Source organism: Xenopus tropicalis, chromosome 1, assembly GCF_000004195.4.
Source record: "Xenopus tropicalis strain Nigerian chromosome 1, UCB_Xtro_10.0, whole genome shotgun sequence".
Lineage (NCBI taxonomy): Eukaryota > Metazoa > Chordata > Amphibia > Anura > Pipidae > Xenopus > Xenopus tropicalis.
In genome coordinates, this window is record NC_030677.2 from 81,643,135 (window position 1) to 81,787,313 (window position 144,179).

General features: G+C 39.4%; 3 protein-coding genes and 1 long non-coding RNA gene across 5 annotated transcripts; 2 read left to right on the plus strand and 2 right to left on the minus strand.

Annotated features, from left to right (window-relative positions):
* Window positions 1-13,799: 13,799 nt before the first annotated feature.
* Window positions 13,800-34,109, minus strand: nup54 (nucleoporin 54kDa). The gene is given in 13 exon segments (NM_001017349.3): window positions 13,800-14,155; window positions 15,062-15,172; window positions 16,029-16,148; window positions 16,482-16,589; window positions 16,872-16,965; window positions 18,335-18,389; window positions 18,659-18,855; window positions 19,298-19,485; window positions 20,232-20,461; window positions 21,131-21,280; window positions 24,048-24,131; window positions 32,425-32,523; window positions 33,898-34,109. Coding segments are annotated over 13 exon segments (1,611 nt in total). The 5' UTR covers window positions 33,944-34,109; the 3' UTR covers window positions 13,800-14,026.
* Window positions 34,110-50,193: 16,084 nt separating this feature from the next.
* Window positions 50,194-82,179, plus strand: scarb2 (scavenger receptor class B member 2). The gene is given in 12 exon segments (NM_001016557.2): window positions 50,194-50,631; window positions 52,668-52,825; window positions 58,429-58,576; window positions 64,861-65,052; window positions 66,397-66,488; window positions 67,162-67,281; window positions 68,119-68,297; window positions 75,180-75,298; window positions 78,086-78,159; window positions 79,171-79,222; window positions 80,529-80,687; window positions 81,723-82,179. Coding segments are annotated over 12 exon segments (1,452 nt in total). The 5' UTR covers window positions 50,194-50,514; the 3' UTR covers window positions 81,765-82,179.
* Window positions 82,180-96,733: 14,554 nt separating this feature from the next.
* cbm101731809provisional (family 20 carbohydrate-binding module (CBM20) containing 101731809 [Provisional]) lies at window positions 96,734-117,962 on the plus strand. Its single transcript, XM_004917377.4, has 4 exons — window positions 96,734-96,817; window positions 103,590-103,672; window positions 107,392-107,507; window positions 117,329-117,962. The coding sequence occupies exons 2-4, from the start codon at window positions 103,664-103,666 to the stop codon at window positions 117,894-117,896; spliced, it is 693 nt and encodes a 230-aa protein (XP_004917434.1). The 5' UTR covers window positions 96,734-96,817; window positions 103,590-103,663; the 3' UTR covers window positions 117,897-117,962.
* A 24,288-nt stretch (window positions 117,963-142,250) lies between these two features.
* Window positions 142,251-144,038, minus strand: LOC105948228. Of its 2 annotated transcripts, none has more exons than XR_004223090.1 (2): window positions 143,936-144,038; window positions 142,251-142,858 (listed from the first exon to the last, which is right to left on the minus strand). It is a non-coding gene; the product is annotated as an uncharacterized LOC105948228 (long non-coding RNA). The 2 variants fall into 2 exon arrangements; XR_004223091.1 differs by having other exon boundaries at window positions 143,926-144,029.
* Window positions 144,039-144,179: the final 141 nt, after the last annotated feature.

Genomic DNA, 144,179 nt, shown 5'->3' on the forward strand with positions numbered 1-144,179 from the left:
GGAAGTCCAGAAATGGGGATCCAAAGACCAGATACAAACAGGCAGCCCAAGGGGGCAAATTTTGACCTTCTTTGCTTAGTTGTGTCCCATGCTAGGTATTTTTATGCATATATGAAGGTATGTAACAATCTGCCAATCTTCATTTGCCCAGAAGAAAATATGGCTGTCTTTCTAATCCTTGTTTGTGAAATATAATGCAGGCATTCCAATGAGGAATATAATGCAGGCATTTTGAATGTATCTTCTTTAAGCCTTTGAGGCTAAAGATCATGAGGCTTTTCTCTGTATTGCTTATTATTTGTATATAAATTGTATGTTTGATAGATCCACTCTTCTATTGTATAGTGCGGCAGAATATGGTGGCATATTATAGGCTTGAATAAGTGTAAGGCACACGTGCCTCTGTTTCTATCTCCAGCCTTTAAGTCACTTTATTTCCTTAAAGCCCATCTTTTGGTCTTATTTATATGTGATAATCCACCTTGGGACAGTGACCTAGCAGCCCGTGGCATAGCATGACATTTAAATTATCCTATGATTGCACTGGGGCTAAACAGCAGTAAAAAGGAAAAGAGAGACCCATTCATGGACATAAGGGATAGTGTCCCCAAATTATTCTTTTAAAACTGGACACCTCTTCATCATGCATGCTGTCTCTTTGAACTTTCAGCATCATACTAAAAAGAAGATTTAAAAAATACATTTAGATTTGCATCTAATAGAGAATCTAGATGGTTAGAATATAAACTACAGTAGACAATACTTTGAGGCTTCATTCACTCGTATCACAGATAACTTCTATTTTAATTAAAATTCCAGCTACTTGGGGGAAAACTAAATATAGGAGAAAATAAAAGAAAATATATATCGCAATATGTATCGCAAATACAGGTATGTGATCTATTATCTAAAATGCTTGCTTCTGCTGAGGTTAGTTTTTCACCCACATAGATTTATGCTAGGTTAGAGGAGAAGGAAAGCCATGTAACTGACCTCCTTCCTAGTGATAGTGCTCAATGAGGTGAGATGAACCACTATTACCTATTACCCCAAGAAATGTTGTTTAAAAGCCAAAATGAACCATATAAATTCAAGGTGTTCTAGTATTCTTGCACCTGCCATCTTGTTAATTAACAAATCACTTCCTCAAGCACAAAACTCAATCGGGGCATGCAGGCCCAAGCTGCAATCAAATTTTGCTCACATACGGAGCAATAGGGATCTCTCCTCACTGCTCCCTATGTAAGTTTAAATGAATGCGCATGTGCGCTCACGGGGGGGGGGGGTGGATTTGCGCATGTGCGTGGGGGAGGGGTGGGTTTGTGAATGCACATGTGTGCGCAACTGCTGGACTGGAAGCTTTTTGCATGTTCATTGCCCCTGGCAGGAGAGCAAACACACTTCAATAATAAAAATGTCAATTCACATGTATAATTTTAATTTTTGTTGTTATAAGCACTTTCAAATTCTAAGGGGTGGATTTCTTCCAGGGGGATTTCCAAATTTTCAAACTCTCAAACTCTGCAGCACTGAGCTCAAACACCCCCATCAAATTGTTAATACAACTGCAAATTCCAAGCTAGGACTAAAGATTCTGAAAAAGCAAACTGTTAAATGTGGAACACTCAGTATTTTTATGAAGATATGGCCAATTGTATTACTCTTTCCAATACAACTGGCTTTTGAGGTACCAGACAGTGATCTTTAAAGTGCTCAAGAAAGGGGTATTGCAGCTTTGGTATGGTGGTCTTAGAATTTACTACTGGAACAAGTTTAAAAGGTAATTTGTCTAAATATGGAAAAGAATTACAGTAAGTTTTATGAGAAAGGTCTACAGTATGTAAATACAGCCATAAGCACTCACAGAAACGCTGCACTCTCTATCAAAAGAAACACAGGATTCCTTGTCTCCTTTTTTGGGAACATGTTCTTTAGTATCAGGCTTCCTCTATTTTTCTCTTTTATGGCTCCTTTAGGTTTGGGGCTTGAGTTTGCTCAGTTCTGTCCTCCCTCCCTCTCTCCCTCCCTTCTCCTCCCGGGAATATCAGCATTTTTGTTTTTTCAGCCATCTGCTTTCTGTGATGACACCGTGTATATACCCTTCTTTACCTGCTATTGATACATTTTTGCATCACACAAATGAATATGTGTCATTTTATTTTAAGAAAACCTACAGCTTGGTTAGTGGAAGCTTTATGATTAACATTCATTTTCATGAGATTATTAAACAAAGATACCTGAGGAACACTGCAACCTTCTGGATCAGAATCTTCCTCTTCTCCATCACTCTTCCTTTTCTGTCCTTTATTAATTAAAGAAAGTAATGTTACAACATAATAATTTCAAGTCAATTCAGTGAATCACTAGCACTCTGGTACACATTTTAGGCAACAGGTACAGATTTCTCCATGCTGTCTGTAAATTCCCAGAATTCAGTACTTAAAATATATGATTATTGAGCCTCCATTCATTGATTTAAATGTGCATCCCTGTGTATTTTTTAATCCAAGTGAGTGCATTTTTTGTGTGTTTATCATGTATTTTTCTGTTTAAATATATTCTGAATGTCTAAAATAGCAGCCTGTTGTGTTTGAAACCCCATGCTTTGGGTACAACCAAGCAGAATAAAATGGAATTAAGTCATTTAGGCACTTGTGTCAGACATTAAAGAAAAACTAGTGTGTATGAGCCCCTCATTAACATACAAAAAATTTTTTTTTGATAATTGATATTTCACTCAATAGCCCAAAGTTGCTCAGAATGGAACCACTTAGTAGTAAACAGCATCCAACTAGATCAGCGGTTCTCAACTTTCCTAATGCCGGGACCCTTTAATACAGTTCCTCATGTTGTGGTGACCCCCAACCATGAAATTATTCCTAAGACCATTGGAAATATGTATTTTCCGATAGTCTTAGACGACCCCTGTGAAAGGGTTGTTCGACCCCCAAAGGGGTAGCGACCCACAGGTTGAGAACCACTGAACTAGAGTAAAGTACAAATGATTTATATGAGCATATCAATATTGTTCAGCTAAAGTAGCAAGTATGCTAAATGTTCAGAACTGACAGGTGCAACTAGCTTTACCAACTCAAACTGCAGCAGGAAATCTACAGGGGCCACTGTGATGGGTCCACTGAAACTTGTATCTTCCAACTCCAGCAGCCTTGAGTAAAGAAAACGTTACACAGGATAGACAGCCTGATCTAAGTCATGTGTAGGTTGTACCTACAAGGGGAGTGTGAGGTTGTACAAATGAGTTCAGTTGGTGTTTGATAACCCACCCGCCACCCCTCCATTGTTCTGCACAAACTTCCCACATAAGGTATGTAACCCCTATTTACTGGCTAGACAAGCTTCAGAGCTTGGGGTACATAGGACTCTACACGCCAGATGGGCTTTCGCTATGTGGAAATATCCTTGGGGTGTAGTGCAACTACAACTCACTTAGGCTGTCTAATGAAAGAATGGGCACCAGAAGGTTCTTTGTGGTAAACCAGAACTTAACTTGTTTATTGTCCAAGACAATGATCCACAGGGTTATAGCAATACTCACACAGAGGAGATATCAGATAATTTCACAGACGGTAGAAAAATATGATGTCCACTGGTCTAGCCCACCTCAGCCAAGGGGGAGGAAGGTAAGGGCCACCAAACAGCACGGCCTCCCTGCGGCGAGTAGCCTGGCCAAGTATCTGTATCCTCAGGGTGTCCCTTAGCAGGCAAGGATCCCTGACAGCCCTCACAACTATGGATCAGGGATAGGAACTGACCTGATACCTGCATCTTAACTGTGTCCTGCTCCAAGGCAACAGTGCCTGTATGGAAGAATACTTCCATCAAATCTCTGCTGGTTGGAGCCAGAAAATGCTCTTTCTCACTATCTCACTTTCCTAGAAAGTGCTCTTATAAATTATCCTGATACTTACTACCCCTCATTCACAGGGTCCCTGTTCCCCGACTTCACTAGAGCTAAACGTAGCCTCTAGGCTCTAGGCTTTACTGGGGCCCTGCTGATCCCAGGCTCAGTGGAACTTTCACCTGAGTCACCAGATGCAGTCAAAGAGGAAGACCCACCCCTTTGCTAAGCACTATATTGATGTGCCAACAGAGTGGTCTACCTATTAACCAATAAGGCACATATGCTTAGGGCACACTAGATACATGGGCCTCTGCCCAGCAACAGGACAAAGAAGGAACTAGTAGGGCTTAAAGCCATAGGGGCATATTAACCCTATGGGTCTCTCCAATTAAGATAAATGAAGGATATGGCTACATGTAGTACTTGTGCTTGCAATTGCTTCCATTCTATAATAAAAGATGCATGCAGCCATCTCTTTCATTTTTCTTCTGAAGTTTATACGGTGTAACATGGATTACAGGGCTAAAAAGAAAGACATAGTAACAGCAAGCACATTTCTCCATTACAGAGGTGTTCATGTTGACTTCAATAAATGCTTCATAGTAGTGTAACAGGCACTTTCACACTGTACCCTTTATATAGATAACAAAAAATTTATTTCTTATACATGGATCATTCATTTTATATGTGTTCTGCTCACAAATAACAATAAGGCGATCCAATAAATGTACAGCTAATAATAAAATAATGTGGATATCAGTGGTCTGCTTGCTGATCTATGGATGAGGTTTATGTATGATGCCTCCAGAAAGGTGTAAATATCTGTGGCAAAATGCCTGCGTAAGGTACCCTAGAGTTTCATATAATGTATATGGCTCCAAGTGCACAAAATGGCCCCAATGATGAAAAAAAATAAGATTAGATATTAATGTCTCTTTACTTTTGTCCTAGGTATAGGTAACTGTGTCTGCAGTGCAATGGTGGTGTGAGGAGTATGTAGAGGAGAGAGTAGTGAGCGATGTCTAAAATGGAGAGAGAGCGATTTAATTGCAGCGATTTAGCAGTGGGACCTGCAGAAACAACGAAAAGGCAGAGAGAGTCAGGAGAAGAAGGGAGAGCGAGGAAGAAAAAGTAGAAAAAAGAAGAAAAATCTGTAAAGAAGAGAGAAAGTACTCCCAGAAGTAGCATCCAGCTTCCTGTTGAGTGTGAAAAAAGGGAAAACGGACCAAAGAGGACAGTGAAGAAGGTAAATTGCCATTTTCTTAAAACTTAGTTGCAGGATATCTTTCCATATATATATTTATTAATAATCTGTTATTTATATAATGCTGGAAGGTGTATGCTGCACCCTACATAGATTTGTTTTCCGTTTAGTACTGCAAGAGGTTTGGCCAACTGCCTATTTCCTTGATAGCACTGTCTTGATATATGCATTAAAGGGAAAGTTAGCCTTTATTTTAACTTTTACTATGTTGTAGATAGACCTATTCTTAACAACTTTTTCCTTTGCCCCTTACTTACTGTATACCGTGTGTGGTTTTTAATTAATAGAATTCATATTCTGCCTATTTTAAGGCAGAAATCTCTGTCTGGTTGCCAGGGTGAAATCCCAAGGCTGGGACAGTATAAACTAAAGGAAGAAAGACTAGATTGGTGCTGCTTGTGCCCATATAGGTGACCCGTTATTCCTATGCACCCAGATGTACATGTGTAGGAAAAGTATTTAGAATTAAGCCTTTTTAAAAATGCTCTTTCCTCACTAGATGGAAGTGACCAGAAGAGACTTTGAGCGGAACCTGCAGTGCCTAACCCACAAAGCCTAGCCAGCTACAAGATCCATTCCATGCTGGGGAAAGGAGCTTTTTGGGAGTAAGTGATGGGGTGAATGATATGTTAAAAAAAAAAACATTTAAGGGGTATTTTACCTTTTAGTATATTGCAATATGACATATTCTTAGCTCGCTTTCAATTGCTCTTTTTTTATTACTTACCTTTCTCTACTACCTCTTTCCAGCTTTGAAATGGGAGTCATTGACCCTGGCAGCCAAAAATCTGTTGCTCTTGAGGTTACAATTGTATTGCTATTGCAACTTTTTATTAATCAGCTTTCACTTCCTATAATATTCAAGTCTGTTTTTCACATCATTTTCTAGTTGCTAGGGTAAATTAGGACGTAACAACTCAATCGCTGCTGAAATTCTGTACTGCTGAACGAAGAGTTAAATTGTTCAAAAAGCAAAATGTGACTTTCAAGCTGAATACATAAAAAATCACCACGTTCTGTTCATTCCTATGGGATTTTAAGAAGCGTATTTAACAGTTTGTGAACTCTAACTTTCATCCACTGATAAATATGCTTCTTGTGAGTTATTATGTATTAAGCGTTAAACTCACATTTTAATAAATCTGCCCCTAAGATTTACTGCCAGTGACCCGAAAAAGACCCATTTATAAATATTTGCTGTTTTCTAATTTTCTATCCCAGGTTATGTTAGCTACCTCTGGTGACAGGAAACCAGACGATTAAGGCGATTAAGAGCATTTGCAACAAAATGATGATGGAGGCGAATGTTCTATGGACCACCAGTGAATGCCCTTACTTGTGTCACGGATATGCCGCATTTCATACACAGGTATACAATGCTAAAAGTCTTTTGTACCGTCCTTACACACATCATATAGTTAGTCTCCGTTTGTGTTACCCATAGAAACTTCATGTAGCATTTATCTAGTAATATAAGTGCCATGTCTTGTAAAATAAAGGTTTACTAGAAGTCACCAAGAAGTCCTGTGACCATATAAAGGCACACACCTGCAAGACCATTGGGTTTCAGAGTCTAGGTACTCTGAACTTTATTATATATACAAAAAAGAATGTTTCTTTGAGTGTTATTTATGCCTTGGGACACAGTATGACCAAATGCAATGCAATTGCCTTCTTCTTCTGACTATTTCCTACTTTCAATCATTTTGCAATCATCACCTACAAAATGGCCACAGGTGAGTTCCCATTCTCTGATAGCAGCGATGATGAGCGCATCATTGAGTCGACCATCTATGAAGAGCCCAGAATTCCCTACTGGCTAAGCGGAGATCTGAAACACCTTCTACGAATGGTAAGTATGGCTAGAGAAGCTCCTGTACACTAAGCACTATGCTACAACGGTTCTCCATCTCCAACACTATATTATCTTAATTTTCTCAGAATCTCCTTCTGGTCTATATTTGTATGTACAGTTTATTTTGTAGGTTCCAGGGGCTGTATCACAGGCACTAGCCTGGTACAACTGAGGCTCACTTAAAGTCATTTCTGTTTTTGTTGACTAACAGTTTATTTCATCTTTAGATCCTGAAGAAACTCCACCAGCGACTTGGTGTGTGTGGAAGTATAAAAGGCTATCCATTCTACTCGTCAGTTGACTGGGAGGAGCTGGAGACCACCAAAATAGCACTCCCCTTTCAGCTAAACATAGTAAGTGCAATTGCTAAACAGTCTCATAGCCATGGCTGCAGATAACAAGAATAACATATAGCACCTAGCTGTGTGTCCCAGGGATATGTAAAGTTAAAAGCAGTATTTTTTTGATCTGGGTCTGACACTTTAAACAATGTTACTGGAGTCACCATTTTTCCAGGTCTGTTAACTGGTTGACCTGCAACTTTATTTCAGTAGTCAAAAAATAGGGATGCAGCGAATCTATACAATCAGACAGATATGTTAATAGCAACTACATTTATAAATAGTTTTAAAGCCATTGAAATTGTTTAATTCATTCATACTTGAAACTTACATAATGGAATTGCATTTTCTATCTGAGTTTTTAGTTGGCGTTAATTCATGTTCATTCGTATTGGTGGAAAAACAATCCTATTGGGTTTATTTAAGGTTTAAATGATTTTCTTTTAGCAGACTTCAGATATGAAGATCCAAATTACAAAAAGACCTCTTGTAAGAAAACCCACAGGTCCCATACCTATATTAAGAATGAACTCACAATAAAAAGAATGCAGTGTTTTAATCTCATATTTACTCATAATATATGGACCCAATATTAAAGTTGTTACTGTATATACTGTAACTTTTTATTTGCCCATACTTAAAATTCTATATCATCCTGACAAAAAAAATTTGCACTTTTACGCAGCCATTAAAGGAGCATTCTGAGCCATATGAGGGAAAACTCTCATTCTTGGAGCTCAAAGGGAATGACACCATGGTGGACAGAAACAACAATTCAGGTTTTTCATTCATGAGCTCCTGCTGGCAGAGGTAAGTTCCTGAGGCTCATAATATCTGCAGCCAGCATCCATTGACTTTCATATAACATTACCTGCTGTATGGAGATGGCACCATCATCTTGGCCAGGCTCAGGAGTCACCTGACAATGTAACAGGTAAGTATTGTCTTTATTATTTGGAGCGAATGGTGCGTGACTGTGTGAGAGAATGTAAGATATGAAAGGCTAAGGGCGTAACAAGGCAAGAGGGATTAAGATAGCAGCCTGCTTTGCTTGCATGCACATGCCTTTATAACCCTAACCCTAGTATTACTGCTTATAGCAGTGTTAACCCAGGAAGGATTTTTTTTTTTTTTTTCCCTTTTCTGGAGCTTCAGATAAGGTTTTTTTTCCCCTTCACCTGGATTAGCTAGAACTATAAATAGTACCACAAGAGCAAAGGGTGAACTTCATAGACATGTGCTATTTCCATCCTCTAATATTATGTTAATGTATTTATTAGAATAATTTTACATCTTAATGGATATCTTTTGAGGCATGTTACGCTCAGAGTGAATGGTGTGTGAATGGCCAGTAACAGGGTTGAAGCCTTGATGTGGTGTTACTGCTCACTGCTAACATGTGCTAATTCAACCATATGCAAGATTGCAAGCGTTGTATGCCGTCAGTAACGAAGGCTTCATTTTGTTTCTAAAGAAAAACTCTGCCGTATGTAACAAAGGCATTGATGACCATAAACTATAGGGCATCTAAAGTCTGACTTTAGATTTGCATTTGTAGGAAATGCAAATTTGAGTAAAACAATGTTTAATTAAAAAGTGTACATACATTATTATAGATTTATGAGAAGGCAAACCACACAAAAATGTATTTAACGGTCTTTACTTTTTTTTTTTTTTTTTTATAATAAAGAATGTATTTTTTTGTGCCATTTGAAAAAGCATGTTTGAAATGTTGTAAAAATAATATCCCAGAAATTACTGTATATTGCTTACTTACTGAGTGAAAAGGCTTATTTTGGTCACCACAAAACATTTTTGTTCTCAACTGTAGCTATTTAGCCGAAATGATCAGCAGGTGGTGTTCTGGACTGTCATGAGACATGTGAAAGATCAGTGCTTATTGCAAGATATATGGAAATGGCTTAAAATTGATGATAACATTTATCACCTTATAAATTATAATTGTGTGTCTACACTCTAAACCTGTGCAATAAGCGGATGCTAGGTGAGAAGGACCAGCACACCAGGTCACATCAATATCTTTTTATTCACCATTCAATCCAACGTTTCAGTCCTTGATAAAGGTCCATGAGGGACCGAAACATTGGATTGAACGGTGAATAAAAAGAAGATATTCATGTGACCTGGTGTGCTGGTCCTCCTTATAGATATCTATACCTATATACAGTGGTGTGAAAAACTATTTCCTGATTTCTTATTCTTTTGCATGTTTGTCACACTTAAATGTTTCTGCTCATCAAAAACCGTTAACTATTAGTCAAAGATAACATAATTGAACACAAAATGCAGTTTTTAAATGAAGGTTTACGTTATTAAGGGAGAAAAAAAACTCCAAATCTACATGGCCCTGTGTGAAAAAGTGATTGTCCCCCTTGTTAAAAAATAACTTAACTGTGGTTTATCACACCTGAGTTCAATTTCTGTAGTCACCCCCAGGCCTGATTACTGCCACACCTGTTTCAATCAAGAAATCACTTAAATAGGAGCTACCTGACACAGAGAAGTAGACCAAAAGCACCTCAAAAGCTAGACATCATGCCAAGTTTCAAAGAAATTCAGGAACAAATGAGAACAAAAGTAATTGAGATCTATCAGTCTGGTAAAGGTTATAAAGCCATTTCTAAAGCTTTGGGACTCCAGCGAACCACAGTTAGAGCCATTATCCACAAATGGCAAAAACATGGAACAGTGGTGAACCTTCCCAGGAGTGGCCGGCCGACCAAAATTACCCCAAGAGCGCAGAGACAACTCATCCGAAAGGCCACAAAAGACCCCAGGACAACATCTAAAGAACTGTAGGCCTCACTTGCCTCAATTAAGGTCAGTGTTCACGACTCCACCATAAGATAGAGACTGGGCAAAAATGGCCTGCATGGCAGATTTCCAAGGCGCAAACCACTTTTAAGCAAAAAGAACATTAAGGCTCGTCTCAATTTTGCTAAAAAAACATCTCAATGATTGCCAAGACTTTGGGGAAAATACCTTGTGGACCGACGAGACAAAAGTTGAACTTTTTGGAAGGTGCGTGTCCCGTTACATCTGGCGTAAAAGTAACACAGCATTTCAGAAAAAGAACATCATACCAACAGTAAAATATGGTGGTGGTAGTGTGATGGTCTGGGGTTGTTTTGCTGCTTCAGGACCTGGAAGGCTTGCTGTGATAGATGGAACCATGAATTCTACTGTCTACCAAAAAATCCTGAAGGAGAATGTCCGGCCATCTGTTCGTCAACTCAAGCTGAAGCGATCTTGGGTGCTGCAGCAGGACAATGACCCAAAACACACCAGCAAATCCACCTCTGAATGGCTGAAGAAAAACAAAATGAAGACTTTGGAGTGGCCTAATCAAAGTCCTGACCTGAATCCTATTGAGATGTTGTGGCATGACCTTAAAAAGGCGGTTCATGCTAGAAAACCCTCAAATAAAGCTGAATTACAACAATTCTGCAAAGATGAGTGGGCCAAAATTCCTCCAGAGCGCTGTAAAAGACTCGTTGCAAGTTATCGCAAACGCTTGATTGCAGTTATTGCTGCTAAGGGTGGCCCAACCAGTTATTAGGTTCAGGGTACTTTTTCACACAGGGCCATGTAGGTTTGGATTTTTTTTCTCCCTAAATAATAAAAACCCTCATTTAAAAACTGCATTTTGTGTTTACTTGTGTTATCTTTGACTAATAGTTAAATGTGTTTGATGATCAGAAACATTTTGTGTGACAAACATGCAAAAGAATAAAAAATCAGGAAGGGGGCAAATAGTTTTTCACACCACTGTATATATATATCTAAAATGCTGCAAGAGCTGCACACCATGAGGTAGTGTTGATACCTGGGTGCCTGTGCAAAAAATAAGTATACAGGCTGGAGTGATGACACACACAGGATTTTCACAAAGGAGTCACAGGATCAAAAAAAATTGAATAAATCAGAGGTTTATTGTGAACGTTTCAGCTCCACACATGAGCTTTCGTCAGGGATACAACAAGCAATTAAAGCCCCAAAAAGGGCGCCAAATGTTGTTGCTAGGCAACCCATACACAAAAACAAAGTAATCCTTTGACTCCTTTGTGAAAATCCCGTGTGTGCCATCACTCCAGCCTGTGCATATATATATATATATATATATATATATATATATATATATTCTGAACCTCCGTCCAGAAAATTTGCTTTATGATATTTCATTACAGCTAGCCAGAAAAGGTATCACATTTATACCCCCCAATTGCAAAAATAAACAATTTTTCCTTTGATTTACTAACACAAAAATAAAATATGTAATCATTATAATCTGTTTTCAGACAGTACACTAGAAATAATTATTAATTTTAATAATTAAGTTTAAAGATTTATTTTGTCTCCCCATAGCAGCTTTGAGAAATGTATCAGCTAATGTAGCCAATTGTAAGTTCAGAGTCTGCACTGTCAAAAATAGAATAGTATACATAGAACTAGACACTTTTCTCAATTGCTTTCTATGTGAAGCAAGTGAGCTGAAAAAGGTGTTTGGAAAGCAAACCCCTCTAATAGGTAATATACTGACTGACCTTTTACTTTACAAGGATGTACAGGGGTCTTTTTGTAATTTGGGTCTTTATACCTTAAGGGCAAGGGCACACGGTACATATATCCGCTTCTCTGAGACTAAGAAGCAGATCTGCTTGCCTATGCTGCAGGGTGTGCCTGCTCTTAAAACTACAGTAACCACCTAAGTGTGGGCCCTTTCCCTTTGTTTCTAAAAAAATCTTTTAAACATTAAATAAACCCAACAGAATTACTTTGCCTCCTATAAAGATTAAATCATATCTTTGTTGGGATCAATTACAAGGTCCTGTTTTATTATTACAGCAAAAAAGGGAAATCATTTTTAAAAATTTGAATCTTTGAATTTAGAACCTATGGAACACCTGTGGGAGATGGGCTTCGCATAAGTCAGAGCTTTATGGATAACAGGGTTTCTGGATAATAGATTCCATACCTGTAGTAGACTTTGACTAGGTATAAAAAATGATTACTGCCAAATATACTCGAGTATAAGCCTATCCGAATATAAGCAGAGGTACCTAATTTTACCTAAGAAAACTGGAAAAACTTATTGACTCGAGTATAAGCCTAGGGTGGGAAATGCAGCCCCTACTGCTAAGTTTCAATAATCAAATAAATAATAAAAGGACACTCAGCGTGTTCCCCTGTGAACTCTTCATAAATATATCATGCTGGCAGCTGCAGATTAGGGAAAGGTGGATGGAGGACCCTTTGAGCCTTGAAGAGTTACAGCACTGGGAAAGAAAACAGGTTAAAGGGAAAGAAAAATGGTACAGCAGCAGACAAAAGCAAGTTTGGGAAGGCTAAGCTGCCATACTAAGTGACAAGTACTTGCCATCCTGCTGTGTGCGTGTCTCTGTGTGCGCTACCATTGTATAAATCGTATGCTTCACTCGTATGTTGTTCCCATCATATGTGTGCTGTGTGCACGTCCCCTGGTATCAAGGCGTTTGTATGCTTCACTCGTTTGCTTCGAGCGTTCCCCTGCATATTTCTCCTGTGTGCAGTTCCCATTGTATCACGTCGCAACAAGCACATTACATTACATCTTCAAATCCATATACTCGAGTATAAGCCGAGGGTTACTTTTTCAGCACATTTTTGGTGCTGAAAAACTCTGCTTATAGAAAATAATTATGCTCCTTTTCTTATTCAACCGACAACATAATCTGTCACTTTACCCTGCATCTCTCATGCAGTAAGCATTTTTTTTTTGAGAACAGAAAGGGAAACACAACAGATAATTTAAAGAGTTTTTCGTTTAACTTCTAAAGTATTAAAAAAAAAAAAAAAAAAAAAAAAAAAGCATGTACAAACACTTTTACAGAAGATCGCAAATATTTCACCTTCTGGGGTACTCTCATATTTAGTGCTATATAAATTTTCAAAAGAATTTCATCACCTTCTAATTTTATAGCCAAACTTACAAGAAAATTAGGAATGTTTATATTGCTGTTTTCAATGTTCTTTAGGGACAATAGCATGTAGGATTACATGAAGTGGCACTCTTGTTTAACTTTAAATGTATCAAACCTAATTTGGCCATACACGGCCAATATAAGCTGCTGATTTGGCCGCTCCTTACCGAGACACCATCTTTTTGGCCCAATTATGGGTGCCTAAAAATCAGGCAGGTATTTATTGGGCACATCTGATAATCCCATAAGATGAGGACCACATGTGCATTTCTGTGGTTCACATCTACCTGCAGTAGGAATCGAACTTTAGGCCAAATTGGGCTAATCCAACCATAGCCTCAGTGACCAGAGCATTGGTGGCCTAATTGGACACATCAAAATGAAATTTCAATGTGTATGGTCAGCTTTTATTAAGCTACAGTGCTTAAGGGCAATGGTAACAGGGGTACACTAGTACTTGATAGGTGCCCCTTTCAGAAAGCAAAAAAAAAAAATAGCCTCTAAAAATATTTTAATCTGGTAAGAGCAATATAAAAGACATTTAAATTTTCTAATATTATTTTAATGAGATGTTCCTCTCAAAAGGATATGGTGGTAGATACGATAACTACTTTATTGCTAACAGAGGAACTACAACCTTGCAGAAGCTTGTTCCTGATGTTGAATTGAAAAATGTTGAATTGAAGTTGCCAGCGCTTAACATGTAAGAGTTTGTGTGTCTTGTCAGCTTAAGAGTCCAGTTCTCATGTGAAGACTATCATTGAGTCCTTGTTCGATTAGTTTTATATCCTCAAGGTTGTCTTTGATAATGCCGATCAAATGGCTCAAACCTTCTTGTTGTTGTTTTAGATGCTGGGAAAAGGAGAAGAGTTTAAATCACAATTGTGTACATTAAGGATACAGAATGCAAAGCAGCACAATTATGAATGTCATTCCACATTGGGATCTATTTTAAATGTGAGATTCTCTTTTAAAGAAATACATATGTATTTCTAATAAAAAAGATGTTTCAACTTTAAGTTGTGAATGAGTATATTTGCATTATTATTTTAATTATCTATTTTGGCCACTAGAGAGCCTCTGTGAATTTCTCTGTCTTTTTAGACTTTGGGATTATCCCTGGCCTCTGTTTTGAATGTTTATATAATGAACAGTGATTGAGACAAAGCATTATAATATTTGGCTGTTCTGAGATATGTAAAATAAATCTCAATAAGGATTACTGCTTTGGAATATTCAAGCTAGACAAACTTTGGACCTTTTATTGCATTACCACATGACTGCAGTAAATTTAGGCGTAAAGAAGTAGAAGTCAGAAATAATATGGTTTAAAATGTTTTTCAGCCATGCCTGGGGCATAACTTGCAGTGCATAGATTAGAATATTTGGCCTATAGGTTGGCCTATGAATACAAAAACCTTAAATAATCAGCAACTGAATTAGTCTCATTTACTAGTTGTGCAGAAATAAACTAATTACCAGTTTGATTAAAAATGTTTGGAAATGGCCTATAACAGGGCATACAGCAAAGGGGCATAGCAAGCACATAGTACACCACCCTGTCTGTTATAACACATTCATATATGCTGATCCTTTAATGTGCATGTACTCCTGGCAGGGACTAGAACCAGACAAGCTAAAGTAGAAAAAGTGGGTATCTTGCAGCACATAAGTGCAACCCAGAAATCTGCACTTCTTTTCCCCACAAACAGTTCAAATAAATAATTAAAGACAGCTATTAAAATGCAAATAATTTACCTGTTTGATCTCTCTCAAAAGATCTGCATCAACATAATATTTTTCTTCAGACCGTACAGCTCCAAAGTGATTCTGCATTCTTATTTGTGACATGAGTTCATTGAGTCTACCCTAAAAACAAGGTTAAAAAGTAATTTTGTCAATCAATATATTTATGATACACAACACAGGAAAAAGCAACTGTTAGTTAGTTGATTCTTGTCTCATTTGCTGTGACCTAGAATGACAAAGTTTTTAAATTAAACCATTGTTTTAGTTGCTGCTTCTGTTTTATATGTAGAGACTGCTATATAGCTGGAGGAAATAAACAGTTGATGTCAAACTTGCAGCTCTTTGAGGGCACGAAGGAACACATTTAAAATGTGTAAAAATAAATTCTAGATATGCACATAGTAACAAAACACCTGCACATCACTTGAATAATCCACAAAACAGTATCTAACATTATGGTGGCTGCAAAATCATATTTTAAATGTGTGTGCAGTATGCAGAGCCAGCAATGAGGCACATAAAAATACTTTTGTTCAGTTGTAAATCTGACATTGGTGTCTCAAAATAAGTTGACTCATACTGTCATTGGATTTTAAATAATTACAGAGCACACATAAAGGCAAGGTGGTTTTTTTTTTACATAAACCCAAACAACATACATAAAATGAATGTTGAGTAATACTCAACATTACTTATTTTCACCAAAATCAACTGCTTACTCTGTACAGCTTTCAAGCGTGTTTGGTGCAAAAGGATATTACGTGACTTGCCCCACAACTTCAGTAGAGGAGGTGTCTGAGGGACAACAAAATTAACTGACTTGTCAAAGGCCTTGAGAACATTATAAAGGAACTTAATACAAGCATTTGACTCGGAGTCCAGGAACAACTAAGCCATTCCCCCCCCCCCCTTAGTAAAAAGACACTAAGAAGCACGCATATTTGACCAAAGGTAGAAATTACATTTTATTACTCACCTTAAACTGGGTTGGTGCATTAAGTTCACTCTGGATTGTGTCAAGCTGTACACGTAATTGCTCTTCCTCTGCTTGGATAGCAAATCCACTTTTCCTTTGTATTTCTTGTTTAATTAAAACCTGTTTAACATACACTGCACTGTAAATTTAACCTTTATATCCCATACAGTACAAATTGTTTTTAAATGCATGAAAGCATCTTGAACTGTCCCTTCTTTTTTTAACAAGCAATGGCAAAGCAATGCTAAGTGCCAAATAATGCCATAAACAAGTTAAGCATAAGTACTATGTGTGCTTCTGCACCTAAAAGTCAAAAACACAATACAAAATTGGTAGCACTTTAGCTTTTACGTAAATATAACAACTCAAAGATTGAGCATAACTGACAAGGGAATAAATACTGGGCAGTGCTTGAATGCAAATTCTATAAAAGTTTGAGGGAAACATTATTACCTGAAGTACCCTGTGAGAAAGTTCCATTAGTTTCCTTTTGTATTGGCCAATTTTAGCCATTGTTGTAGCTTGGTTTTTCTGAAGTTCTCCAATATCTTCCGAAATAATCTGAGGATGATATTTAGGCCATTAATGTTTTCTTTGAATTTTACCCTATATATGTATCATTATTATTGTATTTTATTTATATATGTCACTACTTGTAGACACAGTGCTGTTCATTAAAATAATATATTAAGAAAAATACAATAATAGAATATAAATACAAAATGACTGTTGCAATAAAGAATTAAGTACTAGTAGTTTAGAGACAAAAGAAAAGGAGATTCCCTGTATAAGAGAACCATAGTCTATATAGGGGACAATGAAAACATTGTACTTAAATCTTACATCAAGTCTGCTCTGGTGTTGCTTTGTCATCTGATCTTGGACTTCAAGTCTTCTCAGCAGCTCTTTGAAGCCAATCATAGGAACAGGGATAAGCCTGGGACAATAAAAAAAATGTTAGTTGTGTCTACAGCACTGGTATCTGTTTGCATATCTCTCGTAACAGGCTTAACACCAGAACAAAATTTTCTGTCAGCATGTCTGTATAAATGCATAATAAAAAAAGAGCAAATATTTGCACATATTGGCAAAGTTCCTAATTCATTAAAAATATAATCTCAGGAGACATCAGTCTGTTTCAAAGTTCACTCCAATCAAATATACTTATATTATATCAGCCCTGTTGTTTAACTTAACATTTTTATGTTGAGTTCACTTTATCAAGCAATCCTGGACTTTCTTCCCACAATTCCCTCTGCTTTTCATACATATGAGAACACCTCTCCAACAAAAATGCTTTTCTAGTGGGTCCACTTTCCTGGCTCTACATATGCAGATTGATAAACCCTGTGACTGATGAGCCCCAAAAGGGTTTAACAAGAGTTCAATTTGGGAGTTCAATCAGCATACTGCCCTGGCTGTGCTTTAAAACCCACTGGGTAAGCCTCAATCTCTAGGGTATTCGTAAATGAAAATTTTAGGAGCGTTCCTGAGCTTCCAACCCAGAACTTCTGCTTTATTTAGAAAACATATTTGCAATGGTTATTTTTTACAGGAAAAACAATTTAGCAAAATATTGGAGTTTGTTCATGGGTATATATTGGCTAATGCCTTTGCAACTTATTAAGTCAACGGTCTTTGTATGAGACTTTGTATGGCCTTTGTATGAGACCAAAATGATGCCCCTTTCTCAAATCAATATCTAAACAGTGGCCAGTGAACAAGCCAGGGGAAACTCCTTCATCCAAGCACTTCATTTGGTAATGTTTGTGGGCTTTTTCGGACAGGTCTACATCAATATGATCCAATCATGATTAGATATGTGTTGCTGAATTGGGTAAAAGACCTGCTCATTTAGCCAATTTACCGAATAAGCAGATATTCCTGCAGATATTCTAATGGCCAAATCTATTCCAAAATCTATAATTAATGAGACCTGTGGTCATCAAATTATCACAAAATATAGAATGCATTTTTAGCATAAAAAAAAAAGTGATTAGATCACACTCTCACACCTGTGACTTTCAGCCAACACTGAAATAAGCCAAATAAATAAGTTCAATGGAACCATTGTGATTGAATGTCTGTGACTGTACTACCCTCATGGGCTTAAATGCCAGGGAATTCCCTACAGCTCATTTGAACTGAAGAAGCCACTTGGATTTGTGGTGAAGCGTTTTTCAAGAAAACTCTGAAAGTTCAGTTGTTTTAGACTTAAATCTACTAGATACTGTACATCATGATCTGGATGAATGAGAATCTTCATAGACAACACTTTTGGGATGTGTTCTATAGTTCTACCTCACCTTTCAGGATCTGGATTGTCCACTTTGGCTTGTTCCCAGATAATTGGATCAACACCTAATAAAAATATATAGTCAAAATATTAAGTCTTTAATCAGCTTTAATGCTTCATAATGTTTCTCCTTATCTTAGTTAGGTTTATATAAAGAGGTGTCTTATGTATAGTGCCAATCTTTTAAATATTGAAAACTTCACCACTTTGTGAACAGCAATAAAAATATGTCAATAAAAATATATATATATATATATATATATATATATATAATTTTATACATACACACAGGAGTTATAATAAGAGCAGAAATAATATCTTTTACAATCAATACCTGAAGGAGGGTTCTGTATGAGTTGCTTAATCTGTGCTGGAGAAAGTTCTGTTCTAGCCATTGCACCTGTGACTCCAAGCTGCTGTAGGTTAGTCTTGATATGTGCTTGTTCAAAGTAGCTGAAAAGAGCGCTGGCTCCAACTCGCCTTGAAGTTCCATTAGGAGACCGCTCTACAACATAGATTATGACTTCCGTCCTAAAATAAAATGTAGAAAAATAAAATGCAACTGTTGGCCAGTCAAAATGTTACAGAGCAACCCTTTTGAAATGGAGAAAAACAAAAGTGGTATAAAGGCAATACCTTTATTGGCTAACTAAGATAACCATAGCAAGCTTTCTGAACATTTTAATTCCTTTTTCAAGCTGATTATAAGGTGTTCTCTGATATATACACCACCGCTTTACTGTAATCAGCTTGATAAGGGAACTAAAATGTTCTAATATGTTACTGCAATTGATTACTTTTTTGTTTTGTCTGCTAGAAATAATGTGCAATGTTAACTATAGTGTGAAGAAAAACCTATAATCTGAAATGCCCACTGTAATGTCATAAATCCAACAAAGCTATCTGAACAGCATATCCCCACTAAGAAAATTAACTATTTATATATTTTATAGGAGAGTTTGGCAACACTTACTGGTCATCTGCCTTCGTTTTAACACCTTCCACATTTACAGTCAATGTTTGGTGTCCCCCAAGGACTTTATGCAGAGATTCCACTAGCTGCTGTTGCTGCCCTCGGATGTCAGATTCCTTTTTGTTGAAAATAAGAGATATCAAACCATCTTCATCTTTGTTGTTGGGGATGTAGCTGAAACCAACAGCCTAAAAGAAATTATAAAGTAAGGAATAAAAAGAAAAAGGATTAGACTTTAGATGAATTGGCTCTAGTTAAAATAAAATAAAAATACTATTTTCACATCTCTATGTGATGTTTTTAACGTAACAATGAAAAATCAGGAGAAAAGGTCTAGGTGTATTTAACAAAAATTAAAACTCTTACTATTAAACTTAGAACCAACCAGAATAACTGCCACAAGATAACTGCACCTATACTATCAAATTATATATCTGATGCATTTTTGGAAAATCATGTTGCTCAATCAGTTGACTTCTATAAAAAAAAAGGGGGGGGGGGGGCATAATAACACTTTCTTTTTACGAAAATTAAGTTAATCCATAAAGGAATACTACCATCACTAAATTACCCCATTTTTTAACAGTAACCTTGAAAGCAGTGAATTAAACACTTGATTAAAAAAACTACACTACGTTACACACTATTTCACTTTGTTTACAGGTATATACAAACTCTCTTTTGTACTCTGGCAACAGTATACCTTTAATACTAACCACATGCATTTCTTGCATTTTTTGCAAACAGTGAATTCCTGTACTTCCTATTACCATCCACAAATGTGTGGCTGTGCACTCAGAGAGGTCTTGCAAAAAGCTATCTCATAGTTTAACATTACTGCTTTACTGTTTAAACCTCACACACACATTAAAGTATTGTAACCTAAAGAAAACTGACTCCTAATGTATTTTCAATTTTTTTTCCCCAACTTTACCTTAAACCTACAAAATGGATTCTCCTGGGTGAATTCCACAGGGGGTGTATTATTCATAAAAAAGCCTTTGCCTGTTCCCCAAAAGGCCTGAAGTTGGTTCCACTTTGCTAAGATTGCATCTCGCTCGTCCCCGAGTAAAGTTGGCGCAGAAAGAGCACTAGCAGTGTTTATGAGTTGGTTCGACTGTGGCGTGCTTTGAACAGATTGGTTGAAAAGACCACATCCAATTACTACAAAACAAAACACATCTTACATAAGTATGATTTTACTAATTTGAATATTTTTGTATAACTAAGAGCCCACAATACTAGCAATTGTAACACTAATGCATATATAAGCTGCTAGGACATTTAACAGCAATACTCTGTTGTGAAATAAGTTACAAATGCCATTTTGGTAATTCTAGCTATCTATCAATATATATGGTAATTCTAGCTATCTATCAATATATATATATATATATATATATATATATATATATATATCTATATATATATATATATATATATATATATTATATAGTGCAAAACACATTTTCTGTGTGTAACTGAATACACAGCTAACAAATTACATATGTATGTGTTTACAACATATACTGACAATCATAGCTTATAAAAAAACTTTATTGATCAAAAGTAGTACAACTGGAAACGGGACATGATTACTCTGTACAAGTACATTATTAGGGATTATAAACAGACATGGGATGTTCTTTTTTTCCCCCATAAAAACGACCAGTGCCACACCTTTAGATTAGAGAAACAGAGCTTTCATTTGAAGCAGCATAGGTGGTTTTTCACGGTGAGGGCAGTGAGGTTGCGCAAATTTTAATTTTTTGTTTTTCAATGCATATTTTTTTATAAAAGAAGAATCCTAACCAGTAGCGCTTACATACTAACCAGGCTGTTGTTGCTGCTGTTGCTGGGATGTATTGAATCCACTGAAGCCCAAACCTGTTCCAAGTCCAGTACCTAGACCTGTGTTTGTTGTAGTTGATCCAAAACCAGTTCCAAAGCCAAATCCCTTATTTTGTGTAGCACCAAAGAGACCTTTGTAAAATATGGTTGAAAATGTTTTGAGAAAATATTACATGTGTGTTAAATAAACACAAACACATCCAATAGAGAAAAGACAATATTATGCTGTAATTTTTTGCATGATTTTTTTTTTATGCAGTGACAAATTATCTACTCCAGTGCTTATTAACCCTTTAAATGCCAACAACGTACGTTGTTACAGAAAAAAGTTTTATTTGCCAACGACGTGCGCCATACTCTCTGCAGAAGTGGCTTTTAGTGATGACAGTCCCCTGGGCAACGAGCCGCAGGGCCGACCCCATTGCATCTGCTACTTGGTCCCGCTTCCTTCTCCCCCCCCCAGCGCCAGCCCACTGACCTCCTGCACATGGAGGACCAGGACTGCAGCACTGAGGACCAGGCAAGCTTCAGGACAGGTAAGGTTGATTTTTTTTTACATTTATACACACACACTTCAGCAGTTTTTTTTTTTTTTTTTTCATTTTGCACACTTATATACACACTTACACACTGTTACACAACTTTTACACAACTTTTACACTGTAAAAAATTTACACACATGTATACACAACTTTTTTTGTCCCTAAAAACTGTTTATTTTGACAGTGTGACTATTGGATCAGATATTCTGACCACTAATTAAACTGTTGTGTGACTTATTTTGTCATTTCACTATTTGCACAATTTTTGTGGTTTTATTGCATTTTTATCCCTGTATTAGTATTCCTGATCCGTTTTTAGCATAGCTTTGCCATGTGTAACTTTGGTGTACAAAAATAACTTTACACATTCTGATGAATTCAAAATGGGTACTTTCAAAAAAAGATATGGTTTTCTGGGGGGTCTCTCTATAGTTAGATGGTGTTACGGCACATAATACGCTGTCAGGGGGCTCTGTGCAAAAGCTGAGTTGGCAGGCGAGAAATCCATATGCGCTATTTTCATTTTGGGGTCAGTATATACCACAGACTTTGGTAAATCTATGCATATTGGGCATCAAACTGTTCAGTAGACCTTAGGTGTTCCTATTTGGGGTGATTTGCCTTTGTATGCAAGAAACTGTGTAAGAAAAATGCAGCAAACTGCAACATTTTTATGTGAAAGTACCAAGTGCGGTACTTTTGAGCAAAAAGAAATGTGTACTTTCCAATAATATATGGCTTTCTGTGGTGTGAGTGTACTTTTGTTTGTAGCATTATTCCACATAAAGGATGTAAATGTGTTGATTTTGCAGGAGCTGAAATGACAGATAATATGGGGGAATGTTCCCATTGGGGCCCCTATGTGCCACATATTTGGGTAAACCTATACATATAGGGTATCAAACTGTTCAGTGGGGATTTTTGTCATCAAAATTGCCAAATTTAGAAAAGCTTTGCGGCTTGGTACTTTAGAGTAAAAAATTCATGGGTCCTTATTTTAGATTCGGGGGAATGTGTACTTTCCAAAAATATATGACTTTCTGGGGTGAGCGTATTTTATACTAGCATTATTCCACATATAATGATTTAAATGTGTTGATTTTGCAGGAGCTGAAATAACAGAAATGACACATCATATGGGGGTATGTTCACATTGGGGCCCCTACATGCCACATACTTAGTAAACCTATACATATTGGGCATCAAATTGTCTGTAGACAGACAATTGTGCCTACTCTGGATTACCCAGAATCTGTTCTTTCCAGAAATGTATAATTTTCTGGGATAAACCTTCTGTTAGTGGAATTTTTGGCCTTGAAATCTTGCAGCTTTCTGGAGCAGTGCTTTGGAAATTTGGTAGTGTACTGCTGGGAGTTTTTGACCTATACAAGTGAGAAATCTCCATAAAACAAAATATATTTGGTATTGGCACGTTCAGGAGACATGGGACTTTCCAAATCAGTTGTATTTTTGTGCATAAAATAATTTTTGTTTCTGGTATGTGTTTTTATATTATGGAAAATATGATTTAAAAAAATTTTTTTTTTTATACATTTAGAAGCCTATATCTTGTTACAGAATTGGAATTACGCTAATCTACTGTAGCACACTGGTGTGTGGTTGAAGTTACTTAAGGGCAGTAGCAGATGGGGTGATTAGTTGCCCAGTGACAAAGATTAAAATGCCTGTATAACCGATACACTTTGCACACCCATGTTGTTGAGGGATAACGTTCTTTTTGCAAGGATAGGCTTCTTACATAGCATTTATTTTTATTAGACAAATTTTAATATTGTTAAAGATGTAATAAATGGTGCAAAGTTGAATCACCTGTAACAGCCAATATGCAGGTTGCATTTAGTGTGTACTTTTTGGTTGCTAAGGGTTACTGCACCTAGACAATTTTTTTTGCCAGCTGTTGTGTTCGATATAAAGCATATAAACAGAAAATCTCACTAATGCAGCCCACCTTTAAAATGGGTAGGTAGTTTATCCTTTTCTAATAAATAATGGAAAAATCAAAGAATTATATGGTTAATATTGGTACTGGAGGATTCCCTGGTTTTCATCAGATGGACATACCCAGGCCAATGTTTAATGCCTTCACCATGTCTTCACCAAGTAAGCTTTATTGATCTATGTTTGGGGCCAAAATAATGCCCCCCCGATCAACAGCTGATTAGTTCTCAGTTTATTTTTATCAAAGTGGTGTCTTCCTTGTTCTTTATACATAAATATGATTGAAGGGAATGTTGTTCAGCATACACCCACATTTGATCGAACATTTATAGAAACAAAGTGAAAGTAACATTTATTAATAGGACAGTGACAATAAACATCAATTATAGTCTCCTTACCTGAGGTAGTGTTTGCTGGAGTAGTGAAGCTAAAAGCTGACCCAGTAGATGCAGTTGTAGTAGTTCCAAAGCCTCCAAAACCACCTTAAACAAAACATTCTACAATCAGATAAACGCAAAGTAACCACAATTGATATTTTTTTAATTGAACTTTTCATGTCAAATGATCACTTTTCTTACTTGCCTGGCATAAATGTAATGAACAATAAGCTTGCCATTGATTTATGTTATGAAAACACACACATTTAATCTCCCTGCAAGTTATTAGCAGATTTGTTTTTCTTATCTGTTCGGCTGTGTGATGGCCATGGCTTCTGGTCTATTACTATTATTAGGGCGTTCAACAGGGCTGTAATTTCTTTGCACAGAGCTGCTTTACATGTGGAAGCATATATTAAGTGAGTGGCATGGCCACTTTACATAGCAGTTTCACTGGGGCTTTTGGTTGGCCTTTAAAATTACTACGTATACTGCAGCTTCTTATTTACCACTATGGAGAGCAATGGCAATTTATAGCAGATCGACAACTTTATTTTTTAAAATAATACCAACTTCTCCCCAAAATTTCCTTTTAACTTCACAGTATCACGGCCACCATCTTGGATTTTTAAACACCTGCGCTAGCACCACCCCCCCCCCCGCGAACCAAACACCCGCAATCCCCCCCGCCGGACACCACACACCTGTGCTTGCACCCCACCCCAGCTCGCTCGCTCGCTACCCGCTCGCCTGATCTGCTTGCCTGTTCCTGTGTCTGTGAAGGGAGCGCACCTGCTTCTGAATGAATGAAAATCAGCAAAGCACATGCGCCGCCTAGAGTGTCCCGGTCACACAGTCAATGCAGGAGCGATGCATTATGGGAATCCTCTTTACCCAGCTCAGAGTTTTTTATGCCTGTTTGGCTTCAGATCTTCTGAACAGGTGAAATATGGGGAAACTTAAGGGCACTATTGAGACAACTGAAGGTATGCCTGCATTTTGAGATTAACTCTTTACTAGCCTTTCCTTCTCCTTTAAACCAAAATATTATCTTAAAGAAACCTAAAGACATTTCTTAATTGAATAAAATTGTTCAGACCACATTTTCAATACAAACCATGTTTTCTGGGCATACAGAATACTAGAATTTTGTGACTTGTTTTTTTTAAACAAATGGCTTACATTTTTGCTGCTATCTGGTTGCAACAGTTTGGAAGTCATAAAAGTTGTAAGAAATATTGAAAGACAAATCATAAAAATAAGAATAAAACAAAACTGACATTTCAGTCACAGATTTATTTACCTGGTTCAGTGAAAACTAAGACCAATTTAAAAGTGGCTTAGAATAGGACCAAAGTGAATGTCCCCTTTAATTAAGAGGCAGGTGTAAGTTTACCATTTTATAGGGTAAAGGCTATCTGTTGTGTTCAGACAAATTCATACATCTGAACACAGACAGAACACAGGGAAACATGCTCCAGTTAAGGATACTGCCGAAGACAAGCACAAAACTTTTAATCACAGGATGATGCTAATGAAAAATGAACAAATAAAACTGTACAATGATGACCATCCCATAGTTAATATCATGGGTTATGCAGAAGGTGTATGTTTGTGTGCATACAACAACACTGCTAATAAAGCAATCAGTCTATTCTGTACTGGAAGAAGAGGAAGGAAAGGGCAAATGCGCTAATTACTATCCACAAACAATAAATAAGCCAATGTGAAGTTTTTTTGTAAATGCTCATTAACACCTAAAAGAACAGTATGCAAAGTGTAATGGGAGGGTAGTCCCACCAAAACAAAATCATACATTACACTGCTGTTAAACAAATCACTGTACATTCTATCAATTTTAATATCATAAGGCATTGTGAAATGACTTACACTTAACTGAGGCCATATGCCCAGCTTTATAACAATGTAAGTTTTGCAATCTACATTAGTACATATATTTTTGTAGATTTCATAATATATTTCCCTGCTATATTTCTATTGCTCAATATAAGCAATATAAATGAGCAGAGAAGTACCAAGAGATGCGTTCTGCATCAGTATATTAAACTGATCAGCTGCCACCAGGACCAAATAGCAAAGGGTTGTCCAATTACACATTTATAAAATTAGCAGTAAAAACAGTTAATATCATGAATTCTTTATTTTTAAAAAAAAAAAAAAAATTGTATGGTTGGCCATACAGCCCCTTTAAGAGTACAAGCTGCAAATTATAACTGCTGGTCTGCTGTATGCACCACTGTGATTTACCTCACCTATCATGCTTGTTGCAAAAGGGTAAGCAAGAACAGGTGGATATAAACGTGCATACTGTACAGAGGACTGGTGAAATACAAACAAACAAAGATGCAAATTCACAACTACAACGTCACACAAGAGTTAAACTAAAAGTTATAATATTATATTTTTGGAGAATATTATAACATTTTAAACCCAAAAAACTAATTTGCATTTATAAAATTAAAATCATGAAATCTATTTGAAAGTGTATATGGAAATCAGAGGAAGACTAATGCACAAAAATAGTCCAATTAAACAGGACTATAAGTTTTTTAAGGGTGCAGTGAACAGGGTATGGATGGGTTATACGGGAATCATTGCAATATAGTCAATACTTGTGTTCAGGTAACATTATTAGACAGACAATGATGAAGTTCTCACCTCTGTAAAAAAACAAAAATCAGGTTTTAGCTTCGGTTCAGAAGCTGGAGCCCCCCTTTTAAATTGTTTGCCTCACTGGTGGTGCGGGCTAAAAAAGCCTGTACTTTGATTGGGGGGAAACAATACTATTTTGGCCAGAAAATTTCCCCTAGGGAAAGGCATCGGGAGACTCTCTCATAAAGCACAAGCGTGTAACCAAACATGGTGGGATGGATACTACTCGCTAGGGGCATTTTCTGAGCACAATGGTATTGTTTCCCTCAACTGGAGTATGGGCTATAGTAGCCAAAGCTTCGGAGGGCGAAAGAGTTTTGCTATGAAATATTTAAGTGCCCTTTAACAAGGAGTCATTAGAAGTTAAGGCAAATTCCTTTATTCTAGACTCTACAGTACTTCGATTCTAAGATTCCTGGTTTAGACTCATATGAAACAAAAGCCTGATAATTGCAGCAAAGGGTCATTTTCTGCTCCAGATGTACATATTACCTACACAACATATCTGCAATGGTATGCAATCATTATTTCTACATTCCACTATGTCTGGTTTTGATTTAATTTACAGAATACTGAATGTGCCATTTAAATGTAGGGAGGCAATTTTTCGTGGCATTCAAGAAGCATAAATAAATATAGTTTCCTCAGCCATCAGATAAAAAAAAATTTCCTTACATTTTTATTAGTATTTTGATCAAACTACAGCATATCACCAAATGATAATAGAAATCATCTTGCTAGTACAGATGAAATTTATATGAAGAACACATCAGTTAGGGCAATGGCACCTTAATGGAATGGTATGTTTTGTCTTCTGTGCTTAATCTCCTCCAGCGTGGGCAACAAAACAAAATCTCCCAAAATACCTTTCCAATGGTATCAGTCAATCAGGGAACACCCAGAAATTGCTTTTGGCTGCATTTTGCAGTGGTTACACAATTGAAATGTTCTACTGCTTGAGCTAACCATTATGGTAACCACCAGTAAAAGTTTCATTTTCTAATAATAGTAATACTACTAGTTATTAGTTTTCTGGTGAAATAACCAAATTAGATAATTACTGATATGAAAGGTGTTTCTCCACTGATGAAGCAAACAACTGTTGTGCCATGAGCCTTAAAGGGGTTGTTTAAGTTTTAGTTAATTTTAGAATGATGCAGAGCGTAATATTCTGAGACAATTTGCAGATGGTCTTTATTTTTTCTTATTTGTAGTTTTTTTTTAGTTATCTTGTTTTTGCTCAGCAGCACTCCTGTTTGGAGTTTCAACAGCTATCTAGTTGGTAGGGTCCAAATTCCTTTGCAACCAGGTAGTGGTTTGAATGAGAGGCTTATTTTTCTATTCAAGTCCTCTCCTATTGATATAAGGTATAAAAAGAAAAACATAATATTAGCCTCACAGAGCAATAGTTTTTTGTTTTTTTTGGCTGCCAGGGTCAGTGACCCGCATGTGAAAGTTGCAAAGAGTTAAAAGAAGGTGGTACAAAATTCAACTACTATAAAAAATAGATAATGAAGACAAATTGAGTTGCTTAAAACAGAAAATTCTATAACATACTAAAGGTTAACCACCCCTTCAAGGAGAGATGATTTACTTCACAAGATTTTAAGAAATTGCCAGCCAAAACCACTATTCAAAAGGTTTAAGGCTAATACATGTATGGGATCCCTTATCCGGGAAAACCCGTTATCCAGAAAGCTCCGCATTTATGGAAAGTCCCATAGACTCCATTTTAATCAAATAATTTAGAATTTTAAAACGGATTCCCTTTTTCTCTGTAATAATAAAACAGTACATTGTAACTTATCCAAACTAAGATATAAATAATCCTTATTGGATTCAAAACAATCCTATTGGGTTTAATTAATGTTTTATTGATTTTTTTTTTAGTAGACTTAAGGTATGGAGGTCCAAATTACAGAAAAACCACTTATCCAGAATACCCTTGCTCCCAAGCATTCTGGATAAGGGGTCCTATACCTGTAATGAAGTATTGTATAAAACACTTGCTACTATAATTTACTGTGCAGCCCTATGTCAGTTATGATTCCTTCCTGTCTACAGGATCATATTTTCAGATACTGGTGCATGCAGATACAGTATTGGTATGTGCAGCAATCAACCAGCTTTAACAAAGAAGTTAAATTAAAAAGATAAAATAAAAAAAAAAAAATGCTCAGATGGTGACAGATTGGTGGAATGTGTGTGATCTAAACTACATTGGTCCAAGAATTTCCAGTATTGCTTTTCTGAATAGAAACGGATATCACAATCAATTATATAAGCTAAGCTCTTAAAAAGATGTTGGAAAATGCAGTTCTGTAAGAAGGAGGTTATTACAAGCAGATAGTTTTGTACTGCAAAGTGATTATTTTATATTGCACAGATGTTAAAGTAGAAGGAAAGCTTTATTAGAAAGGTCTATGTAAATACAGCCATAACCACTCACAGAAATGCTGCTCTGTGCTCTGTGCTCATGTATACATGAACTTCAGTGTCAGACTTCCTTCCCTCTCAGAAAAATCCTTCAGGGTATGGCACGAGTCTGCTCAGTTTGCTCCTCTCCCCCCCTCCCTTCTCTTCTCCCCCTTCCCATCTCTGCCGTGTAACCTGAGCTGAAAGTTGTTCTGTGCCTGAAAGTTGCTGCCTGGAAGTAAAGTCAGACCAAGCTAAGGCTAATGTCCCACAGAGGGATTTAGTCGCCTGTGACAGAACTCTGCTACCACGGGTGCCTATTCACTTTAAAATGGCTTTCAACAGACAAATGCAATTGCCAGTGGAAAGGCCTACGCATTGCTCTGGTTTTCCGAAGTTGTGCAAACTTGCCTGCAGGAGGAAACTTCACACAACTTCAGAAAACCAAATCAATGCGCAAGTCTTTCCACCAGCGACTGCCTTTTTTGCAGCTGGAAAGGCATTGCGGAGCGATTAGTCACCTTTGGTAGCAGCGCTCTATGGCGGGGGACTTAATTGCTTCTTGGGACATTAACCTTAAATGGCACAAACTATCTTTAACAAACAAAGGGAGGTTCTACGGCTGTTTAGCCAGGTATGGGAAAGCATTGTGCAGAATGAATATAGTGCTCTAGCTTGCACTATCGTGACTAATCTACTGGCAATAAAATGCCTTTCCTTCACCTTTAAATTTGCGATAGACTGAGAGACCCTCTCAAGGTCACCAAAAATGTATTTGGATTAGCCAACCAAGGTTTGACCTAATAGTGTGGCCTCTGGATCAATGACTAGTCATCCCTAAGACCTTTGACTCATTGGGGAAATGCTGCATTAACAGTCCCTGCCCACCATAATTTTGAGACCTGCCCAACAGATATCTGTCTGATCGCTATCCAGTTATCCGTTATACAAGCCATCACTTTGGCAATAGGCAGACAAATATGACACCAACTTGGTCTAAAAAGGCCAAATTTGTAGGTAATGTTAGGCCATCCATGGCTACCTTTACTTTTTGTATGTTCTTAACCTCAGTCCTAACTTTCAAATATTAATATTTTATAAAATTAAATTGTGCATTGTCATAGTAGGTGTCCCATGGAGTCAAATTTAACAGCATAGAACATCTGCTAAACTCCTTGCAGCATAAAAAAGTTAAAATCACTTAGTCCAGCCCAACATAATCCACACTTTGATTAGATAAACTTCAAGGTGCACTGGGAATATGCACCATTTAACTCTGCTGGCAGCAGATTTGGAATGCCTTTTTTGGCTGAAATGGGGTACAGAAATAATTTTTAGGGATTCAGTTATGTGATTCAGTAGGTAGGGGTTGTTCTTCTTTAAAATCAGAAATTAAAAGAGTGCATTCTCAGAGAATTATGTAATACTAAGCAATGGGTAAACCTTAAAAGCACTTATATTAAGTGTGTTAGTATTGCATACTAACTTGGAAAACTAGCAAAATAACCAAAATATGGTTTGTAGCTGCAATAGTATTACCCTGCTGCACTGATCAATGCCTTTGTTGCACTACTGTCACCTATTCTTGGACCAATGCACTGCATTTTAAGACATACACATACATTCATATTTCTCTACCTGCACTTGCCAGGCTGTTACCAAAATTGAAGGGTGCTGCTGGAGCAGTAGACACACTGAAATTCCCAATGTTAAAGTTTAAAGCTGGATTAGCAGCTAGTCCAAACCCCCCAAAGTTAAACCCACTGGCATTGGAGGTCACCGATTCCAGCCCTCCAAATCCTGATGAGTAGGAAGCATGAAGAAAAGTTAGCAAGAATTAGAGTCATGTGTACAAAAGTGGGGAAAAGGAAGCAAAAGAGACAGTAAAAATGAAGTAACCCACAGCATTATTCAATTATAACAGTGTTTTTAAAGGACATGTAAACCCCACACACAAAAATGTAATTAAGTTGTTCTAAACTCAGATTACTAAACACACCCCTCCCAGTCTAGCAGCCAGTGAAGAGATGGCATTGCTGGTTCCCATAGAAACTCAGCTCTAGCTGTCTGCTTCAATTTTTCTCTCCTAACCTCGTCTCCTGAGCTCAGCTCAAACACAGCAGAACTTTTATCAGATACAGTTCTGCCTGTGTGAGCCTGTATTCTTGAAGAAATGTATGCTAAATAAGGGTGTGTGTGTATGCTGTTTGCAGATTTAAATGTATCTGATTATGTATCGGAGGAAAAATGGCCACCCAGTGAAAGTTGCTATTTGCTTTTGGAAAATGCGATGGTGATAGCAAGGGGAGGGGATATATGCAGTACAAATGATGCCATTTGGGTGGGGGAGATGTGTCACACTGATATACATTGTAGATAAATGTAGGCTTTACATGTCCTTTAAAAACATCTGATTCCAGAATGTTTGTGAGGGTTATCATTCATCCAGACCATGATATACAGTATTTAGTAGTCTAAAGAAACTGGACAGCTGAGTAATCTTGAAAAAGTGCACTCCAAAACAGAACACTGAACAAACGCTGGCCACTTCTCCCTTCGCACTGGTTTCCAGGACTCATGGGGCCTTTTGTGTGTGCACGCTATCGTCTGTAAACATTGTAGGTGCAATGTTTGGTTTTATAATATATTAAAGTAAGGTTTTTACACAATGTTGCACTCTTACTGCTTTCAGTGATTAGAAAAAAAGTACAATCTACAAGTGAATTTGAGGGGTCGTTTTATGGAGTTAATCTGCTGACAGCATTTATCTACCAGTTGTTTTTGAATACCACACAATATAGAACTGTCTTTTTGTTGTTTATTCTATACCCTTTGGCGCTGAAGTTTGGTTTCATTATTGAAGGATCACTTTGTGGAATCCTAAAACTTCAGCAAGGATTGGTTTGGTCATTTACATTTTGTTGATTCTTTTTTTACTCCAAAACAGAGACCTGCTTTCGCCCTTCAAATACAGCACTGTATTCATGAGGGGTGAGCTGGGGTGCTTGTGGCAGGGGTAGCAGCAAATGGCCCCTTGCAACTTTTTGACAAATCAATAACATTGTTTGAGTTTCAAAAAAAGACAAAACAGAATAAGTCAACTTAAATCTAGAGAGGTCTTCCCAAAAGTCTTGGTAAAATAATATGGAAGTATCTCAGGAAAAATGCAGATGCATTTACAAGATGTGAAAATTAAATGTTTTTACCCACATGAAGAATAAAAGATTATTCTAAAAGTTCACTCAAGAAATGGGAGCAGCACTGCATCTGATTTAACCATGATTTAACAAATAAGCAAGTTTATTCTTACCTCCAAAGCCTGTTGATGCAGTTGTGGTAGTTGTACCGAAACCAAACCCTGATGTAGTAGTCTTAGGCGTAAAAGTGCCAAGTGAAAATCCAGTTGTACCTAGAAAAGTAGATATGGGAAAAAAATAATTAGAACATATTAAATATAGGAAGCAAAACAAAAATTCAGCAATAAAATGAAAGACCCTTTTACATTTTGTGGCTTTATCATCAAAAGAAGACTACATTAGAACTGCTCCGAGAGCACTTGAGCAGGTTTAACTTCGTAAGGTTTTAAATCATATTAGAAGTTTAATGGGATGCACATCTAGGAAACAATACTTAGCTGATTTGAGGGCAGCCCAAGTGCTAAATGACTATATAGGTGGCTCCTCCTGTGATATACCAATCCCTTTCTCCCTGAGCCATTTTATAGCTGTACTGACAACTAGAAAGAAAGGTCCTACCAGTTCACTCCATTCCAAAGTGCTTTGTTGCCTGAATAGTTTATGTTAGTGCCATAATAACTGAAATTCAGTCGAGTGGATTTGACAGTCTCTGCTTACAGCAAAGAAAGTTTATTATGGGCAGTGTTGGACTATAGTGGCAGGGTCCCTCCAGAAAAATCTAAGATTATGGGCCCACCCTCTAGACAATTTTTCCTCCTGTTCTCACTCAGTCCCTTATTAGTCCTCTTTATGTGCTATACTATTCTTCCATCTATACAGATTCCATGTTACCATACAGAAATAGAGGGCCCACTGACACCTGGGCCCACTAGTTTTTATTTTATTCCAGTGGGCCAATATGACGCTCATTATGTTTCAGTTATTTAGCAATGTTTTTTTTAGATATCTGCATCAAAAATGATCATAGGTTCTTTGTGGAGCAGCTCACAGGCCTTTTATAAAACCTTCCATTTAATATCTGCCTCCCAATTTCCCAGGGTTAAGTTGCTCAAGAAAGGTTTTAAATGCAAGTAAATTGAGATTTTTTGCAACGAAAATAAATGCTTGGTGATGACATGGTTGCCAAGAACATTCTGGCTCCTTAGTCTGATATCGGAGTGTTTTTGCAAACATATCAACACTTATGTAGTCACTGTAATTTTCACTAAACAGTGCCTAGGCACTCAACCCCAAGATTGCAAGCTTTATGTGGAGGGAGCTCCCTCTCATAGTCTTCTAAGCCTCAATAGTTAATTTCAAATGCATTTTTTTTCTATTTATATGTTATTATATTGTTTACCATTCAATAATGTCATTATAACGTACAGAAATGTGTAAACAAGGTGTGCTGCATAAAAATCACACTCATTTTTCATTCATTACTACATTTTTTCTCTTAGGATCTACATGTGGGGTGGTTTACAGCTCTGGCACGACTATAACATAATTATGTACGAGCAAACCCAGTGATAGGTCAATGTCACGTGTGGTTCTTCTCGCCTGCCGGCCAATACATTTTCCCATTCCGGAAAATTTTGCTCGCTCACCTTGGTTGGCCGGCGTCCCAGTGCTGGCTCCAAAGTTGAACGCCATGCCCCTGCTCACCGATGCACCGAGGTTCTTTGCAGCAATTCAACCCACCTCCCACGACCGGCTTCAGAGTTAGACACACCAGGAGGTAGCAACAAATAGTAGCAGACCTGCTAAATCCTGATTAACTCCCGCGCTTACGAAAGCGCTTGTCAGATAGGCCCAGCTCAGAAGCCGGAGAACACGCCGCCTTGCGTAAGGAATTACGTATACGTCGAGATCATAGAGATGCAGGTTTCTGGAGAGACAGTCACTCTACAGTAGACGGATTCGCCTATGCGTACTGGAGAAGAGTTTGCGTTGCATATGGGTTGGGATATTTCTGGTTGGCTCCAATTTCTATAAATTTAGCGGATCTGTTTATCTGAAGTATAGGAAACATGCTGCTCACTTGTTGCTAGTTGCTGTCATTGTAACGGGCTTTGTATTCCTAGTGGCAATGCTCCCTATTAGGTTAAAAAATAGAATGCAAACACGCGTTTGTTAATAGGGTAAACTATATACCCCCATTTTTATGCTTTAATATTAGCTTATTCTAGTGCATGAACACTGTAAATTGTGAACATATTTTTATTTACACGGACATACCTTATTCCACGGATTAAAGGAAATTGATTTATCCTTGCTACATATGAACCACTTCCCGACCGCTGCTTGTAACATATGCTTCTGATTTCTATAGTGGGTGGTGCAGAGAGACCCTTACTTTCTTTTGTAGAACGGGAAGCTGGCAGGCCAAGATTTATTTAGTAACAAGTTTGTTCTATAGTACACAGGTTAATCCTTTAGTGCTGACATGCTGCCTAAACTACCATTACAGGATAGGAGTTCTTTTTGGAAAAAAAAGTCCTTGTGGTAATTCCCCCTGAGGTCACATGTACGTATGAGAGAGTGCAACAAGAAAAATGCAAGGTTCAGTTAGCATATTTTTCTCCACAATACAGCATTTTTCCTGGATGTCATGATATAGGCCTGTAAGAGTTAATTAAGCAGGCCAAGGTATCCCAAAATCTTCCAGAAATGTGCCAGAAAGAGATATATAACAGGCCTCTGGTCACTAGGGTCTGGAACCAGCCATGTGTAAAGGCCTCACATCCTGGAACGCCCAACTCTAATCTCTGGCTGATAAGAGCCATGCCATGTGAGGGAGTGAAACCCACGTGGGGGTGACTTAGAGTTCACATTGGGACCCATCATAGGTGAGGTGGAGATCACACCATAACCCAAACTCACAAACATTTATTGTCCCAGAACCCATACTATTTATACTAGAGGTACCAAAACCTGAGTATATGTTTCATTTAAGATGGCCTTTCTTACGGGTCCAAACATCGCTGGATTTGGGTTCTCGGTTTGTCAGATAGGAGTATCTGGGCAGGGGCAGGTCACACAGTAGTGATGTTTAGTCTGTATGGGACCGGTGGGATCATTTAGAATTGATGAACCTAATTTCATCTTTCTATTATGTTCCCACAAGGAGTTATGGACATTGGTATCATTGGACCAGTCCATACACAGGAGGCCATAAAACTCACACTGTGTCCTGCTAATGGTGACTCCCCTTGCATTCCTGAGGGAGGGGGGAGTGTCCAGTTACCTGATCCCCTGCAAACTGGGATAAATAGTCAGCTCTTCTGACTATACTCGGATATTCTGTGGAGGACCAATTTCTATTAGAAGTTTATCCTGTGGTTTCCCCTTGCCTCCAGGGCTAGAAGGACTTTGCTTGGTATAGTATAGGACTTCTATATTTTTCCCTTTTATTTTAAAACTGTTTGTACTTGTTTTATCGTATGTCCTTTTTTGTAACATCTTGTTTTAAACTTGCACTGTTATACTTTTTATAATATTATAGTGTAAGAAGTATGAGAGTGGTGGCAGCAAGTTGTGTATGAGTTTGTGAGCGTTGGTTGGTCTTTGGGGTGCTGTGATGCTAGTCTGACCTGGGTGTCAGGTGTGTGAGACTGAGCAAGGGACCCTCTAGACAGCCACGCCTAAAGTCATGTGCGTCTGAAGTGGCGTAATCGTGACACTGGAATTTAAGCTTCATTGCAGTTGCCATGGGGCAATGCACTTGAAGCAGTTTTTAAAGGGGTTGGTCTTCATAGTTAGTTCAAAGTTAACTTTTAGTATTTTATAGTATGGATTTTAGCACATTTTCAATTCATCTTTATTTTTTATATTTCTTGTATTCCTGGCAGGTGCCATTTTGTGCTGTTATTAAAGGAGACATATCGTATAAAAATACAGAATGTACCAGTGAATTATACTCCTCTAAATATAGAAGGATTGTGCTTAAAAAAAGTTGTGTTTTAGACAGATTTATTGAGAAATTCCACCAAAACCACACTAGTCCCGCCCATCTGTTCCACTTCCTGCTTGCTGAATTCACTGGAGCCGGCAGCTGTCAGTACAAGGCACTGTAGGATAGGAACCAATCAGCAGCTAGGCTGATCTGTTAGGGAATTGAAGGCTGTCTTTGCTTGTGTGAGTGCGAGGCAGTGATTGGCTATCCCCCTCCTGCGGTGTTTCTGTTAGGGCACGCCCACCCTTCATTTGAAACAGAGAACTGATAGGATCTATAGGGAGCTCCAATAAAGGGGCCATCTTTACAGACAGGATTCATTTTTAGCCCAAAGTGAAACCAGCACCATATATTATTCATAATTGCCTTCAAAATTTTCCATTTATACAATATGTCTCCTTTAAGGCAAGCTTTGCATCCTGCCAAAATCTTTTTTGTACCAATATGGGTGGCCTGATACCCATGTCCATGCACAGAACAGAAAAGAAATAGCTGCACCTTCCACAATTAAGTTAAGCTCCACCAAATGTTAACACTAATGTATAAACAAGATAGAGGGGGAGAAATGTCTCCAGATAACGTGCAAATGAAGTATTTACATATATAGAAAGCAGCAAGGAATTAATATTATAACCTCATGTACAATGGTAATAGGATCACAATTGATTAATCACAGATGAATTTTCTTATATACATTTCTATTGTAAATATTGCTTGTAAAATTTCGCCCCCTTGTGGCCACTGTGTGAAATTTGTTTTTCTCTTAGTATGGCTAAATATCCGATTTAAAAACCGGCACACAGAGGGGGCGTGCTAGCCCTTGAAAAAGCTCCATTTAATGGGAGCGAAACACGCGTCGGGCAGAGCGGCTTGTTCTTTTTGGGGGGAGGTCGGGCTGCAGATGCGGGGGGCCTTCTACCTAATGGGGTGGGTTTGAGAGGGTGCACGAATACTGTGCAGTTTTAGGAGCGGGGGTATTTCGTCCTAGGGACAAGGGAGGCTTTACTATAGTGGATGGTGGGGCGACTTACAAATGCTGTGGTGGTTGGGCAGAAATACATAATGTACAGAGGAAAGTGCTTGAAAGATATGTTTGTATTAGGAGTGCTGTAGTAAAAGCACTCCAATAAGCACTGGGACGTTCTACATATATTGGGGTGGCTGAGTGGGCAATGCTAACTCTCAGATGAGACTGCTCAAGAATATTTTGTAAAAGGAGCGCTGTAGTAAGCAGCAAGCACTGATCTTTTCCTGGATATACTGAGAAGTGGTTACAATTGTTGCTAATCTGATAAGGGACTTTCCCTATTACTTCTTAGGGCTTTGGCACACGGGGAGATTAGTCGCCTGCGACTAATCTCCCCAGATTGCCATCCCACCGGCGAAAATGTAAATCGCCGGTGGGATGGCATATGCGGTGGCGCAAGTTTCCTCTCAAGGCAACTTGCGCGATTTCACTGAAATCGCGCCGCCGCGTATGCCATCCCACCGGCGATTTACATTTTTGCCGGTGGGATGGCAATCCGGGGAGATTAGTCGCCCACGAAAAGGGAGTTTTGTTGCGGGCGACTAATCTCCCCGTGTGCCAGAGCCCTTAGTTGTAATTTGAAGTGGTGGAAACTCGATACAATTTATTTGCTCTACTGACTTGCAACACTGTTTTGAGATTTATGCCAGCCTCAGTAGATTCATAGTGTGTAATTGATGTTCCCTGGGAAATATTTGGATCGTTTGTATACCCCCTGCTATTTTTAAGTGGATTCTTTTTTGGATCTGATCACTAATAGTTACATAGTTACATAGGGTTGAAAAAAGACCAGTGTCCATCAAGTTCAACCCATCCAAGTAAAGCCAGCACACCTAACCCACACCTACCAATCTATACACTCACATGCATCAACTATAAATACAACCACTAGTACTAACTGTAGATATTAGTATCACAATAGCCTTGGATATTCTGATTGTTCAAGAACTCATCTAGGCCCCTCTTAAAGGCATTAACAGAATCTGCCATTACCACATCACTAGGAAGGGCATTCCACAACCTCACTGCCCTCACCGTGAAAAACCACCTACGCTGCTTCAAATGGAAGCTCCGTTCCTCTAATCTAAAGGGGTGACCTCTGGTGCGTTGATTGTTTTTATGGGAAAAAAGAACATCCCCCATCTGCCTATAATCCCCTCTAATGTACTTATACAGAGTAATCATGTCCCCTCGCAAGCGCCTCTTTTCCAGAGAAAACAGCCTCAACCTCGACAGTCTCACCTCATAGTTTAAATCTTCCATCGCCTTGACCAGTTTAGTTGCACGTCTCTGCACTCTCTCCAAATCATTAATATCCTTCTTAAGGACTGGAGCCCAAAACTGCACTGCATACTCAAGGTGAGGCCTTACCAGGGACCTTTAAAGGGGCAAAATTATGTTCTCATCCCTTGAGTCAGTGCCCTTTTTTATACAAGACAGCACTTTATTTGCTTTAGTAGCCACAGAATGACACTGTCTGGAAATAGACAATTTGTTATCAACAAAAACCCCTAGATCCTTCTCCATTAAGGAAACCCCCAACACACTACCATTCAGTAGATAGTTTGCGTTTATATTATTCCTACCAAAATGCATAACTTTGCACTTATCAACATTGAACCTCATTTTCCAGTTTGCTACCCAGTTTTCCAATTTTGTCAAATCGCTCTGCAAAGCGGCAGCATCCTGCATGGAACTTATAGTTTTGCACAATTTTGTGTCATCAGCAAAAATAGAAACAGTACTCTCTATGCCCTCCTCCAGGTCATTAATAAACAAGTTAAAAAGGAAAGGACCAAGGACTGACCCCTGTGGTACTCCACTAACCACACTGGTCCAATTAGAAAATGTTCCATTTACCACCACTCTTTGTACTCAGTCTTCAGCCAGTTCTCTATCCAATTACAAATATTATGTTCTAGGCCAGTGCTGTCCAACTTCTGTGGTACCGAGGGCCGGAATTTTTCCGACCTACGTGGTGGAGGGCCGATAATGGAAGCCAGTTTTGACCACTCCCCTTTTGAAACCGCACCCACTTGAAACCACACCCGTGTTATCACATGACCATACCGATATTAATGGTTGTAGTACAGCAAAAACCTGCCATACTCTGCCTGCCCTACCCTGCCTGTGTGTGCCATACTCTGCCTTCCCTACCCTTCCTGTGTGTGCCATACTCTGCCTTCCCTACCCTGCCTGTGTGTGCCATACTCTGCCTTCCCTACCCTGCCTGTGTGTGCCATACTCTGCCTTCCCTACCCTGCCTGTGTGTGCCATACTTTGACTGTGTGTGCCATTCTTGGCTGGTTTGTGCCATACTTGGTCTTTGTGTGCCATACTCTGCCTGCCCTATGCTGCCTGTGTGTGCCATACTCTGCTTGCCCTATGTATGGCACACACAGGCAGCATACAGTGACACAATGATGGCACTGCTCCTGCAGTCTGCACAATAACTATATATTAAAAACTTTTTAATTGCAGTACCACCTCAGTATATGTTCTTTTTGTAGTGTGCAGGGATTATTTGTTGGTTTCTACAGTCTGTCTGAGGTGTGAACAGGATAACAATGTGGGTGATTACAGCCTGAGCCTGATGTGTGAACCCTGCAGGGGGTGAACAATGCAGAGATTAAAAGGTGTGAACAACACAGGGGATTACATGTTTAAACAATACAGGGGGTTTACAGCCTGAATCTGAGGTGAGAACCATGCAGGGGGCCAGTTAATCACAGTACTGATACCATTTAAATCTTACACAAGAGTAAACCATCAAAGCAAAAATCCAAAATTAGGAAAAAAAGCTCCAGCAGATTAACTGCAAAACATTTATTATGGGTAGTGTTACCACTACCCATAATAAATGTTTTGCAGTTAATCTGCTGGAGCTTTTTTTCCTAATTTTGGATTTTTGCAGTTGTATTTGGTTGCAGCACAGAGCAACAACTAGGAGCTAAAGCATTTTTCGTAAGTACTTTATACAAAGTTCACCAATAATTTTTCATTTTTAAACCATCAAAGCAGCCAGACAGGTGGGGGGCCACACAGAGGGGGGTCGCGGGCCGCATGCGGCCCACAGGCCGCCAGTTGGACAGCACTGTTCTAGGCCAATATTCCTTAATTTGATCATTAACCTTCTGTGAGGTACTGTATCAAACGCTTTAGCAAAGTCCAAGTAGATGACATCAACTGCCATTCCAGCATCGAGGTTCCTACTCACCTCCTCATAAAAGGCGACTAAATTAGTCTGGCAAGATCTGTTACGCATAAAACCATGCTGGCACAAACTAATAGTATTGTGAACTGCAATGTATTCAAGTACCCTATCCCTTATTACCCCTTCCAAAATTTTTCCTACTACTGATGTCAGACTAACAGGCCTATAGTTTTCAGGCTGAGAACGGGATCCCTTTTAAATAACGGCACCACATTAGCAATCCGCTAGTCTTTCGGCACCATGCCAGACCTCAATGAATCCTGAAAAATTAAGTGAAGAGGTTTGGCAATCACAGCGCTCAGCTCATTTAATACCCTGGGATGAATCCCATCTGGCCCTGGACCTTTGTTTACCTTTACATGTTCAAGTCTCTTTTGAATTTCCTCCCGAGTGACCCATGCGTCAGTAGCTAAATTACTAGAACTGGGCATATTTAAAGGGAAGCCTTCATTAGCTGGCTCCTCAGATGTATAGACAGATGAAAAGTAAGAGTTCAAAATTTCAGCTTTTTCCCCGTTCTCATCAACCAACTTACCCCCCCATGATAATAAGGTTCCCACCCCTTCTTGCTTCATTTTTTTACTATTCACATAATTAAAAAATAATTTTGGATTCTTTTTACTCCTAGCTGCAATATCCCTTTCCATTTCTATTTTAGCTTGCTTGATAGCTTTTTTGCATGCTTTATTTGCTTCCTTGTACCTGATGAAAGTTTCTGCTGTCCCAGCTAACTTGAATGCCCTAAAAGCACGTCTTTTCTTACCAACCTCAACACTAACACCTTTATTCAGCCATAAGGGTTTTGCTTTGCGATGCCTCTCCTTGCTTACAAGGGGGATATACTGTTGCGTATACCTGCAAAGCAATGTTTTAAAGATGTTCCATTTTCCTTCTGTGTCTAACCCCATGAAAAGCCTTTCCCAGTTGACACATTGCAGAGATGCCCTTATACTGGCAAAGTCTGCACGTCTAAAATTGAGCGTTTTAGTTACTCCCTTATAGAGCTGTCTCTGCAGCATTATCTCAAAGGAGACCATGTTGTGATCACTGTTCCCCAGATGCTCACCCACACAAATGTTAGAGATGAGTTCATTATTATTAGATATCACCAGGTCCAAAATAGAGTCATTCCTAGTAGGTTCTTGAACCGCCTGAAATAAAAAGTTGTCATTTAGCATATTTACAAACCTACTAGCTTTTTCTGACTTAGCCACCCCATTACTCCAGTCAATGTCCGGATAATGTAAGTCCCCCATAATAACAACTTGACCCAGTTTTGAAGCCTCCTCCATTTGCAACAATAGCTGGGCCTCATCCCCCTCATCTATACGGGGTGGTTTATAGCATACACCAATGACCATTTTCTTTGTGACCTTCAGCCCTACTGAAATTTCTACCCAAAGAGATTCAACATTTTCATTGGTAATGTCTTTATTACATGGCTTTAAATCTGACTTTATGTAAAGACAAACCCCTCCACCCTTTTTAATCTCTCTGTCCCTCCTAAAAAGTGTATAACCATTTAAATTCACAGCCCAGTCGCATTTATCATCCCACCAGGTCTCAGTGATACCTATTAAATCATAATTTCAATACATGCAATAGCTTGCAGCTCCCCTAATTTACCCGACAAGCTACGCACATTAGCCAGCATGCAGCGGAGATTACTACTTCTCCCTCTGATGGTTACATTAGCTAATGGAGAGTTAGAGCTAAGGCAAATATGAGACTGTTTTTCTTGTAACGGAAGCTCCTTATCTGATAAACTATATTCCCCCCTCACTCCTCCCCCACAACCCTTTGCTAGTCCCCCTGCCCCGTTTACACTAATATTCCCATAGAACTCTAGCTCATCCACCCCCCACTTGTCTAGTTTAAACACTCCTCCAACCTCTTAACCATTCTCTCCCCTAGCACAGCAGACCCCCTTCCATTGAGGTGCAATCCGTCACGGCTGTATAGATTGTACCCCATGGAAAAGTCAGCCCAGTGCTCTAGGAACCCAAACCCTTCCTTCCTACACCAAGACTTTAGCCACGCATTTAGCTCCCTAAGCTCCCGCTGTCTCCCTAAACTTGCACGTGGCACCGGCAAAATTTCCGAAAAAATGACATTGGAGGACCTTTGCTTAATCTTAGAGCCTAGATCCCTGAACTCACTCTTTAAGGTCCCCCACATACCGTTCATTTTGTCGTTAGTACCGATATGTACCAAGACAGCCGGATCATGCCCAGCCCCTCCCAATAATGTGTCAACCCGATCAACCACATGCCGAACCCCGGCACCAGGAAGACAGCAAACTCTCTGGTTCAAGCGATCCGCTTGACAGATTACCCTGTCCACTTTCCTAATGATTGAATCCCCTATAACCACCATCTGTTTAGGCCTAGCTCTGCTCTCCTCCCCACCACTACTAGAGAAACTGGTCTCCCGGCTGTTAGGGAGATCAGCCTCATCAAGAACCGCCAGTCCAGAGTTCACACTCCAATCTTCTTCACACAATCTGGCAAATCTGTTGGGATGCGCAAACCCTGGAGCAGCCTCCCTTTTCCTTTTCCCCACACTAGATTTTCTAACTGTCACCCAGCTTACTGCCCTATCATCCTTTTGCTGCTCCCCTCCCCCCATACTATCTGACCTCGCTAGTTCTTGTTCAGTTAGCAAGAGACTTCTTTCAAGATTGTTAATCGAACGCAGTGTTGCAACGTGTTCCTCTAGAGCTCTAACGCGAGCCTCTAAAGTGGCAATTCGCTCACATCCACAACAGAGGTATGCACTTTGGAACTGTTGTTCCACAACTGCATACATGTGGCAGGCTGTGCACTGTGTCAGACCTTCAATGTTGCTACCACTCATTCTCCCAGTTACAAGAACAGTTAAACAAAAAAAGGTGAAAGGGCTTGTAGTAAATACCTTGTTTTACCTTGTTTTTAACTCCCTTAGTGTTTAACTCCTGAGTTTATAACTCCACTTACAGAGCCCCCACTAACTCCTGAGTTTATAACTCCACTTACAGAGCCCCCACTAACTCCTGAGTTTATAACTCCACTTACAGAGCCCCCACTAACTCCTGAGTTTATAACTCCACTTACAGAGCCCCCACTTAAAGAACAATCACTTACAGAGCACCTACCACCAGAGCAAGCTCCACTGGAGTGCCAGTGGTTCTATTTAAACAGTCTGTAAAGGTCAACTAATCAAACCCCACCCCCTCAAACTGAGGATAATTACAAAGGAATGTAACCTGCTGTATGCCTATGGATCCCACAAACGTTATAAATTAGCACCAAAAACAACAATTACTTTTGAAAAAAAAAATAAAACCCAACAGTTAAAAAAAAACCAAAAAAAACACAATGGTTTTGATAAAGTTACTAAAGAATACTTATCCCTTTTTTGTTGAAATGAAAGCAAGTTGATTCAACCAGCCACCAGCCTGTTAGTGAGTTTTTATTTTATAAAATATAAAGGTTATATTTTAACTTGTAATCGTCTAATACTCTTGACAACCAATTAACCTAACAATGTAATTAGATAACGGTGCATTGAATTGAAGTCTATTGGGGAACACCCGTTGGGGAGTTTCTTTTGCTGCTTTCTACCCATGTCCATGCAGTGGATGCAAAATTAGATGGTGAGGAGGGAGGGGGGATGTGAGGAATGCAGCAACATCTAAGAAGTTCTGAATTGAAAGTGAAAGTACATGTCTGCCATACCTCTGTGGGGGGGGAGGGGGGTATGGGTGTGTTAATAAAAATGACTGGGTTTTATGTTTAATTTAAAATGGGCGTTTATTATATAGCATTGTATGTCAGGGTGACAGGTCCACTTTAAAACAACTGCTGTGTGAGGCTACAAGTGTATTGTTTTTGTTACATTTTATTACTTCTCTTACTATTCAGGCCATCTCTTATTCATCTTCCAGTTTCTTATTTAAACCTCTGCCTGCGTAAACTAAACAAAAAGGTAAATATTTAAAAAAACCCTAAATAAATAAAAACTTATGTATGATAAGGCTATTTGCAACTGGTTTTAAAGTGCCCAACCACATTCTTCTATGGCTGCAAATAATGAGAGTTACTTGGCAGGTTGATGAAGTTGAAACTGTTTCCGCAGCATTGCTCACAACTTTATACAGAAATTGCAGCAATATGCTGCTGATGACTTGATCTTACAACCATCTGTCAGAATTGGAGCCAATGCTTATATAGGTGGCTTGCTTACACTCAAGTGCTTGTGCTCCTGCACACAAACAGTTATTTACTTTGAACATAAAATGACTGTTACCATTTCTGTTAAATTTAATTCTGCTGTGTTAATATCTTAGGTATGGCCCATAACATTTGAGCAATTAAATTAATTTACCTGTTGTGGTTTCTTCCTTGAGTTCTAGGTCTTTCTCTCATGTTCTGCCTTGGTTCCTAATCCCTTTTTACTTTACTTTATCGCCTTTGCTCTTACAATAATCCTGACTGCTCATATGATCCATTTGTTACTGACTCAGTTTCAAGTTCCTCATCTACCCTAGGCTCTGTGCTCATTAGATGATTCTTTGACACAATCCCCTTTGACTTAATTTAGCAATGTTAAACTCTAAATATCACTAATATATTTAAATATTTCCTAGCTTCTGAACAGTATCCTCTTTTTATGATAATGTCTGTGTCAAACCAGTTGGCTAAACTTAAACTGATCAGTTGACCTGGGGGCTGAAATGTGACAGCTCAACTCATGGCTCAGACAACTGGATAGCTAGAGTAGCGTGGCTTCATCCTGCTCATGTGGACCAATGATCACACACAATTTGTGTGTGTTGGGCAATAAATAATGAATAATGACTGAATAAACAGAGGCTAATCCCCCATTGCATAGGCTATTGAGTGCCATTACAATTTTACTTGTATTAGTCCAGAAAAACATAAATGAAGTTGGATAATTTTAGCAGATTATTATTCACAACTGTAGTGAAGAAGATGGGGGCACAATACTCACTAGAATAGTAGTAGAGACCAGTGCATTTTTTGGTATTCTTTCCTTATCCTAACTTAGTTGAAACTTGTTATAACAGATTTCCAGTGAGAAAATAGTTTGTTTTTTTAGCAAAATACACCTGTTAGCACTTTCTGTGTAGGGAGTAGTCTGCTTATTGCTGTGGTCTGTATCTGCACTATAGGCCTACAGAATGAAGCAGGTACCAAATTTCTTAAAATATACTATACATTTACTACAATATTTCTAATATCTCTCTTTATAGGCTAAGTACAAACCTGCCTTATACAATCATTAGCAAAATTCAAATAAAAGCACAGTATTAAGGCAAACAAAAAAAGGCAAACAGGGTAAAGACAGTTAAACAAGTTTGGTATAAGGGTGTTGTTTTGGCAAATCACCTAACTAAACAAAATTTCCTTGTTTATATAGTTCATTCTACTTTTTTTTTTTAATAGGTAATGTTTTATTGTTTTATAACGAACTACATCAAATCAAAAACAAAACAAAGAACAAAATTAACATAAGAGAAGTAAAACAGAATACCGGTCTGCGGTGGAATTAGGTACATGTTTGGTTTTGGTGATATTTACAGTTTGATTGTGGCCATAATAAAGTAATAAAGTATATCTGGTTGGTACGACTGTGACTGTGATTGCAATTATTCAGCTTCTATTCAAATATAGTAGGCGCAGTTTCTACGCCAAGGGTCTGCTTAGGAGATTAAGGTCATCAGTTTATGCTGGATGGGGCGTCACCTTTTACATCAAGGAGCCCTGTCTACCTAGACCTGCCTCCCACCATGGGCTCCAGAGTTTTTCAAATTTCTTTTGGGAACCTCTGGTTAATAGGGTGAGCTTAATGAGGGGCAGGATTTGATTTACCAGAGTAATCCAGCTTTGAATTGTGGGGGGTTTGGGTCCCATCCAAGTCATTGCAATGAGTTTTCTTGCATAGTATAAGAGAGATCTGTATCTGGTTCTGGCATGGTTGGTACTTATTAGTTCATCTATGACTCCCAGTATACACACTTGGGGCGTTAGCAGCCTAGGGAACTCTAATTTGTCTGCTAGGATGTTCATGACCTCACCTTGAGTGCTAGGTTCCATGCTTTTCTTGGAGTTGTCATTACTGCTGTTCATTCTACTTTTTAAATAAAAGCTGTCCAACAGCATGTTATAATGATCTGCATCAAGAAAGCCCAGTGCATTACATTCTAGTTGTTGCTGAGCTATAGCATCCCAAAATTTTGTCTTGGGCATACTGATATTTTAGGTGAACAGTTAAAAGGCTAATGAGACATCCCTGATCTAGTTGATTCCTAAATTGAAACTAAATTCTGTGTATCAACCCAAAGTCAAAACTTCTCATTGGTAATCCCTAGAGTTAAGTTTTACAACTAGCTTAAAGGAGAGGGAAAAGTAAAAACTAAGTAAAGGTGGCCATACACGGGCCGATTCTAGCTGCCGATATAGGTCCCTTAGATCGATTTGGCAGCTAATCGGCCCGTGTAAGGGCACTAACGTCAGGCCTGTCCTGCTGATATCTGGCCTGAAATCTGGCAGATATCGATCGTGCAGGCTAAAAAAATTAGTCGGATTGGGGACCGCATCGGCTCGTTGATCCCTGAACCTATACTTTTCCTATATGCCCCAGGGCAAATCAACCAAATTAGCCTGGATTCTCCCGATATCGCCCACCCATAGGTGGGGGACATCGGGAGAAGATCTGCTCGCTTGGCGACATCGCCAACCGAGTGGATCTGAAGGTGTATGGCCATTTTAAGCTTTATCAGAAAGGTAATAGCTTTCCTCAGTTATTAAAACATTTGCGTTATTTAGCCTCATTGAAAATGAATGGAACAATGGAATTCCAGCGAGACTTACTCTGTTGCACCTTTTTCTAAAATCATTCGAGAAGAAAAGTCGCACAAGTTTTGTCACGGTTATTTTTTTCACATCTTTATGAACTCAAATTTTGATAAACCTGCCCCTTAAATGATTCAAATTCAACCATATGTATTATACATAAACTTTTATTAATTCTTCTTAAAGGGGAGATAGCAAAACAGGGTCATGTATTTGTAGCTATCAGAGTAATGTAAAGGTTGCAACATTTGCACCAGATCTAGTAATCCATGGAAACTAATTAGTGGGTAGAATTTAGGCTAATGTCAGACGAGGCGTCAGGCATATATTTTCGGCAAGCGGAAAAGTTCTTGCCGAAAATACAGCCATCTGCGGATGACAATTGATTGGTTGCCCTGGGCAACATCACCGGTAATGCTTCACTACACTTTTTACACAGCATGATAAATATACCCCATGTCACCCCTAAGCCAATTTCAATAGAATAAGGACTGGGGTTTAGATATAAGCATTACGAAAAATGCCAGTTAACTACAGAGGTGTTTAGAAATGGTTCATTGTTTTATATGGAGAAGGTAGAAGGAAAGGCTAATAAAGAGTTAATCTCAAGCTGCAGGCATATCTACAGTTGTCTCAATAGTGCCCTTAAGTCTCCCCATATTTCTCCCGTTCAGATGATCAGAAGCCAGACAGGAAGAAAAAACGCTGAGCTGTGTAAAGAAAGTTCCCATAATGCCTCACTCCTGCACAGACACCCAGACCAAGTGAACATGCTCAGTTAATTAGACTATGGGGGACACTTACTAATACACGAACGCTCAGAGCGTATTTTCTTTTCGGCGACTTTTTTGTATTTTGCGACAAAATCGTATTGTTGCGCCGAGTACGAAAGTTTCGGATTCATTCAAGCTTCGGAATCGTGACTTTCCTTGGGCCAGGTTGGAGCTGCAGAGTGCCATTGATTCCTATGGGAGGCTTCCAAAATCATGCACAGAAGGATCAAAGTCGGAAAGGTTTTCCTGCATTTTACGATCGTTCGGTAAGAAAATGTCGTGACTTTCAGATCGCCAATACAATATTATCGTGACTAATACGAGTTTTTCGTAAGCATATTTGTGATCTTTGCGATCTTAAGAAATTATCGTATCCAATCCGAATTTATCCCATTCGGGATTCGAACTTGTGTTTTAATGAATGTGGCCCTAAGAGTCAGCTTCCTAAGGTGGGGAGTGAGTTCTTAGCATTCTTGAGGGAGGGGGGAGCAGCAGAGAGGAGAGAGCTGAAAGCTGCGTGTCTGGCAGAGGAAAACTGACACAACTAATCTTTTTACAGAGAAGTCAGTGCAGCATTTCTGTGAGTGCTTATGGCTGTATTTATATAGACCTTTCTGATAAAGCTTACTTTAAGACCATTTTTGAATTGCTGACAGTGTAATATGGCAGTCATCTAAATTACATATTTTCAATGATTATTTTCATACAATTATACATTGTCAGCGCACTTCCAAGCACAGCAGCTGCATCCCTTTTCCTTTTTTTTTTTGCCAGCCAATTAACTAGTTTAGCTGTTTTTGTGTGTCCCCCATCGATAACATCATTGCCTATGACTAGTCTGGCACATCAATAACCTTCAATCAATTTTGAGTCATTACTTGCCTAGTAAATGTACAAGTAGTAGAATTTACCTTATAACTGCGTGACCATACAAAGGCACAAGTATGTAGGCTGAGTACCTTTATGTTAGTCACAGAGATGCAAGGTGCTCTCAAATATGATTTATAGTTGTCATTAGGGTAGCACTATGTTTAGACATTCTTGGATATAGCAAACACTGTATTTAATAAAAAAAAAAAAGGGGGTCTGTGCTTAAAATTAACTGCCCTGAAACCCATGCAACAATAAAGATCACGGAATCTATTTTATTGTGTCATACTTGTGGCACTTTCTATAACAAATGTCTCTGTCACAAGGCTCTGACTATATTGGTTCAAAGGCAGGGCATTTTCAGTGGTTCCCCATTTAAAAAAAAAAAAAAAACATGAATTAAACTGCCAATCTGTATGTATGTATGTATATTTTATTTATAAAGCACTACTTATGTATGCAGGGGGTTATTTAAATAATAATAGATAAATACAAGTATATTAATATTCTTACAAGTATAATAATAAATACAAGGCACAGTTGCAATAAGTTAAAAATCAAAGAGACAAGAGGATGGAGGTCCCTGCCCCAAAGAGCTTACAATCTAAATAAGCTCTCTAAACAATCTCTAATAATAAACATGTCATATCAATATAAAATACACATGAAGATGGAGACAGCTGTGATCAGGATGTTGGGCTCTCCAATAATTGCACAGCTGTTAAACAGCCTGCAGGTGGAATTGTATTAGAAATTCCTCTGGGCACATTCCATTACAATTTACCACTTTTGGTACCAAGAATTGCTGTTTTGACAGTAACCCTCTAAAGGTCAAACCACAATGAGAGTTTCAAATGCAGTTCCACTTTACCCATGGGTAGTTAGTTGGTCTCTTGCATTCTCTTGCCTGTGTAGCAATGTCAGCCTACCCTGAACATGAAGGCTGACACTGCTGCCCCTGGTGAATTAATTTGTCGCGCAGACAGCAAAACATTCACTGCAGAGGAGAGTGGAATCGAAACTTAGTCTGCACTAAATGTGAAACCTGTAAAATAGAAACTGAGGTTGCACAATAAGGGCGGGGGATAGGACGTCGCAGCCTTGGCGAGTCACGTGACCCAAAGCCTGCCCAAACAGCGCTCGGATGAATGTTTGTTAATAGGGTTATAGGTTGCAGAAGAGAAGCCGATACAAACCCAAGGCAGATTCACAGTCTCTCAAGCTACTCAGCCTGGTACTAAAAAGAAGCTTGCAATTGCAAGGAGGGAGGGGCGAGCATGTAATGTGGGTGAGAGAAAGCATGTTTTAGCTGGGCGCTAACAATAAGCAGCAGTGGGATTTGTATAAATAATGAGATCATATTTCTGGGAAGCGTCTGGCGAAGGCGCACTGACACTTAGCTGAGCAAACTGCCGTTGTTGCACTGCTTACTGTTGTGGCCTGAGATTCTGAAGCATTTGGAACCAGTGACGTATTGCCTGGCGGTGCCAAGTTGCTCTCTCTTACTTCTCTGATCCAGGCAGAAGCAATGGTCAAATGGGCTGTGTTTGGGACTGCTGCCGTCTCTGTTACGCTTCTTATTGTAAGCATTGTACTGCTATTGACCCACACCTTCATGGATATAGTAGAGGGGCAGGTCAAGCAGGTAAGATTCTTGATTTTGGTGATAAGACGCAAAGTATATTTGGTGTCGCATTCGCTAATACTCTAACAGCATCCTGAGCCTTTTCAGCTTTTATTCACTCTGAATGATCTAATGAGTGTTTTCCGCCTGCAAGTAAATGGGAGGCGGGGTTGGTGAAATACACCAGCAGAAAATATGCCCAAAATTGCACAAGAAGGGACAAGAATGAATGTATTGGTATTATACAGCTGATAAGAGAATAGATATGCTACATCATACATACATGCTACATTTAGACTCCTAAAAATCAGAATAGCAGATAGCTCTGGTATTTTGAGCTAAAAAAAAAAGTTATGGATTGATGAAGCAGGGCAAGGCACACAGGTTAAGTATATAAACATGAGTGACAATCTCCACAGTATACCTGCTGAACGTCAAAAAGAGGTGCTTTAGCAATGAATTGAGGAGATAACTTAAAGGTAAACTAATTTGCTGTATGTCTTATATTCGCAACTTTTAAGTCTTCATTTTTAATTTCAATAGTTTGTTTTTAAATATTTGTCTTCCTCTTCTACCACCTTAAAGCTTTAAAGGAAAGGTTTTTAACCCCCCCCCCCCAACCAAAAAAAAACTTTTGCTCTGTTTTACAGGAAATCTTGCTTAAAGGAAAACTAAAGGTGGCCATACACGGTAAGATCCGCTGTTTTGGTGAGGTCACCAACTGAGTGGATCTTCCCCCGTTATACCCACCTAAGGAGGGTGATATCGGGCCCTAGGGCCAAACGATTGAATTACGACGACAGATATAGGGGGCTGTCGGACTGAGGACCACATCAACGCTCCTATGTGGTCCCCGAACCGGCAGGAAAATCAACCTGCCAATTGATAACTGGCTGATTTTCGTACAGATATTAATTGGGTAGGCCTGTCAGGGGGGCCTCATACAAGGGCAGATAAGCTGCAGAATCGTTCTAAAGGACTCAAATTGGCAACTTGCCCGTGTATGGCCACCTTGAAGCTTACAGAAGTAGGGCGAAATGCTGAACATTACGGTTTGTGCATCTGTACCAGCCCAAGGCAACCACAGCCCTTTAGAAGGGAAGGTCTGTGCATCCAAAGATGCCCCCAGTAACTCCTTATCATCTTTTCTGCTGATTCACAACACATGCTCTGTGCTGCTGTCAGTTCTCTGAGCTTAGGAACTGACACACAATATACTGCCTATATAGAATATAAATGTCATGATACAAGGCTGATTACAAATTAATTTATTAATGATTATTTATTATTCATTTATTGAGCTCAGAAACCAGAGCAATCAGCCCTGTAGCATCAGCTTATATAACAGATGAGCCTCATTTCCTGCTTGACAATTTGTGACAACCCCTAAGTTTAGCTTCTGAACAGCTGCCCAGAGTACACTGAAAATGACAGTCCTATAAAAATATGTAAAAAACGTGAGTTTCTGTAACAGGCCTGGATCATTACTGCTATAGAGATACTTAAAGAAGAAGGAAAAGCTAAGTCACTTGGGGGTGCCAAAATGTTAGGAACCCCCAAGTGACTTGAATCGCTTACCTTTTACCCCGGGCTGGTGCCCCTGTATAGAGAGAACAGCACCAGCCCGGGGTACCTGCAGCGCTTCCTCCTTCCTTCTTCGCCGCACGTGCATGCGCAGTAGAGTGGAAAGCCGAACTTTAACAGAGAAGTCTGCTTTTTCACTCTACTGCACAAACGCCGGACTCGGAGTCGCAGTTAAACGAAGGCGGAAGGAGGAAGCGCATCGCCCCAGGTGCCCCGGGCTGGTGCTGTTTTCTCTTAACAGGGGCACCAGCCCGGGGTACAAGGTAAGCGATTCAAGTCACTTGGGGGTGCTTAACATTTTAGCATCCCCAAGTGACTTAGCCTTTCCTTCCCCTTTAACCTTTAGTCTGGTGCAGTAACTTCACTATAAAAAATATGGCATCTTAAGCCATATTAATTTTTGAGTTATGTTCTTCTTTAAATATATTGAAATATTTATGTTGCACTGTCTTGTATTTACCAATCTCTTCCAGGCAATTGTTCTAAAAAATGAATCGGAAGTTTTTGAGGACTGGGCTAATCCCCCACCACCAGTTTACATGCAGTTCTACTTTTTCAATGTTACAAACCCACTGGAGGTACTGAGTGGAGAAAAGCCATTTGTCGATGAAATAGGGCCGTATACTTATAGGCAAGTAAAATGCTCTGCAATGGTATTTTTTAATGTATTCAGGTATTTTGATTGCCTTAAAAGAAGTTACAGTAGATGTAACATTTTTTAATCATTTTTTTATGATATTTAAACTCGCATACGGAGCAGTGGGGAGAGGTCCCCATTGCTCCGTATGGGAGCAAAATTTTGGTGCGGCGGGGCAGCATGCCTGCCCTAAATCTGTGCCACCCTAGCCCTGGGCCTTGTGGCCTCACCACGAATCCGGGCCTGGAACCAGCAAGTTACACTGTGACTTCAAATAATACTACAAAAAATGTTAAATGAACAACAAGGATTGCAGTACAAAACATTAGGACTAAAGGGCCCTAATTGCAAGAGCATCTGTTACTTAAAGCAGAATGCAAAGTAAAACCACAGAAGTGGTAGTTTCATGGGTACCGCCAGTGAGCCTAATTCACATTTTGCCTTTCCATAATTAAAGCACCCTCTTGGGGTTCTCAACTGTAGATCATTTCAGTGTTTTATCTCATTCCCAGTTATCCCTTGCAAAAGTATTATACCATGCCTGCCTTTTGTGGCCAAATTTGAGAAGGAGATAACATGTGGTGGCTCATTACAACAAGGTATTATGGGCTGGTTCATTTTTTGTGAAAAGGGAGAAACAGCCTTTAGGCTGATGCCACACGCGGCGTAGGGCTGATTTTTTCGGCAAGCGGAAAAACGCTTGCCGAAAAATCAGCCCTACGCCTGCTACTTGTGCCTGCACCCGAATGAATGGGATACGCTCGGGTGCAGGCACAAGTAGGAGGCGTAGGGCTGAATTTTCGGCAAGCGTTTATCCGCTTGCCGAAAATTTCAGCCCTACGCCTCGTGTGGCATTAGCCTTAGAAAGTTAGTGATTAAGCTCAGTTGGGAGTGCCCAAAGAACACCACCAGCGCTTTTTCATTTTAATGAGCCATTACACCTTATATGTGTATAACCATGAGGTCACACTGTTCAGTAGACCTCTGGTGTTCATAATTGGGGTGATTTACCTTTCGGAATGTAAAAAATTGTGCAAGATAAATATGGCAAATTGCAACATTTTAAGAAATATACAGAAATGTCATCAAAAGGGACACATAATACACAAGCATGGGGTCTTGTTTGCAGAGGCTGAGTTGGCAGCCGAGAAAATTCACTGCACTATTCTTCATTTGGAGTCCGTATATATCACATACTGACCAAACTGTTCAGTAGACCTCTGGCATTCATATTTTGTATGATTTGCCATTATATGTAAAAAATTGTGTTAAAGGCAGCAAATAGCAATGTCAAAACTGCAAAGTTTGTGCGAGATAAATGTGGCCAATTGCAACAATTTTAGCATTTTTTTTTTTTTTAATTTCTGAAAATTGGCTAACTTTAGGACAGCTTTGTAGATTGGAACTTTGATGTAGAAAGGCAACTTTACCCATGTGAGATTCATCAGAATGTGTACTTTCCAAAAACATATGGTTTTCAGGGGGCACCTTACTTTTTTACAGCTTTTACCACATGTAAAACTGCCCGTGTGTTTATGAATTAGGTAATTGTAAGCCATGAAATTAGTATGCACTTCGGTATATTTTGAGGTCTCTAAGTGCAATGTACTTTTTGATAAGCCTATGTACATTGGGCATCAACTGTTCAGTAGACCTCTGGTGTTTATATTTAGGGTGTTTTATATTGGTACCTAATGACCTGTATTAGATAAGATGCTGCAAAGTTGAAGTCTTGAGGTGATTTTTGGAAGTTTCATCAAATCGTCAATTTTAGGAAAGCTTTGTGGCTTGATACTTTGGTGTAGAAAGACATGAACCAATTTTGGATTCAGGAAAATGTGTACTTTCCAAAAATATATGGCTTTCTGCGGTGAGCTTACTTTTTTGGAGCTTTAGCCCACATAAAATGAAGTAAATGTGTTAATTTTGCAGTAGCTGAAATTACAAGAATGATAGATCATATTGGGGATTTACATTTTGGGGTCCCTACATGCCTTGCACTTAGGTTAACATATAACACATTGGACCCCTAGCATTCATATTTAGGGTGTTTTATCTTTGTACATAATGATATATGTGAGAGATAAGATGATGTAGACTGGAAGCTTTGAAATTATTTTTCAAAAATCTCACAAATTTTTATTAAAAAAAAAAAAAAAAAGAATAGGAAAGCATTGCAACTTGGTTATTTGGAGTAGAAAGACTATTGTGGATTCCTCAGAATCTGTTCTTTCCAAAAATGTATAGTTTTCTAGGCTACTGGAAGTGGAATATTTGGCCTTGAAATCTAAGTATGCAGTTTTCTGGAGCAGTGCTTAGGTATGTAGACCTTGTTGTGTTGCATTTAACTGATTTAATGGCAGCTGCAGAAATGATACTGAAGAAACTGATAACCAAAGAGAATGTTAACATCAGGATGACTGCACAATTGGTAAAGTGTTAATTTTTAATTATGATTTCAGAAATCTAATTATATATACATTATGAATGATCATTAACACCACAACCTTTCACTGTTTGTAAAGATAATAGACGGGACCACAGAGTTCCAGTAATCTGATGCCTAATATTTCAATTATCTTTTAGGGTGACCTGCAATGTTGCACTAAACAAACATGTCTTGTGTTTTACCAAGCAGCTACTAGAATGTCATTCTAAATGCTTGCCTTCAGCTGATTGTTGCAGACAGCTGCCTTTCTTGCACCACATGCTTCCTAAGGAAAGGAGCACACTGTACGCTGTCTCCACTGGTGTAGATCCGCCAGCGAGTGTCTGCAATTGTGCTGAGACACAAAAGAGAAAAAATTGTGAGAAAAAGTGCTCAAATTTGGCCTTTGTGAATCCATAGATTCACAAGATGTCCTGCAATAAATACATTTTCCAAAAATTAATATGTTATTACCACATTTTGGCCAAAATATGTAAGCTCACATGCTATGTCAAGGCCCCTCATTTAACATGAGTCATATTCTGCCTACTCTGTACTAAATATTCCAGGGCTGGTGAGTTGGTTCATAATCCTTCGACTCCGAGTCTGACTCCAGGTACCCAAATTTGCTGCCAGGGCTATGGAGTGCATACATAAATTATTCAGTTGCGACTCCTCAGTTTATGGGGCCTCCGACTCCAGGTACACAAAATTGCTTCCGACTCCACAGCCCTAAAATATTGATGCGCATTTGAAAACATTTTTAATCATTAAACCCTTAGCAACAACATGCATTATATGTGACTGGGTGGTAGAGTTTCAGATAGAAATACATTAGATAAGTAAGATTTGTAAGGCTTCTGTCTCATCCCTTTAACATCAGCCTTTTATAAAATCCACACGATGTATGAATAATTACATCAGTTCCTGAGCATGCTAGTGTAGCAACAATACATATGTATGTATGTATGTATCTATATCTTTATTTATAAAGCGCTACTTATGTACGCAGCGCTGTACAGTAGAATACATTAATACAATATAGCTCTTAGTACAAGTTGATCCAGGGACTGGTCCGATTGCCATCTTGGAGTCAGGAATTTTTTCCCCTCTGCTGCAAATTAGAGAGGCTTCAGATGGGGTTTTTTGCCTTCCTCTGGATCAACTACTAGTTAAGCAGGTTATATATAGGCATTATGGTTGAACGTGATGGACGTATGTCTTTTTTTCAACCCAACTTACTATGTTACTATGTTACAAACGGGGTACAGGTATCGGACCCCTTATCCGGAAACCCGTTATCCAGAAAGCTCCGAATTACGGAAAGCCCGTCTCCCATAGACTCCATTATAAGCAAATAATTCAGAATTTTAAAACCGATTTCCTTTTTTTATGTAGAAATAAAACAGAACCTTGTAATTGATCCCAACTAAGATATAAATAATCCTTATTGGATGCAAAACAATCCTATTGGGTTTAATTAATGTTTTATTAATTTTTTAGTAGACTTAAGGTATGGAGATCCAAATTACGGAAAGACCCCTTATCCGGAATACCCTTGGTCCCGAGCATTCTGGATAATGGGTCCTATACCTGTATTAAGATAATAGATAAATACAAAGTATTACAACAATTAAATAAAATATACAGTTGCAATAAGATAAGAGTCAAAGACACAAGAGGATGGAGGTCCCTGCCCCGTAGAGCTTACAATTTAGATGGGAGGGTAACTTACTGACACAAATAGGCAAATATAAGTGCTGTAGGTAACAGTGGGAGACATTACAATATAAGTGCTAGTTCCCAGTTTCAGGTGCTGGGTAAGTGAATCTATTTCACAATACCACCTATTACATTTCTATTCAAAATATTGGTATTTTTCCTGCTGGGTTCAGGGATTATTGGGAAATTGCAACAAAATGAACACTCTAATTAAAAGTAAAATTGGTCTTAGGTTAGCAATTAAATTTACCAAGGGTTGCCCAACAATGTGGTACCACCCCCAGTGAATATTTTCCTTTAAAATAACCTGTACTGATACCTGCTAAGATGAAAAAGTTTGACTTAATTATTTTACATGAAAAGATTTAGTAAACCCAGGGCTCTTATGATTTAAAAAGTGCCTTGTTTATAAATAAGCTGCTTTTGAGCCATGGGGTCAGCCATTTAAGTTGAATAGGGGAATGTCACACAAGGTTGTTTCAGGTTGAGAATGAGCCCCTCTGGATTTTACCTGTGAAGCACATGAGTATACACTCTCACAACAAAATCTGTTCAATGTGTCTGCACACATGTTAGCGGATGCCAGTGGAGTGGCTGTTTTCCGGGAAACATCCCCATTTGGCATTACCCTAAAAGGGCAAATGTTTAGACTATCGATAACAGATAAACGTGTGAAATGCACCACATTTAGTTCTTACACAGAGAGTTAAATGGTATCAGTGCCATTTATGGCTCACTAAAGGACTATAGAAATAAAACCTTTCTTATTTAGACAACAACAAGAGATCCTCTGCACTCACCCATTATCAATATATATAGGACATTAAGACATTCTGTGCATTAAGCTACTAAGAAATGCCCTCCCCTTTAAACAAAACAGGGATTATTTGTCCATACATTGCAATATACTTCAAGCTGGCTACGTCAAAGTCATCCCTTCTGGCCAGTCCTACACTGACTTATGCGATTCATTACGAATTCTACTGCTTTAATATATGTTTAGCAAAGGGACTAAGTTTTACCTGCAACTTACTTGCTTTCAAGGTTAAAACCCCGATATGGTTGCCTTTTTATTAGCTTCACTGGGATCACCTGACTGTAGCTGGGAAGGGTGGGACCTACAACATGGAACTCATATAAAATATTACATTTGTTGTAATTTGTTGTATTTCTAAGTGTTGGATCAACAGGTATAAATGTTAATCATAAAAAGTATTTTTACTGGTCTTTGAACTGACACTTTGGGCTGTTTTTACAAAACATGTTAAAGTTTATGTATTTTTTTAGCACTTTCCTCTTTTCTTTTTTTTTAAATTAAGAAAATTTTAAACTGTGTGTACTTTATTTCAGCAGCTCCTGCAAAGGTGACATGGTAAACTGTTGTGGGAATCAGTAATGCTTTTATGTTACCCTTCATTTTATTGTATTTATTGTTTTATATTACTAGGGAATATCGACCAAGAGAAAACATTACATTTTCTGTCAATGGGACTGAAGTATCTGCTGTCACTCCTAAAACCTATGTATTTGAACCAGAAAAGTCTATTGGAGACCCCAAAGTAGACTTAATACGAACAGTGAATATTCCTCTTGTGGTAAGTTTTTCATATTTTTTTATATTAACTTTATCTTATTTTTAACGTTTCCCATCTAAACTGGTCAGACTTAATTATTCTTTACTTTGATGGTGCTCAGAAGGTAGTGTTGGCCACCATCACATATTCAATTATCCAGAATTATAGAAGAAAATGTTGTGAATTTTCCCTCAGTGAAATCCAATTTCTTTTGTTTTATTGTGAATCTGTAAAACATTCCTACTAAGCATTTTTTATGTATTAATATATATAATTGTGTTGATTTACAAAATGTGGACAAGGTGCAAAGAAACCACAGTCGGGTATTACAAATCTTTTTTTTTTTAAAAAAAACAAAAAAAGAGAGAGTGCATAAGGAAAAACTACCGTAGCATATCCCCAATGGTATAAATCTATGAGAGTTTTCCCTTGTGCGCTCCCACATTTTTATAAGCACTTCATGGTTGTGTTTAAAGCTGAGGATTCTACACGACTGAGAGCTGCCTTCTTTTGGTTTTGAGTAGTGGTCAGTGGTCATTTACTTACCGCAAATGCACTGTGCACATTTCATATACAGTCGCCATATTTTTTTTCTCACAGTGCAATATTTTTTCCCATAATTCCAGTCTCATTAAATTCAGGAAGGGGAGATTTGCCTGCCGCAAATCTGGCTAGTGCACCAAAATTTGCAAACTTTTCTATGCCACAGTTGTACAGAAAATCTGATCTGGGGCTTGTCATCAACATGACATGTACAAGAACAGTTAATGGGCATTCACATATATGTTCTTTTCTTGTGTGTTAAATTTGAGACACATCAACTGAATTACCTCAGTCTCAAGGCGAAAATTTAGTATAAGGCAGCTTTGCATTCCTGAGTATGTGCTTTATGCATTTACTATTCCAGTGTACACAAACTACAGTGCAGGTTTGAGAAGATTAGAGGAGAAAACGTTCGGTGTGACATAAACCTTAGTCTATGTTTAGGGTGCCCACAGTACCCTCTACACTATTATATAATCGATTCTAAATACATAGTTACCAAGTTGGGTTGAAAATAGGCAGAAGTCCATCAAGTTCCCTTCCAAGTGAACCTAGCATACACACAAACCTATACTGACCCATCTATACACTAACATACATAAACTTTATATACCAACATCAATATTAATTGTAGATTTTAGGAACACAATAGCCTTGGATATTATGCTTGTTCAAGAAATCATCCATAGCATACTTAAAGGCATCAACAGAACCTGCTATCGCAAGGTATTCCACAACCTCATTGCCCTCTATGTGAAAAACCACCTACGCTGCTTCAAATGAAAGTTCCGTTCCTCTAATCTAAAGGGGGTGACCTTTGGTGCAATGATTCTTTTTATGGGAAAAAGAACATCCCCTCTCTGCCTATAAATGATGTACATAGTATTCATGTCCCCTCAAAAGCCCACTCATAAGCGCCTTTTTTCCAGAGATAACAACCCCAACCATGACAGTCTAACCTTATAGTTCAAATCTTCCATCCCCTTTACCAGTTTAATTGCCCAAATTCTCAAGGTGAGGCCTTACCAGAGACCTATAAAGAGGCAAAATTATGTTTTCATCCCTTGAGTCAATGCCCTTTTTTAAGCAAAACAACACTTTGCTTTAGTAGTCACTGAATCTACAAAAATCCCCAAATCCTTCTCAATTAAAGGAGAACTACACCCCCCGGGCTGTAAAAGCCCCCTTGACTAGCACTGCCTTGACCCCCCTTACCTCTCCCTTATGGCATAGATTCTAACTTTAAAAGCTGTCCTTGAAAAATTGGAACACCAGATGTCCACTGAACAGTTTGATGCCCACTGTACATAGGTTTATCAAAGCACATAACCCCCAAATATACCTTGTGCACATTACTTTCATGGCTTACCTTTACCTAATTCATAAACATTTCAGAAAATCGCCTAAAAATGTATTTTGCCGCATTTATCTCACACAATTTCTTGCATACAAAGGCAAATCACCCCAAATAGGAACACCAGAGGTCCACTGAACAGTTTGATGCCATATATGCATAGATATACCAAACTATGTGGCATACAGGGGCACCCAAATAAAAATAGGGCATATGAATTTTCACAAACGCTCCGGCTCGTGCAGTTTTTGCACCCGGTTTGTGTATTATGTGCCATAAGACCCCCTAACAGTATGGAGACCCTAGAAAACCATATATTTTCCAAAAATACACATTCTGACAAAACAAAAATGGGTAAATACATCTTTCTACTGCAAACTACAAAGCTATGCTATGCTAAACAGAACAGTTTTTATAACATTTCTGAAAATTGTCACAAAGCTTGCATTTTGCCCCATTATGTACCCCCACATTTCATAACGTACCAACATAAAACACTCTAAATATGAACGCCAGGGGTCTACTGAACAGTTTGATGCTCTATATGCATAGATTTACCAAACTATGTGGTGTATAGAGGCACCCAAATTGAAATACAACAGACAAAATGTCCATGTGCAAAGACAAGTAACAAAGAACAATGTAAAATGCAATAAAATTGCTAAAATCCAAAAAAAAACTAAAATCAATGTGTTTTTTTTTTCCTAGTGATATCTGCAGTCAGAATCACAGTTTGAGTATTTTGGCTTGGGCAAATTAGTTTTACAGACAAAGTCAAGCGAACAACAACTATGCATAACTGAAAATGTAATAAAATGATTAAAAATGCACCAAAATCACAGAAAATGTAATAAAAACACCAAGGTACACAAAGGTATTGTCAAAAGAAGGAAGGGGAGCACTCACCAGGATAGTAACCCGTAGAGACACCTGTGCTGCCACGCCTCCAAACACCCCCGATCCAGGCAATTTTAAACAGCAGAAAAAAGGTAGAACGGAGCACTGTGTCTTTTCCAGTTAAAAATCATTCTTTATTGATTCCATATAAAAACATAGCATAGAGTCTAGCTTGACGCGTTTCGTGACAACATGTCACTTCATCAGAAGCTAAATATAAAACCCGAAGCACCCATATTTAAATAGGTCCACATAACACACCCACCCATTCAATCAAGGATTAAGAGTTAAGAATTAACCCCCTGTAGAGCACCCATCCTAAAAACACATAAGTTAGATCACAGAAATCCCTTTAACTTAACCCCTTCCAGTCAAGGCTATGCCCAAAACCCACATCAGTCATCTCATCCATTTAGGGAAATTTAAACTGATTATAGGGAAATAAAAAAGCCAAATATTAACTTCAGGAAGTAGTCGTATTGATCTTGTTAATTAAGGAATATTAAAAACCTATATAATAGTGATACTAATAATGGTAATATACTTAGAGTATCAACCTAATGAAAATGCTAATATATTTAATAATCACGACCAAGGACTACCAATAGCATGAAACCTCCCATTCACGGTTAAGGCCCCCATATTGTTCAGTTGTTTTCAAGGAATAGATCCAGAAAACCTCCCTCTCGGATAACTTCTTGTCCAAATCACCCATCCTAATATTGGATCTGGGTTTGTCAATAATCTGGAAAGATACCCTACCACATTTATCATGTATTTCTGACATGTGTTTGGCTATTGCCGACTTAAAATCACATCTGTCAATAGCTGACAGATGTTCTAAGAACCGAGTGCCAGCATTCCTGATCGTCTTCCCTACATACTGGGCACCGCACTCACATGTCGCCAAATAGACAATACCCTTTGATTGGCAATTAAAATACTGTGGAATGGGATATACCTTTCCTGTATAGGAGCACGTAAAAGTTTTAGACACCTCAATGCTACTGCAGGCTTTACACCTATTTCTACCACATTTATATGTGCCTTTGTTACGCAACCAAGCTGTCCCTTGTTCACCCCCACTTGTGGTATACAAGCTCTTAGAGACCCAGGAAGCAACGTTCCTGGCCCTCCGAAAGCTGAAATAGGGCTTGCGTTCCAGGGTATCCTGCAGCACTGAATCCTGCAGGAGTATACCCCAGTGTTTATTGATACTCCTCTGAATGTCATAGACTCCTCGTCCATATGTAGTACAAAATCTTAATTTGTTTCTAGGGTGGATATTAGAATTTTTACCAACTCTAAAAGGGCTTAGCAAATCTGACCTACTGGTGGCTACCGCCCTCTCATATGCTCTCTTAATAACCCTGGTATCGTAGCCTCTCTGGACAAATCTGTCCCATAGCAACATAGCCTGCTCTTGGAAGGCATCCCATGTGGAGCATATCCGACGAATACGTAAGAACTGTCCCACAGGGATGCCCTCTATACATGTCTTAGGATGACCACTTTCGGCATGTAATAATGTGTTCCGTGTAATGGGCTTGCGGTATAGATCTGTAGTTACAGTGTCATCCCTGATGGAAAAAATCACATCCAAAAAAGGTATCCTTATTAAATCTGTATCAAACGTGAAGGTAATACCCTGCACAGCTTTGTTGCAATATTCAATAAAGGATGACAAGGAAGATGCGTCTCCATCCCACACACCTATGCAGTCATCGATGTATCGATAGAAACACTTTATCTGGCTACGAAATGGATTTCTATCTCCAAATACGTGGAGCCTCTCCCACCATCCCATGAAGAGGTTGGCGTAAGTGGGAGCAAACGAGGCCCCCATCGCGGCCCCACGCCTCTGGAGAAAGAACTTCCTATCAAATAGAAAGTAATTGGTATGTAAAAGAAAATGTACAGATTTCATAATAAAATCCCTCTGTTCTGGGGGAAAACCCCCATCATGGTCCAACCAAAATTGGATAGAGTGCAAGCCAGCCCCATGATCAATTGATGTGGTGTATAGAGGCACCCAAATTGAAATACAACAGACAAAATGTCCATGTGCAAAGACAAGTAACAAAGAACAATGTAAAATGCAATAAAATTGCTAAAATCCAAAAAAAAACTAAAATCAATGTGTTTTTTTTTTCCTAGTGATATCTGCAGTCAGAATCACAGTTTGAGTATTTTGGCTTGGGCAAATTAGTTTTACAGACAAAGTCAAGCGAACAACAACTATGCATAACTGAAAATGTAATAAAATGATTAAAAATGCACCAAAATCACAGAAAATGTAATAAAAACACCAAGGTACACAAAGGTATTGTGCAGTGCAGTTAGCGAATATGCTATCCGCAATGGCAATAAAACATTTTTTTCAGGCAAGAAAAAAAAGATGCGATAAAAAATTACAAAATTGCGTGTATGTGTGTACACATGGCAAAATGTGTTTGTGTGCATGTGTGTGAGTGTGCAAGTAAGTGTGAGTGTTGTAAGTGCTGTGAATGGGTGAAACCCCCCAAATGTAAGTGTATGTGTGTATAAGTATAAGTGTGTATTAGTGTAATAAGTGTGTGTTTGTGTGTATCTGGCACTAACCCGGGGGCTAGAAGCTGGAGATCGCAGGAGGGAGACAGGAGAGGCGCAGACACAGCAGCTGCAGTCGGGTCCAGTATGTGGGCGGCACAGGAAGTGAGGGGGGAGCTCAGGAAGCGAGGGGGAGAGCAGCAAAAGCCTGACACGTAGAATCTACGTGTCTGGCTTTTCCCATGGGGCCCCTGGGCGACCGCGCCCCATGGGCCACTAGTAACCCCCCTCTGCTCGTTCTCTAGGGGGTTCTTTACCTTGCGCTCATTTTCTGCACTTGGATTAAGCAGCGAGCGCAGAGAACGAGCGCAAGATAAAGAAAACGTAGCTCCTACATGCTTGGCGATTAACATCTTTTTATGCCAGCATGTAGGAGCTATGTGGTTGGCAGGTAACGGGTTAAGGATCCCCCCAACACATTACCATTTAGTGTGTAACTTGTATTGAAATTATTTCTAACAAAGTGCATAACTTTGCACTTTTCAACATTGAACACCTCAGCTATTATATGTTGACATAACCTTTGCTTGCTTTCTAAAACCATCGCATAGATAGAAACTCTATAAGAAACTCTAGAAACTTCCTGCTGTGTCGTTTACGACGTGGCACTTAATTGCTGTATATTTATTTGTATTTACTTACTATTATTTATTCAAACCTAACATTTGGCACCCCTCAGTGATTATAACTTTCCTTCCCTTTTGATTTAAAGGATATCGAGGGTAAAATAGTGATTTCATTTTTTTCTCTTGCAACATTCTATGTATGATTTAAGCTGCACATTTTTTTTGTACAGCTGTATATATTCCCCTGCCGTATTTCTTTGTGTAATATTCTGTAAGGGCATGGCTTGCAAGATGCAATTACTTTAATTCAATAATATGTACGATACAGTGTTCATTTGTCTACTATGTTTTTTCAGACAATACTGGAAATGACCAAAGACTCAAGTCTTTTAAGACCATTTATTATAGCAGCCCTAAAAACATACAAAGAAGGAATGTTTGTCACTCGTACTGTTGATGAGTTACTGTGGGGCTATAAAGATGCAGTTCTGTCGATCCTTCATCCTTTTAAAAAAAACATCAGTGATACATTTGGACTGTTCTACAAGGTAACAAACACTTATCATAGCAACTGGTAGGTTATAACGATGAATATGCCCAAGTGATTGAACTCATGTTGAACAGAAGAGTAAACTATATTTAACATAAACTACATATTCCTTTTTATAGGCATTTGCCTTTTATTCTAAGCAACATTTTAGTGGGCATTTTCTATTCCTTATGGTGTTTGAATTATCCATTTATATTCTGTCTCTTTCCTGCTTTTAACTATGATGCTTTAATTTATCATTATTCTTTATTTATCTTTTTGACAGGGCCCTGTACTATTTATTTTGCTAGGGTGATATAGTAACATAGTAGATGAGGTTAAAAAAAGGCATATATTCTTCAGGTTTTTAAGGTAGTGAAACTTTTCTGACTGCTAGTGGAACTGAAGACTTTCTGATTTGACTTGAAGGGGAACAGATTCCTCCCTGTATCTAAGAGGTCAATTTAACGAACAGTGAATAGGCCCTGTGCTGAATATACTTTTTGCTTATTGCTTACATTAGATATATGATATCTGTTATTTCTTGCACTTAACAGAGCAAAATTTAACAAACTTAAGTCCCATTTTATTTCCTGGTTCCAATGCACAAAGTCAAACAAATCACAAATCTTTTTATATCTCAGTGGACTGCTGATTTATTTGACTTTGCTCGTTGTGACATTAAATTAAAAATGAAGACCAGTTGCAAATTGTCTTAGAATACCACTGTCAATCTATAAGCAATTTTAAAGTAAACTGCCCAAGGAAATGGTTGTTTTTATGGTGGTTCTCTTGTTAAATTGATTGCCATATTTTATTTTGTATGGAAATTTACTCAGATACTTTGATGAATATAACTATTATAAAAATACATATGCTCCCGTAATTTTCAGTGCAGTAAAATAAACACATAGGGGGTTATTTATTAAGACCTTGGACAGAACCGCAAGAGCAACTCTGTTGCAGGTCAGCTCTGTCCTTGCCACTTGCCATAGTGCATGTGTTAAATACATGGCCTCAATGCGGCCTATGTCCATGACCACTTAACATGCGCTACTGCCCTTCATGAATACAGTTCTGCTGAATACAGAGATCTGAGGCAGTTTACCTATGCTAAAGTGCAAAGATGTGTCAGATTTTGTGTGTTTTTTTGCACTTTGCACCCTGCTCTCTAGGTTGTAAGTGACCTGTACAGTTCAGATAACTCTTACTGATGCCATTTAGTAGCTCTAAAACCCCTAATACTTTAATTTCCAGATGTTTGTAGGTGTGGTAAGGTGTCATAGTAAAAGTGCCAGTGCTTCTGTTCAAGTCTGTTAAATTGTTTTGTACCTAATGTATAATCCTATGATTTATATTGTAGATGAACACAACAGATGATGGGGAATATATTTTTCTCAGCGGAGAGAAAGATTACTTGGAGTTCACTCAAATTGCTGAGTGGAAGGGGCAAAAGTAAGCCGATGAAAATATAATTATATGTTATTACTATTTTTATATATTGTTTTATTATGTTTGTTATCTGTGTCAAGAACACTCATCTATTTGTTGTGTATACTTTCTGAGTCATGCCTGCAGAAAAGAAGGTGATTAAAGGAGAAGAAAAGTCTAAATCACTGGGGGGTGTCAAATGTTAGTCACCCCCCAGTGATTGTAATAGCTTACCTGGGCACTGGCCCAGTATATTATGAAAGCGATCTTAATCACTGGGAGGTGTCTAACATTTTGGCACCCCCAGTGATTTAAGCTTTTGTTCTCCAATGGTCCCCATTAATTTTTTCTGTCAAATCCAACAGTGGTATTTCAGCTCTGTGACAGGAGTGAGGTTGGTATGGGGAGCGGGGCAAAATCTTACAGGCAAAACTACTACTTTTAAGACAGGAGGGAGTTGGAATGGCAGGATAAACCCAGGCATATGCAAACACACAAAATAACTAAGTATAAAAATTTTAGTAAATCATTTACAGTGATACTAAATAAGACTGCACATAGTAATATGAAACCTTATCTTTGTGATAGTGATTTCTTAATTATTTATTACTTTCGGAACAAGGCATGTTAAATGGAAGTGTTTATTACTTTTTCAAAATACTGCTTTCTTCATTTTATTCTTCTTTTTTTATACCAGAGCTCTTAACTGGTGGACCACAGAAACATGTAATATGATAAATGGAACAGATGGCACATCCTTCCACCCACTCCTAAACAAAGATGATACAATTTACATGTTTTCCTCAGACCTATGCAGGTAAGTAATAACTATACTGTATGGCATTACAGTTCCTTGCATAAGTTCCCCTCTTCCTCCCTAGAAATGGTGGACATAAGTTTTGCTGTGCTACTCTCCCTTGTATTACCATTTACAGGGGAACTAGGACATATTTGGGAGTGTGGGTGGTGTGGATTGGGAGGGGGACCCTGAAGGGGTTTTATGATGTATAAACCACTTTCCTTTAGTTTTGTACACTTTGAAGGTGCAGGATATTTTTAATGTTACACCAAAGCAATATCTCCATAAAAGTGTAATATCCACAGCTGCTACAGGGAATGCAGAATTGGTACTGCACTGGGAGCCAGTAAATTAATTTTTCTAAACAGTAGACACTAAGATTTCTAAATTCTCGAATAAAAGTAAAAGAAGAAAAACCTGCATTATTTAGGAACAAGTGTTTAACAATACATTCATAGATAGATAAATATGGGTGAACGGCATGGGATTATGAAACTTGTGATTGGGAAGGCAATAAATTCCATGGGAGGGTCAGTGGGTTCTGTTGGACTCCAATTATGCCACTGGTGGTGAGCACTGGTGGTGATGAGGTTCGTCAAACACAGGGTCAGACTGGGTGGCAGACACAATTCTTGCCAGGCACTCCCTCAGGCTGCTGTCTTCCTCCCCTGACAAGTGCGCTTGGGGGAGGGGGTTGGGTGGGTGGCAGGGGGTACCTGCAGTGGGTGTGGAGGCCGCGGTGGGAGCCCCTGGGGCAGTAGCCCCAGTCGGCCCTGCACCCCCCAGTCCGACCTTGTTTAAACACATATTTTTTTGTTGGTTAGGATATATCTCAAGTTACTCTTTGTGTTTCAGATCCATCTATGCTGTTTATGAAAGCAGTGAAAACATCAAGGATATTTCGGTCTTTCGTTTTTCTCCACCAGCAAGTGTTTTTGCAAATGTGTCCGTCAACCCACAGAATAAAGGATTTTGTGTCCCAGAAGGAAATTGCCTCCCATCTGGCCTACTGAACGTCAGCATCTGCAAGGAGGGTATTTCTGCTTTTTACTAAATACTCGTGTGTTACTGAAATAGGATAAGTGAACACAATAGTGTGTTTTTATTCACCTATAATTATTATTATTTTTTATATACCGCCATCATTTCATAGTAGTTACATAGTTACATAGTTACATAGTTACATAGGGTTGAAAAAAGACCTGTGTCCATCAAGTTCAACCCATCCAAGTAAACCCAGCACACCTAACCCACACCTACCAATCTATACACTCACATACATAAACTATAAATACAACCACTAGTACTAACTGTAGATATTAGTATCACAATAGCCTTGGATATTCTGATTGATCAAGAACTCATCCAGGCCCCTCTTAAAGGCATTAACAGAATCTGCCATTACCACATCACTAGGAAGGGCATTCCATAACCTCACTGCCCTCACCGTGAAAAACCACCTACGCTGCTTCAAATGGAAGCTCCGTTCCTCTAATCTAAAGGGGTGACCTCTGGTGCGTTGATTGGTTTTATGGGAAAAAAGAACATCCCCCAACTGCCTATAATCCCCTCTAATGTACTTGTACAGAGTAATCATGTCCCCTCGCAAGCGCCTCTTTTCCAGAGAAAACAACCCCAACCTCGACAGTCTAACCTCATAGTTTAAATCCTCCATCCCCTTAACCAGTTTAGTTGCACGTCTCTGCACTCTCTCCAGCTCATTAATATCCTTCTTAAGGACTGGAGCCCAAAACTGCACTGCATACTCAAGGTGAGGCCTTACCAGGGACCTATAAAGGGGCAAAATTATGTTCTCATCCCTTGAGTCAATGCCCTTTTTTATACAAGACAGCACTTTATTTGCTTTAGTAGCCACAGAATGACACTGCCTGGAATTAGACAACTTGTTATCAACAAAAACCCCTAGATCCTTCTCCATTAAGGATACCCCCAACACACTACCATTCAGTAGATAGTTTGCGTTTATATTATTTCTACCAAAGTGCATAACTTTGCACTTATCAACATTGAACCTCATTTTCCAGTTTGCTGCCCAGTTATCTAATTTTGTCAAATCGCTCTGCAAAGCGGCAGCATCCTGCATGGAACTTATAGTTTTGCACAATTTAGTGTCATCAGCAAAAATAGAAACAATACTGTCTATGCCCACCTCCAGGTCATTAATAAACAAGTTAAACAGCAAAGGCCCAAGGACTGACCCCTGCGGTACTCCACTAACCACACTGGCCCAATTAGAAAATGTTCCATTTACAACCACTCTTTGTACTCTATCCTTCAGCCAGTTCTCTATCCAATTACAAATATTATGTTCTAGGCCAATATTCCTTAATTTGATCATTAACCTTCTGTGAGGTACTGTATCAAACGCTTTAGCAAAGTCCAAGTAGATGACATCAACTGCCATTCCAGCATCAAGGTTCCTACTCACCTCCTCATAAAAGGCAACTAAATTAGTCTGGCAAGATCTGTTACGCATAAAACCATGCTGGCACAAACTAATAGTATTGTGAACTGCAATGTATTCAAGTACCCTATCCCTTATTACCCCTTCCAAAAGTTTTCCTACTACTGATGTCAGACTAACAGGCCTATAGTTTTCAGGCTGAGAACGGGATCCCTTTTTAAATAACGGCACCACATTAGCAATCCGCCAGTCTCTTGGCACCATGCCAGACCTCAATGAATCCTGAAAAATTAAGTGAAGAGGTTTGGCAATCACAGCGCTCAGCTCATTTAATACCCTGGGATGAATCCCATCCGGCCCTGGACCTTTGTTTACCTTTACATGTTCAAGTCTCTTTTGAATTTCCTCCCGAGTGACCCATGCGTCAGTAGCTAAATTACTAGAACTGGGCATATTAAAAGGGAAGCCTTCATTATCTGGCTCCTCAGATGTATAGACAGATGAAAAATAAGAGTTCAAAATTTCAGCTTTTTCCCCGTTTTCATCAACCAACGTACCCCCCCGTGATAATAAAGTTCCCACCCCTTCTTGCTTCATTTTTTTACTATTCACATAATTAAAAAATAATTTTGGATTCTTTTTACTCCTAGCTGCAATATCCCTTTCCATCTCTATTTTAGCTTGCCTGATAGTTTTTTTGCATGCTTTATTTGCTTCCTTGTACCTGATGAAAGTTTCTGCTGTCCCAGCTAACTTGAATGCCCTAAAAGCACGTTTTTTCTTACCAACCTCGACAATAACACTTTTATTCAGCCATAAAGGTTTTGCTTTGCGATGCCTCTCCTTGCTTACTAGGGGGATATACTGTTGCGTATACCTACAAAGCAATGTTTTAAAGATGTTCCATTTTCCTTCTGTGTCTAACCCCATGAAAAGCCTTTCCCAGTTGACACATTGCAGAGATGCCCTTATACTGGCAAAGTCTGCACGTCTAAAATTGAGTGTTTTAGTTACTCCCTTATAGCGCTGTCTCTGCAGCATTATCTCAAAGGAGACCATGTTGTGATCACTGTTCCCCAAATGCTCACCCACACAAATGTTAGAGATAAGTTCATTATTATTAGAAATCACCAGGTCCAAAATAGCGTCATTCCTAGTGGGTTCTTGAACTGCCTGAAATAAAAAGTTGTCATTTAGCATATTTACAAACCTACTAGCTTTTTCTGACTTAGCCACCCCATTACTCCAGTCAATGTCCGGATAATTAAAGTCCCCCATAACAACAACTTGACCCAGTTTTGAAGCCTCCTCCATTTGCAACAATAGCTGGGCCTCATCCCCCTCATCTATACGGGGTGGTTTATAACATACACCAATGATCATTTTCTTTGTGACCTTCAGCCCTACTGAAATTTCTACCCAAAGAGATTCGACGTTTTCATTAGTAATGTCTTTATTACATGGCTTTAAGTCTGACTTTACGTAAAGACAAACCCCTCCACCCTTTTTAATCTCTCTGTCCCTCCTAAAAAGTGTATACCCATTTAAATTCACAGCCCAGTCGCATTTATCATCCCATTTCACGCAGAGCTTTACAGAGTAAAGGGGTGCAAATAGAAGACCAAACGGTTAACATATAGACACAAACAATTCCCCCAAAATGATTCACAGTTACATTTGGATATTATTATGAGAGAATAGGGGGAGGGCCCTGCTTGCGAAGGCTTATATTCCAAGAGGTAAAGTGATTGAGACATAAGGTCAGGGTAACTAGTGTGGCGATAGAGTTCCTGTTGGAGTGCAGTTAGAGGAGAATACTAGTAGTTAGTGAGCGTGTGAGCAGAGAGTAGGGGTGTTGATTGGGTAATCAAGTTCAGAGGGCTTAGATTATAGGCTTAAAAAGGTGATATTTAAGTGACCATTTATAAGCCTGGAGACTGATAAAATCTAATGGGAAAGGGCAGAGCATTCTAGAGTATAATATATTTTTTTTAATTTTTATTGCCATAATATTCTGTTTTTATTATTTCCAAATATTGATCGAGCACCAAGTAGCACTACATTTTACCTGTTAGAAGCTCATTAACAGAGCACTTGCAGCAGGCGATTTGAGAACAGAGTGCTCCTTGCACTAAATTAAAATTAAGGTACAAGGCACAGCGCTGTGGATGCAATGCATCAGATTCTATAGCATAATGTGCCTACTCAGGCTTCCCTGTGTCTGAATGTGGGAGAGATACAGGGCATTCATAAAGACAGCACTGCCAAAAACAGGCAGCTCAGTATTTATCAGGAAAATGCAGATCCTTAGTGGTTACCCCTGTTTTTTGCTCTTTGTGCTCTGCCCTACAATTTGTTTAATTTTTTTTAGGTTCACTGTACTAGCCCAGAGCATGGACTCCAAAATTGTCCCCATATCCTTTTTATCTTGGTCAGACGGTTGAAAGACTGCTTTGGAGACATGTATTTTAATTGGCAAAAGGCCTGTATATATAGGCTGGTACAGCTGGTTTTATATAGTGTGGTTTCAGTTTTTATCAGTACATTTCAAAAAGTATAAAAATAAATTAAAAATGAAGTTGCTTAGAATATGCCACTGTATGCTGTTACAGGATGGAAAGTAATTCTCTGAATGGGGGAATGATTTATCTGTTAACAGAAGGATCATGTCCCCAGACCATAGTAACTAATTAGCATTAAAGGGGTGGTTCACCTTCACGTAAATAAAGCTTTTTAGCAATTGGGTAATTTTAATAAAATATGTAATGTATCTCTTTAAGAAAATGTTTACTGTTTTAGAGAAAATTACCTCAGAAGATAGGGTTTCTCAATAGGGCAGGAGTCAGTGGAGGCACCAGGGGAGGGGGTCACCGACCCCTTTGTGCACAAGCCTGTGTCAGCATGTTGAAGCTCTGTGTAACCCTGAGTACTGGCAGTAGAGCTTCTAATGCTACTGCACATGTCTGCTTCCTGTTTCTTTCTTCATGCCTCTTCTGGCTGCTAAAATTACAGGCATGTAACATGATTCCCTGCTGCTGCTGTCTCCTGCTATGAATGTTCAGAAAGGGAAGGGGGTGCATCATTTTTTGGGTAATACTGAGAATAGGTGGACAACCCCTTTAAGGGAGATAAATATCACAAGTGCTGTTGCCCATATCTTTGCTTTTGTTCTCTAACTTGTAGGTGCCTATTTAAATCTAATTGCTAATTGGTTGATCTTAGAGCACTTTGCCCATGCTATTTATTTACTTGTGCAATGTTTCTTTGAGGCATGTGCAGTATGTATTTTGCCCATTATTCCATATCCCATTTATTGAAGTGCTTTTTGCTTGTCAGATTCCTTTGTTCAAATAAGGAGTACATTTAACCACACAATGAGCATATTCTAAGCCTTTCAGCTGCACATTACTTGCATTTCCTTTTAAATGTAACAAATGTAAAAATTGTTTCTATTTGATTTGACAATATTCTTTTAAATATATACACACTGTTTTCATACCTTATTAACCATTAAATCAGCATTAGATGTATGGGTTAAATGCAGAAAGCAGAAGAGAATGGCACCTTTCCCATCAATTTCATCACCAATAACTTGTGTTTCATCAGCTATCCCCTACTTAAAGTTAAGGGATTGGCAACAGGCTAAAGAAATTGTTATAGCCCAGCTGTTGCAGGATTCTAGTATTAAAACATTTGAGCAATTACAAAATGAATTGGGGTGACCACGGACCTATTTTTTATAAATATTTACAGATTAGAATTTTCTGGAGGCTAGTGCAATTTACAATAGAACACCAACAAAAGGGGAGTTGCGTATGTTACAAAGGAAGTACTACAAAGGGGGATATCTATGGTGTATAAATTGTTGGGAGAGGAGGGCCAAGACCCCCTGTTTGAACGAAAGGTAAAATGGGAGAAAATCCTGCAGGGAAAATATACAACTGACAGTTGGTCACTAGCCTACCGAGCTCCGCAAAAGTATTCAGGAAAATTCTGTATGGATGGTATCTCTCTCCCGACAAGATGCATAGAATTTATTCAAACAAATCCAATAAATGTTGGCGAAGGTGTAATCAAATATGTAATGCTTTCTATTTATGGTGGGAATGCCCAGGTATATATCATTTCTGGACAGAGGTAGTAAATGGAATTTTGGTGGACATCACAAAGGGCATGTACCAAATTACTCCAGCATTAGCTTTACTGGGGATTATGGAAGAAAGAGGGGGGGGGGGGAAATGGGCTACACTGGTTCATCAGATAACTCTTTCAGCCCGCGCCTTGATAGTGCGGAACTGGAAACGGTGTCAAATCCCAGATTTAAACCAACTGATAGAAGAGATCTACTCAAATTTCGACTACAAGCGGATGGCGGCTGGATTAAATGATGTGGAACATAAATGTACCCGCCGATTGGCCCCTTGGATAGAATGGTGTAGGAGGGGAAAAGGCCTGGGTTGAAGGGGTAAGAATGGATTATGGAAAAGATAGATATTAGTAGGTGGCTACCCCATAGCTCTTTTAGGTTTTATGTGTGACATATGGCCTCTACTTTACATCTGTTTAATGTATGTTATACAATTCCAGTATACTAGACAGGATGTATGCTTTTATATATTGCATATGTATGCTATATATGGAGATACAAAATTGTTTTATTCTCCTTTCTTTTTCTTTTTTCTTTCTTGGATGGTATGAATAAATAAATATTTGAAAAAAAAAAAAAAAATATATATATATATATATATATATATATATACACTGGTACATATTTCTACAAGCATTTCTCCGTATGCAAACATGTTGATCACGGTCCCCTAAATTTTTGACAGTTGTGTCCACAGATTTGATTTATACAAGTGGTTTATAAATACGTACACTTGCACTTTGTATATTATGCTTAGCAGCACACAGCATAGAGGGAATGTTGTTGATGTTTGTTTGGAAAATGCCACATGTACACTAAGATTCGATAAATGCAAAGAAAGGTCTTAGTTGATGTCAGGTACCACTTATCATAAAAAATGTATACTTTAGGTGAGGTTTATTTATGAATGAAGATGGTAAATTCCAATTTCCCTTAGCGACCATTCAGTGTTTTATTTTCAAATTTTTCAAAAAATTTTTGCTTACTGTTTCTATTGGCAACTGCTCTCTTGTACTTTAGCACCTGTTTGTAAATTAGCCCTGTGAATTGTGTAAGTGAACACAGTATGATCAGGCACAACCTGGCACAGTTAATAATGTGGGTACACAGGGTATAGTGATTATCAGTATATTGTATTCAGAGTGGATAATTTAGGCTAGCACATGACCACTGCAAAGAATTAAATTATATTTTAAGTTTCTGCATCCTTTTTTACCTGACTGACTGTGGAGACATTTGGTTAATATCATCCTTTCTGTAGCTACATAGGCAGTCTGCTACTTCATGAGTCAAAAATTATGTACTTCAAGATAACTTATTTCATTTATTCAATATTTTTAACAGGTGCTCCTATAGTATTGTCCTCTCCTCATTTTTACCAAGCTGATGAAAACGTTATTAACAGCATAAGAGGCATGAAGCCTGTCAAGGAGCATCACATGACTTTTCTGGATTTAAACCCGGTAAGTTGCAGTTTAAGCCCCCAGATAAGCTGTCAGCCTGCTAGTCTTGCAGTCTTGCATTATTTGGTATTTTCAAAACTGCCTGATTTTTGGCCAGATTTCAGGTCCCTTACAAGAGACGGTAAGCTTCTGGTTGGAGCTACCAAGTCGGCAGCTTTTATCAGCCCATGTATAGCCAGCTTCGGCAGAATAATTCCACGGCTTTCAAGGATAATTGACTTTTATGAGATGGACTAAAGGAACTGGCTACTTTATGAAAAGAAAAACATGAGGTGACGCCATGTAACCTTTAAATCAAGACCACATGCAGCTTGGTTTTAAATTGCCATTAACTTTTTGTTACAATATCTTAAACTTTTTCATAGACTGTGTATCTTGCCATTGATTAGAGTAATATAGTAGATATGGAACAGTTTAAGAGCAGTTACATTACTGTTAGAAGAAATAGGCCTCTACTTACTGCAGTTTGTTCTCTGTATATGTAGAGGAAATGGCAGCCACAAGTGTGGTAATATATTGTGGTCAGGTTGTTCTTTATGTTGCTGCAGCATAATGTTTAAAACAAGGTACAGGTATAGGACCCATTATCCAGAATGCTCAGAACCAGGGGTAATTCAGATAAGGGGTCTTTCCGTAATTTGGATCTCCATACCTTATGTCTATTAAAAAATCAATAAAACATTAATTAAAACCAATAGGATTATTTATATCTTAGTTGGGATCAATTACAAGGTACTTTTTTATTACTACAGAGAAAAAGCAAATAAGTTTAAAAATTCTGAATTATTTGATTACACTGCACCATTGTCATTGTAACTAGCTTTGGAGTAGGCAAGGTAGAAATGACCTATGCACAATCTGTGGATGAAAATGTTTATATTTCATAAATGTATAACATATACACATGTATTAACAGCCTAATAGCTACTGCAAGAAAACCAAAATGAATCTAAAAGGTTCATCCTGCGGCACTTACAAGTAAACTTGTACGGATACTTAACCCTAAAGGGTCATTGACCTGCAAACAAAGAAAAAAAAACTGTACATACCATGTCCATGTGACTGTGTTTAATAATGCTCATATGAATACAAACAGAATTCTGGAGGAAGAAAAACTAGATGTTAGGCAGTTTCAAAACTGAACATTATTCAGTTGAATTGACTTACCATTTACTTTTATTCTGTGAATTAAATTGTTTTTTTTTTTTTTTAGGAAAGTTTTGTGTTTCTTATTGTGGCATCTTTGTAATCATAATCATACTTGCTATGTTAAGCCTTCTTTTACTTTTTTCTTCAATATACTGCAGTCAGTTTATTGTGTTAGATAATACATATATAGAATTTTCATGAACTGCCCCCAAAAAACACCAACCAAACCAACTACAGGTTTTTTTTTAATTACAAATATCAGACTATAAATCTAGAATATCTGGAATTTTTTAAAGTACAAAATTATCAGTGGTGGAAAAATATTGGTTGATTTTTATAATTTTGCACAAAAGCTGTTCTTAAAGGGGTGGTTTACCTTTAAATTAACTTTTAGTATGTTAGAGAATGTCCTATTCCTAGCAACTTTGCAATTGGTCTTCACTGTTTATTTTGTTACAGTTTTTGAATTATTTGCCCTTCTCAGCTTTTAAATGAGGGTCACTGACACCGGCAGCTACAAAACTATTGCTCTGTGATCTCACCATCTTTTTATTATTGTTACTTTATATTACTTATCTTTCTACCCAGTCCCCCTTCTATTAATATTCCAGTCTTTCACTCAACCTACTGCCTAGTTGCTAAGGTAAAGAAGACCCTAGCAACATGATAGCTGCTGAACAAAAAGCTCAATAACTGAAAAAGCACAAAAAGAAAAAAATTAAAACCAATTGCAAATTGTCAATGTCTATGTCATACTAAATATTTAATTTTTGTTTTGACATAATCTCAGAATGAATCATTCAACACCTAGAGACCCTGACAGAACATTATAGCATTAGACCAGTGCTGTCCAACTTCTGTGGTACCGAGGGCCGGAATTTTTCTGGCCTACATGGTGGAGGGCCGATAATGGAAGCCAGTTTTGACCACTCCCCTTTTTTAAACCGCACCCACTTCAAACTACACCCATGTTATCACAAGAGCTTTTAAGACCATCCCCACATTAATGGTGGCAACACAGCAAAAACCCAATGGCACACACAAACAACATACGAAAAGGCAGAGTATGGCACACATGGGCAGCATAGGGAAGGCAGAGTATTGCACACACAGGCGGCATAGAGCAGGCAGAGTACTGCTTGTCCTACCCTGCCTGTGTGTGCCATACTCTGTCTGCCCTCCCTTGCCTATGTGTGTTATACTATGCCTGCCCTCCCCTGCCTATGTGTGCCATACTATTCCTGCCCTCCCCTGCCTATGTATGCCACATTATGCCTGCCCTATGGCACACACAGGCAGCATACAGAGACACAATGCTGGATGTGTCAGAGGTGTGAACAGGTGACAATGTGGGTGATTACAGCCTGAGCCTGAGGTGTGAACAATGCAGGGGGAAAACAATGAAGGCATTAAAAGGTGTGAACAGTACAGGGGATTACATGATTAAACAATACAGGGGGATTACAGCCTGAATCTGAGGTGTGAGCAAAGCAGGGGGCCAGTTAATCTCAGTACTGATACCATTTAAATCTTACACAAAGGTAAGCCATCAAAGCAGCCAGACAGGCGGCGGGCCACACAGAGGGGGGGTCTCTTTTTTTTTTGATTTGTAATAATGTGTGCCATTTGTTTTTCTAGCTCACTGGAACATTAATTCAAGCTGCTAAACGAATTCAAGTGAATGTTTATGTCCGAAAGATTAATGTTTATCTGTAAGTGTTTTACACTTCTTTGGTTCTTCCTTTTAATACGTTTTTGATATATTTAGAATTAAAAGCTTCACATGACAGGTATGCATAGCTCATACATCTAATGTTCTAATGAACATTTACCTCTTGTATTGGTCAGTGTTTGTATGTTTAATGCAAACACCCTTTTATTGTTGGTGCTTTATAAATATGTTAATAATATACAGTTGTGCAATAACAGATTTATAGACATTTTGTACTTTAAGACCTGTAAAAAGGTAGAGTATACCAAATAAATGTAGTAAAAGTGGGTGAATAGTTGCATGCACACATGAGTTATATGCTATAAGTCATTCAACTTATTGAGTTTGTAAAGAGAAAATATCACTGGAAAAGCTATTTAACTTAATTTACCATTGGGGTGATGTATATAATTGGAACTTGAAAATCTTGTTCCCCTGATGAAGTTCTTTTTGGATGAAATGCGTTGGGTTGCTTACTATATTGCTTAATGATTGCGTGTAATACACTGCAGATTGTAAGTGCAATATTTTATCCATATAAAACTTTTTAAAAAACTTGCTTCATCAGAGAGCGGACCCTTACTTTTTGTGTTTTGTATATAATTGGAATTACATTTTCCTAGTAGTGTGCACATTATGCCATGGATCAGATGCAAATCTGAAAATTATTTTTTCCCATTGCATATATCTTTCCTAACATAAGGCTCAGATTTAATTCAGTGAGAAGACCATATCTCTTAAATCAAAACCAGGTCTGCCTATAGGATACATAAAATGCAAATACTTTTTCACATTAACTTTTTTTTTTTTCTTTTTATCAAATTGAATATGATAAATGGCCAGCAATCTATTCCTTGTTTCTTTAAATTCTAATATAAAGAGTACAAAATTATCATAAGAGTAGAAAATAAAAAGGACTAGTAATTGCAGTGCTAACTTACTCTCTGTAAAAAAGGATTTGTTTGGCCTTATATGTAAAAATAACTGTGTCTAATTCTTTCTTTTTGTTTAGTATTACTCAAGATATACAGACCTTGTTCTTCCCTGTGATGCACCTCAATGAGGTAAGAATCATGACAAAGAAGAGCAAGGAGTGTGTGTTGACACAACTACATTTTTTATACATTTTAACATGGGACTGGAGGGAGATTTTCAGGCACGCAACTACAGTATAGTAAGAGAATGACCCATATGGTATTATCATATACATTCTATTAAAAATCTAGGTCCCTGGTACTGTGTAGTACTGATGTGCGGGTCAAGAAAAACTTGAGCTGCACCCGACCCTAACCTGCCCGCTTGCTAACCCAAACCCTACCCGACCCGGCTTCTCCCCTCTATTTATAGACCTGCGCCAGCCCTGCCCCTCAGTGACGTCACAAAAGGGCCAGGGCGTGTCAGGTGCGCTCCTTTAAATTCACAAGCCAGAAGGGGAAGCCGGCAGTGTTAGGTTGCGGGCAGGGAGGGTAAGTGGAAGAGCTCAACCCAAACCCGCCCGCGATCTGCCAAGGTCGGCCCGACCCGCGGGTCCCGCATGTATTGGGCTGACCCACACATCACTACTGTGTAGCATTTTCAGAGAATCTGAAGAAAATATAATTCTTTATTGATATAATAAAGAAAATGTTTTTACAATTTTGATACAAAAATCCTGAGTGCATCAGAATATTTTTTTGCCTAAGCAAAATAAAAGAAAATATAAATCTAAAGAAAATATAATTTACTTTCCAGTATACATTAATTAAAGATTTTCAATTATTTTATTATTTCCATTAGGATAATCTATAGGGAGAATAAAAAAGGCATGAATTAAAGGCATTAGAGGTGTATATTTAAAATAGATTAGTGTAGGTTTTCATTTGCAATAACAATAATAAACAAATTTTATAGTACATTCAAATTAGGCACCCTGGGAATACAGTTCTGGCCAGTGTTACGAGATCTGTTCTTGTACATCTTGGCACTTATAAACTAGTATCACCACCATTGAAAATGAGTGCATTAGTTAGCCTCCTTTTTGTAAGACTCACAGAAGCAGGCATTGAAAAAAGCAATTAGGGCAAAAATTCACGGTCGCAAAAAGACTCAGTCACAGTAGTACTGAAGTTTCATGGTGTGGGAACTTACTTGGGATTGGCTGCTTGAAACTAACTTTAGGCCCAGTAATGCAAAATTACTAGGAATCTGACACTTACCAGGACATGTGCTCTAATTTGATGGGCATGTTTCCCATTAAACTAAAATAGTCAAATGATCTTTTAGGAGCGGATATGCTGAAGTTCTTCCTGTTCATTAACATAATAAGTCATCTTCCTATCCTACAACAGTCAAAACGGAGAATATGGAATGAACCCTTTTTTCCTTTTACAGAGTGTCTTAATTGATGATAAATCTGCTGGGAGACTCCGATCGATTCTTTTTCAAGGAAGAGTGGTAGCCAACATCCCATTCATTATAATGGGGCTGGGAATCATTTTGGCCTTTTTATTTACAACATTAAGCTGTCTACAGAAAAGGAGCAGAGACGAGGTATGCATAAATATTTGTTGCTGTGCCGTGTATTTTAAAATTACCTGTATCTATATATACACTCCTATATGTCACTGTACATTTACTGAGATTAATAAAGGGAAGATGCTTCAGTATCTATAGGTGTAGGTTATATTCTATTAATTTTGCTATACTAAGACCGTGAAGTACAGTGGCAGAAATGTGTTCTTTCTCTGCAGACTAAATTTCCCATATTATCCCTCATATGTAATAAAAGCCATTAGGGCTCTGGCACATGAGATTTGTCGCCCGTGATTTTTAAAAGAACAATTTGGCGACAAGACGCCAATGCAAAACCCAATGCAATGGAAATCGCCAGCGTCAAAACATACAAGGCTACTTCAAGTCGCCTGTTGTTTCAAATTGCACACAGACCCTTTTTTGAGCGACTTTAGTAAAATAGCCTTGCCATTCACAAACATTGAAATCGAGTACAGTATAGTACACGAGGAGATTAGTATCTACGATTGTAGCTACGTATTGACGCATACGTGTTGTCGTACGGGAAATTTGAACAGGAGTAAGTATCTTACTCCTCCCATGTGGGAGGGTTAACTGTTGCATGGTACCATGGGTAGCAGATTGCCTGGAGCTCAACTTGCATGAAATCTCTTTGTGTGTATTGTCGTGGCGACTTGTCGCCAAAGCACCGGGGGTAAAAACGCAGGTGACAAATCTCCTCGTGTGCCAGAGCCCTTAAGTTAGCTCAGATGCAGTCACCTATAGCAACCAAAAAGATGTCTTCTTTTGAACAGGTGACCACTAAATGCTTCCTTCTGATTGCTATAGATTATTGCACCTGGACAAATACTAGTGTCTTATAATGCATAACCAAAACATTTGCTACATTAGTGGCAACATATTTACTTTTAAAATCACTCACTGTTTTTTTAACTGCCAGTAATCTATTTAATGGGTTGGATAATTTAGGGAAGGGAAATGAACCATTTCAAATGTTTCTTTAAAAAAATAAATTTTTTAAAGACTTTCCTTGTTTTTATTTTTCCACATTAGGGTACAGAGGAGGAAAGGGGTCCTCTTATAAGAGCATCTTAACTCATCGCTAAACATGCTTCAAACCGAACTATGCAAACTGATCAGATTCGTCCTGGTTGTAAGGGATGCTTTTATTGTTTTTTAAATGCACTGATGAAGACTGTGGATTTTGTGATCCTGTGGGACGTTAATCAAGTTCAATTTTTTTTTTTTTTTTTTTTTTTTTGCAGCATATTGATTAAAAATTTTACTTGATTCATTTAGGGACAGATTTATCAAAATTTGAATTTGGGAAAAAATGCGGACGTAAAAAAATAACTGCAACAAAACTTGTTACTTTCTTCTCGAATGCTAGCTTATTTAAGAAGAAACACAACAGAATATTCCCGCACACATTTTGTCTCAGTCTCACTGGCGAGAATCACATTGTTCCATTGATTTTCAATGAGGCTGTTAATTTCAAAAGTTTTAAAAACTGGAAAAATAAAGTCGTTAAAGACAATTCTCATTCTATTAAACCTTGGTAGCTTTTACTTGCTGAGTTTTTTTTAGCGACTTTTTGTGGATTATTTCCTTCATAAATACCAACTGTTTGGGGTTCTTAAGAATATTATTGAGTATATTTGCGGTTTTTTGTTTCTCAAATCATGAAAACAACCCAAAATTGAATTTTGATAACTCTGCCCTAACTGTAAGAAACTCGTATCCTGGTTACTTATAGCAGGATCTCCAGTTTTGTGAAATGCACAGTATTACTTTATCCATTTAACTGACATTTGTTGGCATTAAATGGGTGTTTAATATAATCATAGGTTTTTAACTTATTGTGACGTATATTACTGAGCAAGTAGTTTTTAAAAATTAAAATATGCTGAATATCTGTTCTTATCAGTGAGCCTACCTTATAAAATTAATTCTTGCGGTACCACATATATTCAGGTGTTTGCAAACATATAAGATAATATATTTTCCAGTGTTACTTTTTAACTGAACCTGTGACTTGATGTAAAATAGGGTATAATGCTCCACGCCTCCTATTCATGCCATTGAAATTATCCTTTTGTTATGTTGCTCCCAACGTATTCTGCAACACTTTACAGAGATTCACACCAGTCGCTTGCCCAATGGTCTAAGGTCCCTCTAACACACACTATGGTAAATTCAAACAAGGGGTGCATACTTACTGAGTGATTACTTTGGAACAGTTAATACCACTTCTTTAGAACTAAAGATGCAATATGACCTTAATAAGTTTGCCTGTACTGATTTAAGCACCTTTTTTATGAACTTTGTCAGTTTTAAACACTTGGGATAGAGGCAGTGTATTAATATATGGTGCAGTCAGAAACTTTTAGCTGTGACTGAAATAATTCAAGCAAGTATTTTTAAAGGGGATGTTCACCTTCAGACAAAAGTCTGAATTTGAACAGCCCCTGTTAGAAAAAAAAAAAAAACATTTTTGTAATTCATCTTTATTATTTTAAATGTTTAGTTTTGAAGCTACAGACCATGATCAGTGCTGCTATAACACTCTTTTTCTGCTCTTTGGGATCCTGCCCAAAACAGGAAGTTGACACTGAACTGGTTACTGTGCATGCCTTTCCTCTCCTGCTTCATTTGCATTGTAATGTATTGATTTGATTGGCTGAATCTTGCCAGCCAATTGTATCACTGATATGCAAATGAAGCAGGAGAGGAAAGGCAGGTGCAGAACCAGTTCAATGTGAACTTTTTTATTTGGCTGTCTACCAAGTCCTGGCCTGGGAAATCCCCTGCAGAGCGCCTTTAAGCAGCACTGATCCTGGTCTGTATTTTAAATAATGAAGATACTTTACAAAAATGCTTTTTTTGTGACAGGGGCTGCTCAGATTCTCAGACTATTGTCTGAAGGTGAACATCCTCTTTTAGGGCCCTGGCACACGGGGAGATTAGTCGCCAGCGACAAATCTCCCTGTTCGCGGGCGACTAATCTCCCTGAGTTGCCATCACCTGCCATCCCACCGGCGAAAATGTAGGTCGCCGGTGGGATGGCACACGTGGCGGCGCGATTTTGGCAAATCGCAGAAGTTGCCTCGCGAGGCTTTTTCGGCGATTTCCTGAAATCGTGCCACCGCGGGCGACTAATCTCCCCGTGTGCCAGAGCCCTTAAAGGTAGTTTTTGTGACATTCAGAATAGTATAGGTTCACAGGTAGGAATGAGCACATACCATGTATTGTATCTGGTAAACCTCTGATTAAGTATAATTTGCATAATACAGGTGTTGTAAAGTGCCTTTTATCAGATACAGGAAACAGTAGCTTGTGAACAATGGTGGAGATCTTGCCTGTACACATGGCAACAAATACATTAAATAACCTTTCACCAACATTGGCCCGGACTTTCTCCAGTTATGGCAACTACAGAATTACAAGTAATTACAAGAAATTACAAGAAAACTAAAATATTTAACACATAGTATTACCTATTGAATGATGTCAGTTTTTCATTTGTGAACTTTGCCATAAATTTCCTGATTTTATAAGAGGGCTTATTTAGGAACCCAGCCATAATTGCAGTTGCACAATATTGGATTCAATCATTGTGCTCATTTGTTAAAGGTAATTGTCTCCCAAGATGTTCCTTGCACTTTCTAACAGTTGCTTTCAGCACCAATGCATCTTTCCTGCCCTTTCTTCTTAAATCGCACACAAGTGTGCCTATTGATGCAGGAAAGAGCTTCTGCCATTTTTTAAGCTGGCAGTACTTTAATGGTCCCTCCTGCTCTCTGCCTCAACATGCACAGCAGACTTGGATCCAGTCAATCTCGCAGATGTCATAACTCTAAGCAACAGTAAATAATCAATCCCCACACTGAAAAACATTGGATTCAGTTGTGTTTGTTTTTGATACACTGGCCACAATTGCAGCAAATGTAACTCAGAGCACCGCAGTAACACTGAAATTGTGGTGGAACTGCTGTATTGTGGGTAAAAAATGGGCAAATTGCATATAAAACTCTGCACTTGCATTTGTAAATGAGCCCTATGTTTTGTTAACATGTCTATAAAATTGTTGTAAAAGGGATTAATTGTATAGCTTTTTGCCCTTGAGAGTCCAAATAGTTGCTCTCTGTGCCTCAATGTGTGTTTGTTTATTCCATTTAATCAAGAAAAGGAAAAATTTCATTTTAGAGAAAATGTAAGCATATTAATTTGATGCATATTAATAAACCATATTTTTCACATTATCTGTCTATAACTTATTTGTTTATTAGTAGACAAGTGTAATTTACAAAGAGCAGAGCAATTTCTGTGGCTGTAGCCAGGGGCGATTCTGGACATATTGCCACCTGAGGCGGCTCCTGGATGCCGCAAACCCCCCCCCCCCGCTCCCCAGCGCTTACCTTCTGAGCGCAGGAGCGGGTCCGGGGGCGGTGAGATCGCTACCGGAAAACCGGAAATTCGGCTCTTAAAGTTACCAGGAGCGGCTTTTTGCCGCCCCTGGTAACTGGGGCGCTTCTGCCGCCTGAGGCGAGTTTCTCAAATCGCCTAATGGCAGAAGCGCCCCTGGCTGTAGCCTGAGACAATAACCCTGTGCTTACCTCACTTGCACTCAGAGGCTGAAAGGGGCCACATCTCTATTGAACAGAGCCAAATTGCACTCTCCAGTAAAAAAGCCAAAAAAAGGTGTATAAAAAATAGTCTATGAAGAAGCTAATAAATCATTAACCCCAGCTGAATGGTGAAATGCCACAGACTTTATACAATATCTAAGACCCTTATACAATATTCATCATTAATTACAAAAACATTTTTTAAAAAAATAGGGATGCACCAATTCCCGGATTCAGTTCGGGATTCAGCCTTTTTTAGCAGGATTCGGCCAAATCCAAGTGCTAAATCCAAATCCTTAAAATCATGTGACTTTTCATCAAATGAACACAGTTCTCTTAAACTCTTCTGCAGCCTAATTGCATATGTAAATTTGGTTTTGGCTCAGTATTCAGCTGAATCTTTCACAAAGGTTTGTGGGTTTGGCCAAATCCCAAAATAGTGGATTTATTAGGACATGAGATATGAGCCTGTTGCGATTCACTTTGAATTTTGAAAATGCAGGAAAAACCAATTATTTTTTGTGCTTAGTTGCCCACAGGAGCCTGAATTTGCCCTTAAAACCTATGTGCCATCACCCTAAAGTCTTGTTGCACATTATCCTTTTATCTAAAAGATGTCAGCTGGAATCCTCTCTTTGGACTAATAAACCCATAAAAGCCAGTCAACTATGAGTACATTTTCTAGTGACACTATGCTCACAGTTAATATATGTGTTGTGTTATTTGTGGTGTGTATAAAAAATATTAACCTGTCTGCAATCTATATGCGGGGTTGCTTATTGTATCCTGCAATTCAAATACAGGTGAAAGTTCTGACCAATATCTGTTCCATTCAGTTTTGTCCTAGGACCATCACCAGCCAAGCAAGGTGTTAAGCAATGCAATCTCAGTATATTATTAACATAACATACATTCCATTTGCAGACATCAGTAGAGTGGTAGTAGGCAATATGTCAGTATAAAATAAATGTTCCGACAGGCCCCATGGAGCAAACAATGGGCATTAAATATATAGCTCAGATAACATAAAAAGTACAACACAATGCATTATATTCATAATATTTTATTTATATTATTTTGTTATGAAGAATAAACCAGGGTGCAGTTACAGCAGTATCCTTACTGAGGCCAGTGTGCTTAAAGGAGAATGCAAGTCAAAATTTAAAAAGCATACTGCCCAATAGTCCTCCTATTGTTTAGTAAAAATGCCACACTTTTGGCTCACCTAATCAAATATTTACTCAGTCACTCTTACTTCACATTTTCTAGAACAGGCAGCCATCTCTAAAAAGGTATTCTCCCTCCCTTTCCCTCCTTGCTTCATACTGCACATGTGTTTCATTCCCTCCCCCCTCCCCTCTGCCAGATCCTCTTCTGATTGGCTGGTGGGCATGTGTAGCTCAGAACAGGAGGCAGGATCAAGTTACACACATGCTCAGAATAGGAAGGCTGCCACTGGCAGCCTACAGGAAGGGGAAAGAGATTTCAGTGATGTCACTGTAGTCTTCACACTGCTGTAGGCTGCCAGCACCATATCTCAGAGAAGCAAGCAGGGATCTGGGAATTTAGATATGCAGTAAGTACTTAAAAAGAATGCCTTTAGACTTACTTTTAATTTATATTAACCTTTCATTGTTCTTTAAAGAAATACTGTCATGGGAAAACATGTTTTTTTCAATGCGTATCAGTTAATAGAGCTTCTCCAGCAGAATCCTTCATTGAAATCTGTTTTTCAAAAATACAAACAGATTTTTTTTATATTTAATTTTGAAATTTCCCATGGGGCTAGCCATATTCTTCATTTCCCAGGGTGCCACAGCCATGTCACCTGAACTCTGATAAACTTCAGTCACACTTTACTGCTGACTTTTATCACCCCCCTCCCTTTTTTCCCCAGCAGCCAATCAGCAGAACAATTGGAAGGTAGCAAGATAGCAGCTCCCAGTAGATATCAGAATAATAAGAAACCCAAGTCTGGCTTGTGACTCCTCCAGTTACATGGCAATAGGAGAAACAACAGTTCTAATGTGTAATGCTGGCTCCTTCTGAAAGCTCAGACTCAGGACCCATAAAGATGGCTGCCTACACACCAATATTACTAAAAAAAAAAAGAAAACTGCTACTAAAAAAAAAACATTTGTTGGTAAAAAAAATAGTGAATTATTTGCTAAGTAAACAGTTGTAATTTAGAAATAAAAAGTATACCATAAAAATTATGACCGTATCCCTTTAAGATCACCAAAGCAAGTCCCTTACTATGCCACTGCACTTCAAACATAAATAAAAATTTTGGTCACTGTTGCCCTACATATTGCATGTTTCATTTTGTTTTGTGCTGTTTATTCTCATTTTTCATCTCAATTTATTTGTCTTATTGTGTAATTAGTGACACACATTTCCTGTTATGGAGTTCATCAGCGGGGGGAGCATAAAAGATCAGCTGGTGGGATATGGGCACTTGCACATGACTAGAACACTGTAAGTAATAAGGAGGATTGTAAGGCAGTGGCACAGGAAATAAAAAAAAATACCACTATTGAGCAATTGCACAGTGAGTACAGGAGAAAATTATATGAGCTGTTTGCAGTATTTTCTATTTAGGGCTCTGGCACACAGGGGAGATTATTCGCCCGCGAACAGGGAGTTTTATCGCGGGCGACTAATCTCCCCCGTGTGCCAGAGCCCTTAGGTTCCATTTAGCTGAGATTGTTTGTGGCCTGGAGTTTCCAGCGACATAGTTCATCAGTCAGTATAGTGCTTCTTCAGCTCTGATCTTACTCTAATATTTGTGTTATACTGTATGTATATTTATCCATTGTTTTAACATCTGTATAAATACTTTGTATTTATGCTATATTAATAAGATCTCAAACAAGAAGACATCCTGCAAGAGGGTCATGTCAAAATATGTGACTTTGGCTGGCAGTTCAGAACGTGTTTAGTGACCTATCATTGGATGAAAAGGGACACTGGGATACATAGCTCCAAAGGTGAGAAATACTATTCCAGTATATTTACACCATAACCTAGATCCCATTTACAAAAATCACATTAATGTGTGAAATACTAAAGGAAAAGCAAAATGTCACTAGTTGAGTTCATTCTGGTAATTTTTCTTTGCTCTCCAGATCTTGCAGTTAAAGAAATGCAGCAGTCATTTGGCATCATCATCTATAAAATGCCCATTGGTGTCTCCCCATGTTATGATGGCAGCAACAAGGACAAACTCAAGAGGCGGGCCAAGCTGGCTGGGTGCCCTAAGCAACCTGGTCGTCCACCTTGCGTGCATGCACACATAAAGAAGCAAGCACACACACAGTGACGTCGCTGGGGGTGCAGCTCAGTGGTAAGCAGGGGTGAGAAAGCCTGGACAAAGTATAGAGTTACCTGCCTGGCACCCCCTTATATTTGCATCCTACACAGGTGTTTGTTCTGCCTACCCCTCGTTCCAGCCCTGGACAAACTTATCAACTCTACCATCAACAATGATTCCAAGGTACCTCCTTACCTGTGAGAGAATGTAATACATATCCTAGAAAGGTTAGAATAAGCATCAGAACAAAAGGGCTATAAGATTCACATATATATATACTAAAAGAAATAACATTTTAAATTCGTAGTCTACATTTTATCATTTGTTAAATCTGTTAGTTACCCTTCTAACTTTTTTCAATATTCAATTTTTTTAATGTTCTTTTATTAACTGTTTTTAATATGCCACAAAGGGGATGTGTATCTTAAAATCATTTTTAATGTGATGTCTCCATTTCATTTAGTCTGTCAAAACCTTTATCTGCTTGTTTCAGTAAGTGTAGCAACCAGCCACAGCTGTTAATGACAGACTAAATGATAAATAGGAGGGTCCTGAATAGAAAAAAATATGTAATAAATATTCGTGATGTTAACGTCATTACACTGACGCACGCGCTATAGAAAGCACGGCCCGCTTAAAAGGAAGGAAAAAATTCACCCACCCCTACTTGTCAGTTATCAACGACCCAGGCAACCAACAGAGCATTTAAAGTCAAAGTTTGAGAAAGACATAGTAGCCTGGCAAATATCTTAATAAGGACAGCTGGGGGTGCATCAAGAGGCAACTAGAATGGCACAACATGCTTTATGCTATTGTGATGGGTCTTTAGCTCTCAAGGCAGATAAAACTTCCTCGTGACTGGAACAGGGTATTTATAAAGTAAGTACCCACAGCCTTGATTTAAAACACAATAGCACTTTAATATATAGTACCCAGTAAAGGGCAACAAGTATATGACCCGCCAAAGTTCACAAACTGGTTTAGAATGCCCTTGTAAAATTTGTTGTTAGTTGAAAGTGTCCCCAGTTAATATATCGGATTAAAGGCAATGACACACAAGGCATTTGTTGAAACAAAAATATATTGGCAATTAATTTTGCGCATTTCTCACCAATAATTGTTCATTTAACTGCAGCAATTTTTATGTTTGGCAACAGCAGGGTATTTTTGGCTATTTTGGCAATTGTAAAAGACCCTCCTGACTTCATAATGTGCACCAGGCCTTGATTGGAGCCATAATAACCAGTTTAAGAGCAAAATATAACCAGATGTCTGCTGGATCCCATGTCTATACTAATATGCAAAATAGACCCACACATTTTAAATACATAGAAGCCCAAGCAGGGATCCCCAGATCCAACCTCACACTGGTCAGATCACTCCACAGAGAATGAGTATGTGTGTATTTTTCAGTGTCTATGCTTAAACATAGGCGGATTTTCATTAAGGCTTGGGGAGCAAAACCTAAGACCTTTCATTAAAAAATAAAAAACAGGAAACAGGGGCAGCAACTGCCTACTAGCACCACTTTAAATAACTGTGGACCACATCTTCTGACAGTTTCCATGCTGCTGGGTTTGCATTTAAAGTTCTGGTAAAGCTCTGCAAATATTAGATTGGCTTGAATGGAAACTTTAAATTTTCCTCCAGCCAAACCAATTCCCGCTTGACAAAACCAGCTGCATGGAGGTTTGTAGGTATGATAGAAGAGTCTGCTGCAGTCCACTCAAGGGAAAAGGAGAAGAGGTCCTAGGCCGAAAAAAGGGCCACTGCCTGCAGGAAGCCAGCAAGGAGCTGCATGGCAGAAAGGGTTCCTGTCTGGAAACTGCAAAGGCCCAATTTATGGCCCACAAATGGGGTGGGGAGTGAGAATAGGCAGAGTTTGATGCATGGCATTAAAAAATGTAAGTTTGTTGGAATTTTTTAAATGGGGGGTCCAATGATTACATACAGTGACCCTGAGCAGAAGTGAGGGGGAAGGAGAAATTAAGCAAGGATAATATCTAAAATGTGAGATACACAGAACACAAATGCAGAAGGGAAGAAGACCATGGACAGGAGAAGAGAGAACAAAGCCATGCAATGCCAGAAGCTTGGCCTTCCTGTGGTATTACTTTCAGGTGCCAGGAATGGAATAGTTTTGGATATCCTGGCTAATGCCAGAGGCAATATTGTAAGCTACCATAGACCTATAATTTACTTTGGGCTTGTGGCGGACTGTCTGGACCTCAGGGTACCTGAAACGCCAGGGTCCATTTTAAATATCAGTTTATATATGACCAGTTCCCCATGTTAAAAAAAAAATATTGTGGAAAACAGGCACAAAAAACACAGATACTGTGCTGCAAAGTTTATTTACAACATGTTTTACCTACAAAGGGACAAATGGATCTGTATGAACTTGTATTTGGACTAAGTAATTGACTTATGCTCGATATGGATTGAATGGTTTCCTTACAGCTTACTCCCTTGATATTATGATGGGAAGTTTGGCAAAAAAGCCCTGTTCGATTACCTCATTTTCCAATTGTTTTGTAACCATCAACAATCATGTCACAGGGTAGCATTGTGTGGGTATAAATACCTGTTGTAAATGTACACAGCCATGTGCTCGAAACATGTTGTGAATAAACCCTACTGTGCAGTATATGTGTTTTTTGTGACAGTTTTCACAAATTTTTTTGTTTTCATGACTAAGAGCTTCCTCGCTGGGACACAAGCAGTGGAACTGGCTTTTAATATGCAGCTGGTCCATACTCTCTTTTTGTAGTTTCCCACATGTAAACCATGAATCAAGGGGGTTATTTTTTACACCAGTAGAGAATCCGCTAAATCTGACATAAGCTTTAAATCAGTTTGTCTATAGCCATATGCATGTAAAACACCCTCCACTCCCCAAAATATGTGTAAAATAAATTATTTTCCTAGCTAGTTAAAAAAGAATTTTGGCATATAGTACTAAAATAGTGTGACATATCTGCTATATTGAACCAGGGGTTCTAGATCAGTAGTTACCCCATAAGGGGTTGCATGCTTCTGCTTTTAATTTTGTACATTTTTATCACAAGAGACATGAGAACATTTCTTTAAGCAACATTCTTTATTGCTTAAGATTTCTGATGCAAGAGTCAGTTGTTTCTTTTATCAGATAGATGGTGCAAAGTCGCTTTAGTAATATTTTGAAGGTGTGGTTAATGTCAATAAAGAAGCTGAAAACCGCAGATTATTTCTTAAAGTGTTCTAAGGAAAACAGGTGGAGAATACATTTAAAAAGTTAAACATTACACTTTTACAGGGTATTATGCATTATTGAGGCAATATAGATGCTATCAAAGTAGTATTCATATATACAGGTACCTTAAAACATCAGAGGGTATATATAATTGCAAAGCTGACTTTTTATGCCCTATTGGGTACTCTGTGGCATACGTAGTGCATACCATACCATCAATGCAGCACACTTTGTCAGAAGTGACACATAATTGTGGATTACTGTGCCAGGTAATTGTTGTGATGGCAGATCCTAAGAGCTTATATTACTTCAGTAATTTGGGCTGAGATCCTTTTAGGAAAATTAATTAAAAAATGCAGCCAATGTTGCAATGGCTGCACTGTACATTCCGGCTGGAAAAGTAATTGTAAAGGGACTTACATTACATGGTGTGATAGCATTGTTTAGCGGTATGTTTTGAGAGATCAGGAGTAAAGGACTGTGGAGATTAAAAGAAACCTTACTATTAGGGATGAGCTAGCTTTTCTGCTTTCACTGTAAAATGTAAGGTTTTGTCAATGGAAAAAATGTTCATTTTGTTTCTCCAGAAAAAAATGTTGGTCTTTTGCACCAAAAAAAAAAAATGCAGACACCTTTATTACATTCCCAACAACAAGCCCAGATAGACAATTCTAAATTATTTTGACCTCAGCATCCAAATGGCCCAACCTTTTGCTATAGTTTATACAGGAGCAGTGACCAGCTCCATGTTGTAGCTCCCATCATTCCCCAACTACAGTCAGGAGAGCCAGATCCCAGTGATGGCCAATAAAAGGGCATCTTTTTAACCTTGGAAAGTAAGACCCTGTAAAAAATGTGTAATGAAGCAGTAGAATTGGTAATGAATCAGATGAAAGTGAGTGTAGGACTGGCCAGACTGGGGATGACTTAGATGTAGTTGGCCAGCTTGAATATAATGTAATATGTGGACAAACAATCCCTGTTTGTTTTAATAAGGATGGCATTTTTAGTAGTCTAATGCACAAAATGTCCTTGATAATGGGTGAGTGCAAAGGAACGTGTTTTCTTATCTGTATGAATTTTGTGGTCACATCCTCAATGCACCCCTCTCTAATGTTTTAAAATTATATAGAGGTGAGCAAAACTTTCCTTTTTTGCTATAGTTTATGCAGGAGCAGTGGCCAGCTCCATGTTGTAGGTCCCATCATTCTCCAAGTACAGTCAGGTGATCCCAGTGGTGGCCAATAAAAGGGCAACCATTTGGGAGTTTTAATTTTGAAAGCAAGTAAGTTGCAGGTAAAACTTAGTTCCTATGTAAATTGTATAATGAAGTAGTAGAATTGTTAATGAATCAGATGAAAGTGAGTGTAGGACTGGGCAGACCGGGGATGACTGCCATAGTTGGCCAGCTTAAAGGAGAAGGAAAGGCTAATAAAGTGTTAATCTCAAGATGCAGGCATACCTTTAGTTCTCTCAATAGTGCCCTTAAGTCTCCCTATATTTCTCCTGTTCAGATGATCAGAAGCCTCATAGGAAAAAACACCACTGAGCTCTGTAAAGACAAATTCCCATAATGCCACGCTCCTGCACCAAGACCCCTGTACATGCAGTTTGTAAGACTATGAGGAAGCTTCCTTCTGAATTCCTCAGATCACACATTCCTAAGGGGGGAGGGAGCTCTTAGCATTCTTGAGGAAAGGGGGAGCAGGAGAGAGATGTGCAGACTCTGGCACAGAAAAAAAAAGAGACAAGAAATCCTGTTTCTTTTGATAGAGGTCTCAGTGCAGCGTTTCAGTGCGTGCTTATGTTTGTATTTACATAGACCTTTCTGATAAAGCTTACTTAGTTTTTACCTTTCCTTCTCCTTTAAATATATTGCAATATATGGACAAACAATCCCTGGTTTGTTTAAAAAGAAGGGCATGTTTCAATAGCTTAATGCACAAAATAACTTAATGTCTTTGATAATGGGTGAGCGCAGAGGAGCGCTTGTACTGTCTGCATGAATTTTGTGGTCACATACACAATACACCCCTGGCTAATGGTTTAAAATTGTTCAGAGGGGAGCATAACTTTCCCTTTCTTGCTATAGTTTATGCAGGAGCCAGCTCCGTGTTGTAGCACCCATCATTCCCCATCTACCGTCAGGTGATCTCAGTGGTGGTCAATAAAAGGGCATCTGTTTGGGGGTTTTAACCATGAAAAGCAATGCAGCAGGTAAAACTTGTCCCTGTGAAAAATGTATAATGAAGTAGAATTCTTAATGAATCAGCGTAGCACTAGGAAAACCAGAAATAACCTGCTTGGTAGCCAAGGTGACATAGATTAGGGCAACAGAAAGCACAAAGTCTATTTACATGACAAAACTTACAAAAATGAACTTATAAAGTGCTCTTGGAGACCAGCGTGTTTTCCTACCCCTCTGGCGCCTGTCTCCGAGTTTTTCTGCAGAGTCACAACGCATCAGTGCACACCGTGACATCATTGTTCGGCCAAATGCGTGTGCGCTGTGACATCATTATTAGCACCAAATTTTTAAATCAAAACCTTTCCCTAAGCCCTCCTTCCTTGCCCAAGGTGGCTGTTTTCACAGTTTCTGCTAAAGCCCATTCTTGCTATTTTTATCTCTGGTTACTCCACTCCTGTCCCTAACTCTGATTGTAATCTGCCAGCCCTTACTCCCTGCCTGTTTGTCTTACTACACCTCTGTACCATGCTTTGTTTAGACTCTGCAGTGTTAAGGTTCTCTATGCCAGTCCACACCAGTTCTCAGGTCCCAAAAGGGTGTCAGTAAAGACTGGTCCCAGTGGATTTCCCCTGCTCTCTAAAGAGTGTGTTTACTCCAGCAGTCCAGGGCATCTTTCTCACAAACCATGACAGAACTGGGATGGTACCCTTCAAACCAATACCTGACATCCACCACAGCCTATAACCTAGGGTTACCACCTATTCTGGAAAAAAATACTGTATTCCTATAGTTTCATGTTTTTTACCCTATAAATAACATTGGCATCAAGTAACATTTTTATCAGCCAGAGGCAAAGTGGCAACCCTACTATAACCTCAGTTAATACAGATCTGAGTCAGTTGTCACCCATTATTCCATTTCTTTCACTTTTCTTTCCTACTTCAACTTAGTGTAGAATCTACATGATATTGGCCTGCTTCCCATAGTTAAATAGGGTTGAAAAAAAGACCAAAAAAAAAGTCCATCAAGTTCAACCCTTCCAAGTTTGTATACACAAACCTATACTTACCTATCTATACACTCACATACATAAACTATATATACAAACATTAATACTAACTGTAGATATTAGTATCACAATAGCCTAGGATACTATGCTTGTTCAAGAACTCATCCAAGCCCCTCTTAAAGGCATTAACAGAATCTGCCATTACCACATCTCTAGGAAGGGCATTCTACAACCTCACTGCTCTCACTGTGAAAAACCACCTAGGCTGCTTCAAATGGAAGCTCCCATGTTCTGTAAAGCCTTAATATATAAAATTTACTTTAAAAAGCTTGTAGTCACTTTTATGATCATACTATAGCAGCCTTTGCATTATTATTGCATTGGGATTATTTAGGAAGCTTTCACTTGGTACTTCAAAGCTTTAACACCTGATAGGTTTATATGTGTTACCACACGTAGAAAAACGCTGCCCTTCTTTTTTTTATTTACCCCTATAGGGTAGAATGGAATAACAGATTCATAGCTCTTGTTTTATTAACTCATATCAGCCCATGAGCAAATTTTGTAAAATTGTCGCCTCACAGAGCAATAGCATTTTGGCTGCCGGGGTCAGAAAAGCAGGCAGAAAAGATAAATTATTCAAAGATTATAAAAAAAAAAAATTAAAACATGAAGATGAATTGGAAAGGTGCTAAGAAGAGACCATTCTATAATGTCAGGCAAATTTACCCTAATCAGAGAGAGACCAGGAGATGATGATTTTTTTTTTTTTTTTTTTTAATTTTAAACTTGCTAGCGGGCTCCGATCTATCAGTATGGCTGGCAGCTTACTATGTTACTATGACTACAAGTTACATACTCTTGCTATCCTGGGTAAACATTTTCTTGCTACACCCTGTAGCAGGCTTAGGGCAAGCCTCTTCCTAAGTACTTAACTCCCACAGTTTCTTATGCCTTTGATGCCAGAAGTGTGTATGTGACTTCTGATTTACCCTTTTTTTCCCTCCACAATAATGTACTAAAAGTCAGCCAAAGGTTTAATGCGCCCAAGGCATGACCTGTTCATTACACCCACCTCCCACTTCTCATCCACCCTCTCCCCCACCCTCCCACTCTTTACTACCCCCAAGTGCATGCCTTAGAAAGTTTCATGCAAATGCAAGTTTTGGGCAAATTTCCCCACTTGCTTTTATGCCCTAGTCACAAACTAACTGGCAGGTCCCCACTATTGCGCCATAGGTACGTGCCTCTCCTGTCTACCCCTAGTTCCATTCCTGTTACAAGTTAACTTATAGGTGAACTACCCCTCAACTTCTGCTGTTATTTTCTCCCTCCTTTGTTTTCCTTTCTTCCATTCTTTTTTTCCCCATTCTGTCTGGCTCTTCCCTTTTCTCCTCTTCTCTGTTATATGGAAACAGGCAACAGTAACTGTACAATGAGGTTTTCATGGTGAGACAGTCTACTGATGTGCACAAACTTGATGAATATATTTACATTTATTTTTTTATATAAAAATATGTACTTGTTATTACAGTTAAAAAAATATTAGACAGTAATTTAAATTTGGTGAGAAATTGAGTTTTCAAAAGATAGTTTTTCTTCCAGCTGAATCTTGTCTGTGAACCTGTGAAAGAGTTATGTTAATTAACTTCTCCTTATCATTTCCTTGATTGTTTCCAGATAACAGAAGTATGTATCATAACAAAATTACAACAGTAAATAATACAGTTGCTATATATAAAGAGCAGTTCTTGCACTTCTGTGTCAGATCCTTCAAGGTAAGTGCTAATGTAGGGATAATGTAGGGATAATTTTGATTATATTTCCTTTTTATTATTAATTATGTACAATATATATATATATAATATATATATATAACGTTGGGGTTACCCAAGCTGTTGACTAATGAATCCTGCAGTCAGTTTTAGGAAGGACAGTATTTGAGAAGACCTCCAAAGAAAATGTTACTGATATTTTCAAGAAATATAAGAAAAGCAAAATAGTACAGGTTAAATAGTAGAGGGAGAAAGGGAGAAGTTTGGGCAAACTATGTGCATACAGTACAGTACTGTTTTAGAATATTTTTGGCAGACATGACAAATTTTTTGCAGGTGCATGTATAGCTTCCCATAAAGATGTATAGGAAATGATCTGCCTATGGCAGGCCTGGCATTGACAGGAGGGCTACCAATCATAAATGCTCACTTTGGAATTTCTCAGTGGTGTCCTGCTTGCCACTGCCAGACCCTGCCATAGGCAGCATGTTTCCCATACATTTGCACTTTCAGTTCTCCTTCAGATTTGTAATCATTTGACTTCTACCTTTTTCTGGAGTGCAGAGAATATATAAGTACATTTGAAAGTTGCAGAGAAGGGCATTTTTTTTTCATTATACAAAAACTGGTTTTGGGTTGGGTTCCTTAACGACGAACAAATTGTTTTGTTTGCTTATTGAATACCACAATGGTGAATTGTATTAGATTGGTTAGATTGCATAGTTTTGCAACTGAATATTATTAACTGAGCTAGTATTATTTGAAATATCTTGTTTCCACTGGGGGGCACGATGAAGAAAACTGTAATACTAGTGGTGATATGCGCCAAGTCCCCTATCATTGAGATACTTTTTAATTTATGGCAAATAAAGTTTAAAGGGGAAGCCCCATGTGTATAGTATGTTCTTTTGGCGGAGGACGTCTGTCAAGGGCTTAAGATCTTTTCTCTTTTGTAAAGTTGTCGAGGCTAAGTCCGCATATATCTTTGGAGTGATGCCATCTAGGTCTGGTTGAGTTGCTCTGGATGCCTTCAGTATTGCTTCCTTGGTTTGATAGTAGTGGAATCTTACTATCACATCTCTAGGAGGAAGGTTTGGTTTCAGTTGCGCCAGTAGTGCACTGTGGGCTCTGTATAGTAGTAAAATCTTTCTTCGATGTTAGGGAAAAGGACTTTAAAGTATTTTCGTAAGAAGGTGTCCGAGTGAACTGTTTCAGTTATGTCCTGGAAGTGGAGGTTATTTCTCCTTGTATGATTTTCTAGGTCTTTGTGAGCATGCTGGAGTTCTCTCAATTGTGTCTGTAGGTCCTGGATTTGTATCTCCATGTTAGTTTTTGTTTCTTAGACTGAGTCCTGGGTTTGATGAGTGATTTCTGTTTTGACTTCAGTTAGAGAATGTCCTGTAGTAAAGTTTTTAGTTCTTGTATATCTTCTCTAGTGCACGGTGAGTCTGGATCCTGTTCCGTAGATGTTGTAGGTTGACTTTTTGTTTTTGTAGATGTGGTTCTGGTTTTAAAGAAGTCTGCCGTTCCTTTGGCTGTATTGTTGGGTTGTTTCTGTCGTCCTCCCGTCATTTTGTTTAGAGTGGTGGTGTACGTTACCCAGAGGTAGAGTATTCGGTTTACAGGCAGATATAGTTGTTGAGAGTGGAGAGGAAGAAGGATTTTTTCCCACCTCTCTTTCTCTCTTGCTATTTTGTTATATAATGCTTTGATTTTGATTTTTTTAGTTATTTTCTTTAGTTTTTGCGTGGATGTATTAAGATCACTTTGTTCAATCCTCCCCCCTTCACGTACCTCTCGAGTGTGGCTTGTGGAGTTGATTTCTCCCTGTTAATGTGACCTCTGGACCTTGCGTTAAGCCTATATAGTGTGCTCTCAGTAGTCAGGCTTGGGCCTTTTGTCAGCTCCTGTCTCTATCTGAGAGGTTGAGGGAAGTCGGTTCTTTTGTTTATACAACCCTTCTTGGATTACTTAAGGTATCGGTGGTGAGGTCTGGAGTGTTTTGGCACTAGCAATCGAGCTCCCGGTTGATTTGCACCACAGTGGGGGATGATCTGCAACCTCAAACCTCCGGCCTCACTGCAGTTCACGGCCAGAAGCTTTCGGAGATCTTTTTTCACTCTGCAACCGTGTCTCCCAAGTTGTTAGATATAGATGGTGGTTTTTGAGGGGTCTGTTGGGCCAAATTAGGTGGCTAATATAGGCTTTTGGCGGGTGAAGCGGAGGAGCAGTTATGTTAGGTGGCCATCTTAGTCAGCATCCAAGCCACCCCCCCCCCCATCCCCATGTATTTCTTATTAAGTCTGCAATATCCTTTTGTCATTGTGGATGGCCAGTAAGAGTATGAAGTGAAACAATTCTGGACTCTAGATTTTCTAATGGCTCATTACAGTACCTCATCCAGGGGAAAAGCTTGGGGGTCCTGAGGAATGTTCTTGGGTAAAACACTCTGATGTGCATGCCCTTGATTTGTGCAAGACTTCTTTAGGCTGTTTCCATGGAAACCTGGTCATGGTGGTACTGTGAAGAGTGCCCCAAAGGTGTTCCTCTCTTCTCCTTCTCTATCCAAAATTGCAGCTGGTGTGGTGATATCGGCACACAGGCATGTGACCTGATCATGTTGCGCCTGGCATGAAAATTCAAAATAAATATGCGCTGAGCGTTCCTGGGTGCATTATAATTCCTATTTAACTGATTTCTGGCTCCTGACCTTTCCAGTTTGACTCCTGACTACAACTGACAGCTGCCTGCCCAGATCCTTTGCCTGGAAACAATTACAAACTTTTTTAACCACTTGTTGTAAGATTTAATATAATATTAATAATAATATTATTCACCCCTCTTACTAGGGTCTGAAAAGCAGACAAATAATCCACACCAATTAGTGTATATAAAAGGGAATATGTTGAATAATTAATCAATCGATTGTTACAATTAAGTGATTCTTTAAACTAAAACAATATTTACATTATTTACAGTTACCAATTAATTATAAAGTCTACATTATTGTTACCACCAGTGTAAAAGAATAAAGGTCAGCTTGTCTTTCCATCATGGCCGTTTTTACGCCGTTTTTACACGGCAAACCCTGGCGATGTGTGTCGAATTTTCTCGCCGTTTTTTACACAGCATAATAAATATGCCCCCTAGTGTTTTTATTCCTTCTTTTTGTTTTTAACGTAGGTTTTTAGGGTACTTTTTGCAACTTTATTGCTGAAGATTTCTGTTGCAGGACAGCTGTTTCTCTCTTTATCAGGTGAATGGTGCAATAGCATATGGAAGGTTTTATTGTCATCACTAAATTAATTATCTGCCTATTTGACTTGATATACTTTATGTTATAGCCTGTGTTTTTCATTTTTTTTTTTTTATTGTCATTAGCCTCCCTTTTCGCAAACTCATAAAACTTCCTTATACTAAAATGGAAAAGTGATCCAAGGAAAAAAGGTGGAGAACTAATATTTTTGGAATTTTTCAAGTAGAGTACTAAAGATAACACTCTCTGTCAGCACTGGGACAGGCCGGCCAAGCACCCTAGACAACCAGGCTTCCTCACCCAAGCCACCCTAACTCCCACAATCATGCATGCGTGTTCACATGCGCACTGACAACTGGTGGGGATGCACATTATGGAGCCAGCTATGGAAAGGAAAAGGGACTGGACTAGGGGTGCAGAATTGGTATGTGCCTAGTGCTCCCCCATCACTGTGCCCTAGGCATGTGCCTCTTCTGCCTACCTCTAGTTGAGGCCCTGCTCTCTCTGTTCCCTTGGGTGCTCTGTGACATAATTATAATACACCTGATGCTATCCCTACTTTAGGTGAACCTACAACACAACCCACTCTCGGTCAGAATGGACATCTTCCAGCATAAATTTGTTACCAGGTGTGCACATAAATAAATCTGTTCTTTTTGAATGAGCTGAGATCTGTAAGCAAAATGGGGGAAGGTGCAGCCACACAGGGCCGGATTTCCAAACTGGGAACCCCATGGCCGCCCCGGTTGTCGCCCCATCCAAATCCCCCCAAGTGCACATGTGCGGAAGGCCACACTTGCATACGGAGCAGTGGGGAGAGGTCCCCATTGTTCCGAATGGGAACAAAATTTTACGATTTGGTACGGCGGGGCGGCATGCCGCCCTAGGCCCGGGCCTTTGTGGCCTCCCCACAAATCTGGGCCTGTAGCCACAATTGCAATTGCTTCCATGTGCATTCTGGTCAGGCAGGCTAAACACTGATAGGAATGAAAAGAGACAAAGCAAGACAATTGTATATAACTAGTCATGAGAGAATTTTTTTGCCAGACATGAATTTCCTCCTTTCGCCATTGGCAAAATTGTTTTGCTTCACGTCAAAAAAAGTTGCGTGCAACAAAAGAGTTGCGCGCCACCAACATTTTGCACATTTTCGGCATTTCTCAAATTTTTCTGTACTTTCGCAGGTTGCTGGCACACGTGGAGATTAGTCACCCATATCCTTTACTGTGGGTGGCTAATCTTCTGCAAATGCTTTCCCACTAGCAATGATATATATATATGTGTTACTTCAGCTTTGTAAAGTAGCCTGTTCAGTGACTTCAGAAAAATGATGCTATGTGAATGTTATCCCAACAGCAATTTACATTATTGCTAGTGGGAGAAAGCATTTGCAGAAGATTAGCTGCCCACAGTACAGGATATTTACAACGGGTGACTAATCTCCACATGTGCCAGTGCCCTGATGTGTAATGTTATGCAAAGCATAGTAGTATTGAGGAACAAGCAGTAGGTCTGGTGTCAGCCTAGGCACTGGGCCTAAACCCACTCCCCCCCACATCTGCCCATCGAAGCTCCAAATCCACTCACCCCAGCTCTGTCATCGGATTTACCTTACAAGTATCCAGCAGCAACTGGGGGGATTTCTAACTTTAAAAAAAAGAAAATAAATATATATATATATATATATATATATCAGTCCTGATGGTGTCTGCACTCCAAGGCTTTTAGTATTCTGTGGGGTGCACAGCCAAAATCTGAGTATTTAGCATGAAATAATCCATGGCCGGCACACCCTTAAAATTCAAAAAAAAATTTTTATTGAAAACTCATTGTTTAAAAACCAACGTAATAAAGGTCCTAATGAGGACCGAAACGTTGGTTTTTAAACAATGAGTTTTCAATAAAAAATTTTTTTTGAATTTTAAGGGTGTGCCGGCCATGGATTATTTCATGCTATATATATATATATATATATACAGCCGTGGGAACAAGAGAACAATGCAAGCATTTACACAGAATTAAGAGACTCCATTTTCTCTGCTGGGTGGACATGGGCACATTATTGGCATCTCTGTCCAGTGTTTGACCACATTAGTTGACAAAATGACCAACATTCCAATTAGAGATCTTTATGAAGTAGTGGAAATTCCAGATGAACATGTTGCATACCTCCCTACTGTCCCAATTTTCGTGGGACAGTTCCGATTTTAACAGCTCAGCCTGCAGTTTTAGATTCTTATTGAAAAGTCCTTCATTTCCCTTTGATATCCTGCACTGAAGGCCAAAAAAGATACAAAGTTTCTCAAATTTAATTAGATTAGTAAGCTTTTGGCAGAAAGCCCAGAATATGAAAAACCTGCACTTAGATACAATTAGGCAAATTTTGTAAAATGTCCTGATCCTATCATTTAGGAACCTAACAATTGGACCTGTGCTGGCCATTTTGGTTACCAGTGTTTCTTTCCAAATTGTCAAATTATCTAATTGGTCAAGTGGCCCCAAATGTAACAACCTCTGTAAGTACATTTTGTATGTAAAAGATTTTTTTCGTTGGACTAGAAATACATGGACCAGGACTCCAAGTCATCAGAATTCTTTTCAATTCTTTCTTCACTTGCATTCTTTCTCAATATTTTGTTTAGTGTTTCTTTTCTAGTTTTCCCCGTCTGTCTCTACCTTTTGTTTTCCTGTCCTTTACTCTCTTCTTCCCCATTCTGTCTCTTCTTATTGCTTTCATTTCTCTTAAATAAGATGGAGGAATAGCCATTTTACAAACATAATGGGCGAAAGTGGATCCACACATGCTTGAGGCCATAAGGGTCAGAATTATTATGGACAAATGTGCTGAAAACGGTATATACATTTAGATATGTATTTGTTATATATATATATATATATATATATATATATATATATATATATATATATATAATATACAATAAACCTTTTTTGTTTTTTTCATAAAGTCCCTATGTGTGCGGTACTCTGTTTCTTTATATATATACAGTATATATATATATATATTACAAAAAAATCAGGCAATACCTAAATTTGGTGATAGTAGAAATACATTTCTCCATATTTATTTTATTTACCTTTAGATTACATGTTTTTATAGATAAACCTTTTCTCATCTGAATCCTGTCCTGTATGTAAACCCATGATAATGTTTCATTATCTGCTTCTTATCACTTCTTTTATTGGTTCCAGCTAAATAATAAAAAAAATATTTGAGTTAGGTTTCATAACAATTATTCTGTAACAATTATGACAGCCGACTTGCTTATAAAAAGCGCAGTTCGTGGGGGTAAATTTGCAGACAGATCCTCCAAGGTAAGTTCTACAGCAAAAGGGTTACTAATAACATTGGTTAAATTTTATTTATGTTATTATTTTAAGGGAATACCAACAAAGCTCCAGCATTCTATTCATGCATATCTCTAGCAGACAAGATTTATTTATTTATTTGTAACATATTACTTTAAACAGATTAAATTATGTTTATTTTACTTTTCCCAGGAGAGTTCCTTAAGATCATAAAGGATTCCTAGACCCAGAGCGTTGGAAGATTTGTGCGAATTACCATAGCAATCATGGCACAGGTGAGTGTTCCATATCTTTAAAAGTTGTGGTGCATAAGTTTTTGGATGTTACAATCCAGTAATTCATAAGCACACATAATGTCTACAGATCCTCTTTTGTTCTATTAGCCTACCTACCTATCTTTTATCTTATTTCTTTCTGTATTGTTATTTTTTTCCTTCTTCTACTTTCTATATTTATCTCCTTTTTCCACACTTTCTTTTTACTTTTTTGATTTTTATCATCTTTTTTTCATCTTGTTCTGCCAACATTTTCTTTCTGCTTCCTTTCCCCATTCCCTTTCTTCTGTTTCCCTTTTCTTTCTATGTCTTTGCTCTGTTTTATTATCCCACCTTTCTGTTCCCCACAAACCACATTTCCCATTCTCTAGTATGCTTTTAGTACACTTTTAGTGTGAAGGGTTAATTCAGGACTGTAAGGGAAGTGATTGATACTATAACAAAGGGCAAGAAGTGTAATAATCTTTGTGAAAAGAGTGAAACATTACTTTGGGGATCTACTGCACAAATATTCAGGGGCACTGGGGCAAGCTTTTAAAGCATACAGATTCTCTTCCTTTATCCTCTTTTATCCTTCAAGCAGGTGAATTTGGATATATTGTCAGGGATATAAAAAAATAGTCTGTACTGAAATATATAGGAGCTAACAACCGAGGGAGTGGATAAACCATAATTACTAAATGGGGACATCACATGAAAAAAAAATGTCCAGTAAAGAGACCAGCCTTTTATTAGACATATCCCTGAGGAATGTTTGTTCAGAAGTTAAAGTTTAAAAAAAAAAAAAAAAAAAAGATTGTTGTAAAACTATTCTATTCAAATAAAATTAGGGGCCTGCCATTGCTGGGGGTGCTTACATAGTAACATAGTAAGTTGGGTTGAAAAAAGACATACGTCCATCACGTTCAACCATAATGCCTATATATAACCTGCCTAACTACTAGTTGATCCAGAGGAAGGCAAAAAACCCATCTGAAGATGTCAATCGGACCAGTCTCTGGATCAACTTGTACTAAGAGCTATCTCCCATAACCCTGTATTCCCTCACTTATATAATGTATCAGCCAGCACAACTGATTTGGGGAGGGAATTCCACAACTTCACAGCTCTCACAGTAAATCCTTTCCGAATATTTAAACGGAACCTCCCTTCTTCTAAACGGAGTGGGTGCCCTCGTGTCCGTTGGAAGGACCTACTGGTAAATAAAACATTAGAAAGGTTATTATATGATCCCCTTATATATTCATACATAGTTATCATGTCACAAGCGCCTCTTCTCCAGTGTACACAGACCCAACTTGGCCAGTCTTTCTTCATAACTGAGACTTCCCATACCCTTTACCAACTTAGTTGCCCTTCTCTGGACCCTCTTTAACTCAATCATGTCCCGTTTGAGCACTGGAGACCAGAACTGAACAGCATATTCTAGATGGGGCCTTACCAGCGCTCTGTAAAGGGGAAGAATAACCCCCTCCTCCAGTGAATCTATACCCCTTTTAATACAGCTCAAAACCTTGTTTGCCCTTGCAGCTGCTGCCTGGCATTGCTTGCTACAGCCAAGTTTATTATCTACAAGGACTCCAAGGTCCTTCTCCATTATGGATTTGCCTAGTGCAGTCCCATTAAGGGTATAAGTGGCTTGCATATTTTTACATCCCAGGTGCATGACCTTACATTTATCCACATTAAATCTCATTTGCCACTTAGCTGCCCAGATTGCCAGTATTTCAAGATCCTGCTGCAAGGATGCCACATCCTGGATAGAATTGACTGGTCTGCAGAGTTTTGTGTCATCTGCAAACACTGATACATTACTCATAATACCCTCCCCTAAGTCATTTATGAACAAATTAAACAAAAGTGGACCCAGTACAGAACCCTGAGGGACCCCACTGAGAACCTTATTCCAAGTAGAGAATGTACCATTAACAACCACCCTCTGTACCCGATCCTGTAGCCAGTTTTCTATCCATGTGCAAACGACTTCACTAAGACCAACAGACCTTAGTTTAGAAAGCAGTCGTTTGTGGGGAACGGTATCAAATGCTTTGGCAAAATCCAAATAGATTATATCTACTGCATCCCCACTGTCCAGCTTCTTACTTACCTCATCATAAAAAGCAATTAAATTGGTCTGACATGACCTGTCCTTCATAAAGCCGTGCTGATTACTGCTCATAATGCCATTCTCCAGTACATAATTTTGTATGTGATCCCTTAACAAACCTTCAAATAACTTGCCCACCACGGATGTCAAACTTACAGGCCTATAATTGCCAGGCTGAGATCTTACTCCCTTTTTAAATATAGGAATGACATTCGCCTTCTTCCAATCCGTAGGTACCATACCTGATGAAAGAGAGTCTGAGAATATCAGACAAACGTAATGTGGGTGGGTCCCCTGTTCTGGTGGGCCCTGTGCAAATGCCACCATTACTTATTTATTAAAATTGACCTGATGGCGGCCCAAGAACATTGATCTGTATATATATTATTGTAGCTGTGTATTATTTATCTTTCTATTCAGATCATATTGTATTTACTTTTAAAAATTGTTGCAGACAAAAAGTAGTGGGAGCTTAAGGGATACTGACACCAAAAATCATAATGCTTTTTAAAACTCTCATTGCTATATTATTGTATTAGCTTTCTCATTTCAGTGTAAAACTACTTGGCTATTACACTTATATTTCCTGTACTATCCCATATTTAACTGCCTGAGGGCGCTGCCATGTTTGTGCTGCAATAGTCGGTTGGTGTTTAAAAGCACCTCCTATGCATTCAGTTTGAAAAGTGCAGCCAATCACAATCTTGCTGCTTGCCCGACTCTACTGAGTTTTTTTGCCTCAACCCATGCTGCTGTCATTGTGGAAGTGCACACCATCTAATGCACAATATTAACATGGAGTATCCCTAACACTACTGTGAAAAGTTTGTGTAGTATCAATATCATGTGAACTGCAAAAGAGCAATGACAAGTGTCCCATACAGATCTATTTACCACACATAATGTTGATACTATTACTATTCTGCTGAATTATAACTATTCATAGAAGCTTTAGCTGGGAATGTTCTGTTTCAGATTGAGCTACGAAGCAAGACTTTTTTGCTGTCAAATAGCTACAGCAGGTCGCAAAATTGACCTCCGACAGCAAAGAGTTAGAGGCTGTGGGTTCTCTGATCAGCGTGCAGGACGCTGTTTTCTGTGGGGCTGGGCTGTGTCTGGCATCAAAGTATGTGGGAGCTGGGGAGACAAAGCAGGTCGTGCACGAGCAGATAATAAACAGCATGATTAATAGACAGCAAACTCACAGTTCAGATGTGAGGAGGAACAGGTCACTTGTTTAGGCAATGCACGGACTGCCTAGAAGTAAGGGGAAAAAAAAGAGCAGGGCCCGCCTATGTCATGCGATGTCAGTGAAGAGATAGATAACAGACAGGGAAAGAAGTGTCAGTTGGGCTGTAAAACAGTCAGGTTCAATCTTCAAGGCAACATTTACTGGCAAAAGCGAAAGTTTAAACAAAAAATGGTCAGCATGACCTATAGCTAACTTTTGATGCACATTATTATTATTATTATCGTTTTTTTGTGTCAGTATCACTTTAGATAACTTGTATACAAATTTAGAGGAATGCTATTGAATAAAGAAGATACTGTAATCATGGCAATTTATTGGCTGAATTTTCTGTACAGCGTATAACATAACCTATACTTGCAGGTAATTATGGGCCCTGCAATGCTGATTGTGCTGTGCTGTTGTTTGGTGACAGTGACTCCTTTTACAGAGGAACAACTGCTCAGAGCAACAAACTACATAAGACAACATTTAACTGGGTATGTGCATATCTTTATGACTAGAAAAAGGATTGCATTAAAACTTTTCAATGTGACTAGAATTAGGGGTCTACCATTGCTGGGGGTTGCTTTAGTCAAATAAAATATGGGTGGGTGCCCTGTCCTGGTTGTTTTCCAGGAGGTAGGTAGAGGCTAGAAACTGTATAATGGCTCATTTACAATGTCACATTCTCAGCATTAATGGGTACACAGTTTTGCATTGCTGAGGGCCCCAAACATACAGCACTTTTACTTCTAGCACTGGCAGGGCCACTCCTTCAAGGTAAGGTAAGAACAGTGTGTGTTGGGTTACTAGGGGCGGCAAAAGACATAAAGTTGTTGCTCACCTTTAAATTAACTTTTAATGTGCTGTAGAGAATGCTATTCTGAAACAATTAGCAATTGGTCCTAATTTTTTATTTGTGTTTTTTTAATTAGTTAGCTTTTTTTTTTAGCCAGTTTGGAATTTCAGCAGCTATCTCATTGCTAGGGTCCAGTTTAGCCTAGCAATGAAGCAGTAGTTTGAAAGAGAGAGTGCAATACTAATAGAGGAGGGCCTAAATAGATTGATAAGTTATAAAAAGTAACAATAACAGTAAAATTGTAGCTTCACAGAGCAATAGTTTTTTGGCTGCAAGGGTCAGCCACCCCAATTTAAAAGTTGTAAAGAGTCAGAAGAGAAAGGCAAATAATTTAAAAAGAATATCAAATTAAAAAATGACGACTATTTTAAAGGAGAAGGAAAGGCTAATAAAGAGTTAATCTCAAGCTGCAGGCATACCTTCAGTTCTCTCAATAGTGCCCTTAAGTCTCCCCATGTTTCTCCTGTTTACATACCTCCCAACTGTCCCGATTTTCGCGGGACAGTCCCTCTTTTGACAGCTCGACCCGCAGCCCCTAATTCCTACTTTAATGTCCCTCATTTCCATTTGATCTCCTGCAGTGAAGCTTAAAAAATACAAATTTAATTAAAAGTAGCTTTTGGCAGAGAGCCCAGAAATCTTAACGAGCAACACCTACACTTAGAAACCTTGTTTCTCACTTTTAATTAAATAACTAGTTTTTCGCAGAGAGCCCAGAAAGTTAAAAAGCCCCCCTGCACTGAGATACAATTGTAACTAATAAGCTAAATAGGTCTCTTGGGGGAACTAAGACTTGCAGCTTAAAGGACAATTTCACCTTTTTCAGCAAAACTGTAATAACTCATAAAACAGGACCCCAAAAGCCCCAGAAATGTGTTCAGCCTTTAAATAACCTTTAGTCAAATGGGAGTGGTATTTAGGGGGTGTGGTCGCAAACATGGGCGTGGTCAAAAAAATTCACCTGCTGCGTGCTGCATTTATTTTTGTCCCTCTTTCGTTTTCAAAATGTTAGGAGGTATGTGTTCAGATGATCAGAAGCCTTATAGGAAAAAGAATCCGCTGAGCTCTGTAAAGAAAATTCCCATAATGCCTCGCTCCTACACCAAGACCAGTGTACATGCCCAGTTAGTAAGACTATAAGGAAGCTTCCTGCTGATTTGGCTCAGTTCACACATTCCTAAGGGGGGGGGGAGTTCTTAGTATTCTTGAGGGAGGGGGTAGCAAGAGAGAGGAGAGAGCTGCACAGACTCTGTGAGTTTCTGTGAGTGCTTATGGCTGTATTTACATAGACCTTTCTGATAAAGCTTACTTAGTTTTTACCTTGCCTTCTCCTTTAAAAGTTGCTAATAAATGGTCATTCTATATTATACTTAAAGTTAACCTGAAGGTGACTCCTCTTTATGTACAGGGCTCCAGAGCACTTTTCTTTTTTCTTTCTGGCACTCTGCTTGTACTTTCTCAATAATGAGCAAATGATGGGCATTCCAGGGTCTGATGTCAGGAAGACCATTGTTTTACTTATGTTCATTCACACAGCCTGCAATGGAAAGAAATTTCCAGGCATTTTGTAACTGCAAAAAAGCATGCAACAAAATGCCCCATCTAAAGGTTGAACATTTCTGCATCAAATACTTTTAACTGTTCAGAAATAATGAACATACTATACAGCAGCAGTATGCTTTGTTTGAGAAAGTTAAATAAATCCATCAATTGCTGTTGCTTATTATGTTTGTTTAAAACCCCAACATACTGTTCTTCTACTTCAGCTTATTCTTCCGCTTTTTCTTCTTCTTCTTCTTAGCACCCCCCATTTTCTAAACGCTACTCCTCCTACAGTTTTGAGGTACAACACCCAAACTCTCCACACTTCTTCGCCCTATAGCGGAGCAGGTTGCTTGTGATTTTCTAAGCGATCCCGCCCCAAGTCTATTTGTGGCGCCACTCCGAACACCCAAATCTTTCCCATTGACTTTGACAGGGAAGATTTTCAAACTGCTGCTTTGAAGCTACAGCCCCCAGTGACTTTTGGTAAATGACCCAATATGGGAGGAGCCAACAACAGTCAATCAAATTTTACAAATTGACTTTAATGGGGATATTGAAACTGCTGCCACACTTACAGCTTTGAAGCTACAGCCCCCAGTGACTTTTGGTAGATGACCCAATATGGGAGGGGCCAACAACAGTCAATCAAATTTTACAAATTGACTTTAATGGGGATATTGAAACTGCTGCCACACTTACAGCTTTGAGGCTACACTCCCCAAACTTGAATCACATAGTCATGGGGTCAGCCTGAATTAAAATATGATGATTGTTGGATGCCCAAGTCAGCAGATTTTACCTTTTCAGTGGAGAAAATTCAACCTGCTGCCATTCTTATATATAATAACGCCAGGGTCCCCAAACTTTATAGAGTTAGGCACCAGGTAACTGTGGTTCAAGGTTAGAAAAATTGGGTGGAGCCACAGATTTTACCTATTGACTTTTAATGGGGAAATTCAACCTGCTGCCATTCTCACAGTATTAACCCCAGGATCCCCAAACTCTTCACAGTTGGTCACTAAGGGACTGCAGTTTTAGGTTTGAAAAAGTGGGCAGGGCCACCAACAGCCAAACAGATTTCACCTATTGAATTTTATTGGTTTAATGCCAGGGTTCCCAAACTTTGCACAGTTTGTCACTGGGTGACTACGTCCCAAGTTTAGCAAGGTGGGTGGAGCCAAAAATAGCCACCTACAGACTTTCATTGGTTTAAAATTAAACTGCTGACATTCTTTAACTATTATTACTAAGGTCCCCAAACTTTGCAGAGTTAGGCACCAGGTAACTGTGGTTCAAGGTTAGAAAAAGTGTGCGGAGCTACCAACCGCCAATCAGATTGTACCTGTTGACTTTGAATAGGGGAAATTCAACCTGCTGCCATTCTCACAGTATTAACACCAGGGTCCCCAAACTCTTCACAGTTGGTCACTAGGGGACTGAAGTTTTAGGTTTAAAAATTGAGTGGAGCTGCCAACAGCCAATCAGATTTCATCCATTGAATTTCATTGGTTTACATTTATAATGCTGCCTTTCTCACACCATTTATGGCAGAGTCCCCAAACTTTGCAGAGTTAGTCACTGGGTGACAATAATTCAAGGTTTGAAAAAAGTGGGTGGACCACAGATTGATTTTAATGGGGAAATTTAAAGTGCTGGCTTTCTCACATGTTTAGTCAGTGTACCCAAACTTTTCACAGTTGGCCACTAAGGGTCTAAGATTAAAGGTTAGAAAAAGTTGGTAGAGCCACCAACAGCCAATGAGATTTCATCAATTGAATTTCATTGGTTTAAATTTATAATGCTGCCTTTCTCACACTATTTATGCCAGGGTTCCCAAACTTTGCAGTCAGTCACTGGGTGACTATGTATTCAAGGTTAGAGCAAGTGGGCAGAGCCGCCAACAGCCAATCACATTTCTTTAATTTATTTCAGTGGGGAAATTTAAAGTGCTGCCATTCTCACACATTTAATGCCAGTGTCCCCAAACTTTTTACAGTTTGTCACTGGGGGACTAAGGTTAAAGGTTAGGGAAAGTGGGTGGAGCCAACAACAGCCAATCCGTTTCCACCCATTAAATTTCATTGATTTATATTTAAACTGATGCCATTATTTAAGCATAGGCATAAGCCTCCCCACACCTACTTGGCACCTTAAAAATAACTCACTCCATTTCTGCACTGTCCTGGAACCCTTATAACATCAGGAAATCTTCTTGTGTTCCTGAAAGCTTCGGTTCTGCTGTAATCAGCTGTGCTCTGATTGGATCTTTCTTCTTGTGGATTCTCCAATCAGAGCACAGCTTTCTTGACTGACAGTAAAATTGACCAATCAATTACAAACTGAAGGCAGTGCAGAAATGAAGACTGAAAAGAAGAATCTGCAGGCTGTAAACTTTACCTAAGAACCAACTCCCAACTTTTGCTGCAGATTTCATCCCACTCCCACAGGTACTATACTCAGGTACTATACACAGGTACTATACGCAGGTACTATACGCAGGTACTATACACAGGTACTATACAGAGGTAAAATACCCAGGTACTATACGCAGGTGCTATACGCAGGTACTATACGCAGGTACTATACACAGGTAAAATACCCAGGTACTATACGCAGGTGCTATACCCAGGTACTATATGCAGGTACTATACGCAGGTACTATACACAGGTACTATACGCAGGTGCTATACCCAGGTACTATACACAGGTACTATACACAGGTGCTATACCCAGGTACTATATGCAGGTACTATACGCAGGTACTATACACAGGTACTATACACAGGTAAAATACCCAGGTATTATACGCAGGTGCTATACGCAGGTACTATACACAGGTGCTATACAGTTCTAAAGGCTGAATCACTAGATTAAATTGTTTTTTGTCACCTGACATCTATAATACCCCTATCACCTATCCTAACAGATGGATTGTACGTTAACTCTCTCCCCCTGAAAAAACTAATTGAGCTTTTATATATTTGTTGTTGTTTTTTTACACTTACTATTTTTTTTTTTTACTTTTGTCATTGTTTTGTTCATTTCTAGTTAGTTACAGTGGGGCCAGTGTATCAGTGCCAGTGGTATAGTGCCAGGGCCTGAATATCTGCCATCTGCACCCACTGCATATAATGTGATGGTTTTGTAAATATAGACTGCATTTCACTGTGTATAATGTGCCTGGGATATCAGTACCCACTGCCTCTCTCTCTATAAAACTAACTAAAACACATCTAAAAGGGTGATTCACTTTTAAGTTACAGTAACTTTTAGTATATTATAAAATTGCCTATTCCTAGCAACTTTGCAATTTTTTCCAATCAACATGAAGTTTGTTCTCAAACTTCTCTTTTTTAGTTATTAATGTTTATTTGCTTACTTTATATGCTACAACCTTTTTTTAACAGAGTAACTGAATGCCTAATACTGTTAGGAGAAAAGAGGGCAATGATTCCAGCAGCTTTAAAGAAGAAGGTTATTTTAGTTAAAATAATATAGTTTAAGCTAAAAATATTGAGTTGCAAGTGGTTTTAGTTTTTGTCATCTTAAAATAATAGTAGGCTATGAGCCTAGGGTTGTATGGAAAATGGGAGTACATCTTTATAATAATGGAATAATGTTTTTGAAAAAGCACTCTGTCTTGTAAAATATTTACACTGCTGAAATATTCTTGTGTACAGAATGCCACAATGTAATTGATCAGATAGGTAAGTTGGCCTGTACACAGTATTAATTGGTACACTGATCAGATTTGCTAGCAACCAGACAAGCTTGTCCACCTTGAAAATGCCTACAGTATGTATATCATAAAGAGTTGGGGAGCAACACAAGCATGAAAAATGTTTTTGGGTTGCCAAATAAGGGCTGTGATTGTCGATTTAGTAGCCCCTATGTGGACTGGCAGCCTACATGTATGGCAATACACCTGGTTTTTATGCAAACAAAACTTGCCTCCAGGTCAGGAACTTAAAAATAAGTACCTCCTAAATGCACTGGGAACAACATGTTGCTCACTAGCCACTGGTTGGGGATCACTGGTATAGGTGGACCTATTATTAGCAGCTTTCAAATTAATGTTCGTTATTTTGCATGGTTTAAGAATTATTAACTTTGCCATTTACATATGTAAATTAGAATTTGGTTCAGAATTTGGGTAGTTATCTTTGGATGTTGCATCGGTGCTTTACCCGTCAATGATGGAGTCCTTACGCCAGAGGCGAGCTGCTACCTTGGGTTGCTCCAACCAAAGGGCTAGGTCAACAAACAGTCAACTTAAATACTAACCTTAAACCTCTCTGGGTCAACTTTAGACTGATGTCTCCACACCCAACAACAGGAAAGGCTCCCTCCTGGGAGTAATAACAAGTCTGTGTTTAACTTTTACACCATATAGGTGAATCTAATTTTTGTGGCCTTTAAAGGACGCATAATAGGGTGAGGCTTTCACACTTCACACTTTTGCACTGGGCAGGGTAACCTCTGTGCTGAATACCTTGGGTTGGGGTTCTTACGGCCACAGCTGTGCACAGTATGATGCAACACCGTGCTCCCCCACCATCACTCCTTTTCAATGGACCAGACAAACTTCCAGCCCGCCATCCTCTTATCCTGGTCCGTATGGGTGAGGGAATTCCCAGTGCTTTTCTCTTTAGCAGTGATCTCTTCAACCTCCCAATCATCTAACACAGTGCTGTCCAACTGGTGGCCCACGACCCCTCTCTGTGTGGCCCCCCACCTGTCTGGGTGCTTTGATGGCTTAATTTTGAGTAAGCTTTAAATGGTATCAGTACTGAGATTAACTGGCCCCCTGCATGGTTCTCACCTCAGACTCAGGCTGTAGTCCCCCTGTATTGTTTAAAAATGTAATCCCCTGTACTGTTCACACCTTTTAATCTCTGCATTGTTCACCCCCTGCAGTGTTCACACCTCAGGCTCAGGCTGTAATCACCCACATTGTTCACCTGTTCACACCTCAGACATTGTATGTACTGCATGGCAAACACAGGCTGCATAGGGCAGGCAGAGTATGGCACACACAGGCTGCATAGGGCAGGGAGGGTATGGCACACAGGCAGTATAGGGCAAGGAGAGTATGGCACACACAGGCAGCATAGGCCAGGGAGGGTATGGCACACACAGGCAGGGTAGGGCAGGCAGAATATGGCACACACAGGCAGCACAGGGCAGGCAGAGTATGGAACACACGCAGCATAGGGCAGGGAGGGTATGGCACACACAGGCAGGACAGGGCAGGCAGAGTATGGTACACACAGGCAGGATAGGGCAGGCAGAGTATGGCAGACACAGGCAGGATAGGGCAGGCAGAGTATGGCAGACACAGGCAGCACAGGGCAGGCAGAGTATGGAACACACAGGCAGCATAGGGCAGGCAGAGTGCTGCCTATGTGTGCCATACTCTGCCTGCCCTATGCTGCCTGTGTGTGCCATACTCTGCCTGTCCTATGCTGCCTGTGGGAGGTGAACCTGGCAGGGGTTTGTTTTGGGAGTTTGTTAGCAGTTGGAAATAGCCATTAAATGGGCCCTAAGGTGTGTAATTATGTGCTGGGGGTGGAGGAGGCATATGGATTTAAGGCATATGTCTTAATATGACATAATATAATTCTTTCACATATAAATGATGCTTGATATCTCCGCAGTGAGGACCAAGCATTTGGGTTTTTGCTGCACTACTACCATTGTGATAAAATAGGCGTGGTTTGAAGTGGGTGTGGTTAAAAGGGGGAGTGGCCAAACTGGCTTCAATTAGCGGCCTTCCACCATGTATGCTAGAGAAATTCCGGCCCTCGGCACCGGAGAAGTTGGACAGCACTGATCTAACAGGCTCTCCATCTTGTCATACACCCACAATGGTGCATAGGGAATATAGTATCCCCACATCCGGAACACTTTGAAATTGATGACCTGTTGAATGCGGGACAACCTACAGAATATATCTGGGTCTGCTCAGCTGGGCAACACCCAGAAGTCCTTCTCCTCCTGTCTGGTTATCTTCCGAGGAGCCCAGAAACTATCAGGCAATTTGAACAAAGGAGTGCTAGCTGCTCCATCTGCTTCAGCCTCCTCCATATCCTCCTCTCAGCCAGCAGTGCTGCCTGATACAGAACCCTCTCCTTTCACCTCAACTTTACATCTTTACCAGGGTGTGGGTCCCCTCACTAAGTGTTTGTAAATAAAATGGGATTGTGGGATTTTGTCACAGTAGGCGATAGTGGTTCGTCTTACAGCCTCCTCACTAAGGTTTTTCTTCCCACCAGGTCTATATCCACCTCTGGGTTTCGGTCCCTGTACCATCTCCTCCTCCGGAGACATAGCACCGCTTTGGTTGGGTACCAGAGTATGGGGTGCTACTGCCTCAGGCATCATGGATGGGCAGTAACTTTCTGATGGGACAGAATGCTGTTCCCTGCTCACCATAGTTAGCAATGCCATCACTGCACTTGGCGCCCTTCCCTTGCTCTCATCCCATAGTGGGCCTACCCAGCAAGTTTTGTTGCATTGTTGGTATCGGCTCTTAGGAGAATTTAGAGCCTGATAGGCCTCAGCCCCACATTGCCGGCATAATGGCACCATGATGGGATCTCCGCGCCGTGTGACCTTTTCCCCAGTTATGCCAGCACACACATAACTGAACCCTGCATCAAACGTGATACTGTCTGCAGGCTTCTCCGGCATGGACTGGAAACTTGCTCCGTCACTCTCTGACATGATGGGCTTTTCGCACACTCAAGAGCTCACTCAAACACCTCTCCTCTATTGCACTCACACGGTGTTCTAAAATGGCCACCGTGATGTCAGGCACCCTGACTTTCTATTGTGTTTTTCCAAAGTTCCAGTTGGTCACCACAGACACTTATGGGCAGTCCTAATGCAAATGGCCCGTCAGTACCACCCTTTTGTGCTCAAATCTCACGCACCTTCTGGGTCTCGTGCCATCTGCTGTACTCTCTGATTGGTCACTAAATTCCCTCTGCTTTTTTAGTGCCAAATTTCTCAGTTAGTAGTAGTAGTTCAGTTTAGGATCCCGGACGAGGCCCCAAATGTAGCACACCTGTAGGTGTTGGTTAGAAGTATTTTGAGCATGTGTGTTGTTTGAGCTGTGTAGATTTATATAGGCCTCTGGGCAGGCTTTAGGCATGTGCAACTCCCTGAAACTTCTGGGACCTTAGCACCCCTTTATGAGTGCTTACCAGATAGTTGAGGATCGCCCTGTGCAGTGAATGACCAGGACCCTGGTGGTTGCTTGCAAACAAAATTTATTATAATTATATATTATTATTTATTATAATCAGGCACAGGTTTCCCCTTACGAATATTCAGGCCAGGGAATTCACATCAAAATATTCTCCTCCATGTATTACTTAAACCCTGAGCTATCCACTAGGATTTCCCTGAAACTACAGCTAGAAATGCCGTGAGGTGATAACTTCTCTATTTTCCTCGTAGGGGCCTGGAGCTGCCCAGCTAAATACCCTCTCTATCTTTTCACTCCTAGAGTGACTATAACAAGTCTAACTGAATTAACTAAACTGACTCTGTAGATACCTCTTAGTGAGGTGAAGCCCCAGGAAGAAGGCTTCAAGCACATTTGGGCTTTCCTCTTTTATATTGGAGAACACCCCCATCGTGAACTGCAGGGGAAGCTTTCTTTTAACCTGGAAAGAATAATTTTAGTAAAAACATTATTAAGGCCACCTTTAGGTAAATAAAGGTCACTTGCCTGGCATGCCTGCCTAAAGGGGAACCTAAGAAAAGGGACTTTAATCTTAGGGTCCCTACACTTGTTTCAAAATTTGTAATTGTCTATTTATTTATTTATAACTTTATATAATTACCCTATATATTGCATTTATATACTACATTTTCTTCAATATTTTTTGTTTTTAATTAACACAGGCGCATAAATAATCAGTATGCCTACATCGCCGTATTCACAACTGCCCAATGCAGAGAGCTTACTGATGCTAATCTAAGGGATGCTCTCAGACAAGAAAATGCTGACGACCTTATGACTACGATTGAACAACATAGGATATACATAGGAACCCAAATAGTAGCTGCTTCATTCCTTCGATTAAATAATGGTGGTGCGATGCATGCTGAAGCTCGTCTTTTGAATGGCGAAGGAGAAGCTCCATCTCCAGTGGCTGATTTACTAAATAGAAACCAGGATAAAGGATGTGTGTTGTTTTACACTTTGAATTCACCCTGTACAGGAGTCTGTGCCAGGATTGGAGGGGAGTATAATATTCTAGATAGACTTACTGATGTCTTTAACAGAATTAATAACAAAGCTTTAGTTTACAATGATGTGTATATTGGTGACCTTAATAGAAAGCCAGATACTGTTTGGGACGCTTGGAAAGAGATAAATGCTAGAATTCCTTTTTATCGTTGTTTCAGTAGAAACTGTTACAGATGTTTTATAAACAACAATCCAAATAATCCTTGCTACTATAACTGATACAGTATGTCATCAAACAAATGTTTTAAACATGTTTTAGACAATAAACATATACAGCATAAAATACTGGGAAAGTGTCCAATTTTTATTTCAGGTACCTGGTCAAGCTATGTCAGTTACACATGTTATATATCCAATGCTGCTAAACATCACCCCGAGCTCTCTGTATGCTTAGTGTGCCATCATCAGGCACAAAAGCACCAAAGTGCAAAGCAAACTATAGCATGAATCTATAGAGAAACTGTCACCACCTCAGAAGTAGAAAGTTTGTAGCAGATTTAAACCACATAGCAGGGAAATGTTCCAAATTACTTAAACTACATTTCCCTTTAACCGACAGAGCAGTTTCTAGAGCATAGTGCCTAGTAGTGTTTAAAACTGTACTTTCTTTTTAATGTTTCAAACATCTATCCAATCACTAGTGGGGTACTTGTAGCGCGTGCTAATTAACCTACGTGCGCTACTTTTCGCGCACACGCCATATTAGCCATACACACCATTACGTTCGTAAAGCTACTTTTTTTTAAAATTACCCTGCAAACTGGAGGCTGCATCACTCTAGGGCCAACACAGACTTGAATAAATCCCACTGCAAAGTCCATGTTGTGTTGCCAAAAGCTCATGAACTGTACTTTTCTATAATTACCGCCTGCTCCAAGTAGGTGTTAATTTTCGCATAGCCTAATGCGATATTTAGCACGTCTAAGTGTTTGAAAATCATGCGTTAGTATTATTTCTGCGTGCTAATTAACACAATGCGGTGAAATGAACGCATGCGGTTGTGTGCTAATTAACACATGCAATATGCGTCTTAACTCATGCGATAATACTTTAGTGCATTGCGTGCTTTTTTTTCCCGCGTCTATTTTAATGCAAAAAAAAAGCATGCGATAAGCGTTATCGCACTTTAGTGAATCAACCCTATAGTCTCTGGACTTGACCTGTCCTAATCAGAATAGTTCTAACTGAACCTGAGGTTGTACAGAAGTAAATAATTTGTCTACTATGTATACAACACTGAGTTATTTATAATATACTCCATTAAGTGTCCTTTTTCCTTTCTAAAATTCACAGGAACATCACTGTGGTTTCAAAATATAACAATATAAGGGTTGATTCACTAAAGGTCGATAAGCATTATCACATGCTTTTTTGCGTTAAAATTGACACGAAAAAAACGCTAAAGTATAATCGCATGTGTTAAGTTGCATATCGCGCGCAACCGAATGTTAATTTCGCATTGCGTTAATTCTTGCGCAGAAATAATACTAACGCATGATTCACAAACACATAGACGCGCTAAATATCGCATTAGTCTGTGTGAAAATTAACACCTACTTGGGGCAGGCGGTAATTATAGAAAAGTACAGTTCATGAGTTTTGGCAACACAATATGGACTTTGCAGTGTGATTTATTCAAGTATGTGTTGGCCCTAGAGTAACGCAGCCTCCAGTTTGCAGGGAAATGGTCATTTTCAGAACAGTAGTTTTACGAAAGTAATGGCGTTTATGGCTAATATGGCGTGCGTTTTTTCGCACACGGCGACAATTTGTGTGTTGAGTCAAATACCGCATACAACAGCAGTGGTATCTCCTGCACCTTGGAGAACAACCCCCTGATTCAGAATGTCAACAGAGCACACTAGGTATGTTCATCCTAATCTATAAAATCTCAAGAACTGTGACTTCTTTAAAAGGGGTGGGTCCATTTGCTACTTTATTCTATTTGTTTTACTTAAATATGTAAGCATTTTTGTTCTAGGTTTTACTCTGTTTATATAATAAATTACTGCAAGAATGTCATCTTACCCACTTTCCCAGCTTTTTGATACCCCACAAAATGAAAGGTGAGCGTTACAAAACAGCATCTATACAGTCGTAGAAAAAATTCACTTAATTTTGAACCACCACTTTAACTATGGTTTTTTGGTATACCACAATTGCCTGTAGCTATTTATGACCTGGTCATGATAACAGTGTGTAGTCCCTCTTATGGTGTCCACCACTACTGCACGTCACAGTGATGAGCACATTTTTTCTCTAGGCATGGATTCACAGTGAACTTCCGTATTTCGCCATTGACAAAATGTTTTCTGAAACTTCTGTGAAAATTCGGTCCGAAAAAATTTGCAGTGTGTCAAAAAAAAGTTGCGTCACAATAGGAGCAGTCGCGTATAAAAAAAAAAGTTGAGACTCCCGTGTTTCACAAATTTTTTGAAGTTTCTGTAATTTCACAAATTTTCAGACAAAGCGAAATGGGACAGATTTGCTCATCATTACACATTGGGGCAGATTTATCAAAACACGAGTTCGAATCCCGAATGGGAAAAATTCGGATTTCTGAAGATCACAAATATCACAAAAATGCTTCAAAAAATCGTATTAGTCATGATAATATCGTATTGGTGATCCGAAAGTCTCGAAATTTTCGTACCGAACGATTGTAAACAGCGGCAAAACGATCCCTTTTTTTTTGCGCTAAAAAAGTCTCACAAGGTACAAAAAAGTCACGGAAAATACGATTGGACCGATCGAGTGAACGGTCAGAGCGTTCGTGGATAAGTAAATGTGCCCCATTATCTCCATTAGAGATACAATTAGCCTTTTTGTATTTAACTGCATTTCAGTTTTCCTTACAATTTCTAGAATGCAGCACTGCAGGGAATATTACATATCACATGTTCTTTAGGACAGTATTCCAAGCTCATTAATTTAGGTTTTTAAATGATGATCAGGTTATTTTTATTTTGAACTCTATGACACAGCAGTATGTAATAAAATATTGTCATGGAACTCACTTATTATATTCATTTTCAATGTGATATCTTTTACAATGACCTTTCTTTTATGCAGATGGAAAACCCTCTGACACCACCAGTATTACTTCTCTATATTTCCAGGACCAAATGTCTATATTTCCATGGTGAATGTCAGAAAATATCTGTTCTATATATAACAGAGAAAATCAGCAAACAAAGACCAACATAGAGTTGCCAAGTTTGGATTTTTATTTCTATTTCTGTTGCAGCAATATTTTTATTCAAAACTCAGATTTTCATTCTAAAATTGCGCTGCATGCATTTTCCAAACAATCTAAGTATCTCATTTGATGACATAAGTGTATTTCCATTTCCTATTCAGATCAATAACATTTAGGGATTCACCAAATCCACTATTTTTGGGTTCTGCTGACTCCTGAATCCTTTGTAAAAGATTTAGCCAAATACCAAACTTAATCCTAATTTGCATATTCAAATTAGGTTACGAAAGGGTTAAATAGAAGCGAAGTGTTCACCTGACCAAAAGTCACTTGATTTTAAGGATTCAGTTCAAGCCAGGCATTTTGATTAGGCCAAATGCGAATCCTGCCTGAATCCCGAACCAAATCCTGGATTTAGTGCCTAGTAATATTAGGTCATTAGTTACAGTCTCCAGCTGGGCTCTGACATTTATTTCTGCTGCCCTGTTTTGACACTTAGCCAAATTAAAGTGAGCTCTTGTTATACAGCAGACTGAAGCACTTTTCTTCTGTTCCCAGGAACTGAACCTTTTAGGATAAGGTAGTTTTACTTGTTTGGAAATTACACATCATTGCTTTTCCATAGAAAACTAGACTAGATATAGTAGATATGAAAGGACATAGAATGTCACTGCCACTTCGATTTTAATTTTGAACTCATATTAGACCCGGTGTTGTTAATATAATGAGGTTGATTTGAATCCTGTTGACATATTACCCATCTGCAAGTGCTATGCATCACTTAAAATAATAAGCCAGTTCATTCTTCCAACCAAGACTGTTGGTAATACACTATTTTAGTGTGCTGAGGCAAATTTACCTGAAATATTAAGCACGCTATGACAATCTTAAAGTAACTAAAGACTATAACCTCACTTTGCCAATTATATGTATTAGCTGTTTGGCCTGGAGATCATTAGTAAACTTCTGCACCCCTGCAAACAATTGATTTGATACCTATGCTTAGACTAGGGGGTCCAAGTTTTTTAAAGCTATTTTAATTTACTTAATAAAAGTTACGTTTTATTGCAAACTTTGTGGGATATGTGCACACATTGTATGTTTTTGTATCTACTTGGTAATTTACTAACATATTTAGGTGCACTCCTAGTGCCTATTTTTCTTTGTTATTGATTATCCAAGGAATATTGTGACAGTACCACCAGGCAGCATTGCCATTTCAAACACAGCAACAGAACTACTCTATGGGGTGTTCAGAATGGGTTTGCTGGCATGGGAGTGGAAGAACTGACAGACCTGCACATTGCCCTGATCTCAACCCAACTGAACACCTGTAGGATGAAAAAAAATGCAAAAAAGAGTAAAAATAGGAACTATGTGTAGCCCACCCTTGGGGGTGCTATAGTGATAATGTGTGTGCTGCCTGCAGAGTAACTTGAGCACTGACCGGTCAGGGTGATAACTCTCTGTAACTCCCGGCGGAAAATAGTAAGAAAGTGTGCAAAAAATAGTGTGAATAGTAAAATAGTGTGCAAGTGTTTAAGCATGCAAGTGCATAAGCGGTCAAATGTGCAGGTGCTAGTGTGTAAGCGTGTATGTGTGCACGCATGCAAGTGTGCAAGTGCAGATGCGTAAGTGTGCAAACGTGTAAGTGTAAGTTTGAAGGTATAAAAGTGTAAGTGTGCAAACGTGTACGTGTGTAGGCGTGTGAGTGTGCAAGTGTGTAAGTATGCAAGTGTACGTCTGTACGTGAGTAAGCGTGTAAGTGTGCAAGTATGTAAACGTGTAAGTGTGCAAGTGTACAAGCGTAAGTGCGTAAGTGTGCGAGTGTGTAAGTGGGCAAGCTTGTAAGTGTGCAAGTGTAAGTGTTTAAGCGTGTAAGTGTACGAGTGCAAGCATGCAAGCGTGCAAGTGCGAGTTTCCAAATATGCAAGTGTAAGTGTGCAAGTTTGTAAGCACGTTAGTGTGCAAGTGAAAGTGTGTAAATGTTCAATTGTGCAAGTGTAAGTGTGCAAGTGTAAGTTTGCAAGTGTGTAAATGTGTAAGCGCGCAAGTGCAAGTGTGTAAGTGTGCAAATCTGCAAGTGTGCACGTGTGTAAGCGTGCAAGTGTAAGTGTGCGAGTGTGTGTGAGTGTACGTGTGTATGTTTGCAAGCGTGTATGTGCAAATCTGCAAGTGGAAGTGTGGAAGTGTGCAAGCTTAAGTTTGCAAGTGTAAGTGTGTAAGCGTAAGTGTGCAATTGTGTAAGCGTGTAAGTGTGCAAGTGTAAGTGCGTAAGTGTGCAAGCGTGTAATCGGGTGAGTGTGCAAGTGTAAGTGTGCATGTGATCTGGTTCAGTGAGTGTAGCTCAGTGGTCTTGTTCAGTGAGTGTAACTCAGTGGTGTGGTTCAGTGAGTGTAACTCAGTGGTCTGGTTCAGTTAGTGTAACTCAGTGGCCTTGTTATTATCAATTCAGTTATCTTGGTCAGTAAGTGTAACTCAGTGATCTGGTTCAGTGAGTGTAGCTCAGTGGTCTTGTTCAGTGAGTGTAGCTCAGTGGTCTTGTTCAGTGAGTGTAGCTCAGTGGTCATGGTCAATGAGTGTAGCTCAGTGGTCTTGTTCAGTGTGTGTAGCTCAGTGATCTTGTTCAGTGAGTGTAACTCAGTGGTCTTGTTCAGTGAGTGTAACTCAGTGGTCTTGTTCAGTGAGTGTAGCTCAGTGTTCTGGTTCAGTGAGTGTAGCTCAGTGTTCTGGTTCAGTGCGTGTAGCTCAGTGTTCTGGTTCATTCAGTGTAGCTCAGTGTTCTTGTTCAGTGAGTGTAGCTCAGTGGTCTTGTTCAGTGAGTGTAACTCAGTGATCTCTTTCAGTGAGTGTAACTTAGTGATCTGGTTCAGTGAGTGTAACTCAATGGTCTTGTTCAGTGAGTGTAACTCAGTGATCTGGTTCAGTGAGTGATGCTCAGTGGTCTTGTTCAGTGAGTGTAACTCAGTGATCTGGTTCAGTGAGTATAGCTCAGTGGTCTTGTTCAGTGAGTGTTACTCAGTGGTCTTGTTCAGTGAGTGTAGCTCAGTGTTCTGGTTCAGTGAGTGTAGCTCAGTGTTCTGGTTTAGTGCGTGTAGCTCAGTGTTCTGGTTCATTCAGTGTTCTTGTTCAGTGAGTGTAGCTCAGTGGTCTTGTTCAGTGAGTGTAACTTAGTGATCTCTTTCAGTGAGTGTAACTTAGTGGTCTGGTTCAGTGAGTGTAACTCAGTGGTCTTGTTCAGTGAGTGTAACTCAGTGGTCTTGTTCAGTGAGTGATGCTCCGTGGTCTTGTTCATTGAGTGTAACTCAGTGACCTGGTTCAGTGAGTATAGCTCAGTGGTCTTGTTCAGTGAGTGTAACTCAGTGTTCTTGTTCAGTGAGTGTAACTCAGTGGTCTTGGTCAGTAAGTGTAACTCAGTGTTCTGGTTCATTCAGTGTTCTTGTTCAGTGAGTGTAGCTCAGTGGTCTTGTTCAGTGAGTGTAACTTAGTGATCTCTTTCAGTGAGTGTAACTTAGTGGTCTGGTTCAGTGAGTGTAACTCAGTGGTCTTGTTCAGTGAGTGTAACTCAGTGGTCTTGTTCAGTGAGTGATGCTCAGTGTTCTTTTTTAGTGAGTGTAGCTCAGTGTTCTTGTTCATTGAGTGTAACTCAGTGACCTGGTTCAGTGAGTATAGCTCAGTGGTCTTGTTCAGTGAGTGTAACTCAGTGTTCTTGTTCAGTGAGTGTAGCTCAGTGTTCTTTTTTAGTGAGTGTAGCTCAGTGTTCTTGTTCATTGAGATAATCTCAGTGTTCTTGTTAAGTGAGTGTAGCTCAGTGTTCTGTTTCAGTGAGTGTAGCTCAGTGTTCTGGTTCAGTGAATGTAGCTCAGTGGTCTTGTTCAATGAGTGTAACTCAGTGATCTCTTTCAGTGAGTGTAACTTAGTGATCTGGTTCAGTGAGGGTAGCTCAGTGGTCTTGTTCAGTGAGTGTAACTCAGTGGTCTTGGTCAGTAAGTGTAACTCAGTGATCTGGTTCAGTGAGTGTAGCTCAGTGGTCTTTTTCAGTGAGTGTAGCTCAGTGGCCATGTTCAGTGAGTGTAGCTCAGTGGCCATGTTCAGTGAGTGTAGCTCAGTGTTGTGGTTCAGTCAGTGTAGCTCAGTGTTCTGGTTTATTGAGTGTAGCTCAGTGGTCCTGTTCATTGAGTGTAGCTCAGTGATCTGGTTAAATGAGTGTAACTCAGTGGTCTTGTTTAGTGTCTGTAGCTCAGTGTTCTGGTTCATTGAGTTAATCTCAGTGTTCTTGTTCAGTGAGTGAAGCTCAGTTTTCTTGTTCATTGAGTTTAGCTCAGTGTTCTGGTTCAGTGAGTGTAGCTCAGTGGTCTTGTTCAGTGAGTGTAACTCAGTGATCTCTTTCAGTGAGTGTAACTTAGTTATCTGGTTCAGTGAGTGTAGCTCAGTGGTCTTGTTCAGTGAGTGTAACTCAGTGGTCTTGATCAGTGAGTGTAAGTCAGTGGTCTTGGTCAGTGAGTTATGCTCCGTGGTCTTGTTCATTGAGTGTAACTCAGTGATCTTGTTCAGTGAGTGTAGCTCAGTGGTCTTGTTCAGTGAGTGTAGCCCAGTGTTCTTGTTCAGTGAGTGTAGCTCAGTGTTCTGGTTTAATGAGTGTAGCTCAGTGTTCTGGTTCATTGTGTTTAGCTGAGTGTTCTGGTTCAGTGAGTGTAGCTCAGTTTTCTGGTTCAGTGAGTGTAGCTCAGTGTTCTGGTTCAGTGAGTGTAGCTCAGTGTTGTGGTTCAGTGAGTGTAGCTCAGTGGTCTTGTTCAGTGAGTGTAACTCAGTGATCTCTTTCAGTGAGTGTAACTCAGTGATCTGGTTCAGTGAGTGTAACTCAGTGGTCTTGTTCAGTGAATGTAGCTTAATGGTCTGGTTCAGTGAGTATTTCAGTGATATAGTTTAGTGCGTATTGCTGAGTGGAGACATTCAGTTACTGTTGCTCAAGGTCTGGTTCATGGAGTGTAGCTCAGTTGTATCTTTCATGTAGTGTAGATCAGTGGTCTGGTGCAGTGAGTGTCGTTCAGTTGTCCTGATCACAGAATGTTACTCAATGGTCTTCTTCAGTGAGTGTATCTCAGTGGTGTGTCACTTAATGTTCTTGTTCCTGGAGTGTAGCTTAGTGGTTGGTTCATAGACTGTAGCTGAATGGTCTAGTTTCTGGAGTATAGCTCAATGACCTGGTTCTTGAAATGTAACAGCTCAGTGCTCTGGTCCAATCGGTATGCCTCAGTGATTATGTACGATGAATGAAGCTAAATGATGTATTTCAGTGTGTTTAACTTAATGGCCTTCTTCTATGAGTGTAGCTCAGTGGTCTGCTTCAGTGAGTGTAGCTCGGTGGTCTGCTTTAGTGAGTGTAGCTCAGTGGTCTTGTTCAATGTGTGAGGCTTAATGGTCTGGTTCATTGAGTGTAGCTCAACGGTCTACTTTATTGAGTGTAGCTTAGTGGTCCGGTTCAGAGAGCGTAGCTCAGTGGTCTAATTCATTGAGTGTCACGATTCGTAGAGTGTAATTCGGTGGTCTGGTTCAGTGAGTGTAGCTTAGTAGTCTGGTTTACGGAATGTAGCTAAATGATCTGGTTTATTGAATGTAGCTCAGTGGTGTAGTATAGAGAGTATAGCTCAGTGGTCTTGTGCAGTGAGTGTCGCTCAATTGTCTTGTTCACAGAATGTAACTCAATGGTTTTCTTCAGTGAGTGTATCTCAGTGGTGTTATTCAATGAGTGTATCTCAGTGGTCCAGTTCATAAACTGTAGCTGATTGGTCCAGTTTTATGGAGTGTAGCTTAGTGGTCAGGTTTATGGAGTGTAGCACTATGACCTGTGTACCTAAGTAATTGTGTTCAGTGAATGAAGCTTAATGGTCTAGGTTCAGTGAGTTTAGCTCAGTGGTATGGTTCAGTAAGTGTAACAAAGTGGTCTGGTTCAGGGAGTGATGCTCAATGATCTGGTTCAGTGAGTATTGCTTAGTGGACTTGAGAGTAGCTCAGTGGTCTTGATCACGGAGTGTAGCTCATTAGTCTTGTTTATGGAGTGAAGCTCAATGGTCTGTTTAAGTGAGTGTAGCTCAGTGGTCTGGATCTTGGAGTGTAGCTCGTTATTCTTGTTCACTGAGTGTAGATCAATGGTCTGGTTCAGTGATTGTAGATCAGTGATTTGGTTTGTGACCACTGGGAATACCTTTATTAGCAAATGCCAAAATATTCCTAATCTCTAAACCACCAAGAGACAATAATAAAACTGATGTACAGATTGTATTTTACCCCGGATAAAATCCAAGGAGTTTACCCCAATGCATTGAATCTATGCTGGAGTTGCCAAAAAAAGACTGGAACTCTATATCATATTAAACAAGGGAAAGTTGTTAAATTTTTTAACCATAAGGGCAAAGTCACACAAAGGCTATATCCACTTCTCTCAGCCCTGCGTTTTTCCTTCAGGTTGAGAAAAGTTGATCCATTTTCCTACGCTGTCTGTGTGCCTGACTGAAAACTACAGAATCCGCTTAAGTGCAGCCACACACGGAGGGGCGGAGGTACACAGGTAAAACACAAAAGCAGGCAATTTTAGGTGTATGTACGCTCCACCCCACTGCGTGTGGTTGCACGAATTCTGTAGTTTTCAGTCAGGCACACAGACAATGTAGGAAAACTTTGGTCAACCTGAAGGAAAAAGGCAGGGCTGAGAGAAACAGATCTACGCTTCATGTGACCTCGCCCTTAGATGAAGGTGCAATGAGGCTGTGACCACAAAATTCATGCAGACAGCAACAAGAGATCCTCTGCACTCACCCATTATCAATATATATAGGACATTAAGACATTCTGTGCATGAAGCTACCAAGATATGCCCCCCCCCCCCTTTAAGCAAAACAGGATTGTTTGTCCTAATGGTTAAAAATGTAATGGAGAGAATTACTTTCCCTTATTTATTATAGTTTATACAGGAGCAGTGGCCAGCTCCATGTTGTATCTCCCACCCTTCCCAGCTACAGTCAAGTGATCCCAGTGAGTGTGCGACTGGCCAGACTGGGAATGACAGCATAAAATATATTGCAATATATGGACAAACAATCCCTGTTTTTTTTTTTAATGGAAGGGCATATCTTGGTAGGTTAATGCATAATGGATAATGGGTGAGTGCAGAGGACCTCTTTTACAGACACTAATTATATCTGGTGATTCTGCCCAGTTGCAAAATATTTCTGAACTGAGGCTTAGTCCAGTGACGGACTGGGCCACCAGGATACCGGGAAAAAACCCAGTGGGACCCAGCGGCCCAGACTTCATCCCTGTTGCTGCTCCCCCGGCCACCGGTGACTCCCCTGACTCATTTCACTTGTAGTTGTATCTACGTTACATGTATTCAGCATCTCTGACCCCTGCAGCATTGCCTTGTCATGTTTCCCACTCTGCTACTGAGAATACGTGATCCTTATTTATTATCATTGTATTTATTTGTCCTATAGTGATCACAGGGAAAAGCCCCTTGCTGCAGTACCCAATGTTATGCTTTCGTTTTTAGGATAATTTAAAAAATGCAATTAGAATTTTAACTGTACTGAAATCGGATGTTTAATGCCTTTTTACGACAATAAAGTCAAATATAATATCAGTGTTGTTGGCTGTTTCTCTTTCACATATCAGTTTTTCTGTTTCTTACTTTAACTGTTTGACTGCAGTTGTTTATCATGTACAGCAACAGCTGTAAAGGACCTGAGTGCCCTTACCTAATATCTTACATTTCTGGCTTTCTCCTCTGACTGTACTGACAATGGGACAGGGAAGGGAAGAATGGAATAACTGTTTTTGCTTTGATTTAGGGGTACACAAGAGGACAGTTGCACTGTATGGAGCAGACATAGGTAATAATCATCTCAAAACATGCCACCAAAAATGCCCCATGTTCCATGAGGGGTGGGTTGCAAACAGGTGGAGAGAAGTGGGACTGGGCCTGTTGAAACCTTGACCCAAAGAGAGGGTTACCTCCACATAGCAAAAGTTACACTAAAACTTACGCAATTCATATGCCTAGAAACTTACATAACTTACATGTATCTATCAAACAATGTCAGTGGAGAGAAACTCCACTGACTCCCTATGAATTAAATAACTTAAGGTAAATCCCACTGCCCCCAAAAATCTGGCTGACTTATTAGCATGTTATTGCAGGTTATAGGCAAGTGGTTGAGGTTAAAAGTAACGGTTGTAGACAGGAGTGCTTGTGCAGAGTGGATTTCCCACTATTTCCTACTGTTGTTTCTAGGAAATCACACATTGATCTTTGGGACCGTATGCAACTCATGTGACACAGTGTCGGACCGTTCCGCCAGGATACCAGGAACACTACCGGAGGGCTCAGGTGTCAGTGGGCCCTCTTGCTTCTAACCATTTGGCCTAATTCATGGTCATTACTTATTTCTGTATGGGAACAAGGAAGCTTTATAGATAGATAGATAGATAGATAGATAGATAGATAGATAGAGTATGCTGCAGAGAAAAGATACTAGGATAATAACAAGGTTGAGGGAGGAGAGGAGGAATAATGGCTTAGAAAGTGGGCCCATTGTCCAGGATTTTCTGGTGGACCCTGGCATCTCAGTCCGACACTGATGTGGCGCTAGTGATTCCTCTGTTACTGACAGTGCTATGCAATTATCTAGTATTTACTTGCTTTAGAGATTTCCACAAACAATGGTACAAAATGTAAATGTAAAACTGCAGTCACCCAGGGCAATTTCCTTTCATGTTTCCAACTGCTCTAAACCTATTAGAAGTTACAGTGAATTTAAGAGGAAAACTCCCATCTGCACTGGTGTTCACAGCAACAAAGCTGTGCGTTTTCAGCCAAATCAACCATTTCATGTCACCACAGAGACTGGGGGTGTTAGTCGCACCTAGTGTCGATAAGGTACCTTGTATAGAGGCACCGTCTAACTGCATGCAGAAAAAATGGGTGGAGGGGGGGGGGGGAAGAGCTCTGACTGTATACAAGACTTCCCAATTGCACCCCAATGTGCTTATTACCCACCCATTTCCTGTCATGTTAAAGGCAAGCAGTAAAGACAAAAAAAGGGTTTAAAGGAGAAAGAAAGGCTAAGTTACTTGGGGGTGCCAAAATGTTAGGCACCCCCAAGGGACTTTAAGCGCTTACCTTGTACCCCGGGCTGGTGCCCCTGTTAGGAGAGAACAGCACCAGCCCGGGGTACCTGTAGCGCTTCCTCCTTCCGCCTTCGCTGTGCCGCAAATTCCGAGGACAATCGCATGTGCAGTAGAGTGAAAAGCCGATTGTAGAGAGACATGGCTTTCTCTATCATTTATTCCTAGGAGTTTAGGGTAGGCCTCACCAGAGACTTTATTGCTATAATCTGTTTTGCATTCATATACAGTATAGATAAAAAAGTTTGATGTGCCCTTTATCTGAAAGCAGTTCTGATGTGTAGCGCTGGCTCCTTCTGAAAGCTCAGACTCAGGCACAATGCACTGAGATGGCGCCTACACACCAATATTACAGCTAAAAATACATTTGTTGGTTCAAGAATAAAATATTAAATGGTAGAGTGAATAATTTGCTATGTAAACAGTGTAATTTAGAAGTAAAACGTTTACCATAAAAATCATGACAGAATCCCTTTCAGTTCAGTGAATTTAGATCAGTATGGATCCAAACCCCCAAATACTTGAAGGTCTCTACCCATTGTAAACCCTGTAAATGGGTTGGGAAACTTGATGGGGGAGTGTCAATCAGGAAGATCACAGATTTAGACCAGTTTATTTTCAGGCCCAAGTAATTAGTATGTGTGTTGATTATGTTTAGTGCTAATGGTAAGGCTTGATCTGGGCTAGCAAGGTACAGTGTGTCATCTGCATACATTGAGATTATCTCAGGCATAGGGCCTTATTTGTCAGGGCATGTTTAATGTGACTGGCTATAGGTTCCATAATTGGGGGGGAAAGGGGGCATCCCTGTCTCATTCCCCTACTAATTGGGAAGGGGCCAGAAATCTTGTTATTGGTCCTCACCTTAGCCACTGGTGGGGTGGGGTGGGGGGGGGGTACATTGCTCTCACCTTAGTTTAACATGCTGTTTCAGCCTCAGGCAGGCTAATATTGGAGACTAATTGTTGGGAAGTCTCCCAGTCTAAGCTGGGGAGGTCAGTGTCCTCAAGATAGTTGTTTATTTTATTTGGGGAGGTTTGTAGCTTAGAGGTGTACAACTCAGTCGTATTCTACCTTTTGTCAATATCTTTTGGCGAGGAGACAGTTTCCCCCGCTAGATAGTTTTATAGCTGGGATGGCCATATGGGAGAAGTTTCTTTAGACAGGAGCGCCAACAGTTTCCCATTTTTATCGCTGTGCTCAAAAATTCCTGCTTTTTGATACAGTATATGGTTTTTTTTTTATGAAGTGTATAGTTATATATTAGTCAGCCATGCCAAAAATAGTATGTTGCCTAATAAAAGAAAACATAATTCTAAGCCACTTTCCAATGTGAATTTGTTAAACATTTTATCTGCAAATGTAATTGCTATTGAAAAGCAGCATTTGCTGAACTCCTGGTTGTTAGATTTTAAACAATGTTGCAAAGGTCAGTCTCATCCAGAGATAAATCTAAATCTAAACCGACTCCTTATAAGTTTAACCTTTATACTAAATATAATACAGCTGCTTATAACATCAAAAATATCATACGGAGAGATTGGAATGTTTTATCAGCTGACCCAGAGTTGGGAGAACTTATTGAGATTAAACCGCAGGTTCATTTAAAGAAGTCTAAAACATTAAATAATATGCTAGCACCCTCTAAGGCAGGGGTAGGGAACCTATGGCTTGCGAGTCAGATGTGGCTCTTTTGGTGGCTGCTGCCAAATCTTTCATAAAAAAAATAACCGGGGCGTGGCCTGCACTCGGCGGATAGAAGACGTGTTCTAAGCCTTAGAACACGTCTTCTATCCGCCAAGTGCAGGCCACGCCCTCCTCTGCATCGCATCCGGCGTCCTTGGGACCCACCCTACCTTGCCCCGCAGCATCTTTGGCCAAACATATTGTATGGCTCTCACGGAATTACATTTTAAGATATGTGGTGTTTATGGCTCTCTCTCAGCCAAAAAGGTTCCCGACCCCTGCTCTAAGGTATGGGGCCGGGAGAAAAGATCTAGTAATACCTTGGAGCTGAAGGGGACATATAAGTGTGGTAAGAAAAAATGGAGCACGTGCTCTTAAGAAATTTAATGTAGAAGGTATACCCATAGCAAAAGATTTTATTAACTGTCGTTCCATCTATATTGTCTGCTCTGTCCATGCATGGAATTGTATGTAGGGGGGACTATAAGAGCGGAGGGATCAGGATCAGTGAGCACATACGAAATATAAAGGCGGGTAAGACTAATCATGGGGTGTCCCGGCGCTTTAAGGAGACACACAATTGTGTCCCACAGGACTAGTTTTTATGGGGCTTGAACAGATCCCTTCCAATATTAGAGGTGGGGATCGTTTTATCAAACCGCGACAACGGGAGACATTCTGGATTTAAATTGAGCACATTAGAGCCTCATGGTCTGAATGTTGATATTGATTTAGCGGCAATTTCATTTAAAAAAAATAAATAAATTACATGTGATATATTTGAACTTTTTATATTTTACTTACCCTTTTAGTATTTTCATAGTTAGTCTCCATATAATTTTATTTACTATGAGTGCACCTATAATGATACACTTGGTGCCCTGTATGCAGTCATTACATCTATGCAATAACACAAGTAGTGTAGTCTGATTCATCTCTGTCCTCATATTTTATGAGTTCTCTTACCATGGTGCGTATTTGTCATATACCATTTTGTAACTTTCGAGTCATACGGTTACATTTTACTCTTTACTGATTTAATTACACACGAATGACGTTCTCTCTTTTGCACTGTGGCATCATTCTACAGTGCTGTTACTTTGCCCTAAGTTTGATAGCCATATAGATAGGTGAGACTCCAGTTCTTATTTGGCTCCTGAGGAAACGTGACGGTAATCACGTGGAACGCGTTGAGCTCCTTTTGATATGTCCGTTTGAACATCACAATTTTGTGAGTAGCCTGTGTTGTGCAGGGTTTTATATTTAATAAACGTTATTATGCTTTTTTCTGCTTTCTCTTGATTTATAACCGCTTGAGGACTCGCCCGTTGCTTCAATCAAATCCGTTTCTATTGGTATTTTGGCATGTTGAAACTTGGGTCTGCTGAGTGTTCTAGCTTACCAAACGGTGGCGGATACTTACCATACTTACTACACTTTTTTATCCATATTTTGCACATTGCACTAATGATTTTTAATATGGCTGTTTAAATACGTATTGCACTACCGTTTATACTCGAGTATAAGCCGATCCAAATATAAGCCGAGGTACCTAATTTTACCTAAGAAAAGTGGAAAAGCTTATTGACTCGAGTATAAGCCTAGGCATCCATTTCTTTTAACACACCTGCGCACAGTATCTATGTGGGTCTGCCCAGATATTCCCATAGGATGCTCTCTTCAGCACAAGGCACTTTCATGTAGACACTGTAAGGACATCCCATTTCCAAAACTTTCCCTACCTGCCCATGTTCAATGCGCACACTCTGCGCACACCGTGCGTACCCTACAGCCGCACACTTGACGCACCCACACAAAGAGCGGCGCGCGTCCTCCTGCAGCTCGTCCACGGGGGGGGGGGGGTGTTGCGAGTGAACGCATTACCGTATATACTCGAGTATAAGTCGAGGGTGCCTTTTTCAGGACATTATTGGTGTTGAAAAACTCGGCTTCTACTCGAGTATATACGGTATATATATTTTTGTTTTTCTATTTTTATGCGCTTCCATGCGCTACATGTTTTATGAGTTCCTTTGTGTCTGTAGCCCATCATAGGCCTCTGTATAGGAGAAATGGCAATGAGAGGTCAGTAGTTCCCAGTGTTTGAATAGGAAGACATGAATGTGCCCAATCCTAACAGATTGAGTACTGGAGAAAATAAAAGGTGGCTTCATGTCAGCCTCTTTGGCTTTAGCTGATAAAAGAGTGAAAACCTTAGCGCTGATCTACTGGGATTTAATGTCCCTTTCAGAGGAACCTCTAAGGTTTAGTGTCTCTGTCACTTCTTATACAAGTTGCCTGTGCAACATAACCTCATAGGAGCCCATGTTCTGCTCACTGTTCTGTAAATGCTCAGCTGCACTGGTGCTGGAGAGAAAGCTGGGATTATTACAGGATACACAGCTGCATCTTTTCCAACAGGTTTCTGAACTCACTAATAAAAAGTTGGCATTTAGCGTATTTCCAGACTTGGCAACCCCATTACTCCCGTCAGTGTCTGGATAAGTGAAATGACCCATAACAACTACTTGCCCTAGCCGTGAAGCCTTTGGATCAGTGACAATGGGATCTCCTTACCGGATATCGGAGACCGGATTTGCAAATCGTTGAAACCCTATATTTCATTGCAAATAGTACAAAGACAACATAACAAATGCTGAAATGAGAAATTTTACTGCTTTCCCAAAAACGTCTTTTCATTTTGAAATGAATGCCCACAACATGAGGGGAGGCAGGGGCTCGTTTCCAACGGTGTTCTTTCAGCAACGCTCTGTAACCCTTTGGGAACTGAGGGGACCAATTGCTGGAGTTATGAAAGGAAAATGTTGTCCCATTTTGTATGGGGCCCGGGGCCCTGGGAGAGAAAAGAGAGACATGTTAATATGGAGAGCTGGAGAAACACAAAATATGCAAAACAGTCACACATTTCTTTTCTCCATAACTAAATAATGGAACAGGGCATCAAACTGCACAGAACCTGCTATTTACGTTATATGTGTATAGGTGGGAACATAACAGGGGGCATTTACGACCCACAGGTGCAGGGTGTAAACTGCTATTTTGGACTTTTACCTACAATGCATTTTCCTACAATTTCAGTGTAACTGCAGTGCCTGACACAATTGCAGCTGATGCAGAAAAATTTATAAATTGGATGGAAATGCAATAAAAATGTTCTGGTTGGTGTCACTCCTGGTGTCAAAGGGTGCACTAGCACCCAACCCAACAACTAATGCAGGGCACTGTGTGACACACCTTCACGAGTGACAGTAAAACCCCAAGCACCATGGTGTCAATTGACGCACTGCACTCAATTCCAAACAGACGGCCTAAAGGGCTGAGCAGCATCGAGCGCAACTGTACAGAACTGCAAGGAGTGGCTTTTAACACAAATACATGGTGTAATGTGTGAGGCCCGAAGGTGAAAGTAAGTGTGCGGCACATGTTCCGGCAGGAGGGACAGACTGGGGAAGGGGTTGCTGTGGTGCACTAGTTATGCCGCTGATACCAGTATCTTTAAATATAGGCTTTTTTTTGCATGATGGCTGCCCATTTGTAACATAAAAATTAATATGGCATGGTCAAAAAAATGAATTACATACAATTAGTATGTAAGTTATTTTGCAATAGCCATCTTTGTTAGTCATTTCAAGTACAGTGCCACTACCAACCCCTGTACCTTGGCAGCAGTGGGGGTTTATCAGTCAGTTGGTGTGTAACCCTTGTTATTAACACAGTAAATATTGTATTTCAAAAGTACATTTGGCCCCTGTGCTTCTATCCTTTTAAAAGAATAAGCTGCTTTAACACATTTCCCTGATTTTACATTTTCCCCATTTTTACACAATTTTTTCCTGGTCCTCTGAAAAATATAAAAAGTGGGTTTTACTGTATATGCAGAGCCTTAATATAAGTAACCGCAGGAAAACTGATGGAGAATTGCTTGCATGACACAAGCAAACTCCCATTTTCGTTTGAATGCGCATTTTGTGCCCACAGCAGAAGATTAGGCTTAAGTGGAGGTTTAACGCTTTATGTCTCTGGGACGGGTAGGCATAAGTGCTTCAGCTGAAATGTAGCTGCTAAAGTAGCATAGGCAAGAATTCATTTCAAAACATTTAGCCCTTTTACTTTGCTTTGAGAATTTTGCCGAGAGAGGCGCAAATAGAACTGGGTAAATCTCACATGCAATTTTAGGAATAGTGGATGCCTTTAAAACAGAAACAGAACTGTGCTGCAAATTATGTTTGAGTGCCCACTGTGTGTTCCAGGCCCTGGAGCTAAAGGTGAACCTTTTTTCAACCCCATTCTTGCTAGACCCACCTGCAGCTGACTCACTTTCCCTCTCCAAATCTTATCCAATTTCACTTATATCTCAACCTTACCTTGTCCCAGTTGGCAGAATCGATATTTATTTAATATCCAATTGTTGTGCATTTGCTGAACTCTTTTGCATTTTGCCAGCCAGAAAACTAATAATGACAATAGTGACATTCCGATCATGCACTTGTACAGAATAAATGCTATTATTTTGTCATGTAGTGTTGCTTGCTTGATGACAGGAATACTGTCTAACTAATACTGTCTAGTTCGGGGAGATTAGTCGCCCGTGACAAGGTAGATTTGTTGCGGGCGACTAATCGCCCCGTGTGCCAGAGCCCTAAGTCTCCGACTCTAGCAAACTTGCTCTAAGTATCCACTCTGAGTAAAACACGAGTGCCTAAATATCTCTAAAATCACATGTCTATTTATTGTATGCCAGCTCCCCACAGATCCAGAAAAAGGGAATACAGACCACTAAAGTAAATTCAACCACACAAAACCAGCAAATTATCATTTTGCAAGGATGTAACTGATTTGGTAACTGCATCTTCATTGTAAAGAGCATTATTCTAATTAAAGAAAGACTCCAAACTGGTTGCATTTGCCTTTATTAAAAATAAATTGCATAGAATTGAAAAATAAGCAGCAATAGTAAGAAATAACTCCTTGGTCCGGAAACACGACCACGTACTTCCGATAGCTCGGCTTTGGAATTTAGCATTCGGTTTTATTGCATATGGTTTGTGCCACCAGGGCGTAAAGATGAACATGAAATCTCTTTGTTTTCAATCACACACAATCCCTGTGAGCTTTAATGAATACACAATGGAAAAACACATTTTGGAATAGTCAGTTTACACGGAGTATTTACAAGAATGTTCCATCACCACCCCCTCCTCTAACGAAGCTTTAAAGAGATACAGTCTTTTTTTTTTTTTAATGCATGCTCAGCATTTGTTCTTTTTCAAAACCTCAGTCCCATAGTACATAGCTATGCCAACTCTGACAGTCTTTTACTGGCACTAAGAGCAAAAGTCACACTAAGCTGGGAGGGCAGAGCGAACACCTGATGGGCTGGAGAACTGTGTAAAGCTGGCCATACACGCACTGATACCATAGCAAACAAGGTTTCATATGATATTCGGTGCATGTAGAACGGATTGACAAGGCGGTCATTATCGCAAAAGCCTTGGATATCGGCCATCTCATCGATCGGGTGCCTGAGCAAAGGCAAGCGTTTAGGGCTGAATCGTCAGATAGGGGTAGAATTCCCATTGTTTCTACCTCCATATCTGAGGATTCAGCTCTGACCGTTAGTGGAGGATAAGAACGATCCTCCCTGCGACCAATCGTAATTGTAATGTGTACGACCACCTTAAGCAATATATTCAGCCTATCAGATCCAGAGAAGGGACAGTCTGACCACCATATATACTACAGGACTAGGTGAGGGGCTATATATATTTAAGCCAAAAAAAGCAATAGCACATTTTGCATATAGTCTAGAAAGGAATGCAAACATATCTATGGCACATATACAGCCAGTGCCATGGATTTTACATACTATGGTACATAAGCAGTCGTACTGACACTGTACTATTAAACAAGCATCAAACATAACAAATTGCCATTATACTTGCTCATCAACTGCCTTCTAAAGGTTCCATGTTTAGTATAGTGTCCGACGGGAGAAAGCCCTACATCATTTCATTGCTTTGGCAAAGCTGCCCAAACTGTAGTGAACAGAAGGCACATGAGCAAACACAAATTTAAGTGCTGCATAAAACCCTCATCTAAACAAAGAGCACCTTATAGTGCAAAGGTCTAAAATTTTCTTAATGGCAGTAAATTCTTTAAGAAATATATACAGATAGAATGTATAGGGTTGCTATTGTCACAAAAGGGGTGGTTTACCCTTAAGTTAATTTTTAGTATATTATAGAATGCTCTATTGCTAGCAACTCTGCAACTGGTCTTCATTATTTATTTGTAATACATTTTAAATTGTTTGCTTTCCTTTACTACAACTTTCCAGCTTGCAAATGGGGGTCACTGACCCCAGAAGCAAAAAGAAACTATTCTTCTGTGAGCTTATCGATACCTTTTATTTCTTATCTTTCTATTCAGACCCTCTCCTATTCATATTCCTGTCTCTCATTCAAACTGCTGCCTAGTTGCTAAGGTAAACAAGACCCTAGGCAACCAGATAGCTGCTGAACAAAAATCTAAATAACTATGTCTATGTTATACTAAAAGTTCATTTAAAAGTGAACAACCCCTTTAAAAATATCTTAAGTCAGCAATTTCAGGCTATTTTGTAGTTTGCGATTATGAATATATATATGTATACAGTGGAGGAAATAATTATTTGACCCCTCACTGATTTTGTAAGTTTGTCCAATGACAAAGAAATGAAAAGTCTCAGAACAGTATCATTTCAATGGTAGGTTTATTTTAACAGTGGCAGATAGCACATCAAAAGGAAAATCGAAAAAATAACTTTAAATAAAAGATAGCAACTGATTTGCATTTCATTGAGTGTAATAAGTTTTTGAACCCCTACCAACCATTAAGAGTTCTGGCTCCCACAGAGTGGTTAGACACTTCTACTCAATTAGTCCACCTCATTAAGGACACCTGTCTTAACTAGTCACCTGTATAAAAGACACCTGTCCACAGAATCAATCAATCAAGCAGACTCCAAACTCTCCAACATGGGAAAGACCAAAGAGCTGTCCAAGGATGTCAGAGACAAAATTGTAGACCTGCACAAGGCTGGAATGGGCTACAAAACCATTAGCAAGAAGTTGGGAGAGAAGGTGACAACTGTTGGTGCGATTGTTCGAAAATGGAAGGAGCACAAAATGACCATCAATCGACCTCGCTCTGGGGCTCCACGCAAGATCTCACCTCGTGGGGTGTCAATGATTCTGAGAAAGGTGAAAAAGCATCCTAGAACTACACGGGAGGAGTTAGTTAATGACCTCAAATTAGCAGGGACCACAGTCACCAAGAAAACCATTGGAAACACATTACACCGCAATGGATTAAAATCCTGCAGGGCTCGCAAGGTCCCCCTGCTCAAGAAGGCACATGTGCAGGCCCGTCTGAAGTTTGCCAATGAACACCTGAATGATTCTGTGAGTGACTGGGAGAAGGCGCTGTGGTCTGATGAGACCAAAATAGAGCTCTTTGGCATTAACTCAACTCGCTGTGTTTGGAGGAAGAAAAATGCTGCCTATGACCCCCAAAACACCGTCCCCGCCGTCAAGCATGGGGGTGAAAACATTTTGCTTTGGGGGTGTTTTTCTGCTAAGGGCACAGGACAACTTATTCGCATTAACGGGAAAATGGACGGAGCCATGTATCGTGAAATCCTGAACGACAACCTCCTTCCCTCTGCCAGGAAACTGAAAATGGGTCGTGGATGGGTGTTCCAGCACGACAATGACCCAAAACATACAGCAAAGGCAACAAAGGAGTGGCTCAAGAAGAAGCACATTAAGGTCATGGAGTGGCCTAGTCAGTCTCCGGACCTTAATCCAATAGAAAACCTATGGAGGGAGCTCAAGCTCAGAGTTGCACAGAGACAGCCTCGAAACCTTAGGGATTTAGAGATGATCTGCAAAGAGGAGTGGACCAACATTCCTCCTAAAATGTGCGCAAACTTGGTCATCAATTACAAGAAACGTTTGACCTCTGTGCTTGCAAACAAGGGTTTTTCCACTAAGTATGAAGTCTTTTTTTGTTAGAGGGTTCAAAAACTTATTTCACTCAATGAAATGCAAATCAGTTGCTATCTTTTATTTAAAGTTATTTTTTCGATTTTCCTTTTGATGTGCTATCTGCCACTGTTAAAATAAACCTACCATTGAAATGATACTGTTCTGAGACTTTTCATTTCTTTGTCATTGGACAAACTTACAAAATCAGTGAGGGGTCAAATAATTATTTCCTCCACTGTATATATAAATGAAACATACAAAACCTACAGAATGCCCAGTAGAAGCTATAAAATTCTAGTTAGCATTAAACGACTACCACATGTGTATTTCATGGAATAAGGTGAGGAATTTAAAAGAAGCAAAAAAACTGAAAAGGCTGTAACAATTTCAAACTTTAATGTGGCATATACAAGTACAAAAACAGTCTGTGCTCATATAGGCCTGCTGGGCAGAGGTGGACCCAAGGCCAAAATATGCCATTCATGCCACTAAGAAATACTTTGGCTTTAACTGGAAATAGCCCAATCTTCTGCTAAAGATTAAATAAAATAAAGTGCAATTTCTCTCAGTGATATCCTGTTTCTGTTATGGATGGCGCCTTGTCATGGCTAAACACTAAAGAGTACATTTTAGGCTAAAGATAGTTAAATGTACTGGAAAACAACATTTATTTCGAGCCCAGTGAACCCCAGGTAGTAGCTCCCAAGCAACTTTCACTCACCACCCCCTTTTTATATGGCCTCAAAAGCAAGAGCTTCTTTTGAATTCCTGGCATGGAGGCATAAAGACACAATTGTTCCTTCTCCACACTGGCAGTCCACATGGGGCTAATAAATGCCCTAATTTGCCAACCCCCAGAAACTCCTTTAAAGCTTGTGAGGCTCCCCTCTTTCTACATTTGAATGTGGTATTAAAGTCTGGGATCTCTGCCATAACCCACAGCTACCAACTACTATGATCTATCTACTACAGGTAGATGCTATGGTTTCCCACACTGGTTCTTATTTGTCCCGCATAGTAAATAATGACACCTCAACAATGGAGTTCCTATATTTGGTAGCATGGATTTTCTGGTTAGTCCATCCTTAATAACATTGTTCCTATACACTATTAACTATATCGATCACCAAAGCCCAATTCAAAAACCTATTTCCAAAAGGCAGAGGGCAGATAGAGCAGTAATGCAAAAATAACATTGTACTTTCCCCTTGGTTGGGAAAAACTTGCAGAACAGCTTTGTTCTGTAACAGCTAGAGTGGTCTATATGGCTAACTATACAGATAATCGGTCTATTTCACCCAACGCCTGATAGTTTGGATCACTGTTCAGTTGGGCAACCATATTGGCTAAGCTGTAGATCCCATCTGCTAGAAGTCAGTCAAATCAACAAGGTTGCTTGGGGAAGCTCTATCTGGTCAATAACAACTTATAAGGACCAATACATAATAAACTCATTAGATTCAGTCAGACGCATTCAACCAGAATTTCCAACCAGATTATTCTTAGAAATTACCAGTCACATCACCTTCAGTGAATACTGCTGTACAGAAAACTCTGTAATATTGTGTAAATGTGCTGTGGGGAAATTTTCCATGCTAAACTTATCAGAGAGGCATGGAGTGGTCCAAAACTCAAGGTTTGGTCTGGACAGGTTCGGGTTGGAAAATGGGCTATCACTGCAATGCAGAGAACTTTTAATTTGTGCCCTATGGCTGGGCCCCCTATAACTTAACTCTTATAGGAGAAGAAAAGGTACAATCACTGGGAGTGCCAAATTGTTAGGCACCCCCCCAGTGATTGTAATCGCTTACCTTATACCTGGTGGTCCTGTCAGGCCCTGGGTTAATGCTCCTGTTAGGAGAAAACCACACCAGCCTGGGGTAGCTGTGAGAGAGTGATCCTCTTCTTTCTCCTCTCTTCTTTTACTCCACTGTGTATGCGCCGGCCCCGGGATTCCGAAAATACACTAGAGAAGGAAGAGGATCACTCTTTTGCAGCTACCCTGGGCTGTTCGGTTTTCTCCTTACATTATACCCCAGGATGGTGCTCCTGTAAGTGATTACAATCACTGGGGGGGGGGGGGGTGCCCACCCCTACTCTGACACCAAATCAGATATCAGCTGAAGGGAAGGTCATGCTCGGCATCCTCTGCATGTCCTTTCTCAACCTTGAGTCGAATCAGGTGAGTAGGGGCTGGTTAGGGATGGTCTGAAGATTTCTAATCTGTGCATCACTATAACCTATGCATTCTTTTAAAGCAAATACACCGCCTACAATAATTCTTTTGAATAGAATAGTTTCCATTTAAAGCTAACATTGAAAGGTTTTAATTCATGGCCACTCTCTACTTAAATATATAAATAATATAATTATGTTTGGCTCTAAATCTAATCTAATAATTTCTTACAGGCAAATGGGACTGACAATTCCAAAAAGGTGCACAGTGATTCTCTATATAAGGCTGCCTCTAAGGAAGTGCTCAGTACAGTTACATTACAATACAGTACATTTCATTGGCTTGTAAATGGTGTACTCGTCAACATGATTAATTGTGTTATTACTGCACATGAACAATTGGAATGCTATATTACATCCTTAGGGTAATGGTTCATGGGGCATTTTATGGCAGCTTTGTGTATGGACAATGTATGTTTTATCTCTGGAAATATGCAACATAAAATGCCTCTTGTGCTTCAAGTCTTAGCACTTAGGTCTGGTGATAGCAGAAACCATTAGTTTTGTGCAACACTAAGGTGCAGAGTATGCAAGTCATTATATTATATCCTCTGCATCCTCAGGTCAGAGAACTGGGAATGTAAATCTTTTACAAGGTTGCATGCAGCATATATTTGATTTGGTGAATTCAAGGCAAGGAAAGAGCAGGTCCAGTGGTGAGGTGGATCGCTGGCGATACCTGTGCATTCGAGCAGGAATGGGTGCAGGAGACAAAGGTGAACTTTCCTCACCCACTAACTCAGTCCTTGCTACTGTTTCTTCCTCTCAGGAGGGGCACCAATTGCGGATTCTGCAAAACGCCGGGTAGAGTTCCCCATCCGGTTGGTGGCCTGAATGTGGTACAAAGATAAAAACAAGAAAGGTTTGAAATGTTATTTAGCTCCCTACAATCATAATTCATATCATTACTGGGGACAGGGATACAGGATAACCCCCAGAAAATCAGGAGGCACAGTGATACCCTCCAGAAAATCAGAGGCACAGTGATACCTCCCAGAAAATCAGAGGCACAGGGATACCCCCCCAGAAAATCATAGGCACAGGGATACCCCCCCAGAAAATCAGAGGCACAGGGATACCCCCCAGAAAATCAGAGGCACAGGGATACCCCCCAGAAAATCAGAGGCACAGGGATACCCCCCAGAAATCAGAGGCACAGGGATACCCCCCAGAAAATCAGAGGCACAGTGATACCCCCCAGAAAATCAGAGGCACAGGGATACCTCCCCAGAAAATCAGAGGCACAGGGATACCCCCCCAGAAAATCAGAGGCACAGGATACCACCCAGAAAATCTGAGGCACAGTGATACCCCCAGAAATCAGGAGGCACAGTGATACCCCCCCAGAAAATCTGAGGCACAGGGATACCCCCAGAAAATCAGAGGCACAGGGATACCCCCCAGAAAATCAGAGGCACAGGGATACCCCCCAGAAATCAGAGGCACAGGGATACCCCCCCAGAAAATCTGAGGCACAGTGATATCCCCCAGAAAATCAGGAGGCACAGTGATACCCCCCAGAAAATCTGAGGCACAGGGATACCCCCAGAAATCAGGAGGCACAGTGATACCTCCCAGAAAATCAGAAGGCACAGTGATACCCCCCCAGAAAATCAGAGGCACAGTGATACCCCCCAGAAAATCAGAGGCACAGTGATACCCCCCCAGAAAATCAGAGGCACAGTGATACCCCCCAGAAAATCAGGAGGCACAGTGATACCTCCCAGAAAATCAGAGGCACAGTGATACCCCCCAGAAAATCAGGAGGCACAGTGATACCCCCCAGAAAATCAGAGGCACAGTGATACCCCCCAGAAAATCAGGAGGCACAGTGATACCCCCCAGAAAATCAGAGGCACAGTGATACCCCCCCAGAAAATCAAAGGCACAGTGATACCCCCACTCACTGATTGCTGTCTGCCAGTAACAGCAATTAGGACGTCTGCGTATTTAAATGTCCCGCGGAATAATGGGGCATGCGCAATGAGCGGTCACATGATATAATCACATGACCGTGACGTCAAGAAGGTCCCTTCCAAGCGTAGGAACTAGCCGCTACCATAGCAACCCAGTACTCAAACATTGTGACGATCCACCTGCGTCAATGTAGTTAGCTCGCTGTCCCAGAAGCCACGCCCCCTGCCTTACTAT

Excerpts from the sequence above, each read along its gene's own strand:
- cbm101731809provisional (XM_004917377.4), top strand. Across the intron at positions 107,508-117,328 it reads ATAAGACAACATTTAACTGG|GCGCATAAATAATCAGTATG; the intron begins GTATGTGCATAT and ends TAATTAACACAG.